At 39.5% G+C, this 120,712-nt stretch overlaps 6 protein-coding genes across 13 annotated transcripts; 1 reads left to right on the forward strand and 5 right to left on the reverse strand.

Moving 5' to 3' along the window:
* Positions 1-335: 335 nt before the first annotated feature.
* Positions 336-53,086, reverse strand: cnnm2b (cyclin and CBS domain divalent metal cation transport mediator 2b). Of its 4 annotated transcripts, XM_026170090.2 has the most exons (8): positions 51,186-53,063; positions 22,814-22,957; positions 16,005-16,142; positions 13,251-13,420; positions 10,922-11,015; positions 9,100-9,162; positions 7,165-7,343; positions 336-5,777 (listed from the first exon to the last, which is right to left on the reverse strand). In XM_026170090.2, exons 1-8 carry the CDS (start codon positions 52,669-52,671, stop codon positions 5,496-5,498), a joined length of 2,556 nt encoding a protein of 851 aa, XP_026025875.1. In that variant the 5' UTR covers positions 52,672-53,063; the 3' UTR covers positions 336-5,495. The 4 variants fall into 4 exon arrangements, with proteins under 4 accessions (XP_026025875.1, XP_080158473.1, XP_026025876.1 ...); XM_080302347.1 differs by lacking the exon at positions 16,005-16,142 and having other exon boundaries at positions 51,186-53,085; XM_026170091.2 differs by lacking the exon at positions 9,100-9,162.
* A 463-nt stretch (positions 53,087-53,549) lies between these two features.
* On the reverse strand, positions 53,550-59,503 carry as3mt (arsenite methyltransferase). Its single transcript, XM_026170099.2, has 11 exons — positions 59,357-59,503; positions 58,981-59,029; positions 57,964-58,091; positions 57,734-57,884; positions 57,315-57,451; positions 57,155-57,224; positions 56,956-57,037; positions 56,747-56,878; positions 55,940-56,079; positions 55,731-55,853; positions 53,550-54,887 (listed from the first exon to the last, which is right to left on the reverse strand). The coding sequence occupies exons 1-11, from the start codon at positions 59,371-59,373 to the stop codon at positions 54,780-54,782; spliced, it is 1,137 nt and encodes a 378-aa protein (XP_026025884.2). The 5' UTR covers positions 59,374-59,503; the 3' UTR covers positions 53,550-54,779.
* A 2,060-nt stretch (positions 59,504-61,563) lies between these two features.
* wbp1lb (WW domain binding protein 1-like b) lies at positions 61,564-79,622 on the reverse strand. Of its 3 annotated transcripts, XM_080302349.1 has the most exons (5): positions 79,494-79,612; positions 79,230-79,339; positions 70,027-70,129; positions 65,574-65,735; positions 61,564-63,861 (listed from the first exon to the last, which is right to left on the reverse strand). In XM_080302349.1, the coding sequence occupies exons 2-5, from the start codon at positions 79,317-79,319 to the stop codon at positions 63,029-63,031; spliced, it is 1,188 nt and encodes a 395-aa protein (XP_080158475.1). In that variant the 5' UTR covers positions 79,320-79,339; positions 79,494-79,612; the 3' UTR covers positions 61,564-63,028. The 3 variants fall into 3 exon arrangements, with proteins under 3 accessions (XP_080158475.1, XP_026025882.2, XP_026025883.2); XM_026170097.2 differs by having other exon boundaries at positions 79,230-79,622; XM_026170098.2 differs by lacking the exons at positions 79,230-79,339; positions 79,494-79,612 and adding an exon at positions 71,392-71,562.
* Positions 79,623-80,008: 386 nt separating this feature from the next.
* On the reverse strand, positions 80,009-86,289 carry poll (polymerase (DNA directed), lambda). 2 transcript variants are annotated; one of them, XM_026170094.2, is made up of 9 exons: positions 86,175-86,289; positions 84,872-85,015; positions 84,383-84,680; positions 84,081-84,189; positions 83,587-83,925; positions 83,263-83,436; positions 81,807-81,935; positions 80,984-81,152; positions 80,009-80,881 (listed from the first exon to the last, which is right to left on the reverse strand). In XM_026170094.2, exons 2-9 carry the CDS (start codon positions 84,984-84,986, stop codon positions 80,520-80,522), a joined length of 1,695 nt encoding a protein of 564 aa, XP_026025879.2. In that variant the 5' UTR covers positions 84,987-85,015; positions 86,175-86,289; the 3' UTR covers positions 80,009-80,519. The 2 variants fall into 2 exon arrangements, with proteins under 2 accessions (XP_026025879.2, XP_026025880.2); XM_026170095.2 differs by lacking the exon at positions 86,175-86,289 and adding an exon at positions 85,400-85,514.
* Positions 86,290-86,373: 84 nt separating this feature from the next.
* Positions 86,374-90,688, forward strand: dpcd (deleted in primary ciliary dyskinesia homolog (mouse)). Of its 2 annotated transcripts, none has more exons than XM_080302350.1 (6): positions 86,374-86,527; positions 88,497-88,577; positions 88,681-88,805; positions 88,858-89,015; positions 89,167-89,269; positions 89,736-90,642. In XM_080302350.1, the coding sequence occupies exons 1-6, from the start codon at positions 86,464-86,466 to the stop codon at positions 89,838-89,840; spliced, it is 636 nt and encodes a 211-aa protein (XP_080158476.1). In that variant the 5' UTR covers positions 86,374-86,463; the 3' UTR covers positions 89,841-90,642. The 2 variants fall into 2 exon arrangements, with proteins under 2 accessions (XP_080158476.1, XP_026025888.2); XM_026170103.2 differs by having other exon boundaries at positions 86,375-86,527; positions 88,882-89,015; positions 89,736-90,688.
* Positions 90,689-91,842: 1,154 nt separating this feature from the next.
* fgf8b (fibroblast growth factor 8b) lies at positions 91,843-96,033 on the reverse strand. Its single transcript, XM_026170102.2, has 5 exons — positions 95,365-96,033; positions 95,233-95,269; positions 94,498-94,678; positions 92,939-93,045; positions 91,843-92,700 (listed from the first exon to the last, which is right to left on the reverse strand). The coding sequence occupies exons 1-5, from the start codon at positions 95,421-95,423 to the stop codon at positions 92,404-92,406; spliced, it is 681 nt and encodes a 226-aa protein (XP_026025887.1). The 5' UTR covers positions 95,424-96,033; the 3' UTR covers positions 91,843-92,403.
* Between the last annotated feature and the right edge of the window lie 24,679 nt (positions 96,034-120,712).

Raw genomic sequence — 120,712 nt, forward strand, 5'->3', positions numbered from 1 at the left:
TGTTCTGAATGAATTACAAACAAATCAGGATCTCTGAGAGTGATTTAAATGCTTAACAGCTGGTAAATGGTAATAAAAGCTACTGCTCATTAAGTAATGGCTTTGTTAATGACCAACAGCTTAAGAACCATTAGCATCTGAGTGTTTTGAATGAAGTGTTTTCTACTGATATTAACCTGACCCATCTTGGTGGTGGTGATGAAGATTGTCCTGTTTTTAATTGCTGCTCTGGTGTGAGTATCAGTAAAACGTGTGTCAAGTAGAGGAAGTCCTGTCTCAAAAGCAAACATTTGATGCAGCTTCATATGTAGCACACAGAGTCACCGGCTGCCTTGTCTGTTAATCATTCACTTTTTTATTAAACCACTGGCTGGAGAAGGCAACGAGAGTGTCACGTTCAGGCAGAAGAAGAATTATGGACAGCACATGGTTTGAACAGCAGCATAGAGGTGGACAGAAGTCCAGTTTAACACAGGCCTGGAAGACATTCACATGATCGAGGAATGATGACCTCTGTTCAGCTGAGGCTGGAGCGTGTAAGAGGAAAAAAATGACTGTATGTTTGTTCTGTGTCACAGAATATTAAAATAACCACCCCCATTACAGCTGATGCCCCACCCCCCGCGTTTCGTGCAGACTTTAAAAAAAAAAAAAGTTCTCATGCTTCTTCTTTCATCGGGCTCTGAGGTGCACAGGCAGAATTTGAACATCACAACCTTTCAGTGTGAATCACTGTTTTATCTCTGGAGTGATCGTCCCTGCAGACTGCAGTGGGCCTGCTGCATAGGAGCACTTTCTAGTAAACGATAAACAACAGCAAGCGCAGCTGCAAACAATGCAGATGTTCTCTGTGACCGGTTTTACAACAGGGACGTCCCTCGCATCTGAGCAGATGGAAGGGCTCTTTGTCCATGTGTGCAGCTTGCAGAGACGGTTAGGGCACTCATACATATACCTTGAAATATAATAGGAAACAGCTACCACCAGTGGCTATAGTCTGCAACTGAATGTTAAAAAGATGACTGAGCTTTAGGAAATTTTCTGTTGCCTGTAAAGCAGCAAATTAACTATAAGCAAACATTAGATATGATGTTAAAGATCAGGCCCAATCTTTTCCACTGCCTCTACTTGTACTAGAAAATACTATCAACAGCCTAAAAAAGTCTCTTTTAAATAATACTTAATAAAAAAGGTCTGAGGTCTTGTAAGCAAACAAATCTGTAAAAACCTTCATAATACAGAGAAGGACATAAATTGTAGTGGTAGATGTTATGTGCTACCAAAGTAGTTTTTCAGAAAAATCTAAGTGCCTTTAAATTTTAAGACAGATATTACCTTAAAAACTTTCCCAGTTGGTTTATCAGTTTGGTCAGTGGTTCTCTATATAACATGCTTGATAGAAATGCATTTTTAAAAAAGAGAATTGGTAATTATTTTATTAAACATACACAAATTTGCAAAAATGTCTTCTAGAAAAATTTGCTTAATTTATGCTTTGGGCAAATTCTTTTCACTTTTCTAATAGAAGATGTGATATGTGTAAAAAAAGAAATGTGCACATTGACCATTGCATTAAAAAACAAAAACAACACAAACTTTATGGTACTGTGTAAGTCTTAAGTCATCCCAAATGGCTTTATATTTTTAAGTAAAGAAGGCTTTCTTGCATTTATCTTTACCACATATTGTACACAAACACGGTGATTCCCAAAGATCTTCTAACTGAAAATGTTTGCATATCTCTGCATGCTGAGGAAACTGGATAAGCAAAAGACAAAACAAATGGCAGCAATGGACAGGGTGTGAAAGTCAAATCTTTAAGAAATAGGAGAAAATCCATTGAAGAGTTTATACAGGAAAGATGCATCTGAGCCTTTACTATTCCCTGAAGACTCATCAGAAATGGTCTCAGTTCAAAGGTGCCTGTCGAGAAACTTAAGGAAGGGGAAACGGGGAGAAGGCTGAGGTCTGCCAATTCACACAAGAACTGGACTGAAACTCAGGTCTGATGGAGTGGTGAATCCAAAATTTGACATTTTTGGTTGAAATTGTGGTAAATATGTAGAGAGGCGTCTAAGAGAGAGGTCCTACAGTGACTGTCTACAGCCATCTGCGAAACGCGTGGAGGTTCTGCCACAGTTTGGGGATGCATTTCAGACAGTGTTACTGAGAATCTTTTCAAAGTTGATGGAATTATAAATGCAGAAAAGGACCATGACACAAGTGTGAGAGGTGAAACGTCTTCAAGGACACTTAAAGAAGTCCAGACGCTTTTCTTTTCAAGCTCCTTAGACTACGATGAGCTGGATGACTGAGAACCTTCACAGACATAGACTGATAAGAAGACAATAAATCATAGATTGGCCTTCCCAGAGTCAGGACCTCAACATTACTGAAGCAGTGTGGGACCAAAAGGCAGCCAACATCCTAAGAAGAGCTTTGAATGTCCTTCAAAAACCTGGAGAACTACTTTTGAGGATCACTTAAAGAAAGGATGAGAAAGCTGCCTAAGACAGTTCTACATTCGTACTACATATTGACTTTCAAGCTTGTTAGAATTGCACAAACTCCATTTTTGCTTCATGTATTTCCATGTATGTTTGCACATTTCAATAAATCACATTTTCCAAGCAAAAAATACAAAGAAATGAGGGGTGGTTCAAGACTTTTGCACAGAAATAGATTTCGTCTTTGTCTTGTTTTTTTTTATGAGCATTTTTACACAATAATGACAAAAGAAAACATGAGAGTGATCTAAGTTAATGTAGTCTGCAAAATATCCAGTTTTCTCTAAACTTGGAAATGGCTATAGTTTAATTAGTTTAGTCTAAATTCTTTTAAAAACTGCATTTTAACTTTTAGCCTCAGACCTGAATTAAGTAAAAAACTATTTTTCTTCATCATAACAGAAGCCCAGTGAAATAAAGGTGCGTTTCTCCCTATTATATTTGCTCTCTTACATTTTGGATAAAGAAACAGACTAAACAGACACGCAATGAGCAGAAAAGAAAACCAAGATAAAAAGTGGGAGAACATAGCTGTGTATCATTCATGGACACGTTTAATGTCGAGGTTGCTTTTTGTGACGTTGATGGTGCTCAACATGTTAGATGAGGTCATTAATACTGTGCAATTATCAAGTCTGATTATGCGTAAAATTGACAACAACAGAAGAAAGACACATAACCCCCACATGCATAGATGCTGGACTTTCACACAACTCCGCTACCTGCGAACCCCTCCCCCCACCCCGGAAGCTACACTGTGGTGACAAATCTTGGCGTCATAACTCCCAAAGGAACTGGCAGACGTGTCTGAGGTCAACGGATGCAAAAACACGAAGGAAACAAAAGGGTAAAGAGAGACTAAGACAAAAACAAATATACATACAGTACATACATACAAATATAATCTGTAAATCTATAGTACAGTGAATTTTTTTATTCATAATCATCTCTTAAATAAACTGCGGTTCATTGCACTTTGTTAAAAATAATTAATTATATGATTTCTCTTAAAGGCAATAGTGTGATTTTTTTAAAAGGTGAAAAATATATTGTACCATAAGCCTGATTTAGGATAATAGTAAAAATAACAAGATCTGTAATATACATATGTTTCTGTAAAATACCCTCACCTCCTCATATACAGTGCATTCGGAAAGTTTTCACACCCTCGCAAGATTTCCATGTTTTGACTCCTTAAAAGGTTTTAGGAGTGTCTTTTTTATCCAGACTAACAAACACTAAAACATGTAGATGAGTCATTATTCTGTTTGAAGCTCACAATTGATCTCTGGTGCTTCCTTCCTTTATCAACAGTCAACAATCAAAGCATGGTGCAACTTTTACACTTAAGGTACACGTGCTCCGTATCTAGCTAGCATTGCGCTTTTCAATTTTAGTACTCCTCAGCGAGAAGTTTGTGAATGCTTGCAAACAAGTTACCATCTTCCATGCAAACTACTTATGAACTCAACCTGCTAGCAGCCAAAGCGTTTGCAAGGTTTTTGAGGAAACACCTCTCTGAGACCAATTTCACGCCGTTTGGGGTGCACATTGCTGTCAGTGTAGCACTTCAACAACCAAACATTCATGGTGGAGTAGCCAAATGGAAGTCAATCCTTAATAAAAAAGGCACATGATTGACTTGTGAAAAACTGAAAGGCAACTGACAAGATCTCAGACCACAAGACACACAATTATTGGGCAACAATCGTTAATGCTATTCCTGCAGTCAAACACGTGCTCTGGGGAAGCTCTTTTCTGTGACACAGATTGGGAGGCTAGTAAAGATATGTGGAAAGATGGATGCAGAATTATATCCAGTGCAGTCCTGAGTGAAAAACTTTTACAGAGAGCTCAGAATCTCAGTAACATATAGTAGTGGATTTGTAGAGTGGCCCAACTAAAGTCAGGACCTGATCCCAATACAGCACCTCTGGACAGACCTGATAGTTGGTGCACACCAAAGCTCTGCAATGTTCTAAGGAAAGTACTAGGTAAGGTATCTGAATACTGATATCCTGGAATATTTGAGTGTTATTTGCAATTAATTTACATAGCACCTCAGTAACCTGTTCTTGATTTTTCTTCACGGTGTATTGTTATGTGTAGACTGTCAGAAAAAAAAATCTACTTTAAAAATCTTCAAAACAACAAAACTTCAAAGACTGTGAAATCTTTCTGAATGCACTATACAAGAATGGATGTTCATCCCCATATATGTAGCATATTCTACTTCTGTAGCACACTAATGCATGCTCATATGCCAGTTTTCTTAATATATATATCATATCTTCACGCAAACATATATACATACAATATTATAAAATAAATAAATACAGGAAAACATTCTTGGTTCGTGGTTTAACGGTTTCTTCCAAAGCGGTTTTTGGTGCAGTCTTTGACTAACCTCTCTGCATGTTTGGGTTTGAGCCCTTGCTGATGGGATCAACAGTTGACTGAGCCTCCCTGAAAGATGCACCGGTGGGGGAGTTGCATTTCCTTCTGTGCATGATTGTGAATGTGTTTGAGAGTGTATGTGTGCATAAACAGTGTACGAAAGGGGGGGACGGACCAAAGTCTTTGGCCTGAGGAGCAAGTACAGCAAGTGCTGTGTTATGTGTGTGTGCGTGCGTGTATGCACTCTGTTCAAGATACCGCTTTGACAGTGTCCGATTGTCCCAAAAAAACGAAGCTCAGTAACACGGTACTGTCCGAGTGCACCCTCCGGAAGAGGGTGTAGTACAGCAGGGATTCTGACAGGGTTCAGGTGGGGGTGTTCAGGGTGACACAGCACCCATCTTCCCCATAGCCCCTTCATGAAAGGGTCTCACTGCCTGACTGACTGGGGGCTACTGATTGGAGCAGAACCCTCACTCCACCTGCCTCCGCTTCCCCACGTTCCCTCATCTTCATCTACATCACTGTGTGTGTGTGTGTGTTTCCACAAGACAGGGTGGAGGGTCTGGGTCTCCACCGGGCTCGGCGGGGCTAGATGGGTCCCTCATTGTGGGAGGAGTGGTTGCTCCTGCTAAGACCCACACAGTTCTGCTGCTGGTTGAGCAGGTGGGACGTTTCGTTGGCCACGGCAAAGGCCACAACAGGGGTGGTGATAGTGGTGGTAGCCGTGGCGGTGACCACAGCTGGGTTCTCCACTCCATCGTGGAGCTCTGTTAGCGTGAGTTCGATCTTAGTGAACTCACTGTCTGTCGACTGCGGAGTCTTGTCCATCCGCGACGCCATCACAGCGTTCTGGTACTGTTGTCGCGTCACCTACAAAACAGTGAAGGTCGGGTCAAGTGTCACAACAAGAGGTTGCTGTGCCGTTATTCGTGGCACAGAGCTGGTAGCTCGGTAAACAAGGATTTGACACTAAATAAGGATGTGGAAAAGGCTACAAGTAATATTGCTTTTAAAATATTCTGTAAAAAATGTAATGATTAATTTACAATGATAGCCTTTCATTATCTGCTTAGTGTCCAGTGAGAGGACAAGAATATTACTACAAGCCAGAAAATGACTCATCTTCATTTGTTTCTATAGCTGGAATCAAACCAGCAACCTTTTGTGTGTAATGTGTAAACCGCTACACTCTGGAGCTATCCATGATTCATCAAATCTAAATGTTTTAAATTGTCATGAAGTAATTATCTTACTGTCAATTTATATCAGTTAGGTAATTGCTTTTTGATCTTTTCTATTGATTTGGTACCCGGGACCCTAAAAGGAAGTAATAAAACATCGTAGAAAGTAGTACTTCAGTTACGTCAGAGCTCTATTTGTGCCTCGCGGCTGATAAGCAGAATAAACAAAAACAGCCTCATGAAGCAGCAGAATTCATCAATGAACATTTCCAAAGCAAGAGATTTGCCACATTTACACATCTGGCACAACAGCAGTGACTTTATTCGTTACTTAGAAGAAACAGAATCAGAGCGACTTTATTAATCCCAGAGGGAAATTGAGCAAATATACAACAAATGTCAAGCACTCGTATAAAATGAAGTGTCTCACTGCCTGACTGAGAGTGTATGCGTGCATAGACAGTGTACAGAGATATTGATAGATAAATGTTAAGATAAATATATAGATATGGGTATAAATAGAAATATTAATATAAAAGGACAAAAATATGTCATGTATGTCAAATATATGTCATCAGCAGCAACATGATATATTTTTTTCACTTTTAGACAGGTAAGACTTTATAAGTTATTTTTCATAAAGCAGCCATCCTCAGATATTTAATGTATTTCTAGGTGTTTTTATTTCAGAGCAGAGAATTTGGGGAGGAGAATATTGAAATGACTTGTGCAAATGTGATTTCTGAGATCCAAATTACAGCAGTACATTTGACACTGACAAAAAGCAAGTTTTATTTGTGGCTGATATGGTTGTGATAGTTGCTGCTAGCAGTGTTCATTTATTTAGACTGAGAGGGGAAGATGCTATCAGAGCATTGGCACAGATGGATGGCTCAAAGCTGCGAGCGCACTGCCAAAGCTTTGGTTTCATTCTCTAACTGCTCATGTTGAATGTTGAGAACTCAGTGGGAAAAAGAAAATGGAAATCCGCAGCTGCATGTGACATCACCACATCACCTACAATGTGCATATAATCCTCATTGCAGGCTAATTTCTGATCCCCTGTGTTTACTCACCTTTATATACTGCAGGTCTGAGCGTGCTCTGACAGAATAATCAGGCACATATATATGCAGGAAGGAGTTGAGCTGGTTGTTGCTGTTGCCCAGAGTCGGGGTGATGGCATCTATACGGTCACTCCTGTTCAGAGAATCGGAGTGATTCAGTCCAAATGGCCGTGGAGGAGATTTATTCTCTGTAGGAGAAAGAAATTTAAAGCATACTGGAATGCAAAAGTAATGCATGGCACTGCAAAAGTACTTTAAAGGGCCCTAATCCCTAAAGGTTGATTCAGTTCATCTGAAAAAGTAATCCACGACTTGTTCGGACAATAAAACAAGATTACTTTTCAACTGTGTTGTCATATTAGCTTTTTAAGTACTCATAAATTCACATAACAAATTTAAAGAAAATCTGTTTATTTTTCGAGTGTCTGACAGAAAAGAACACCGGAATTGGTTTTCAGTCAGTTTTCAAACTCCTGTATCAGTTGGGCTCTATTTTACATTTCTGCTAGTCTGATCTAATATTACTGTTCCTTAAAGTTCATATGACACTAAATATTGATTTTTCATTGTCTGTTAGATGATCTCTTTGGGCCTGTGTAATAATGACAACATAAAAAATTTAAGTTAGAAACTTTACATAATTAGAAATTTTGTCTCAATTGTTTTGAGGACATTAAGATGCTTAAAATTTCCTCTGAAACTAGCCAAGTTGTACAGCACTACTTAAGATCCTTTGTATCTGTGACTTTTTTCCAGCTTGAGTCTTAGGTACAAAGCTGTGATGTATGGAAATCTAATTTATGTGTAAGTCTTCTAGTTTCATATAGCAGTCTCCAGTGATGCTGCGTTCTTCTATGTGCTACCACATAGAAGACTTGTTCTTTTCTTTTCTTGGTTATTTTTAATTAAAGCCAGATTATGTTTTCCACTTCTTAAAGAAGCCTTGTGAAAATCACACACAACAAAGTGGAAACAGCTTGGCCAACACTAATGCTACTACGCTGACTGGAATGTATGTAATCCCATGTTGGAATATGTGTGTATGAATGTGTATGAGTGAGGAAGTGAGAGGCAAAAACAGTGTGTGTGTGGGGGTGTGTAGAGGGAGCACAGTAGGCCAAAGACCTGGCATGTGGACTCTTGTGGATTAGTACTCTACTTTTTAGGGGCCAGGTCGACACAAAAAAACGTCAGTGTGCTGTGTCAAGAAAACACACATACTAGATTTATAAACACACACACACTCAAATGCCACTGCACCAACGTGAGCACTGTAGGCCTCTACTACAGACACAATGAAAGTGTATTTATTCCACAGCATTTCCTATGGGTGCGTTCACTTTTAATTCACTTTCAAAGCAGCCCTTCTATGTGTGTAGTATTGTGGGTTTTGTTCATGGGCCTGTAAATGTGAACATATGCATATGTGCATGTCTTTGTATGTGTGCTCAGTGGTGTCCAGCAGGGGGCTGTAGCTGTAGGTCTTGTTTATGTAGTCAGGGGGTTAAAGGTTAGGGGCGAGCGGGGCGGAGCCGGGTTCCACTCTGGGGCCTCTAGTCTCCAACACCATTCAGCGACTTGACTAATGGCTCAGGAGACGAGGATGTTAAGCCTCAGTCTGGATCCGTTTTCCACTCTGCCTCTTTCTCTTTTAGTGTCACACACACAAGTTTACAGTGTATGTTGCATTCAGGGACAAACAGACAGTGAACACTTTCTTTGAAAGTCACACAAAACAAGTCAGTTCTCAAGCAGACTATGAAAACCAAAAGGCTAAACACACTCAGGTATATTTAGGTAAAGCATGCAGGTAGGTGAAACTGTGACTCTACAACTTCATGCGTCTATTTAATATCAACAAAACATTCTCTTTCAAATAATGAAATTTCATCACTATTCACTAAAGGTTATAGAGTGAGAGGTGATACTGAAAATCCACTGTACCTGGAGATCCTGCTAATGACTCAGCCCTACTGACTGCAAATGTACGAGACAGTGACAGAGGCACTTGGGGGAGAGAGGGATGAAACAAGAGAGAGACAAAAGAAGCGAGAAGACAGAAAGACGAGATTGTTAAAGTCGAGAAAATGGGTAATTTAATCAATTATATATGATAACATCTGATTAAAGAAAAGAAGTGTTAACTTGTTGTTCCTCTACTGATCAGCTTAAGATGAAAACTGGCACAAACCATGAAGCATTTGATTTAATTTCTTAGAGTGCACACATCCACCACAGGAGAGTTATTCTACTGTTTCACCAGTAGGTGTCTCTCAAATCACACCACCCAAATGAATCAGTCTAATAGCCGAGGACAGTGCTGTAGTTTATGAATGAACAGAGAAGAATGAGTGGATCACTAGATGATGCATTTTCATGACCTCTCTTGATTTATTATGTTATCATATTAGGACTTATGAGTTATTATTATATTATTTTTTACTCACAAAAGTGGCATTTTTCACATTTTTCTCATGTAACATGATGAGTACTTTATCCATACGTAATTTTTAAAATTATGTTGCATGAGAACAAGGTGAAAAATGACAATTTTATGAGTAAATCATAGTGCGCTGCAAGTCTTATAAGACCTCCAGTACCTATAAAGCATAAAGAAGTAGTAAAACCTCTAATTCTTCATATGAGCAGTCTATAACATATTTTACTGGAAACAAGCTACAGTGGATCACACTGTAAATGGTCTATATCACAAACCCAGAGAGAAGAGCTACTCGTCCAGCTGCATTTTAACATTTTACTTACTAATAATATCATTTTTCTGTCACAGGGTTTTCTTTCCATCCATCCATCTTCTGCCAGTTTTCTGGCTATGGGGTGGATGGCTCGCTTGAGCAGGTCATCTACCAGTCAGAAGTTCAGTGGTTCGATCCCTAGCTACATGCGGAAGTCTTTGGATACTGAACAATGCAACTATTGGAGTGTGTGTGCACTTTCAATGTTAGATAAAGTGCTTAGGTCTAAAAACAAAGTGTGTTATTGAGACTAATAGCAAAAAGCACTTCAAGCGCTCAGCTAGAGTAGAAAGCAATCCCTTTATTTGCAGCAGTCTAGGCACAGATGCCCAGACCTCCCCATCCCAAGATATTTCCAAGTCTGAGAGATATAACCTCTCAAGTGTGTCCTGAGTCTATCTTGGACGGGCCTCCTGGTAGGATATGCTCAAAACACCTAACCTAGGAGGTACCAAGGAGGCATCCTGTCAGAGCCTGAATCACCTCACATCTACTCTAAGCCCCTCCCAAATCAGACAACCTTTGCAGGAAGCTCATTTCTGCCATTTGTAGCTGTAACCTCACTGTTTCAGTCAGGCTAGGAACCTAAATCAACTGGTGACTCAACATCTTCAATTTTAAGCTCAGCTCTCTCTTCCCCGCAGCAGATCAGTACAACATCCTCATCTCCTGCTTTACTCTGCCCATACCTGTGAACCAGAATCAGTGACAAACAACACTTTAGTCAAACACCCACCTAAAGTGAGCTTGACATCAGCGCCATTGATGCAAACCAAACTTCCACTAGTTCACAGAACACATGTAGACCGGTTTGGCAAAGTCCCACCCACCTCCAAGTATTCCACAATGAGTGAAACGAAAACTGCAGTTTTGCTCCTGATTGTGAGGTAAAACTAACAGGCGGATTCTTCTGTCCAGACCCTCTCAAAGGAGGCTGACGAGTGAGATTCCCTAGAAGTTAGGATTCACTTTCATGGGTATAAAAATTTAAGACCTAGATCAAGAAATCTTACCTGGTGAGGCTGTCAGAGCCATTATCCCATAGAAGGAGAATGGTCCCGCTTCAAACTTCATCCCCTCTTTTCCTGCTTCCACCTCCACCTTCCCCTGTGACAGCCAAGGAAAAGAATCATGAATTATCTTAAAAGTATGTAAGTGCTCAACACATTATATATCAACTTATCAGCTTAGTTAAACAAAAGATTACTTATTTGTGCTGGTTTTACGATATTTCCTTTAACTTTATGCTTTATTTTTTACTTTATTTATCCTGTCTGTGAGATTATAATAAATCCACCCTGCTTCCCTTGTTTCCTTTCCTTTTTACTACTTGTAGAAAATCCTCACTCTGTTTAATAGCTCCCAATCTGCTTCTAAGCTGGGTCTCAAGGGCAATGACCCCACACTTGCTCAAGCAGAACCTTATTTAATCCAAGGCTAATATACATGTCGACTTAGTGACCTGATAGGGGAAATATACAAAGTCTGCAAACCTTTGCAATAAAGACTTTGAACTCACTTTAGGAACAGTTATTTGGGACTTCCCTTTAAGGCGTACAGAGAAGTCCCAATACCCTCCCTGAATAAGACAATAGTGCTGGCTCCAGCGGCATATCAGAAACAGTGCAGAAATTCAGGGCTGCTTTCAGACCTGAGACTAAAGCTACATGAAGTGCAGAAGTCCGTGATCTATACACTATTGAATACACTAACTATTATATATTATCATATATAATTATTACGCAAATGTGTTTCCAAGATTTGCAGGGTGAAAGATTTTCATTAAGGCTGGTGTCATAGCTTGGATTTTAAAAGGTTTTAAGTTCAGTTTGGTTCCTATTTAAAGTTTTTTTTCTGAATGATGCTTAACTTTGACTTTCTAAGACATTTCCTGTCACACTCTATGATAGTTCAAATTATAACATTTAAATGTGAACACTGTGTAACAATCAGAAAACGTCATTTTGAGGATAATGCAGGAATCCCACAGGGTTCCGTTTTTGGCCTGCTTGTTTTCAGCTTTGATGTGTTTATGCACATAAGATGCTTAGATGACGTATGCATTGTCCAAAACTATGTGCGATTGGTTCCACAGTAATAGTAAAGCAGGCACAAGAAGAACAAGAAGAGTTCTCTAACTCCTTGTCCAGATGAACATGGGTACTGATGAACTTGACAAATTCAGCCTGACTGTGACACGTTATCCAAAACACCTGTAAAGTGTGTTTACCCCAAACCTTTATTTCTTTATTGCTTATTGCATTATTTAGGCGCATAGATGATACTGAACGCTCTTGTTTCTATTTCTTGTAGATAAACAAAACAATTTATCAGGACAACTGTGTCTAATTTTTTTAAATGTTGGAAGTTATTTGTCAAATAAATTATTCTCCAAGATTAATGAACCATATACTGAATACATTTGAGAAGTAATTAACTAAATAAGTAAATAATTAAGTATTTTATTGGTTATAAGCAGGACTCGTATTGGTCATACTGTATGACTGTGCAATTAATGTCTGGCTAAGAAACCACACGACTGAAATTTTCTCAAGAAGGTAAATATTTCATGGTTTGATTTCACTGAATTTCATCAGGGTTAGACTCATCTGGGACATACTGATGTCACACATTCTCACGCTTACCACAAAGAACTCAAACAGGATAACAACTTTAAACTCAAACTGAAACAATTTTTGGATTAGTCATGGATCATCTGGTTTATCTTTCATTTTATGGTACTACTTTAAAGACCCGTCTAGGGACTGGCACAATAAATTTGCTCATGCTATAAATGCTATGGTATGTGGCACTGGTCTTTTAAAATGCTGTATCTCTTAGGTCAGACATTATTATAACTAATTAGCTTCTTATCTATAGTATTATTGCTTGTTTTAGTTTAAACTGCCCTACAGTACAGTCATACCGCGCATACCTTAGGGATGCATGGCTTCTGTGGGAACAAACTCGGGCAGTACAACTCTGTTAGATCGATGACTACACCGTGAAAAACTGTAGGCCAGAGGAAAACGAATGCTTGCAGTGCTACAAGCAGCATTTTTAAACTGATCACATAGTATATACTGTTTATTCATCTGTAGTGACGGCAGAAGGAAATAATGGAACTAAATGATGCAGGTAAAACGAACTTATCCTGCATGAGCAGAGTTAGAATACTTGCGTTATTTTTTTTAATGTTAAACCTAAAATACATATCAATATTTACATTTTCCCAAACTGGTTATGTAGTGGGGTTTTTTGTTGTTGTTTTAAAAAATAAAAATAAAAAATCAAAGACTACTGATGTATCCTTCCACCTTGAAACTCGTTGTGTCCACACACCTGCAGGATGAGGATGAAATAATCCACAGGTTTGTTCCTGTGGAAGAGGTAGTGCTCTGGTGCCCGCTTGTTCTTATCATCGTATTTTAGCTCCTGGATCACATTTGGATGCTTCAACAAGCGCAGCAGAATCTTTTCTGACATCTGCATCGGTGCAAATGGCTCAACCTCTGAAGAGACAAGGAGAGAAAAAGACTGTGGTAAGACAAAACATTTCATTTCTTATGAAAATTTAAATAATTATATCAATGTAATAAAATTATTCTTATATCTCCCTTATTGCCATGAAAATCCCAAAACATAAAAGAAATTAGTCCTAAAAAAGTATTACTGTTCATGGACTATTTACAAGAAAAACGCCACCGTGATGTCACCTGATGGTTTGAAAATTTTGTTTGCCACTGAGCACATACTAGTTTGGGGATGGGCAATTAGTTTTCCAAGGGGGCCACATGGTGCTGTTACCTGTGCAGACAAAGGTTTGATGTGTTTAAATGTGGCAGTTTTACTTACATTTATCCAAAGAAAGGCATGTATATAAGCTGGCCTATTTTTTTTAAACCAAAGACCCGGCAAACTTATATTTGTATTCTTAATATTTTATTTCTAACATATTGTTTTAAACTGATTTTAGACAAAGATTATATTGAAAATGACATCAGCAAAAGCGGCAGAAACCGACTTAGTAGAAATTCTCGGTTTAAAAAAGAGGAAAAGTGAAAGATGAAACTGTAAAACTGGATTTTAATAATGACAGAGGTATAGTTTTTGAGTTAACCACATAAACCTAACGTAAATATATCAAATGCAAAGTTATGTAGGTTCTGGGATATTTCTGGAAAGATTCCTTTACAAGGCTTTGTTCCTTTACTTGTCGCAGTAAGGAATTTCAGAGATTAAAATCTCATATTAGAGGAAATTTTAAGATTAAAAAAATAAAATCATGTGTATTTTCAAGTCTTTGTAGGATTTTAAATGAATCAATTGTATAATTGTTGTTTGCATTATTTATTACTGACCTAGTGGATTATTTAATAGAAAATGGCTCACAGATTATTAATTTTGATGGCATGGCAATAAATATATTTAGTTTAGGGTAATGATATATGTAGACAATAAACTTATTTTTCCAACATCAAAACAGGGGATATAGAAATAGATCACTTGTGTAATCTATTAGGGATAATCACTTAAATTCTGGAGCTTACATTCCATATGTTCTTAAAGTCAAAATTAAAGCATATATTGTCCATGGATAGCAGGGAAGATCGGACCCACTCTGTATCATAGTCATAAAGAGAAGGATTACATAAGGGAAACTAAACTCAGTGAACTAGCATACAACTATCTGCTCAGCCAGGATAAAATGGGAAATATTTGTCACCATGGGTCTCGCATGTTAAACAGATATTGGATAATTGTAGCTTATCTTATCTCTGGTTTACACAAAAGTTTAAAAAACATTAACTAGGTGAAACATGTTCTTAAACACTGGATGAAAGATTGGTTCTTGCGAAAGTGGCAAAGTGATCATATGATAATTAAATAAAGTATAAATAAGAGCTATAGCTGGAAAAATCATCTGCTGCAGTAAAACAAATAGTACAAATAGCAGTGGCTGACAAATTACTCGCTAAGGCGAAAGATGAATCACGGGCATGCGATCAGTGCCGCTTATCTGTCGGTTACCAAGCTCCAGATGAATGACCATGCCAAATTTCATTAAAGTTAATAGGAAGACAGAATATTGCTGAAGTAAGCATTTCCCCCTCAAATCAATTCATTAAATTACTGTAAGAACCACACCCTAACAAAAAAGTTAACATTTTGATGGTTTGGTTTTTACATGATAACAAAAATACAAAATATTAGCAACATTGTGCTGCTGCAGAAACTGTATAAACCGTTACTGCATTTTTGTGAGGTGAGAGCCATACATAAGGGGCCAAAAATTTCAATAAATGTTAATAGAGACACCCCCTTCCCCCTCATTGTGTCTGGTCCTCTTCAACCACCTATTGGGCCAATCAGCTCCTTCAACTCATCAGCGGTGATATGTGTCAGCTGGCTGCTGGCTCCACCACCAGGAACTAAACTCCCTAATAGCCTTTAGAGGAACTTAATCAACGCTTAGCTGCCAGGTCAAAGTTCTAAAGCAAATCCAACTGCAATGAGGCATAGTGAACCGCTGCTGCTGGTGTAGTAGTACTTGCTGCCTGCTCTGAAATCCATTTCCCGAGGGAAAGCGGGTGAAATATTTCACATTTTACGCTAGTAAGTAACCAAGTATGTCGACTTGTGTGAGAACTGCGATTATAGGCCAAAAATCCTGGACGTGATGTCACTGAGGAACGAGTGTAAGCAAACAGGGTGGTGTTTTTAAAGCTGTGAGCAAAGATCTCAACATGTAACCTTCTGTGCATGACACGCAAGCAAATAAACGCCTGAATTTTTTTGGACCCGTGTCCATTCTGCAGACATCCTGTGTTGGGCTTATAGAGAGGCCTTCCACCTCTTTACACATACATACCAGCACACTTGTTGTGAGTCCCCACGCAATTCATTCCCTCACACATAGACGCACACAACGGCTACTCATGCTACACAAATACTCACACCTCCTCCTCTCTACACCCACTTGCCCAAAACTCAAAGCCCGTATGGGCACACAAACACACTCACACACACACTTTCCCCACAGTGAGGGGCTGAGGGCACACTGGGGGAAGTCAAGCAGCAACGCAGCCCACTTGCCTGTTGCTAGGAAACGCAGGGTAGCCAGCAGAAGCTGAGGTGATATTTTAACCTTCATTTCATTGTCGGTAGGCTTGAAGGCCGAGAAATCCTGCTTTCTTTCCCGATGTGTGATTTTCTTCTTTGTCTTGTTGTCAGCTGAGGAGGGAAAAATGAAAAGTCAGGTGTAAGAGTCAACCTGCAACAGGTTGGCTGAAACAGGAAAAGATCAGTCCACGACACTCCTCTGACGCTGAGCTAGTCATTTCGGGTCAAAAGGTGACTAAACTTGAGTTACCCTGCACTGATTACTGTTTTCCATAAAAGTAGCAGTGCTGACTTTCTGAGAACTACAGCAGAGCTATAGGAGGGCTACATTGTTACCACATTCCCGGCATTACAGAAGTACTGGCACGTACTCCATGTACACAGATACCATCATTTTTTACAAAGTCGAAGGTAAAATATTAATTATGGTTGTCCATGATTATGAATGTATTTTGACTCCTATAATTATTTGATACCCTGATGAATTTGTAGGCTTGCTCACTTTCAAAGAAATGAACAATCTCTACTTTTTATTGCAGTCTCATTTTAATAGAGAAAAACAGAATATCAACCAAAAATCCAGAACAAAGCACATTTCAAAAAAATTATAAATCGATTTAGAAATTGATTTGCATGGCATTGATTAAGTATTTGATCTGTGTGCCATATAGCCACACAGATCATGAGTTGCCATGTGGGCAACTTGTTATGCATATACATCAAACCTGTCCACAGAATCATTTTCCATTCCAACCTCTCCACCAATATGAGCAAAACCAAAGAATTGTCAAAGGACATCGGGGACAAGACCACAGACCTGCACAAAGCTGGAACGGGCTGCAAGACCAGCAAGTAGCTTGGTGAGAAAATGACAACTACTGCTGTAATTATTCAGAAATGGAAGAATGAGAAATGAGAAAGGTGGTGGATCAACCTAAAAGGGCAGTTGGGAAGTCACCAAGGACAGTCACCAAGAACAGCACCTCCCACCCACCCAAATCCTCAAGATGGCACATGTAGACATCTGTCTTTAGTTTTACAGGGAATATCTGAATGATTCGGAGAAGGTTTGGAAGAAATTGGTGTGGTCAAATGAAACAAAGTTCAAGCTCTTTGGTATCAACTCAACCCACCATATTTGGAGGAAGAGTAATGCTGAGAATGAACCAAAGAACACCATCCCCCAAGTCAAGCAAGGACATGGAAAGATTATGCTTTGGAGCTGTTTTTCTAAGGGTACAGGATGACTTGGACTAATTGAGGGGCCAATGGAATGGGCCATGTATCATAAAATATTGGAGGAGAACCACTTTCCCTTAGCCAGAACACTGAGGTCATTGATAGCATGACAACCCACAACATACCACCAGGACAACAAAGGAGTGGTTCAAGAAGCACATTAAAGTCATGGAATGGACTTGCCAGCTTCTAGACCTCAGTCTATAGAAAATCCGTGAAAGGGAGCTGAAGCTTCAAATTGCCAAAGGGCAGCCAATAGGATTTAGAGTTTCTATAAAGCGGTGTGGCCCAAAAATCCTTCATGAGATGTGTGTAAACCTGGTGACTAACTACAAGAAACAGAGTCATAGTTTGCCTGGTAATCTTATTTCACTCCAATAATATTTAAACTGCAATAGAAATTAGACTTTTCATTTCTTTTTAAATTAAATAAACTTACAAATTCAGCAGGAGATCAGATAGATAGATGGTGTTGGGAAGGTTACTTTTAAAATGTATTTTGTAACGTATTCCGTTACATTACACAATGACAGTAACGTATTCTGAATACTTTGGATTACTTAATACAGTGGCTTACAAAAGTATTCAGCCCCCTTGAACTTTTCCACATTTTGTCACATTACAGCCACAAACATGAATCAATTTTATTGGAATTCCACGTGAAAGACCAACACAAAGTGGTGTACACGTGAGAAGTGGAACGAAAATCATACATGATTCCAAACATTTTTTACAAATAAATAACTGAAAAGTGGGGTGTGTGTAATTATTCAGCCCCCTGAGTCAATACTTTGTAGAACCACCTTTTGCTGCAATTACAGCTGCCAGTCTTTTAGGGTTTGTCTCTACCAGCTTTGCACATCTAGAGACTGAAATCTTTGCCCCTTCTTCTTGCCACAGATTCTCGATTGTATTTAGATCTGGACTTTGACTGGGCCATTCTAACACATGGATATGTTTGTTTTAAACCATTCCATTGTTGCCCTGGCTTTATGTTTAGGGTCGTTGTCCTGCTGGAAGGTGAACCTCCGCCCCAGTCTCAAGTCTTTTGCAGACTCCAAGAGGTTTTCTTCCGAGATTGCCCTGTATTTGGCTCCATCCATCTTCCCATCAACTCTGACCAGCTTCCCTGTCCCTGCTGAAGAGAAGCACCCCCAGAGCATGATGCTGCCACCACCATATTTGACAGTGGGGATGGTGTGATCAGAGTGATGTGCAGTGTTAGTTTTCGGCCACACATAGCGTTTTGCATTTTGGCCAAAAAGTTCCATTTTGGTCTCATCTGACCAGAGCACCTTCTTCACATGTTTGCTGTGTCCCCCACATGGCTTGTAGCAAACTGCAAACGGGACTTTTTATGGTTTTCTGTTAACAATAGCTTTCTTCTTGCCACTCTTCCATAAAGGCCAACTTTGTGCAGTGCACGACTAATAGTTGTGCTATGGACAGATTCCCCCACCTGAGCTGTAGATCTCTGCAGCTCGTTCAGAGTCACCATGGGCCTCTTGGCTGCATTTCTGATCAGCGCTCTCCTTGTTCGCCATGTGAGTTTAGGTGGACGGCCTTGTCTTGGTAGGTTTACAGTTGTGCCATACTCCTTCCATTTCTGAATGATCACTTGAACAGTGCTCCGTGGGATGTTCAAGGCTTGGGAAATCTTTTTGTAGCCTAAGCCTGCTTTAAATTTCTCAATAACTTTATTCCTGACCTGTCTGCTGTGTTCTTTGGACTTCATGGTGTTGTTGCTCCCAAGATTCTCCTAGACAACCTCTGAGGCCGTCACAGAGCAGCTGTTTTTGTGCTGACGTTAGATTACACACTAGTGATGTGCGATACCACTGATTTTCTTTCCGATCCGATACCAAGTAATATTCAGGGTGGTATCGGCGATACTGATCCGATACCGATACTTTGTACAAAAACTTATTTTATTTATTGTATCTCAAATTATAGCGTCATAATGATTACAGGACATCAGATTTTTTGTTCTTATCACTTAATAATGCAGGGTTCTTCATATAGAAATAAAAAAAATGAAGTTGTGCTATTTGAACACCTTGCCTGCCTGCAGCACTAAAGGACTCTGTGAGAGACGTCTGTCTCGCCCTAGCAGCACCTGACTCTCTCCTCCTCTTCAGTTCACCTCAACATACGCTCGTCATATTCTGTGATATGATTTACTCTGAGGTGTTTGACAAGGTTAGTGATGTTGCCACAACCATACATGCCAGCCCTCCCGATTTTTCCGAGAGAATACCGAATTTCAGTGCCCTCCCGAAAATCTCCCGGAGCCACCATTCTCCCAAATTTCGACCGATTTTCTAGGACAACAAAATTGAAAAATCATATTGCAGAATTCATAGCGGGCCCAGCCAATTCCAGTTTCCAACACTGGCAGCAGCAACTTAGTTTTAATATTACTCTTATTTCTCTTTTTGGGTCGCAAAAAAACTTTTAACATATTTTCAGGTGAGAATGTAGCTGTGTGAACTTCAAATATCTGAGCCGACTGATCGTCTTCAACCCACCCCCCTCTTTCCCTATTCGGGTTAAACATGATATATAAGTCACTTTGATAACTTAAAAATGTTATTGTTTGGCTTTTTCAGTGTTTTATTTGTTCGTGAGTAAATCGGTTTGGCTGAGATTAAAGTTATTAGATTTGATTAAATTAAATTTGACTTTATTAATCCTTCGGAAGGGTTCCTCCGTGGTTTTCACACAGCTGAATAAACGTCAAACAGAAAATGGTTAAACATAAGTGTGAGACGGTCGAGAGTTTACGTCAGTTCCCGGTTATATTTTAGATAGCAAGGAGCAGACGGCTGAGTTTCACTCCACCGAGGGAGCTCGTGACGTACTACCCGGCTTTCTTTAGACCGCGAAGGCCGGGTCCTCCTCTGAATTTGGACACTCCCGCTGTTTCCGGGCCGGCCAATAATAACGGTGACATTTAACGTATTTTATCCGATAAATAAACCCTGTAAAATGTATTCCCCCCCCCCAACAGCCCTTTTGAATGTCTCCCTAGTATGGCCACAACACCTCACTCTTGGAGCACTTTTTTTGCCACATGTATTGCAAACCACGTCTCAGCTGTGTGTGGAGGTAAAATACGTCCGCACATGACTTCAATTACGCTCAGCCATTGTTGCGAGTGCGCACGCCAAGGGGCTGCGAGACATTTATACAGCCGTATTTCGCACATGACTATGAAAGGCGGAAGAGAAAGTAGTTCCTTTGAATGTAGACAATCCGAATGTTATAGTTTCTTTCCACTGTGTTGCTGTTAATGATAAACTACAAATTAACCCTAAATTACTAAAATATCGATATTTTAATGTGAGAATCGATTCTAGAACATAAATGATTGGTATCGGAGGAATCGATATTTCAGGATCGATCCGCACATCACTATTACACACAGGTGCACTTTATTTAGTCATTAGCACTCATCAGGCAATGTCTATGGGCAACTGACTGCACTCAGACCAAAGGGGGCTGAATAATTACGCACACCCCACTTTTCAGTTATTTATTTGTAAAAAATGTTTGGAATCATGTATGATTTTCGTTCCACTTCTCACGTGTACACCACTTTGTGTTGGTCTTTCACGTGGAATTCCAATAAAATTGATTCATGTTTGTGGCTGTAATGTGACAAAATGTGGGAAAGTTCAAGGGGGCCGAATACTTTTGCAAGCCACTGTATATTATCATGCTTTTTATAACTACATGAATGTACTATTGCTGTGTGATTTATTACTATTACTGAAGGTTACTCGCCATACCAATACCAACTAGATTTTTAAATCTTAATATAAAATGAGAAACTGTAGGGTGACATTAGGTAAGGCTGCACTTTTTACAGCGATCTCGTATAGAAAACTATTCGCGCGTATATAAAACAGGTTTGCGGCTCCGAGCCGTCGTAAAGAGACTTCTGGCGGGCTCGTAGCCGAAAACTAGCCACCATTAACTTGTCTGGGTCAACTTTGCTAGCGAGACAGAGAGAGGCGTTGAAAGGTTGTTTCGGAGGAAAACAGAACACAGTGTACAGTCGAGTCTTAACAGCTTACTTACAACTGGGCTCGTCAGGCACTCTTTTTGGCTGCAGTGGTTATTATTATATTTACATGCTTCCATCTCCCGATTCTGCTCGGTGTCAACTCGGACTTTCCACTCTCCTTTTTCTCCCTTCCTCGCGCTCACACACACACACACAGGTATGGCAGTCCATTCTCCCTGCAGCACGCACTACACTGCCCATCAGGCTACATTCTGCCTATTGCCTTCATATTAAATCATTTTTGTGAATAATTTAAAAAATATTTCTTCACGTCATTATGCGGCCGCAACTAGGTTTGACATGGGCCACGAGATTGAGATGCAGGCATTAGAGCCCCTAATGCGTGTTTTGTTTGGGTTTCCACCGGCGTGGAATTACCAAAAATAGATGGCATAGCCTAACATGTGAAACAGGAAAAGACCACCGTGTAATCCATTTATTTCAACAAAGTCAATGTATTCTGAATACCACGCTTTTAAACAGTAACTGTAACAGAATACAGCTACTCATATTTTGTATTTTAAATACATAACGCCTGTACATGTATTCCGTTACTCCCCAACACTTTAGATAGATAGATAGATAGATAGATAGATAGATCGATAGATCGATCCATACACCTGATGTTTAAACCTTCTGTTTGTAAGAGGCAGCCAATCAGAGGAGCTAAAATGGATTGTTTCAGATGCTGAATAAACTTAGCAGATGCTTTAGAGTGTCAAATATAAATAATAAATAAGAGTCATGTTAAGAAACTCTTTATATATATCTTTTGAAAATAATCTCTGCTTGTGGAAAAAAAAAAATCAGATGTTGGGTGCACAACACAAACAAGACAATCTTCTCAGTAAAAAATATGTAAATTTAGAGTAAATAAAATGCTCACCAAGAGTAGCATTCTCAAAACAACTCAATTTCCAACAAACTCCAATTAACACATCATCTCAAAAATGTATTGTGGAACAGAGGTTTGAAGCTACCATTATCTGCATATAATGAGAAAGTTGTCATTTATAGGCATGAACCCATAGAGCATTATCACTGCAGCTCTGCAGAGATGTTTTTAGCACAATATTTTGCATTTCTGGCAGCCAGCTTTACTGCTTTGATTCAGTCCCGCTGCACTCATTAGTGTGAACCAAAAACTGCACAAACTGGCTCTACCCCACAGTACCCACAAGGCACCAAACAGCAGATATACATAGTTAGAAACTTGAACATTTAGCTTGTAAACTGCACATTTTCTCCAGAGTTTGTGGACACCAAGTCAGAGTGACAAAGAGCAATGACAACAGGCAGCTGTTGCATCTTGAAATAGTGCTTTTGATTTGAGATTAAAATGATTGGCTGAAAGATGCAAAAATGCTGTTAAGAGACATGGAGCGTGGTAATTCTCAGGGATTTTATCATCCGTTTTGTTTTTCATGAACTTATTGTATCTGTTGTTATGTTGAGTTTAAAGAGGGGAACCTACTGTATAGGTCAGTCTCGTCGAGGATCTCTGACTTGATGATTTCTTCAATAACGTCCTCCAGGGTGACAATACCCAGAACTTCGTAGAAAGGGTCTCCCTCACCTTCATTGTTCACCCTCTGAACTATGGCCAGGTGGGATTTTCCTAGCAAATCATACACACACATACACAGGTCATAAAGTTGGAGTCATATGTTATAGACGGTTAAACGTGGTTCACACAGTGAGCTTGGTTATAAAAGAGAAGAAACAGGCGGGAGTAAACATGTCTAATGTACCAATCTGAGGTGTATCATGGATAAATGTTTTATATAGTCTAAGTTTTTCTGTATAGCAAAGAGGAATTATAAATTAGGTAGCAGGGTAGCAGGGATTATGGGGATTCAAAATCACACAAAGAGCAGGTGATGCAAAGTGATTTGAAGGCATGACTGTTGTACCCAGGGATACAGTGCTTGCTAATGTGAGGGTTAAACTGTTATCAGTGCCAGGAAAAAGTAATTCAGACCAAGACAGACAATCAAACAATCCTAAATTTCATCGTATGAACCCCTTTTGCCCTCCTTCCTTCCACATCTGTGTTCCCAGGACCCTCCTGTGTGCTGTAACATCTGAAAAAAAAGAAACAAACTGCCGTGTATGCAGAGACGACTGTCAGGCAAAACACTAAACAAATTCTTTGACTTTTCTCAGCTTGTGATCATTTAAAAGGAATTTTCCAGAGGCCTAGGCTAATATTAGCCCCTGCAAAATGAAGTTTCCATTCCGCCCTGGCGATATTCTCACCAAGCAAAGGAACAGACCGGGCGAACCTCCGCTGTGTGATCAGATTGTCTCGGAATGGGCCGTTTGCATGCAGATACACCTGGGTATAAAAACATGGAGGACGTCAGAGTGCTTCTGCGTACGTGTGCATGCACGTGTGTCAGGAGCGTCTGTGTGCACAAAGGAGTATGTTTATTTTACAGGTACATCACAGGGTCTGGTCTCAGTTGCTGTTTCAGCTCATTTTTACTGCTTCGATGCAGGCAAGCACAGACTGAAAAGATGTCTGAGCTAAAGACCAACAGAGTTATACTGCACAGCATCTCACTGCTTCCTCGCAACACTATGACAGCACAACAATGTTCAGTAGCTAGAACCTGAAAGTGAGAATGTTGTGAGTGCTAGATGGAGAATTGATGCTTTCAAGAAAGATACTCAGGTTACACCTAACATGCTGGCAGCGTAAGATCCCTTAAGAGAGGTATTAATAATGTAAGGACATAAATCCACTAACACAAAGAGCCTGAAAGTAGAAGGCCTTAGAAAATCTTAGCACCCAAGTGTCAAAAAACATACAAATGATATCTTCAGCATAGTGCTTTTTTTACTGAGACAAACACAAATGGCACCTCATGGGTTAAAGCAATCATACCTCTGTAGTCCTTGAGCATGCACTTACTCTAAACTGCCCAGGGAGGGAAAGAGAAATGGAGTGGCTAGCACAGCACAGCACTGCAGAGTGAAATTGATCAATGCTCGCTTTTTTCTCGCTAATGACATCCACTTCACTCATGTTAATGAACACAAGTTATGAAGTTTAGGTTTGTACTGTAATAAAACATGTTCTGTCTTTACACCATAGAGTTTAAAATGAAATTAACTAACCATTGTCAGTAAAAAAAACAGTTTGCTTCTGCATTTAAAACTGAAAATTAAAAAAAAAGTACATATCTGAAAAGTCAAAAAGATTTCTGTTTTTCCAAGAGAAGAAACATCCAGCTTGTTATCAGAGCAAAGTTTGAAACCACCTTCTGCTTATAGGTTTTACATTTGCAATTACCCATGCCATTACTGCATATGGCATGGGTAACTGCAAATAGACCATTCATGTTTATAAAACAAATACTGGATTTGGAGAAAGAAATGCTGCTATTCAGGCTTTTCCGACTTGCTTCTTTTTTTTTTAAACTCGCATGTATTTCAGCTGCACGAGTAACGTAGTAACTGGGTGAATACTGTGAAATGTTATTTATTAACCTTAATCATTATCATTACTTATGTTGTATGGGGATGCAGATTGCGATTTAATATACTGTTTATGTTACCTTGTTAACCTTTTATCGTGTTTATGGGAAGAACTGGCTTAACCTGAGGATGAACATGACATGCACAGGACATGCTCTAACATTTGTCAAAGTGAGTAGGAGGACTTTTTATGTCAAAATATTTCCTAAATTGCAAAATAAAATTATGTTCATCCACACATACATAACCAAAGAGGGGCAAATTACAAATTACTACTACCAGACCTCATAAAGAGTCACATCGTCGACTCTTTCTACAGAGGTTACCTTAACATCTTTGCACATCTGTAATTTCAGCCATTGGTATCCCAAAAGCACCAAAGGACTTGATGACTCTGTTGTAAGGGTTTCAGCAGAGGCAGTAAGCGTCATTACTTAAAAACGACATAAGGATGAAACTCAGTGGGAAGCCGAGATGACAGCGAGAAGCATGTTTATGCAAAGTTTCTAGTCTGTCCCATGGACTGATATATAAGGAGACTCAACATTTTGTTCTATATAACAGAGGGCACAGACTGGCGACCTGTCCAGGGTGTACCCCGCCTCTCGCCCTATGACAGCTGGGATAGGCTCCAGCGCCCCCCATGACCCTGAAAAGGATAAGCGGAAGCGATTGGATGGATGGATAACAGAGGGCATAAGAAAATGATACACCCAATAATTTTCTCTTGTTACTATACTGGATGTTTTATGTGTCATTAGGCCAATTATAAATAAAGGATATGCATTGACAGAATATGTTGCAGCTCTAAAACCATGGGTCCACTTTATTTCACCTTTTTCTGAATATCTTCAGCTCATGAAACGGCTGTTATGAGTTTCCATCACTAGTGGATGATCTTCCAGTACTTGATGGATTGGTTTAAAAGTTCAGTTTGAATTTATGATCACTTTGATGATCTACTGACTTCCCCCCCCATAGTCTGAGTAAATTTTCAACAACTACCAGAGAGTTTGCCATGGATAAGTGACAAGAGTGCCTATCAAAATCTGTGACCGATTAGCCTCAGCATTACTCTTTGCTTGTGATAAATGTGCTGGTGGCACATAGAAAAAATGACAACCGTGGTATTAGTTATAACTACATGACTTAGCATCATCATTGATGTTAACGTTTAGCTTGTGTAGCTGGTCTAAAGTTCCTGACAGAGCTACACTTTTTTATTTAAATATTCTTGGCTGAGCACAATTAGGAAATACGGAATGAATGAATGCTCTTCTAAACTCTGGAAAACTCTTTTTTTTCTTTTTTTAAACAAACTGTATTTAAGAGCTGAGTCAATTAAACACTGGAAAATTTCCATGGGATTTGAGGGTGGGTGCGTGACCTCAGTACGGCCCTGTGGAGCAGACCTTTTGATGTACATCCTTCTCCTTATGCTGCCAGTGTATTAAACAACAGCTAAACTGTCTACTCAAGAGGATTAAGCACTTCCTGGTAGTGCACCTCTACTGCTTTGTTGTTAAGGAAAACAAAATAATCCGCTGTGTACTTTTTATTTCAGTTCACCCAATTACAAATAAACCGAAACTGTAATTTACAGGGCTACTGACATTTCTCAGAAATGTTCAAACATAGCACTGAATAACTGTAATAATTGTGTTGTAGTTCTCAACAGGCTTCCTTAATAGATGAAACTGAAAGTGAATTGACCCTTGACCCTGCTGTTTGCAGTGTGCCTGTGCGCTGGACTACCCAGCATGCATTCAGCCTCATCCCAGCTAGATAGCCCCAGATGTCAGGCAGCAGTGGTGGGTTATAGGACCCTAGACGACTGGTTTTAACAAGGACACGCTCTCCCTGAGGCCCGCTGCCAAGTTCCAGGCTCCAGAAGGTCCAGAGTGTTAGCTTCTACTCTCTACCTCTACTCCCTCTTTTTTTAAAAAAAACAAAAATACACTGCTTCTACGGCAGCGAAGCAGCTATAAATAAACAGGCTGTCATTGTCTCATAATATATTTATGGAACACAGAAGCTGCATTTTTTTTCCTCTTGTTTGTGTGTTATTTTGTCTTTGTGGGAAACTGGAAAGTATGCACTCATCTGTGGGACAGTGAGACAAAATAACTGGGATGGCACTACTGTGCAAACACATATGTGTGTGTGTGTATTTGTGTGTGTACTGAGAGAAGCAGAAAGTGACTCTAGTTAGTTAAAGGTAGGGTATATGGTTCCTTTCATGGTAACACTGCAACTTTTTATTCACGTGTAAACAGAATTTATAACCTTCAACTGATTATAACCTGTCATAAAAAAGTTGTAGTGCTTGTATTTGTCAACTAACCAAACTGATTTTTGAACAAGAGTATTTTGTGCATTAGGTTTTTTAATCTAAGTATTCTAAGTGATATCAGACCAAAGCTTCAGCCAGAACAATGTGATGTGATGTAATTAAAGACGGAAAAAATGGAGGCACTAAAGGGAAAGTCATTGGGTCCCCAAAGTCAGTCAACCAGTCACCAAAATGCCAGTCACCATAATAAAAGAACCTTTGAAAAATCTAAATTGGGGTTGCAATAATTCAGGAAGTAATATTCTTAATGGGCCCATTTTCATATGTAGTTTGTCAAAGATCCAAATTAAAAGCGCTCCAACTCTTGATAACTGTACCAAGCCAAACCAATAAACCATCCATCTATCCATCCATACCCCAAAGCCAAGCCTGAGAACCTCCATTTAGGCCTTCAGAGACTAAGCCATGTGCTCTTTTCCACCATTCCCATCTTATTTATGGAATGTAGCTTTGTCATATTTTTCCATAGCGCAATATGCCCCTATAAATAGGCACGTAAGGCTCAGAGACTTGGGGTGGGAGTATGAGGGGTCAGTATCTGTTGTGGACACTCATCACTGCCCCCCTCCCTGTCTCGCTCTCCCCCTGTTTTTCCAAATATTTGAGCCCTGACAAATATAGTGCAACGTTAGGGTGATGGGAACTCGTTGGATGGTCTTTCTTCTAAATCTACCTCCTGTGAAAAAAAGGAGCAGAGTTTCAGGCTATTCTCACCCATTTTTCCATTGACATGGATAAAAACTTTACCCTGGTAACATGTCAGCTATTTACAGCTTCTTTATTTACACAAACATTCAGACTGAATACACACTGAATAAAATAGTGTCACCTTGTGGCCTGTATTATCTGGAGACAGAAATGGAATTTATAGATAAAACAGATACATGAAATGCCTGCTGAGGCATTTATAAGATTAATATAAATAAGGAAACAAATGCTCCTTAATTGGTTACTTAAAGGGGCAGAGCAGCTGCTGCTCTAGGCTCCGTCAACTTCACTTTAATAAATCACACAAGGGGCATTTGCACCTTTATTGATCCTGAACAAACTTTATAATGTGCATGCAGTTTGCTGAAGGGTATTTACAAAAATGATACAGAGATTAGGTCAACCAAGAGTGCTTAATTCATTTCGACTGTTCCTTTAATTAACTAAATATCTTTGAGTAGATGGTATCAACTGACATAACAATATCATGATCTGGCTGTGTCTCAGGCTACGTTCATTAGACAGGGTAGTAATGCTGTTACGTGTTATGTGCTTGTACTAAATGTAGTTACGTAGTGCTCTGATAAATGCTATATGATAGAAACATATAGATAATATGTTTTTGTTTACAAGTTGAACAGCCACAAGGTGTAATACCCTCCATGGAGAAGGAGACTAGAGGCCAAGCTCAAGGTAGCACAGAGGGAGGTTAGCCAACTATCGGAGCTGCAGAAAGGCGCGATGAAGAAGGTGCCTAAGAAGTATAGCAAGCTGTACTGTTCCCACTGCTCTTCTGCATAGTCCTGAACCCCCTCAGTGAGATCACTAACAAGACTGGCTACTGATACCGACTACGGAATGGAGCAATCATCAGCCACCTCGTCTACATGGATGACATCAAGCTGTATGCCAAGAGTGAACGAGACATCGATTCACTGATCCACACCACCACGATATACAGCAATGACATGGGAACATCATTCGGACTGGAGAAGTGTAGTCAGATGATAATGAAAAGAGGGTAGTCAGAATTGAGGGGATTGAAAATCTAAATGGGAGACACCCCCCAGGGTGGTGGAGATTGCAGAGCTAAGATCCTGTGGGACTTCCAGATACAGATGGACAAAATGGTGGTGGCTAACCAACTGGACATAGTGTTGGCTGACAAACAGAAGAAGACAGCTGTAGTGATTGATGTAGCAGTTCCGAATGACAGCAACATCAGGAGGAAGGAACATGAGAAGCTTGAGAAGTACCAAGGGCTCAGAGAAAAGCTGGAGAAGATGTGGAGGGTGAAGGTGACGGTGGGTCCAGTGGTAATCGGAGCACTAAGTGCAGTGACTCCCAAGCTAGGTGATCTCAGGAGCAACATCATATGTTTCGAACAATACAAAAATTTTAATTTATTTTATCAACTTTCCTTCTGACGATGCTGTCTGTGTTGAGCGCTCAGTGGATCTGCACTCGACAGTGCAGCCTAGGCGGAGTAGTCGAACGCAGATTCAGTGAGCGCAGGACAAGCTAGCGAGACAGAAGTTAAGCTCTCCTTGCAACATGGCAAATTGAACCTCCCCCACCCTCATTCAGATCTGCCGTTTGGAACTATTTTGGTTTTCATGTGACGTATGACCCTGAAGGTAAGCGCGTCATGGACTAAAGTAAAACAGTATGTTGGATGTGCCACGCAATGCTCAATTAAATGGGTGGGAGCTAGTGTGTTAGCGCAGTTAGCTCGTTAACGTGCTGGCCGTCCAGCCCCATGCACGGGGCGAGCCGCGGTAGCTCGTTAACGGAGATTTGCTGTGTTGTGGCGTTAACGTCATTTCAACGAGATTAACGCTGACAGCACTAGTGGGAACACAACGAATATGACTGCACATTTACACCGACATCATCCTAGTGCAAAGACAAGTGGAGCCAGACAAAAACAACAAGCATGCATGCTACAAACTTTACCCGAGTCATTTAGACAGCCGTTAGCACATGATTCTCCTTATGGGGACCTGATATGTTTAATATGCTGCTGAGAATATAGCCCAGAAGAAGCGTATAGTATAGCTTTTATTTTGGAAAGAGCCATTTCTCTGTAATAAACTCTCTTTTCCAAAGATGAGTGATTCCTCGATCAGATGCAGGGCTCGCAAAATCGCTAGCCCGACGTCCTGGGGCTAGCGATTTTTCCAGTCGGGCTACCAAAATCTATCTCTGCCCTGCCCGTCGGCCTATCGTACGAAGGAAAAATATATGTCAATGCTTTTGCATTCTTTCAGAAATGTAGCTGGGTAATTATGTCATTGGCATCGGTGAGCCACTGTCAATATGTGACATATTGAAATCGCGTTTGAATTTGCGCTTGTTTTTTGCTTTCACTTTGCAATCGCGCGAACTGTGTATAGAGAGCAACAGCACTGATTGGTGAGTGATGATAATTTGCGCACCAATTCCTCTGACATCGTCTTATCAATCGTTAGCTTACTATGCAAACATGACAAGTGAAATCTCCCGCAGCTTAAACATGTGAGAGGTTGATCGCGCAGAGAATCGCTGAGCGTTATGTGAGTGCGTGTGTAAAAGCAGCAGGATATATATTTCAGTTCTGCTGAGCCAAATAAGACAGGTCAGGGTGAAGAAGTGACAGCCAAAGAAAGGCTTACCACAAAACGGAAAAGTTATGACAAATCAGACTATAAGGCAAAAAGAAAGTGCAGCTTTATGGTTTCATGGACAAAATAATTTCTGTGGTTGCAATATGATGAGCTATATAACCGGGGCTGCACATAAGTGGTCTGCAGGTGCGCATTCGCTGTCAAAATAAAAAACGCGCACAAGATAAGAAGTTGCAACGCGTGTTTGCGTACATAAGATTTTCAGGAGGAGAACAGACATTTGTTTAGAACTCTTAAAGATGTCCAAGAAGCTCCTTTAAGCAATTACTTTGGTGTTCCTCCACCTCCAAAGAAATGTCAGGAGTCCGAACCACAAAAGAAGCACGTATTCTCGGAAAAGTAGTTGCAGGAGGTGAGCTGGCTTCAAACAAATGATGAACGCACAGAGATGTGGTGCGGAATGTGCCGTGAAAATTTAATAAATGACATTAAAAAGGCATGAACATTTTTTTTGTATCGAAAAAATATTGAACCGTGACACCAAAGTATCGAACCGAACCGTGAATTTAGTGTATCGTTGCACCCCTATATATATATATATATATATATATATATATATATATATGTATAAGTATCCACATTCTGCTTTCTTCTTCAGGGGTGAGAAGGACAACTCTGCTCCGAAGCTCCATGCTATGCATTTTTGTGATTTCCTCTTTACTAAACAAGACCTTGCTCACTATACCAACCCTTTTAACTTACAACTAACCCCATGTTTCTTTTAATTAATAACAATAACCTTTATAGATACTCATCAGCACATGTGATATTTGGGAAATTTATCACCGGATGAGGCATGCTTTGCTTTCTCACTAACAAAACAAACTGCTTTGACTTTGATCACTGATCAACTTCCAAATGGGTGATGTTGTAAGAAACTGTGGGGGACATGAGGAGAAACAGCTCAGATTTTAAAAACAACAATCATTTCCCAAACAATCATAATCTTCAGTATGCACATTTGGGTCCATAGCTGTCACAAATATAAACAATCAGGGTCACTTGGACAGAGATGAACACTGGCCTGAACAATTGACTCACTGACTGACTCACTTACCCTGCAATTTACCAGTCAATCAACTAAACAGTTGAGAAACAGAGCTAATATTCATTTGCATGGACAAATATACAACTGCATGTGAACACAAACTCAGACACACAAAACTGAAAATGACTACTATAATTACTATTTTTACTGTTTAGCATTATTTTAACAGCAAAACAAAACAGTTATTCTGTTGCGGACACCAAATATATGATCAAACGAGTGCAAAGACTGAAATAGACGCCTTCCTATTTTAAATGTCGGTTATTTAAATTGCCTTTCACAAGATCTGAGATATTTCAGCCTGGAATTTAGAGATATTGTCTTGTTCACAACTAATAATCTTGATACACTCAGTGACATTGTTTACTAAGCTACTGAATTGAGACAGCACATCAACCAAAGTGGAAATGCACATCAGACTTATTTCTAGGTAAAAACAACTATTTCAGCATTTGTGTTCAGTCACTGATGCACTGGTAGGTCTTCTAATGAAGCAATAGCATGGACAAATCAATCAATGGACAAAAGTTAAGTCCACTTCCAGCTCCAAAGCGTCACTAAGTGGCCTTGGTCACAAGATCATTCTGCTGCTACTAGCCAGTGGTGTTTGACTACACACACACATACACAAATACAGGACAGCCACACACACACTGCTGGAATGACATTGTTGTTCATTCAGAGAAGCAGCTTGCTGTCATAGCTGGCTGCGTTTGTTGTTGAAAGGTCCCCTGGGTGGAGATTCCTCTGGGCCTCAGTCATAAGGAGAGGCATCAATGGGAAACCAGTGCGGATAAATGAATGAGTCTGCGGTCAGGTGCTGCTCTGTTATGTGAGTGTTGCAACTGCTGAATGGTTAGCACATCGCACAAGGATGACGAGGACTGAGGGTATCTTAAAAAAGCAAAAATGAAAGAAAAACTGTTTTGTATTATTTTTGTGGTCATTTCTGAACGAAAAATTGTCTTTACATAGAAAGTGCTTAATAGCATGCTAATACCAAGACCTGATCAGTAAGTATCAACATATTAGAGAATTAAATAATCACATGGTGGCTGTGTGATAAAGATCATTTGCTGTAGTATTTTGTTTTTGAACAACATTCAATTTTTAATCTATTTCTTCTACAATTTTTATACTTTGTATATACAGTAATGAAGTGTGACAATGCAATAATGCAATAAATCTCTAGCATGTTTAGAGCAATCACAGTGACTTTATTAGACTACTTATCAAATGTCTGTTAGAAATTGCTAAACTTTAAAAATTAATATCAAAATAATGAATCAATTTATTCCATTGCCACACCAGCAGTCGAATCATTAGATGCACTCTTCATTTTTAACACAGAAAGAGCAAGTTAGTCAAACGCATAAAAACACACATTTCTTGGCATGGAGTACTCAGAGCTTTAAAACTCATAATTAATGCCTCAATAAAAACAATTAGCCACAGGGCAAAATCCTTAAAGCTACAATGAGCTAAGTACTGAATAAAAAAGCTCCTGTTCTTTCTGCAATAAGCTTTAAGAATGTGAAGGAAAACACAGAACCTGCAAAAACGTCCCGGGTCCCTGTGTTTCTTACCTCCACAGAATCATCAGTGATGATTCTCAAACTTTGCTGCATAAATAAATATGTAAACATGAACTCCAGTCAAGTGATTTTAACATCTGAGTTTTTCACTCCTGTTTAAATATTATATAGTTTAAAAATGACTTATTTCATGGTGTATGGTAGGCTACCATACACCATGACACCGAACACATAAATAGCTTTTATCATTTCTCCATAGTTTTTCCACATTTGAAGTGCTTTCATTTAAATGTTTGGGCCAAGAATATCCATTTATCTTCTTAACTGCTTTTCCAAGCTGGGGTCGGAGGAGGGCTGGAGCCTGTCATAACTGTCATGTTGGAGAGGCAGCCTAGACAGATTGCCACAGAGAGGCAAGCATTCACCCTTATATTCTCTCCTACAGACAACTTAGAATCACCAACTAACCTAACAAGCTTGTTTTTGAAATATGGGTGGAAGCTGGAGTACCCGGAGAGAGCATGCAATCTCCATACAGAAAAGCTCCTGACAGCTGGCAGATTCAGACTGAAGACCTCCCTTTCTGTGAGGCTACAGTGCCAACAGTGGTGGTGTACCACTGCACCGTACCTCCCAGTCATATTGTGTTAATGGTACAAAAGAAAAAAAGGCCACAAGCTCAAAACATGGCAGTGCTCATCAGCAAAGCATAACAACAAAGTCCAAGAATGGACTATATGTTCAGGTTTTGCAGCCACATGACCTCTAACTATATGATGCTAGACATTTAATCCTATAGGGTCAACTGAATAAGGCCCCAGCCACACAGGTCTATAGACCATTTACCAACAATCTGACAAACTAAGGATTGTGAGGGAAAAATGTGTACTCTCAGATCGCGGATGGTTTCTGGGTTGTAGTCGTAACCACCACCAGTGAAATCAATTCCTGAAGGCCCGTTCACATAGGTCTAGAACAGGGGTCTCAAACTCCAGTCCTCGAGGGCTGGTGTCCTGCAGATTTTTCCATGTGTCCCTGCTGCAACACACCTGATTAAAATTAGTAGGTCATTAGCAAGACTATAGAACTTGACTGCATGCTGAGATGGCAATTCAACCATTTGATTCATGTTACAGCAGCTTATGAGTAAATGAACATGGTCCAATAAAAGTACTTTTAGAAGTACATTTTTCCAAACACTTACATTTACTTAAATTTACTTGAGTAGGGTTAGGGGTTGCCACTTCAGCATGCAGTCAAATTCTAGAGTCTTGCTAATGACCTCCTAATTTTATTCAGGTGTGTTGCAGCAGGGAGATATGGAAAAGTTGCAGGACACCGACCGTCGAGGACTGGAGTTTGAGACCCCTCGTCTAGAACATGGTTAGACCACTAACCACCAGTTACCAGGGGAAAAATCTTTTACTGGACTGGTTGTTGGAGGCATACACTGCTGCACTAAAATCCTCTGGGCGATTGTTCAGGTTGCTAGCAGAAGACACAAACTTGCTTGCAAACACTAGTCAACTATTTCTTAAGAATGATAGTAAAACTGTGATAAGACCAACACAAACTGGAACCAGAGACTGTCTGCTTTCAAAGTAAAAGCTGCACCTTTCGAAACATCATTCTGCAACACTGAGTTACAACATTTACTCTGGAGGTAAAGATTTTTTTTATTACAGTTTGTGTTTCACCTTTTCAAGTTTTACAACTGCTTGGCTGGCAGCCAATGAAAGTTTGTAGACAAGACTATGTAAACTACAGGCAAAGGTGACAATTCGCTAGTGACCAAAGCAATCACAAAGAGGTTTTCTCAAGCAAATGTTACCTAATGACAACTAGCAACCAACAAGAACCAGTTGCCAAATGGTCAAATAGTAACATTTTCCATCGTAACCACTGGTGCCCCAAAAAAATCATTGACTGTTCTCTCGGCCTATCTGACTGGAATCTGAGTGAGTGATAAAATGCTAAATATTAAATAATGAGAAGCACAAGTGAAAGAAATAAGGATGAAAAACCTCAATAGCTTATATCCGTCAAGCATGACATCAGATGATATCACAGAAGAAAGTTCTGTTTTTTCTGTGAAAGAATACAAAGGGGTTGATTATCAAAACGCAGGCGAAAACAATCAGGAACAAGTGAAGACAATTGCTATAGAGCAGACAATAACAAATAAGAAAATAAAGAAGTAACTAGAAGGACACACAACAGAAAACTAACCTTCACAGTAAAACAACACTAGGACCAAAAAGAAATCAAACAAGAATCCAAGGTACTATTCAAGAAAACCCAGGGCAATGAAAATAATGCATTTCCCAGAAATGATCTAAAATAACTCTTTTTAAATGATTATGGCCTTGACCCTGTAACACTTCAATGGTCATAAATAACTCTTTCACTCATCTTAAGGTCAATTGTCATTAATGATTACAAGTCATAACGTCACACTTTGCACTAAACTTGGTTTTCCGATGACTTTACTAAAGTCAACAAACTCGGCTGTGTCCCTAAAGCAAGAAATTAGAACTTCAAGCTTTGATTAAACAGCCATCTGCAGTGGAAGCACACAGGACAGGAATAATAATTCAAGCTGGACAGTCAGCTGTGGATGGGGTTAAAGCTTAGAGGCTGAATCTGGGCCCGAAGGGTCAGCTGGAGCAGTGGCTGGGGCCTGCAACCCATAGTGGGGCTCTACTAGCAGTTCCCTCTCTTGCTGTTAGTTGGGAGACGCCAGAGAGGGAAAAGGTCCACCGCACGCATACCAAGAGTCCTGAATGACCTAAAAATGCATCTGCGTCTTTACAACAAAGTCAGATAGGCAGATATTTGATTTCTTCCTGCTTGGTTTCTTCATTTGAATGCAGAACTGAAAACAGTCTTGACAACTTAAATGCCTTTGTGTTATTTGTGCCACTTTGAGGAAAAAAGTTTTACTCTGTCTGTTTTCATGCTTGTACAAAATAATTGTGAAAACCTGAGTCAGAGTTCTTCTATGATTTGATACATCCAAATGTATAAGCATGAAAGAGGTGAAGCCACTTGAACTTGAAGACACGTTCTTTAACAAGATAACAAGTGAGCAAAACAACTGAAACGTGGAAAAACTGGTAAAATGTGTAAATTGAAAGCAGAAACCAAACCTATTATTGTGACTGCAGCGGAAAGTAGGTGCAAACCAGGGGCTCAATATTTGGGGCTCATTCCAATTTCAATACTGATCCGAAGGCAGTAAAAAAATTCAGATACTGACAGCAAAACAGATCAAAAAGGTTGTTAACCTTGATAGCTTCAACAGCACAACGGGCACTTAATTTTGCACGTGATTACTGAATCATGGTTAATGCCACAGAGTGCTTGTTGTTGGTATCCCGAAAGACATTTTGGACTTTTCCTGCAGAAAAATTATTTTATGATTTCCATAAAAGCATTTATGTCAAGTAGTTACAGCTTACCATATGCTCGATCAGAGCTTTTGTGACTCAAAATTGACCTTTAAGGTGTGATTACACAAACAGGGAAAATTGGTGCAATCAATTATATAGGTATGTGTATGTGTATATATGTATGTGTATATATATATATATATATATATATATATATATATATATATATATATATATATATATATATATATAGATATATAGATATATAGATATATATAGATATATATATATATAGATATATAGATATAGATATAGCATATGGTAAGCTGTAACTAGTTGACATAAGTAGATAAATGTCAGCTGAACAAGGTAAAATGCTAAGTTATACAATTGTATCATTTGCCTTGTCTCTATCATTGTTTCTGTCAGCAGACAGCGCTATGAGCATTTCAAACAATGAACTCTGAGTCACTCTGCTGGAAAAACTACACCAGAAACTGTTTATAAAATATATATTTTTACATGCTAGGTAACATGCAAATACCAAAAAATCTTTAATAGATTAGTATTGGCTGAAACATTAGTTGGACTCTACTGGAAACCTACATTCAGTTCAGCTAACATGAGCTGCTACGTTTAAGGTTATTGGTAATTATGAGAAGAAGAAAAAAAGGAAAACAATCATATTTGTCATGCGGGGTAAATGTTATTAAAATGTTGTTTTTTGGTTCCATTTCATAGTGGGTTTATTCTTTAATATAACTTTGGTAATGTGAGGGCACGAAATGGTCACATGCACTCATGGCCCATTAGCTTTTGCTAATAAATGCTAATGAGTGGCTGGTGCTGATTTCTGAGAAACTGAAACAGCAGTGTGAGAATTTTCCAAATGTCCCTCAAAATGACTTTGATTACTTTCCTACAGACTTTTACAAATCTATAAAGTTTAATTAATAATTAAATCAGAATTAAACCATAAGAGTAAGTGTGAGGTCCTGATGCTCGGTGCTTTTTTGTCGTTTTAATCATTATCGATGTGTTTCACATTGCCAGCTGAAATAAAAACACTACCACTGCTTAAGTCTCAGGAAAGTAGGCTCCATCAGCTGATTGTAAAAAGCGCTGGTGTCTTTCGGGCCTGTGAAGGGCCCGTCTTGGGCTTTTCCTCTTGCCAGTAAATGGAGAGACGGACAGTGTGCCCGGTGTTATCAATGAAGCCAGCCTCTTGGCTCTCCAAAAAGTGCAGCTTGGAAGGCATCCATAGCAGGGCATTAGGCCTGGAGGTTTGTGTCGTTTGTAATTTATAACACTGAGGGAAATGGGTAAGAGGACAATATGGAGAGAAGAGGGAGAGAGGGAATGTAGGAGGAGGGGGATGGGACTTTGCTACACAAGCAAGTGGCTCTGCTTCCTTTAGTGTGCTGCACAGAGCCTGGTTACTAGGCTGACCAAGCTGCAGAGTCTTCTGTCCCTCTCTGAGGCACAGCCTGAATGGGCCTTATTTTTCTTTTTACTCAAGTCAAAGTTAGACACAAACCAGAAAAAGATACAGTCTTCTGTACAGAAAAAATGCAGTGCTGGAATGTAACTAAGTACTTTTACTCAATGTTTTCTTGGCCAAGTCTCCCTGGAAGAGAAGATTTTAATCTCAAGGAATTTCCTGGTGATTAAAGATTAAATAAAAACACAAAAAAACAAAACTTAAGTACATAACATCTTTTTTTAAAAACTAAATATAGTGAATTGCAATTATCTGACACCTTTAGCAGCCTTCATGATGTTTTGATTCCTTTGTTGATTCATATTTGATCACTACTTCTCTAATAAATGTTTAGACTGGGCAATACATTAATGCCAGAGGAGAGCAAACAAGCAAACAAAAAACCACAACATTTCCATGCTATGGGACTGATTTGTTAGGTAGATGAGAGCACATTTAAACAACAAACCCAGTAAAAACAGCTCTTAAGATTTTTCCTTATAGTCCTTATAGTCCATACAGCCTTATAGTCCAGAAGTCATCTGGACTATAAGGCTTAAAACAAGCAATGTGAAGCAATAATTTGTTCATTCATTTCCATAAGAAGTATATTAAAAAATACATTGAAAATCAAATAACTATGACACTAAAAAGCTGCTTGCACATTAATGCATCACTGGAAAAACCTAATTATATAAAGCATAATTGTATATTAGTCCCAGGCGCTATTCTATAGCCTCAACTTCTTTTGTCTTTAATACATTAAGTGCATCAGCCCATTGTACATTTATACCCAGGATGTAGTAGCAGCTAGTCGCCACTTTTCTCCACATGAGAGAATCAGTAGGATGCCAGTTAATCAGTGCTAATGGCTTTCATTAAGAGGAGTCTCACTATCTCCATGTTTCATTATGGCACGCCATCTCTAGAGCCTGCTAGAGCTTCCAGTGGGACAGACTGACGTAGAGGCGGCGTTACAAATTTGTACATTTCAACCCCTGCTAATAAGACATAATGATTACCGCAATACAGTGATCATCATCACTCTTCTCCTCCTACTAATCATCATACGGCGACACTAATAGCAGCAATTTCCCGTCATTTCATAACAATGACATCATGCACAACACCCAAATTACCCTGATAATATCTTAAAGACATAACCACAGTCAGAGCAAACAGTTCCTCTCAGCAGAGACAAAATGAATGACACTTTGCGTACGACTACATAAAGGATTTTTCTTTATATTAAATATGTAATGGTGGCATTTCAAGTATCAGCTTAAGGACAATTTTTGCTCTTTTTGCCATCAAATGCAAAAAAAGAGCATCTTTTAAGTGTCTTTCCAACAAGATAAGGGTCTTGGTTAAGTGGTTTCTTGCTTTAGAATAGAATTTCTTCTAAAAATCTTGGAATTTAATAACAGCAAAACTTTAGTCTTATAACAATAAATTGGTTAAATTTGGTGCCTTTTTGTGTCTGTGTGTCTGCATGCATGTGTTTTATATTCTGCCATTTGGACGACAGAAACACAAAGTCTTTCTGGTGTATCATCATCATCATCATCAGTCTTTGAACATTTAGTAGCAAAAAAAATATTGGCAAATGCCAATATTCAGATAAAATATTGATTAACGCCAACAGTTCATTTCTCTACTCCCACTGAAGTCTTAGATTATACAATCCCAAAACAGAGGCTGTAAATCAGAGTATCTGCACTATGGAGATGATCATTTCACATTTGTTTAAAGAGGATTAAAGGGCCTATCAAAATTAATAAATTTAAGTACAAATGGATGTAAGTGCAAATATCTCATCTTCCATTCGGGTAACTTACAGTTAAATCCAGGCCAACAGAATAAATGAAAACATGAGGCTGTTCTGTTACATCATACACCTCTCAGCCTCAGTCTCCTGTTACAGTAATACCTGCATGGCCACGTCAATTACAAAGTCTAAATAATCTGTTAACGAAATAACGGGCAGGTGCAGTATGAGCTCTGTTTTGGGAAGCAGCTTATTAAAAGCAACGTGGGGGTGGCTGCATTCTGGATTGCATAATAACAAATTTTTTCATGGCTACAGATCCTAGGCAACATGCGCTGGAAGCAGATTCGGCTCCTTAACTACACGAACAACACAAAATTACAAAAGCCATTCCTTCAGGAGCAGCCATCGTCAGAGACTACCAGAAGTTATATGAGTCACTAATGAGTCTGCACTCAAGTTACTAGGTAGAAATGATGTGAAGTGAGATGCACTGCAGTGTCGAGAAAAAAGAACTGCGGTTTTTAAAATGTGCTCAAGATAGATGTTTGCACCAACACCAGAGACAATACATGACAGTGTTTGGATTTCTGTGCAATGTGTTCTGACCGAAAGAGACCTTACAGTAGTACAGTAATACCACTATACTTTCTACAATAAGTGCCTCAGGTTTATCCCACTCACTTCCTTGGTACAATATGGGACTTTTTCTCAAGTGACTACAGTGATAAAAACCATATTTGTGGATGTTCATAAAAAGCCCATTGTCACAAACAAATAAATCTGCCATACAGAAGCAAGGACGTGAGATTACAGAGGTTTATATCAAAAGTCTTCCATGTCAGATCTCCACACTTGTTACTCTTCAAAGTAACCCTTGATAAAATGTCAACTATAAAGCAACAGAGACCTTTTTGTGTGTTTTAACCCCTTTTGGATAGTAGTGCAGTCTCATTTCTACTATATCTTTGGATGGCTGTGCACAGGTCAAATTTGGAGGCTAATGCATTTTGGTGCTACTTCCAAATATAGCAAGCTGAAGCTGACATAGTTGTTTGTTTGCAGGAGTTGTAGGCCAGCAGTACTGCTTAATACCACAGCCTACGTGAATAGAGACTGGATCACACCCAAAATCTTAATTTTGACATCAGAATACATTACAGTCAACGAAAAATCTGCAAAACTTCCAGGAAACCTACTTTACATTTATTTTCCAGGAAGAAAATAAATGTAAAGAAAAGTCATAATGCCAGATCAGACAGGCTTTGGTAATGCACTGCGGCTAGATTGACACTCCTTAACTGTTGTACTAATCGGGTCTTAAAAGCCTACTCCACGTTGTACCAGAATCTGAAGAATGTGGGGCAATTCAAAAACTAGTCTTGTAACGCAACAAACTCAAGAGTTTAACCCAGTCAATATCAAAATCAGCAAAGGTCAACAGTGCATCCATTCATTGTTGGGAAAAGTTTGTTTTTTTTGTAATAAGTTACAGATTACTAGTTAACCTGTAATGAATTTATTCTTCATTGATGATGAAGAATAAATGTTTTTATTCTTCATCATCAATGTAGCTTATTGTAGTTACTGTAATTGAAATGCATTTAGTTTTTGATTACTTGTCTAATAAATTAAATTGGGCAATAAAGCAGAAACAGACTTGAGCAACGTCAACAATTTTTTACAGCTTGCAAACAGGGTTTAGACTTGTTTACTAGCAGTAGATTAATGTCAAAGATAAAAAAAAAAAAAAAAGAAAAATCACTGAATTTCTGTACCCTGGCATTGTTGGCGGGTCATAGCATGGCCAGCTCGGATTTTTCACACAAATGTGCACAGAGTTGACTGGTGAATGACAACAAATTCAAACCACAGACACAAAAAACAACGCTAAACACCTTTAGGTGACTGTTGTTGTGATTTGGCGCTGTATATAAAATTGAATTGAACTGAACATTTGAGCACAAATTGCTAATACATCAGCTTTTTGGAACGATCAGTATTAATTACATTTACTGCACAGTCTCACACCAACTTTTATTCTGAATTGACAGAAATTCTACATTTCTGCATTCGTGGATGTCACAAGTAACTAACCAACTTGACTTCACTGCTTGGGAATTACAATAAGTGAGATTTTGGCTACAGCTGGTTTTCATCCATTTAATGAGTTTATGAAAATTAACTTACAAAGTCTTTAAATTTGCATTACAAAATGTACTAACCATTACATCATCTTCATTTCTTTTTCACAATTGTGTTACCCTGGAGCCTAAACAGTTATGAAAAATCAAACTCAAACAACGAGCAAGTATAAGCAATGCTAATAGAAAATGTCAGTTTGTTTGGTTTTTAATCAAATGTTTTTCTTCAGCCAACAAATGTGATGTTTGCTATTAGAGGAGGCCAGGAGGAGCACTGTGTCTTTGTGGATCTAGAGAAAGCATATCACAGCGTAGGGCTGGGCCATATTATACCGTTCACGGTAATACCGGTATAATGTTAGGCAAAGATAGGAAAATGAAATATCGCGATAGAATGGGAGTAAAACGCGCATGCGCAGTGCCTTTGTTTTCATACGCACATGGCCGATTGTTGAGTGAAACAGATGAACCAGAATTGGTTTGTAAAAATGGTGCAACTTCCATGATGTGGAACTGGTTTGGTGTTTGTCCGTCAGATACACAACAAAGCACATTTTTTTGCAGAACATGCAAGCGGCCGTTGTTATTGTCGTATTTGTCGGACTAAGATGCTCTTAAATCTGGGAGTAATCTGGGTCCTAAACTCCGTATACTTCAGGTCAAACAACACTGCAGCATCACTTAGAGTTAAAAACTGTCTAAATTCTTTCATCTTTAATAAAACGATCAGCATTGCTGCTTTACCAGGTGTAACTATAAAGTTTAACTTCCAGGCATCCATGAAAACAAAAGTTATTACATTTAACGGAGTTAGAAGTTAGCAGGAAGCTAGCGGAAGTTAGCTCGCTAGTTTCGCTAGTTACCTAAGCATGATATTGCATGTTCTGACTGAGAGATTTCTGAAAAAAATCAAACGTACAGCTCTGCTATCACTTCCAACATAAATGAAGACAGGAAACTAAACAGCAGTGACGTTTGTAGGGTTACTGAAGTTGGGCTAGCTGGTATATAATGATGTGCTACGTGATCGCTAGCGACACAGCTATGTTAGCATAACATAAACAGTGAAGCTGGAGGACGAACACTAACACTTTTCCACTTATAAAAGTTAACGTGAAGGTTTTTCATGGTTAGAGACAAATGCAATCGCATGGCAGGATGCTGTAAACGGACCAAACTTCAGTCAGGAGAACAACTGAGATAATCCATCCACAATACGAGGTTAGTCATTAATATACTGCAACAACATGGGAATAGAGCAGCTGCCAGAGAATTCAACATTAATGAATCAATGGTACAGAAGTGGAGGAAGCAAGAAGAATGAGTTTAATAAAGTTTGATTTATCTGACTGCTTTGTTTCGCTTAATGTGCCTTATAATCCCGTGCACCTTATGGTCCGAAAAATGCGTACTGCACACTGCAGTTTAATGTTGCAAAGCACCTCTTTTTAACTTCAGTGGATATTATACATGGTTATGCTCAGGATATGTCAGCCCATTTCTACTGGAAATGCCTTTTGGTTAAACTTTCAGCAAGGAATTTGCATTTGCACTGTTACATTTTTATAAAGCTTTAATGTACATAAAAACCAGCTTCTTGTTTAAGTGAAAATAAATGGAAGGTTGTCTTTTTGCGCTAGTAATGTTGTGGAGTTGTATTTTGTCTCGCATCAATTATATCGTCGGTTATATCGTTATCGCAAATTTTCAAATATATATCGTGATAAATATTTTTGGCCATATCGCCCTGCTCTATCACAGCGTGCCAAGAGAGGAACTGTGGTACTGCATAAGGAAGTCAGGAGCGGCTGAGAAGTACGTGAGTGTGGAGCAGGACATGTATGAGGACAGCAAGAGAGTGGTGAGGTGTGCAGTAGGAGTGACAGATGGGTTCGAGTGAAAGGCGGAGTAGCATTACATCAAAGATCGGCTCTGGGCCCCTTCTTGTTTGCAATGGTGATGAAGAGATTTATAGATGACGTCAGGAAAAAAACTTTGTAGATTATGATGTTTGCAGACAACACTGCGATCTATAGTTGGAGTAGGGAGCAGGCGGAAGAGAGTCTGCAAAGGTGGAGAGAAGAGGAATGAAAGTCAGAATACACAAGTTTGAATGAGAGGGAGACCGATATAATAGTGAGGATGCGATTAGGAGAAGTAGTGACGGTGGATGAGTTTAAATAGGCATGGTGGAGCAGATGGAGACGAGTGTTGGGTTGATTTATCAGAGAAGGGTAGGGGAAGATGTAGTCAGACTTGCTTTGATACATTATTTAGAGACAGGGGCACTGACAAAAACACAGGAAGGGGATCTATAATAATGATAATAATATATGGGACATGCCTCTCTGCCAGACAAATATAGTGTATTACAGAGTTTAAGTGGTGCAGAGGGTGGTCAGGATTATCCATGATGGATAACAGTGACCTCCTCGCTACACCAGCTCCACAAGTTCCAATTTGCAGCCAGTAATAGAGCCGGCCTTACTAATCAGTTTGTTCTGTTGGTGTCACCACCTGATGATGATTTCCCAGCAAACCACAGCAAAGTCCACCGTGCTCACCACAATTAACTGATAAAAAAAAAAAAATCACCTTTGTTTTGATTGACAGATTGAAGGCTCTCAGCTTCCTTAGGAACTAAAGTCTGCTCATTCCCTTTTAGTATATAGCCTCCAGTTCAGCCCAGGTACTTATACATCTGTACTACGTCAGTATCCTGTCCCATGATAGACACAGGTCATGAAGCCATTCTCTTCCTTCTGAAGTCAATAACCATCTTTCTGGTCTTATTCACATTAAGAAGCAGACAGTTCCTTCCAGACAGTTACACAAAAATCATCAACTAGTTCTTTGCCCTCCTCCTTCTGCCACATAAACATCCAACAACTACAGAACTGTTACAGCATCTCTATATCTGCCATGAACTGCAGGTGTACAATGTGAACAGCAATGGAGACAGGACAGAGACCTTTCTGCACAGCTGCTTTAGTACACATCGACAAATCAGACAGAGCACCGCTCAGTCTCACATACTGTGACCTGTCTGCCAGGTGGCCAGTAATCCATGAGATGGTGGATGCATTTACTCACACGTAGCTTCTCTTCTCGTATCATCCAGTTCTGCATCTCTGCACTCCATTGTACATATATACACAAAGTATTTTCTAGTGAATGCTTTCTAGTTCTGTTCTTTCTACAGCATTTCCATCCTCAGCTTTTTTCAGTAAGGAGTCTTAATGCCATTGTTTACCATTTTTAAAAAATGTTTTTCCAGCACCTGAAAGCATATGATCTGCGCAAATTGCTGGTGAACACAATGTGGAATTAAGGGAGAGGATCTGTTCCACAATAGTTCAGAATGTGTTAATGTAACACACTCAAGTCTGTTAGGGTCTGTTGGGATATGACAGACAATAATTTCCTCACTGGACAGTCTGCGCTAGGATCTGTGCAGATGTCCGAATCCCTGTCTGTTTTTTTGTGTGTCTTATCTAAGCCATCAACTGTTATGCATGCACACCTTTAAGTAAGTATAATAGGATAAGTATTATAAGTATAATAGGAATAGCTACTCAGCCATGGTGTCTCCAGCTGTCCATGTCTATGTCCACAACTTGGTATAATCAAGGCTTTAAGCAGTACAGTATACCAGCTCATATGACCACAGATCAGCCACAGATAGACATTTTTCTTTACATCAACTCTTTATTCAAGTCTGTGATCATTTTGAGACCATAAATGATATCCCTGAAAAGATGATGTGAGTACTTTTGCACTTTATTCATTAACCTCAAAGACAGCTTATCATGTAAAACATGTAAGTATATACATGTAAGATTTCAGTGGGCCTGGTCAGTCTCTCTCACATTAGATAATCATGCTGGTTACCTCAACACATGAAGATTACCAATGCTTTTTCAGGTGTTGTCAGCACGTGGCCTTTAAAGGGTAGTTATTAAATAATTCTCCATAATGTAGTACTGTGCTTACTATATATAAACTCTACTTTCTCAAAAACTCAAACAATTTTCTGGTATTCCCAAATGATTAAGTTAATAAATGACTTGTCTGGTTCAATCAGCAACAATAAGTGAACTAACCGCATGAATTAACGGCAACTAGTGAACTAGAAAAATCCTTTGTCAGGTGTTGTCTTAATACAAAGAAAAGCAATGAAAATTTCATCGTGACGGATTACATAATGCGCTTTCAACAGGCTTCTCCAAAACTACGCCCAGAGCCAGAAAATCTGGCGGCAGTGAGTTATTCATCGCTTTTAGTAAACGGGCTAAAACACGCATTAACAACTTGTGTGGGCCTTTAAACTGAGTCACAGACAAGAAGTTACCAAACAACAGGTTACTACAACAGAGGTTTTCTGGCTTCTTTCTCAAAGACCTCCTAAAAGGGCTGCAGAAACAGAGGAATATGTTTACAAGTGAATCATTTTTGTTCTTATAAACCATGCAGACAGGTGCCTGAACAAATAAGCAGAAATCACAAGTGATATGATTATAAAAAGATAAGTGTTTAAATAATAAATAAATGCAGAGTGTTGGGTTTTTTTTAAATGATATTACATTCCACTCGAGAGAAAATCTGCAGCCGATGCCGTCTTCTGTAATACCAAGTATAGTGAAATGCAGACAACCTTTGATTCGAGGTAATTAGTTCTGATAAAGTGAGCGGCTGGCAGAAGAAGTCACGCTGAGTTCAAAGGGGTGTCCCTCATCAGGAAACATTAAGTGTTCTTACCAACATGATGTCATTTAATCCCAACACTTGATGCAGCGTTAAAAACCGAGGGTTACCAGGCAAACAATCCATCACGCTTTTTAGACATTTGCTATGACATGCTCCACACAAACCCCCAGAAAGAATAAAAACATTAAAAAAACGCAACACACACAAACTGCTGTCAGTATTTCAACAAGGCCCAAAAGAGAAAAAATGAGTTTCACTTTAAGACAAAGTCCTAAGCAAAGAGCCTGCAAGGCTGCTGAATCTGAATTAAGCATAGATTGGCCTATATTGCAGCAATTAGGGAACTAGTTCAAGTCGTGCCAGTTCTCATGTAGGTTCTTTTACACTGGGGACTTTTACTCTAAAATAGTGAAGAATACAGTGCAGTCTGGGCTAGGAAACAGTGGTTGAATTGAAAAGACCACGGTGGAATGAACTTTTCATTTAACAGCAGAAAAGGTTTGCAGATGAGTGCTGTGCTTTGAAAGAAGAATGTGGCATAATAGCTTGTAGGCATGACTAAACAGTATGCACGTGAAATAACATATTTATCACCAGCACGCAGGAGAATAACCGCATCAATCACACACGCGATTTGAAAATAGGAGATAAGATAAACTGACTCTAAGTGCCCGTGCATCTGATGCTGCACGAGTGGCCCGGCTTCCCCAGAATCAGAAAGCAGAGTGGTGTAGAGGAACATGTGTGCAACCTGATTTGAGCTCTCATGCCTACGGTAAATCCATTCCTCCTCTCAAAAAGCTTGGAACACTGTATGTGAAGGGGTGACTAACTTGCACTTTCAGGAATATCGCACATAACTGGAAGCCAGAAGGGCAGCTAAATTCCTGTTTTTGCCCCAGCTACTTGGTTTTGTCCCAAAAGGCACTCACTGACCCACTCATTAACGGGTAAAGCTGCAGCTTGACAAGAAACCCCCAGATGACAGTAATTGTTGCAGTCGCAGATGGAGAGCAATTAATGAAGGGTCAGAAGTTTCCAGAAGTGTGTCTGCCTGCATTAAACACCTCCTGTATGAATCTCACTGTAACCCTTGACCTAGGACCTCGATGGAGCTGGGTAAAACATAAGCAGGGGCACGTTGATTATGGTGGCTTCTCTATATTTCAAGTAAAATGAGCACTTCTGAGAATCTTTTTAAACCTTAACAAAGAGTAGAATCAGCATCACGGTGAATTATGTAATGCTGCACAGTCTGAAATCCTCTCTTACAAATCCACAACTGTGAAGAGGAACCAACTTATGAAAAAAGTTCTGATCCGATGCTCTAACACAGTCTCTACCGTGAGCAGCATGTTTTGGGACTGTTTCTTTTTTTTTTTGTAACCGACTCCAAACGACTATGCAGCTCCGCAAGCGGCATCAAATTAATTAACAATGACTTACAATACAAAGCACTTTGAACTGAGTGTGTGCTGTGAACAGAGCCAGATTGACGGGAAACTTTGACCCCGCAGGCCTCCCCACAGCAGTTGCTTATGACTTGCCTCCCTTGAATTCCCCTCTGGTGCACTGCCAGCAGCACAGACGCTATACCCTCCAGAGCTGAGTGTTTATGATTAAGTATGCAGGTGTAATGATGCGAAAACTTAATGTATGCGTCTTTTAGTGGGAGTATGTGAACAGAATTCACAAATTGCAACTAACTACTGCAAACAGATACACCCGGTTACCCATTTACAAACATATCTGAGATGAATGGAGCTGAATTATTTAAAGCATCATTATGCAACAAGACACTCTCTCTGCTAACGGGCAAAATACTTCTACAGAGAAAAACTTCACATTATTTTATTAATTGTCTCTTTTTAAGTATTTCAAACCAAAGTATGTCACGGCTGCTTAGGCAGCAGCTTTTATTTAAACATAAACTCAGTGTTAGGTATGTAGCAAGTGTTTGGATGCTGAGGACGGAACATGAACCGATGCCCCGGGATATTTAATGAGGTGCATGCAGATGTTTTAAACTCCGACCACATCTGCAGCTTGTGCACAAACTGAGGAATGACTCTAAAGCAAACTAAGCACGAGTGGAACAGTGGTGCAGTGGTTATGAATATCGCCTCATAGCAAAAGGGCCCTGGATTTGAGACTGTCAGCTGCCTGGCATCTTTATTTGTTTGGTATGTGGATGCTGTCCCTGCGCCTGTGTGGGATCGCTCCATTCTCATTAGGCTAATTAGTGATTCTAAATTGCCTGGAAGCATAAGCGGCTGTCCTTTTCTCTCTGTGATAGATGGGTGACCAGTCAAGGTTGTACCCCACCTCTTATCCTATGACAGTTGGGATAAGCTCCAGGCTAGCATGGCCCTGAACTGGATAAGGAGTTAAGAAAGTGGATAGATAGAAAAATATGCATCGAATTAAAAAGAGTAGAAAACGGTTTGTCTTAGTTTATTGTTTTTTTGTCGAAACAAATTGTGCAGGAGTGTAATTATTAATTACTAAATCTCCATCAGAGCAAGGCACATTTTCCTTCCTTAAGAAGAAAATGTAAAAGTAAATATGTAAGAAAAATTGTGTATGTTTCTGTTCTGTGTCCTGTGTACTGTTTGTTTGTATATGTGTCTTTTTGGCTGCTGTTACAACCAAATTTCCCCTTGTGGGACAATTAAAGGATTATTCTATTTTATTCTAAAATGTTGCTACCTTACAAAAATAAAAACTTCACACAAGTTTCTGTGTCACTGAAATATGGTGACTAATGAATCAACAACCCAATTATTTTCTTTTCACTAGCAGGGACCACATCCTCGGTAACGATGGGCGATGAGGGATGAGGAAGTGTGACTGGTGCTGCGGTTTGGGGAAGGCCTCGAAGGGGACTGGCGACGGCTCTCGGGCCGGGCAGATCCCCATGTACTAACGAGAAATGAATGAAGGAAAGGAAGAGAGGAGAAGAGGAGAAGAGAGGGAAAAATGAGGGGGAAGGGTGGGGCGTGAAAATGAGAACAGCAGGTATTGGAGGAGGGGGGCTTTTATAGGCTGAGGCCGGAGGGGGCGTGAAGGTAGGAGTGTTCCCACTCCTGAAATTCAGATGATATCTCCACCAAAACAGTTCCCAGTTAATGTTCTGCAATATTACTTATCAATGAAGTGACTTGTGGATTCAGCGCCATTGTGTAGCACACACACACACACACACACACACACACACACACACAGGAACACAAGTAAACACAAACATTCAAATATTCACTAAATGGTTGTAACACACAAAATCTTAGTCATCAGATGTCTACTACAATCACAACAGAGATATGTAATAATAAAAAGAAATTGCAAACATTTGCTGATCTTAGTATTCTGATAAAATAACAGGATGGTGAACTTTCTCTGTTGACTCAGAAAACTGGTGCATGTCTGTGACTAGTCAGCTGTAATGAAAATAAATAAACAAACACCCCCCTCCCCAAATAGTATATTATGTAATGCTAATTTGGCAGAGGAACTACACCTAATTTCTGGTAATGGAGCTCGCTGATTTGTTCTGTTTTTCCTCCCAATTAATCCTCTTAAAGTGAAGCGAATATTCTAATAAGCGCACAACAGTCATGTTTTTTCCCCCTAGTTTTAAGAGTTCATAAATCAGCTGCTGACAGGTGTGTCTGTATATGCATCAGTCCAGTCCAGCACCAAATCTACAAACCCTTTCCAGGAATAACTTAGTCAGAAGCAACAACAGTGAGGGGGTTGGCTATGCAAAACATCAGATAAACCGTGGGTGAGGTAAACATCTTTCTCAAACACCATGCGCATACAAATACACACAGCACACGGGGGGCTTGAGGGTGTTAGAGGTTGTTATTCATTATCCACACGACTGCATTCCAGGATTGGACAAAAAAAGAGTTATCGCCACCATCACTCTGAAGCAAGCGCATGAGAGGCAGACAGGGATTTAAGCAGGTTCTCAAACAAGATGCCCCCACCTGATAACCTCAGTGCTGCTGTTGCACTATTCCCACATGTCCTAATGCATTTACAAATGAGAGAGAGCAAGAGATGAAAGGAATGGGAAAGTGTGAAAAGGGTTGAATAGGAGGAGGGCAAGGCATGAGGAGGAAAAGCAGGAGGGGAGAGAGAGAGTGTGAACATTAACACTTAATGGAAGTGATGGAGAATGATAAGGACACCTGCTTCTCCACTTTACAGGAAGTGACCTGTGAAGATGTGGCATCTACACCTGTGGCAGATTCAGTGTTGTCTGAGGGGGAAAGAACCTTTGCTGCTACCTCCCTCATCTCTTTTTCCTTCAGTACAAGAAATTATTGAGGAATTCCTCTTCCTTCTTTTTATTGCTCAATATCTGATTTTAGACATTTGACCTATAGATACACCACATGCACTCAGTGACTCCTTGCATCATAAACGATTACATAACTCATGTATCTACCTTGCCTTATCCAACAAAGAGAGTGGTCATGTGAAAGACCTGCCTAGAACAGACATCAACCTTTAACACATTCCAGGTGTCAAAGGTTGTTGCAAAACTCTCTTACCTTTTTTAAACTCCTCCAGCATTGCGTCAAGCTTGGTGTCATTGAACACAAAATGCAACGGGTGGCTGTAAAACTTTGTGATGGTTTTGAGCGGAGTGCAATCATCCGGGTCCACGAAGGCCAGGTCCTTGACCAAGAGCAGATCCACTATATTAGACCTCTCGCCCTCGAAAACGGGGATGCGCGTGTAGCCGCTCTTCATTATCTCGGACATGGTATTGAAGTCCAGCGTTGCATCCCCAGGAATCATGAAGCAATCCCTCAGCGGCGTCATCACGTCCTCTACAGTCTTAGTCCTGAGCTCCAGCGCGCCCTGGATGATGTTCAGCTCCTCTTTCACCAGATCGTTGTAGGGGTCCGTGACGCGCAGCATCTCCAGAAGCTTCTCTCTGTTGTACACGGTTCCTATCTCCTGTCCGAGCAGGTAGTCCAGCAGCTTACTGACTGGGTAGGACGCAGGGAAGGTAAGCAGCATGAAGAACTTGGTGAGGAATATGGTGTTGGCTCCCACAGCGAGGCCGTGCCTGGAGCAGATGGCCTGTGGCACAATTTCCCCAAAAATGACTATACCGATGGTGGACATGACAACAGCAATCAAGCCCGAACCGGCGATATCATCCAGCAAGATGGTTAGCGTGGTGTTCACTAACACGTTCCCGAGCAGAAGAGAGCATAGCAAATAATTCCCTTGGCTCCTGACCGGCTCTATTTTTTTGGCGTAATTCTTCTCCCTTTCCGTGCCGCAGTTCTGCACTATCTGGAGTTCCATGGGGTCCAGAGCCATGAGCCCCAGGTTCAGCCCGCTGAACATACCGGACAGGCAAAGCAACATGGAGATGAAGATGACCTGGAGCCAGAAAGGCAGCAGAAACTTTTTCTCCTCCACCACTATCACTTTGGTGTCATCCCCATCGTGGTAGATCCAGGTGTTCTCTGTCCGCGGGTCGTGCATCCCGGCCACGGCTGGTGTCGAGGTGGCGATGCAAAGGTAATACGTTTTACTCCTCTCCGTCTTTCGCAAAGGTTTGACCTCAATTTCAACTATACCGGATGTCTTTCGATTCAGGATGATGTAGGGCAATATCATTATATCCGAAGTCCTAAAACCACAGGGGTGCAAGCCGGACGAGTCCTCCTGGCTCTGGTTATCCCCCGAGGAGCTGTCAATGCTCCCAATCACCCGGCTCCGCTCATGTTCCGTGAAAGCAATTTTGGACCAGGTCTCGTTGTTGATGTTCTGCCCGTACACTCTTAATTTTACCCGAGAGCGCTCACTCACCCGCAGGTAGCCCTTATCCATGAAGGAAATGTCGTCCGTGTCCTCCAGTCGGAGCCCTATGATGACGGTCTCCTCGGACCCTTCCTTGCCACTTGTCGGGGTGACACAGCAGCCAGTGACAGTTAAGAAAATCATCGCCAAAGCTCGGACCCGGTTAAGTGACGCCATTTTTGCAGCGGTGGGTGCTTGGGATAACGGTTCTGCCATATTGATAACAACTGGCAACCAACCTCCTGAATGAAAAGGGCTTTTAAAAATCAGAGCCAGTCGGAGTCCGCCTTCATCTCCGCCCAGGGTTGCCGTGACTTGTGCATCGGGACCTGCTCGTTCCCACTACGTGTCCGACACTGATGACTCGCGAGCGCAGGCTTACGGGCCAACTCGTGCCTCCCCTGGTGTCCCCGATACAGGCGACGGCGACGACCAATCGGGAGGTTCCGCTGGCCGGGAGGCGGGGCGTCCGCAGCCTCCTTGACGAATCAAATTCCAAAACAAGTGCACCTCATGTTAGGAGACAGATAGGACTTTACTCGTGACTTCTTAAAACATATCATGCTAGAAAAGACAACCACAATACCCGGTCTAAATGTTTAAAAAAGGCACGTGCAAAGATTAAAGGTTAACTAAAATAAATACTACAACATGTTTTATCTATATAGACTATCAAAGGTTGGGACATGTTAATTTGTTTTCCTCCTATCGCATTGCATCATACTGCATGCTGAAACTCCGAAGCACTATCTATATCATGTCTCATTTTAATGACAGGTATTACAGTGGACAGTAATATGTTCCTAGACTGACTAACTTGAAGAGGTTAAAGTTGTCAAAACCATTAAACACATATACATATACGTCATTGAGATGTGTAATACAAAAAACAATTTCTTTAATACAATTATCTCTTATTAGACTATTTATCTTTTCCCCCTTTAAACTTAAAATGAAACTAAAGTGAGAGATCCTGACCACCATGTCTTGAACTGGTCCCCTTAACCAAAGCTTTTCCCAAATACAAATGTGCATTTGTACCTTTAGAAATAATGCACTACATCATAGGAGCAAAGATGAAAATAGAAGAGTCATTTCATTAATTAATATTTATTGTGTTTTATCAGAAATAACACATAACCATCACAATAATGAGAAATAATTTGTACACTTTTGTTGAAGCATATCTTAAAGCCAGTCTGCAAAACAATTAAGCACCGATTTACTAAAACACAGGTTTTAAGGGAAGTAAAAAGTATTGTGTGAATAAACAATGTCAGTTTTATGGGTAAAAAAATAATTAGACTAAGCAGGCATATGACAAAATGAGGCACAAATGAAGAAGTTGCTCTTCTTAATACTGCTCATGGTTGTTAAAAGGTTTTAAATTTGTTGCATTTTTATTTTACCTTACTAAAGTTTTCCTTTTATCTATACAATATAATTATGTTAATGAATTGTTACCATATTTAATCCTTTCATAAAATATTAACTGGGAGCACTTGCAGAACCCTTAAATCCCTCAAAGTGATATTGTTATCTTGTTTGCGCAAGATAATTTATAGCCTAGGTACTCAACATGTGGCCTGTGGACCAGTGTCAGACTTCAAAAATGTTATGTGGCTTCTAATCACCCTTGATTCAACAACAGTTCAGTCAAAACCAATGGATAGTACCGCTGAAAACTAGAAGCAGGGAGCAGATCTCTTCAATTTTAACTATTTTCTTTGACATTATAGCAAAATAAACCACCCTAACCTTAATTTAAAAAATAGTTGGTACAATTTAACAACCACCTCACTCTGATAAGACAAACTAAAATTATTTGATGTGAGATTTCTTTTCCTTATGGTCCTAAATCATATGCTGGCTCCTTAAATTGGCTCATATGCACTTGAAGCAACTTCAAATACAAACACTTTGATTACACAATAAAACATTTTAAAGTCATCAGCAGAACTCATTTCTCTGCAGGCCATACACTTGTAGTCCTTCACATAGTCATTCAGTATGTGAAGCAAATGGTGGCTTTGTGTAATTGCAATGCAGGGTGTTCCAAAGTGAAACTAAAACTTGACCAGCTGAGATGTCTCCATTATACACTGGGTGGGTGAAGTTGTTTGAGCAACCAGTATCTATTAAATTATGATCTACCCACAAGGTGTTTATTGTTTATCGATGTAATGAAGTTGTGAGGTCATATATGAGGAACATGATTATGTTTAATTAAAATGAATTAATTAATACTCATGGAAGTTCACCAAACATGTAGACATTATTGGTAGGCAGGAAGCTGAGCCTGTTTCTTTGTGCTCTTCCCACCATCATTTGCAGCAGCCAGCAGACTGTGTGCTGCAGCATCCCCCAGTGGCTGATGCAGGGCCTTGCACACCCAACTTCAGGGCCAGCTCAAAAGGGTCCTCAATGCCAGCCTGTATGAATAATTCAGCCAAGCAGAAGCATTAAAAGAACAAGCACCCAGTTACAAGAATGTATCATGTAACATTTGTGTTTCATCCCAAATCACTGTAAGCAAGGTCACAAAATTGAAGAAGTGAATCCAGGTACTATTACGGTACATTATAACAGAACACCGGCTCCTCTACACAGAGTCTTGTTATGGCCCTGTGCTTCCTTTATCAGTTACTGGTTGTTCATTAAGTCACAATTTCAAAGCAGCTGTTCTTTCCATGAATAAGACCAAAGGCTTTTTTATTACTATTATCAGCACACTGCTGTAGTGATTACAGAAAACTCTTCCAGACGAGACTTCACACTGTCCAAACTGTTAATAATGAGGTGGATTTTGATAAGCCTTTACCATTTTAATTTACTTCTATTTCTCATATCAGAAGAGAAAAAAAAATCTTTAATGAGCGGTTAACAAGTTAGAGAACTCATTTTTAAAAAAATGTAAAGCGGTGCTGTTAGAGGTGTATGTGCATAAAATGATTGCAAGCCCTGATGAAATGGTATTCTATTAGCTGAGTGTAGAACATTCCTTCTTGTTCAAGGTTCCCCAGCATGACTCCACAGTCTGGTTATGAGTCCAAGACAGCTGCTTGACCTTGTGCTTGTGCATGTGTGTATGTATGTTTGAGCGGTACGTGAATGTCCAAGAATGTACAGCATGCAGAAGCACATGCATGTGTGTTTGTGAGCGCAGTTTGACAGAGGCGCTCTGCCCTCTGGGCGTGTCACACAAATTGATACCAGAAACATACTGACCCCTAATGTGTAAAAGAGACATCCAAGAATTTAAACACAACACTGACCTTAGGTTTGACTCCACAGGGCCCAGTGGGGCCCCCCAGTGGCTGGAAAGTAAAGTCCTCTGCAAATCTGGAATGTGTCAGTATGTTGGCCACCTCTCCATCCACCTCCACAACTTCATTGGCCTACAAAATACATCCAAATCTGAAATCATTTGCACAGTTTAAGCGAGTAGAAGGCTGATGTATATTCTAATTCAGAATATACAGACCATGAAGGTGTACTGACAGTCAAACTGGAAACTATCCTCTGCCCCTGTAATGCCACCATTATATATGACTTTGCAGTTCTTGGTGTTCCCCTTGGGGACCTTAAACAAGCGGTATGTGGCAGAAACAAACTTGAAGTCACCTGTATTAAACACACAAGATTGAAATTAAAAAAATTAATAAATTTCAGGTCATGCAAGAAGGTTAGCAGCTCTCAAAATGTGAAATAACTTGGAATCTTGTAATGTTACATTAGTTGTAACTGTAGCTACATAAATATAGGTTAGGAGAAAACCAGCAGTGACATAATAGTGCAAGCTAACTTAGTAATGTTTATTTGTAGGGTTAATCTATAAAATGTTCTTCTTTAAGAACTTGTGCAAAAGGATTCTCTGATAGCATCATTCATGTCGATTGTGCCTGTATGTACAACTGACATGAATGTCACTGGATATTTACTCTTTTCCAGAGCTCTGTAAACTCCAAAGATGGCTGTGTGGGAAAATCCCAGTAGATCATCAATTTCTGAAATAATCATACCAGCTTATCTGGCACTAACAACCACGCCACATTCAAAGTTACCTAAATCACCTCCCCCCCCCCCCTTCTGATGCTCGGTCTGAACTTCAGCAGGTCATCATGACCATGTCGACATGCCTATGCGCACCGAGCTGCAGTCATGTGATTTACTGACTAGATATTTGCATTAAAAAGCAGCTGAACAGATGTACCTAACAAAGTGGCTGTTGAGTGTAATTCTGTATCAAGCAAATAATGCAAAAGTCAAGCAAGTAAAAAAGCTGTCAAACCAAGAATGTCCTGCAGTTCCTTGTTGTCAACAGTGATGACACTGGCCGTAACCAGCCGTGGGGGGCTGAAGCCCACTTTTTCAGCCAATTGTAGGAGATCCTTCCAGCAGAGTGCTCCAGCAAGGCACTCACCTGCAAAGATAAAACAGACTATGATATTCTGGTGGGTGCTTGTCAATTTATGGCAGTAGAATATTAATTAGACGCACCCCATAACACTTTGTGATTTTTAATTTCCTCTGTTAGTCTTCCATTGCTGTAAATGTCACTGAAGTACAGCTCACCACCATCCTAATGAGGAAAAATGAGAAAGTGTATGTAAATGTGTAAATATTTGCTTAGCTTTGCTCTCATAGTTTTATGATTGAAGATTTAATAACAATATTTAAAAAATGAGAAGCAGCGTACCTTAAGTACTTTGTAAGCTTCAGTCAGTACCAGCCTCTTGTCTGGAGAAAGATTCACCACACAGTTGGAGCTAAGCAAAAGCAGAAGATGTTCAAAACTGTTATTCTATGATTATATATTGTTAAACTGCACACAAAAAAGGATTAGTAAGACACCTTACATAATTACATCAAACGAGTCATTTTCCAGACCTGCCTCGGTCAAGGCTTCGATGTAGCCTTGGACAAAATTTATATTTGGCTTCTTGTAGCCAAACTCTTTCATATGATGGTCCACATAGGTCCTGGCCAACTCCAGCTGGAATTTAAAAAAATAAAAAAAATAAAAAGGTATTTATCAGAATTTATCAGTATCACTCAATAAGTCCAAAACTTTTTGGTTGTATTTAAGGCATGCATGCATACAGAACAGAGTTTTGTCTTTACAAATTAAGAAGTTGAAAAATCTTCACTTAGAAGATTTTAACAGCCTTAAATAGAGTTTTGGAGATATTCTGAGTTCAATTCAGTATCATTTAACCATCAGCTAGGATGCACCGATTAATCATAAGGCCAATGCAGCGATACGGATGTTCAATACCTGGCCATCAGTCATGTCAATACCAGTGACATGTCCCTTCTCACCCACAAGCTGACTCAACATATAGCAGTCCCTCCCACTTCCACTGCCCAAATCTAGTATCCTGCAGCCCTCTAAGCATTCTGGCACAACCAAACCACAGCCATAGTACCTGTGGGAGACAAAAACATATCAGGTTCACTGATTTTGAAGTGTGACTAGAAGAACAGAGAGGTCAGCAACCCACTAACCTAGCAGTGATTTCAGGGTGTACTTTCTTCAGTGCCTGGCGAATGAAGTCAGGGGTGGGCTGGACTGGAGCCACACAGGCATTGGTCTTTAGGTCTGAGGTTTTCTTCAGCGTCTTGCCATAATAATCCTGTTTTCACAAAGAAATCTTGGTAACAGTAGCTCCTCATTATAAAGCAGACTATTTATTTATAAATAAACAGTTTGTTTGCTCCCGTTGTCTCAGCAACATAAATAAAATCCTTTGGGACCCATCTCACCATGATGATGCACTGTTTGAACATCTACCTTCAGGCAGACGTTTCAGAGCCATAAAGACATAATAGACTAAGGAGCTTAGTCTGTTAAGCTTTTATCCCTCAGCCATCAACATGCTGAAGACTGCTAAATTACGGACAACCAGATTCAATACAACTTACATATACAATGTTTACATTGTTACAGCATGATCTCATGTTTACATGTTTACAATTGTAGTTATCCTTGGTATTTAAGCTAACACCAGCAAACGGGAAGAAGCACAATATGGAAACGATTGTGTGTGTGTGTGTGTGTGTGTGTGTATATTAAAAAAAAAAAATTGTATATATATATATATATATATATATATATATATATATATATACACACACACACACACACACACACACATAGATATATAGATAGGTATATATACACTAATTTCTATTCTTCTTTTGCACTGAGGTAATTGCACCTCAATTTCCCTGTTTAATGTTTCATTGCTATAATGTCAATACAAATTGTGATTCTGATACTGTCTGACTCTGAGGCTGCATTGGAAACTGACCATACAAGCAATGGAACAAAACTGCTGGACAGACACCTTAATGAGCACAACTACGGCTAACATGTGTTTATTTTTAAATGACAGATGATCTGTACAAACAGATCATTTACTCATCAGGGGCCAGATCTGTTTTAACAGTTACATAAATACTGAAAATAGGCTAACAACACTCTGTCATGAGCAGTCCCACTACCGACTGGTGTTATTTTACCTTCACATCCACGTGAATCGTGCTATCAGAGAATCCCTTTGGACACGTACTTTAAAAAAAGAAAAGAAAAAAGAAAACATGAGTTACAGATTAGCCCTCCAAATACACGTCAGTAAGTTAGCCTACGCCAAGTCACTGCTAGTTCTCTGCTGACTTAAACTGATGTAGCTTTAGTTACAAGTAAGGTCACATTACAAGATCACAAGTTATTTTAGTCTTTAACTTGACACTTTATGACTATTGTTTCTTTAAAATAACCGTGTACGTATCATAACAACATTAAAGGTGAAGGTTCAACCTGACACACGTCACTCGCTGAATTTAGAACAGCTGCAGCTTGAAATTGGACAATGCACAAGGATTAGGCTGTTTTTACCTCTTTCCATGGTCCATGGTTACATTACGTTCGCTTCCCAAGTAAAGGAAAATCTCAGTGTGCTGTCAAGTTTCCTTACTTTGAACGAACATTGTGCGTTTCACTTCCTGTTTTACCAGCGCGCCCTCTACTTGCCTCACTGCCTAACATAACAGCAACAATGTGACAGCATTTCACATTGTTGCTGTATTAATTCAATGCATTTGATTTGATTTAATAGAAACAAGGCTATCGATTTCATGGGGATTTCCAAGAGGAAGCATGGGACACTCCCACCAATCATTCAGCTCAATAATAATAGATAAATAATTAAAACTAGGAGTTACAGAATATAATAATATTATACTATATTATAATGTTGCCTTCTTGTTAAATGGTAAGGTGCCTTCCATATGTGGTCAGTGACGGTTTATCAGTTTACAATAAAAACAGCTGTCCACCTGCAAGTAAACCGTTTTTATTATATGTGGCAAAAGTGCCACAGTTTCAAACTGGAACATACACAGCATTATAGGTGCATAGCAGCATATGGGAGGCTACTAAAAGTCAAAATTCAAATTTTGACAAAGTTAGACAACCTTCTGGGAAAGTACTAAGGAGTGCTTGTGATATTGTACAAAATCCTAATTACATGTGTATGGGACTTTACACATATGCCTGATGGATGGAGATGCCATCAGGCACCCCCAGGATGGACCCTGCCTTTCACCCAATGACAGCTGGGATAAGCTCCAATCAGCTTGTCAGTGGCTGATTAGCGCCATTTGTTAGGAGCCTTGACCTCTACAATAACATCACTCAGTAGAACCACTCTGAAATTAAGTCACGGACACAGTGATTGACTACAATTAAGCATTTTTATTGAACATACATCCATCTTAGTTGTCATAATAAATGGCTTATGTCAAGAAGTGCAAAACCACACACACTTATGAAGAAAGAAAAATGTCTTTGGCGAGATGCCCCTGATCTTGTTAACAAATTACCTACTGTACTGTTAGTTAAACGTACCCTTCACACAACTTCAGTTTAAGTCTCAGAAGAACTTAAGTCTTTCTCAACAAAAAAACAATAATACCCACAAGAAGAAGAAGAAAGAAAAAAAAGAATCTGTCCATAATGATAAAGCTAATGATTTCATAAAAATGATTAAAGCAACTATTTGGTTCATGAACATGTTACAGAATGTTGTACATGATTTGTAATATAAAGTGGTTTTGAGATTTTATACAGTTCCGTTATTTTTTCAAAGAATCAGACAATATGAAAAATAGCTCATCTTTCGACGACATGTACCACAATTACACAATGACATCTTCTAGCTTGCGGAAAGCATTAACGGATAAAGCACTTTCGAGTTTGTTTAGGCTTTGATGGGCAAAAGTCAATCAGCTTAACTGTTTATGCAGAAAGTTACTTTCCTTTTGTGCTGGAAATTCTGGGAAACCATTTTCTCCTCGAGCCGTAAAACTAACGGCTGAAACATTTGTGCTTTGCAGAATTGCAATTTGTGCATCTTTTCAGGTACTCCAAGTAGATTAATTGCATGGCATAATGGTGTAGTCTCATCAGTTGTGGCTACTTAAAGAGATTAGACATAGATTTCTTTGTGGAGGTTTCACAAGGCATCTTTTATTTGTGTTTATCATCTATGGCATACCACTAGAAGCTCAGGAGGCTAGATTGTCAGCATTCAAACTCCTAAAATAACGGGAACTGACAACTATATTCTTTTCCTCTACCACATTGCCTTTGTTTTGTAACAGCAGTGCAGCATTATACATATTGTACCATGCTGTACCATAATAGTCTCATAAAGGTCCTGTTGTGCAACAGCTTATTTTTAAGATACTCTGGTATCCATAACAGCCAATGACTTATTTCATTACCTTATGCTCATGTCTAATAAGAAACTAATCTCTAATCTTCCCACTAATATGTACATGTATATATTTTTTTGACTGCTTATCCAACTACAGTTACAAGGTTACTGGAGCCTGCCATATCAGACATTATGTACATCCTGGACACGTCTCCATTCAAACTCAAACTTAGGGATAGAAATGTAAATTTACCAAAGATGGAAATTGAAGCACCATGACGAAAACCACACAAGCTCAGAAAGAACATGCAAACAGAGAAAGGCAGGTTCAAACTGCTCTGTTGGGTTAAATACTTATGTTAAAAGTAATTTGTGTGCAAACTCCTTGCTTCATAACCATAGCCTTTATTAAATCCTCATTTTAATACAAACTTATACGGGATGAATGTCTAAATGAAGAAAACATATATATATATATATACATTAAAAGTAACATTTCCTTTCTTGATTGAACAGTACAAATGCAGATGACTGGAAATATAAACCCTGGTTTTAAAAAAAAAAAAGAAAAGAAAAAAAAAAGAAGTCACTTTTCCAGTTGACTAAAATTAGCCTTAATGTGCCTTCAATGAGACGTTAAATGTTTCATGTATGAATAGCAAAGCTGAATAATGTCAAAACTGCAGTGATATGAAAATTCTATACAAATAGTGTTAAAAGTTATGATGTTTTTTCACTGTAAAGCTGGTGAAGGTGATAATTCATTAAAGTGACTTTAAAATGTGAGGTGTGATGTTGCCCGTCTCACGTGTAATCTCTATGAAGCTTAACATTCAGTTCATGTTTTTGGTACCTGCTTTCTCTGGGTCTCTCAACATAATGGAAGCCTAGCATTGTCCATCAAATTTCTGCATTTTTAAGGGGGTAGGCACATACTACAAACATTCAACAAATCAATTTTAAAAATGATTGTATACAAAACAAATCTGCTGCATTCCCTACTAACATTTCAGAGGTCCATTTCTCACACATTACAACAAAATGGTAAGAAGGTAATTATCTACTGCTAATTTAAGACTAGATTTAAACAACCGTAGCATCTGCAAGATAAATACCATTTGTGCAAAAGAGGAACTGTTCTCATGAAGATTTGTTAATGCACTAACACTTCCCTATCACTAGTGAGACTTACATAGCAACAAAAACAGACAAAAGGCAGCATGGTTTTGAACTGCTGAAAAAGCACTTTAGAAACAAGAGTCTAACAGGACATCCCCCAAAGTCTTGTTCTGACATCCCTGTACAATATCAGCTTACATAAACACATACTTTGGGTAAATCCACATCATACTTGTCCAAAAATGTTTCTGCTGTGTGTTGTTTTATTACATAGTTCACTACCTGCAGAGAACAAATAGCTTTGCAGAATTGTTGCAAGCACCTGGCAAAGAGAGCTACATTCATCCTAGGCAGTGAACGTCCTGTTCTGACAGCACAACTTCAGCCATCATATGTATCAGTAGCTTTTGTTGTACGAGAAGGGCAAATGAAGGACTCTGTGTGCGTAGTCTGAAGTCCCAATTGCCACAGGATATTAAAGGGCCTTACAGACCAAATATAACCCAAAATACACAGGTTAAGGCCACTGTTCCACACAGGAGCGTGCTTTTTCAACCTCTGGATCTCAGACAATTTTTAGCAGAGATCCTACTTGCTGCTCCCTCACTTCTCACTTGTTTTATCTAAGATGCACACATTCATAAAAAAGACTTAGAAAGCAAACACTTCCTGAAGTACAAAAACAGTGTAGTGCTCTCCTTCCCTCATGACAAAGGTGTGTTAACTTTGCTTCAGCCCTGTGGCTCAGTGCTGGTGCTGTGTGCTGGTCCTTCCTGCTCATTGATGGTGTGGAGGAGGAGGCACAAAGGAGGGTTTAGGGAGCCACTACTTATCTGGTGAGCAGGCTGGGGACTTCCTGTTGGCCCACATCCAGGCCGCCTATCAACTTCCCCAAGAGCCTGCTCCTCCTCCACACAGAAGGAGGCCTGATGGCTGCAGCTGTCACAGAATTCACCTGCTTCCTCCTCTTCCTCGTCAGCTTTCTCATGCCCCAGAAGGCTCTCTAGCTCCCTTAACTCCTTGCTTTCCTGGCCTGTACTTCCAGCTCCACTACAACCACTGCTCCCACGTGTGCCACACACACACACCTCAATCCCAGAATCACCTGTAATTCGCCGCCTCCTTCCACTGGGGAGTCGCTCTTTGTCCTCAACACTACCATCTGACAGGCTGAGATCCTTCAGCAGGGGGTTCTTGCAGGAGTCATCCCCACTTTCGCTTAGTTTTTCCTGGTTGGCGAGTCCCTCTCTGCTAAGCCCTTCTGATAGCAGTATCACGCCTGAATTTTGTGCCGTTTGCACGGACTTGGTGTCAGGCTTTGGCCTCAAGTCTAAGGTGGGAGGTTGTGGTTCCTCTATGGTGGGCCTACAACACAGGCTATCAGAGACTGGGGGAACTGGGGAAGGCTGAATGGCTGTACAGTGTCCTTGCTGCTGCTCAGGAGCCAGTGGACTAGAAGCCACTGAGGATGGGCCAGTCTGTAAGGCACTGTAGGGAGGGGGAGGAGTTGGCGGCCGGTTGACCACCTCTTCATATTCAGGTAGGAGGTAGTTTGGCAGAAACCCTATAGGAAAAGAAAAAAAAATGCTTTAAAAAGGCTATAAAAGCACATGAATAAATACATGCCATGCACACCACTGATTATACACACAGGTTTCTGACCTGCCAAAAGAAAAAAAAGACACTTTGACCTCACTGAACTCCCCAGACCAGAATTCAGACAGTTCCAAAACAAAGCAATAGGGTAAAAATGTGACAACAAAAGCTTATTTGTGGGTCAAGTGTGTGCTGAGGGCCATTGTAATCTCACGTTACAACAGTGGCAAGGTACCAAGACAACAATGTTGGTCATTTCCTGTAAACTGAAGCATGCAAACAGGGAAGGTTCTGGCAACACCACAACATGTGGAACCATAGAAAGAGTTCCCTGTAAACTGCATCTGTGACAGGTTCCACTGTGTAGTAGGTGCAAAGCCATTTTTTTAAACAAGTTTAAGAATAGTATGTGCAATTTTTTTCAGTAAAAGCAGCTGCAGCTATCAGTTATTTTATTAATCGAGTAACCTATTCATTCATTAATCATGTAATCAGATAAGAAATTTGTTTTTCTTATTAATGAGCAATAATAAATACTCAAAAGTTGCAGTTGATCTGCATATTTCCAATAAACTTCTGTTGAGTTACAGCTGATTTTTCTATGTATAAAACAAACTTCGGTGGAGGGAGTTACAAAGTTTGCTTCTTATCACCTTGGGAGTTTGTTGATCAGGTGCTTTGATGAAGAACCCGAGATTTTTACCCAGTAAACAGCGCTGCTGTTATGGATATTAGAAACACATTTTCTTTCACTCAACCTGAGCTCACCGTCTTAATAGCGGCTCCACCTGTTTGCTTTGTACCAACTCCACGTTAAACTGTGCCAGTGTCATCATCTCTGCTGCCGTTGTGTTATCATTGTGTGTGGGCTTAATGTTGTCAAACTTTTCATTGCTCCCAAATATGTTTGTATTGCAGGTCTGTTTTAGTCGCAAATGTGACTCGCGTTTCCATTGCGACAGTGGCATGCTACAGATCTGTGTGTTAAACGAAACACTTAAGCAAAGAATTTGTGTCGAGAAATATTTATCGAATCACTCGGTTAATTGTTGCAGCTCTAGTTTTGGAACAAATGATAAATACTGTACTAACTGTACTGTATTGATGTGTACTCATGTTCCATTTAATAACCATCACTATTAAGAATAAAAATCTCAAATGCATTTCTTACTGTAATTCTGGAGCTGATACCAGTTGACTTAATTCCATGTTCACCGATTTCTCAAAACTTTGGATTGTTGACCAAATAATAGGAAACTGAGCCTGTTTTAAACTCTTGTGAGCAGTCTTAAACCAGTTCACAATTTTTGGATTGATCCTAAAGGATTAATAAAGTAACAGTAATTACTTTATTTTAGGCTTTTTGCTTTAAATACAACAAAGACACATTATCATCTCCTTAAAGAGAGCTCGAAAACACTGCAGAGTTCATTTGTTATGTTCACCACTATAACCAACTCTAGTTCACTTGAAACTGTTCATGCAAACCAATGAAATGATGAAACCTTAAATACATAATTGCTCAGTTACGATTAAAAAAAAAAAAAAAAAAAAAAAGCTTAATAAATAGTAAAAATATCAACATCAGATTTTGTTGTTTTGTTTCTCTTGCTGTTGCTGTTGTTGTTGTTGTTTTTTAAAGATTTATATAATGTGGGTGTATGTGGTGGCAGAGCTTACTGAAGTAAAAGGGCACAGAGGGGTAGTTGTGTGCTTCACGGTAAGCAATGAGGTTGATCTCGTGCTGCCGTTGTTGCTGCTGTAGTCTGTGTTTGGTGCGGCGATGATGACATACACAGCAGCAGCTTAAAATGAAGATGATTGCCCACACCAACCAAAACCCTAAAATTAGAGGAAGAGCAATTTAGTTTAGTTAATACATGTGAATACAATGTGACTTTTTTAATATTAAGCAAAACAACATAGTTCAAAGTGGGCAAAAATGTGCTCTCCATTATCCATGTGGTGATGTAACAAGTGCCTGCTGCTAACACAAACATAACATTGCAGATCAAACAGTTCAACACAGTGAAACATCTACACGCTTATACTATGCTATAAACAACTATGTATGCATTGCATTATAAGCTTTACACCATGAAAATCAATTTAAACATCAGAGTTCCTTCTTATCAGTACAACAGAGTACTGACAGATTTTCATTCTTTTTCACTTTGGCACCAGAGCTGTATGACGTCAGCACCCCAATTTCTACATAGTTTTGAAGGCATACCATATAGATGTCTTTCAGGCTACTTAGCCTGAAATATTCTGTTTTGACCTCATAGTATAATGAGTGCTAATAACTGGATCCATTTCAAAATGTGGAGGTTTGCAGGACATCAACATAAAAAATTATAAAAGAAAGCTGACTTGGATTAGGTGTGGGTGATAGATCACATATACTTCACGTATGAAAAGTTTTTACATGTACGATGGTTAAAATGGCTCTATCATAGCCACTGAGTATAAATTGCCATGGCAATATTAAGCTGTCTGCATGTAACTCACTGTGAACACACACCCCCTACCCAATGCTGCAAATGGATCACTAATCCAATTCCAACTGGAAATTTTTTACCTGGCACCCTGTGCTGAGCATGCGTGTTTAGATTCTACCAGATGGGGGGAAAAAAACAAAGACAAAAAAAAACAAATATGGTGACAGCAGGCGTTTCAGACAAGTGAAGGAATTAGACTGTAACTGCAGAGGAGTCAGATTAACTAGTTCCAAAGAGAAACAGCACTGGATCAATAATCTGGCAGTGGTTTGGACTTCACAAAGAGGACGTCGAAAAAAGGCAGTAATTGCAAAACATGCCATAAAATCCATTGCCACAAAAGGGTGTAGTGCTAGGGCTGGGCGATATGACCCAAAATTCATCTCGATATTTTTTAGCTGGATGGCGATATAAGATATATATCTCGATATTTTTTTTAAAGCCATAAAGTAAGAACAAAAAGAGAGTTCTTAGTCAATAGGGGTGGGGGAAAAAAATCGATACTGTGTAGTATCGTGATTTGTTTGCTAATAATGTATCGATACAGGGACAGCAGAAATCGATATTTTGTTACTAAAAAGGTTTTTGTACTCAGAGCATGTTGATCCTTTTTCTAAGCAAGAATCCTGACATTCCTTCACTGTCCAAATGTGTTTAACTTGTTTTTTGGCAGCAATAAACATGACAGTTTACTTATTTTAATTTAAGACATGTTTTATTTTAATTAAGTTTAAAACTTTTTTATTTAATGTAAATTTATATTTTGTTTTAATTTACTTTCAAATTCTTCAGTTGCTGAATGGGCTGCATAGTTTTCATAAATTGCTTAGTTCAGAATAGCTATAATTGTACCAGATGGTTGCATTCAGTTAAGTTGGACTAGACTGTAATACAAACCGTTTAGTTTGTCAACAATAAAACTGACTGAAATGAGAGAAAGACTGAGTGCGAGACTTTGATATTAGATAAAATGAATATTGATAAAGTTTACCTTTATGGACAGAATCTGAACATAAATTGCTATATATATCTATATATCTATATATTTTTTTTTAAAATCGCAATAATATCGTATCGTGCGTTAAGTATTGTGATAATATTGTATCGTGGGATGTATGGTGATTCCCACCTCTATTAGTCAAAGCTGTGTCCCAGATGTCACACAGGCACTTTTATTAAGCCTATTCATTACAGCATAGATGTACATGATAGAAACTACTCAAAAATAAATTATGAGCATTTATTAAATAATAATGCTCCATAAATAAAAGAAAACTGTGTTGTTTTTGTGCATAACAAAGAGCTCACAATTGTGCAGTCAAAATGTAAACTAAAAGACGCCGAGCATAATAACAGACAGATTTCACAGCTGCTCTGTTCCCAACTTCTACTGCGTGACTGACAGCCTGGAGTTTGAAATCCGCTTCGTAACCATGTCTCTTAACAGGTGCCATTTATGGTCCTTATACACACACAATACGGTAATATTATGTTGAAGCACAGTACGTATCACTCCGCGAGGCTCCTCGGTAGCTGTAATGCTCCGACAATCCATCAAGCGGTGCAGCTCCGTAGCTTACCAAAGTCATACTCAAACATTTTTGACAGATTGCTGAGCGCCGTGTACCACATAAAATCGGTTCGCGGTCATCAAGCACAACCAGAATTCATACATAAGGCGCGCTGTCAACTTTTGAGAGAATGAAAGGATTTTAGGCTGTGCAGCCCCTCTGGGCTGCATGGTGTTGGCGTGGTTAGCTCGTTAACACGTTGACGCCGTCCAGCTCCACGCACGGGGCGATGTGCAGTAACTCGTTAACGGAGATTTGCCGTGTCCATCTTGTCGCTGCCTGCAGGTGAAGTGATGGGGGAGGAGGGGGAGTTGTGTTCAGTGAAGGAGAGGCGAGGTCGAGTAACGTTGCGTAAAGACAAAAGTGAACGAAAGACAGGCAAACTTGTGGCTTCAAAAAAAGATTTCAATTAGTATACCGGTACAATTTTAAGCACTATATAGTTGAAAATAACATTTGTTTTTGGAGGTTACTTAAACATATCGTGATATAGCCAAAAAAATATTGTGATATTAGATTTTCCTCATATCACCCAGCCCTGCTAATACAGTCTTGAATGCAACGTGAGACATTTTCTTTTATTCAGGGCACTGAAGAATCTTAGTTCATTACATCAATATTTTTTGGCAAGCTGCATTTTACTCCCCATCATGTCCTCAGTGAATAATTAATGCTGTAATATAATTCCCTCTATTTTTACAGGGAGCCCACACCAATTGCTATACCTCACTTTTGCCCTTGAGGCAACCTTTTTGTAACTGCGGCTAGGCAAGACTTCAAATTTACCAAACATAAATGCACTAAGGCAGATAATGCAACTCTGCATTAGTAGTCACCATTTCCAGCAGGGCATATACAGACAAGTGACAAATTAAGGGAAAAAACATTGATGCAGTAGCTCTGCAATGGTTTAGAAGATGATTTTGCTTATATGGTTTGGGACCCAGATGAACACCTATGGAAAAATGTTGTCCTTTGAGCTGTTCCTCCAACTTCTTTAAAACACCCAATACATTCAACAGATATGCAGAATCAATGGTAAAGTACCTGACTAAAACACTAGAGTATTAGGTTATTTCAACAGTGCCAGCTGATAAGCAACAAGAACAGTTTCACCATTACATAATTTGTAGATTTATGAGAGCTGATAAGCCATTTTTATTACCCAGCTGAGTGCATGCCATGGTTAAAAAAAGGTTTGAGTACCTATTAAGAATCTTTATGTGAAGAAAACAACAACAATTTAATTTAAACATTAGTATTCCCCAGTGTAACACTGTACAGGAAATTCTCAATAAAGCACAAGCTTCACTATGTTTTTAATGGTGATATTCTTGTATCTGCTACTTATCTTAACAGCAGTCCCTGCCATGATATCACAATGTTGATTACATTGCACTCAGAGAGTTCCTGCAAATCTGTGACCTCTGACTACAGAGAGCTAAGACTAAAACTACACAGGTGCGCCTAAAATATAATAGAATTGAGATGATGAATGCTGAATATGCATTTAGACATAGTAATAATAAACAAGTTAAACTGCTAATGAAACAAGGCAGCCCCTATAGATTTTATAACTGGACTCACTCATTATGCCAGCGTTGCACCCTTTCATCCTTGTCTGTCCTCTTGCCCTTTATTTCTATTAAGCACTTTTTCCAGCATCCCAAATTTTCCCCTTATAAATACTTTAACCTGGTGAACATGATCTGCTCCATCTGACCATGAGCGTTTGCTCACTGTTGCTGGCAGTCTTAGTTTAAGAACAAAATGTAAATTTAATTCTGAGGATGACACTCCACTTCGAGACATCTAATCTTGTTTTGTAAGGTTGCTTAAACTACAATTTTTTTTGTTTTACAAAAAAGCATCACAATTTATGTGTCCCAGTCTTGTTTCGGTACTAAGTGTATTTATCCCATTACTCTTTCAGTCCTTATTACAATGCATCAGCTTAATATTACAATGATTGATTTTGTCATACCTTATCTTTTAGTGCCTGTCACAGAGTGAAAGGTTTAAGAATTAGGATCAAACACACAAGAAGAAAATTAGACTTACACCAAAGCTCATAGTAGTAACTGCAGCACTGAGATTCCCCACAGCAATGTCCAGACTCACAGATGTAGCTCTGGTTGTTAACACCTTCACAGTGCAGCAGGCTCTACAAAACAAGTAAAGAAATGCAGTCACTTGTTAGTAGCTACGTCCAATAACAAAGACAAAATAAAAATTATCTGAGCCTATAACACGACAAAAAAAGTCTACAAAATGAAACTGGTTTGAACAACATGGTCGTCACTGCCACCGACAGGAGTATTATGTTCTTTAAGTTCTCCATACTTATGGATATAAATACAATTTTAGTCAGCTTACTAAAGCATACACCTTATCTGGGGTTTTGTTAATCTTTCTGAACATTTGGTTGACATAGGTTAATTATCCCCATATTTGTGACACAAAGAAAAAAGAAATATCAAAATCAATTACTTATTTTCACTTGCCAACAGAACAATGACATGTACATCTACTTTAAATCTGATATCAGCCAATATTATCTTCTTAGAGTAAAGTGGTGATACAGAATCCTGATACTTTAATATGAGAAAGAATTCAGAAGATTTAAAACAAACAAACAAACAAACAAAATACAAACAACAAACAAATCAAAACACACACACACACACACACACACACACACACACACACACACACACACACACACACACACACACACACACACACACACACACACACACACACACACACACACACACACACACACACACACACACACACACACACACACACACACACACACACACACCTAACCTTGATTTGTCATTGTGAATATTAATAATAACACTGCAGATAATGTAGAAGCCATATATTTATACTTGTTCTGAACTGAACATGTCGTAATCACTTATGCTTGGAAACTACTAGAATTTCACTAATGTTTAAGACACATATCAAGTGTAAATGTATGAATCACAGCCAGCACAAAAACCACCCAGTATGCTTCCCAGAACAGTGAAAAAGAAAAGAAATTTAAATTCAAACTTCAGCTAAGGCCAAATGAGAATGAGGAAAATGTCAAAAATAAATAGGGCACTTGTCTCCACTTCAAGCACGTGGTTGCTTGTTTTAACAGTCAATATAGCAAACTAGCAGCGTGGTCAACAGTTAACGTTACAAAACATGTTAGTGAGCTGACTGCTACCAAACCTGTAAAAACTTCCATTGTGAAATAAACAGAGAAGACAGGTCGCTATAGAAAAAAAAAAAAAAAAGGAGAGAGCATTGTAATCAAAAACCTTGAGACAGCTTTACAAACTTTTCCAAGTAGATCAGTTATTCTAGATTAGCTTAATGATTAGCTAACCAAAGTTCTATAACTGGATTTTCTATCTCTCTGTAGATTACCAGTGCAGGTCCCCGACTGAGAGGCATGATGATCATGGGTCCACAAATCCTAGACAGGTTTCCTCTACCACATGGGTCATTAAAGTCAAACAGCTCTCAAGCATACTCTCACCCTCTCACACAGCCTTCCTCTCCGTCTTTGTAGACCATACACACACACCCCTCCCACACTCCCTCGGCCCACTCCAATCCAGGCCCAAACAGTGGACAAGGATTGCTTTACGGAAATTTCCAAGCAGCAGTGGAGAGCGAGCTGCTAGCTGAGACACTGCATGAAAATAAGTTGTGCAGAGTGGTGAGAAGTGTGTTAAGTATGAGGGAGGGAGAGAACGAAAGAAAATCAAAGAAACTCCAGACACACAAAAATGATTTGTCACACAAGAAACACCAGATCAGCACAAAACAAACTGCTGACATAAAATTATAGCCCCGATTTCAAATCTGATGGACTGTCAGCCGTTTCGGCTTCATCAACATGACATTTTTTAAAATTCAGTTCCACAGCTTTAATTCTCTGTAATAATTACTGGATGTTCTGTTCCTTAAGTTTGTTTTTTGATAACATCAGCTGTTTTCACTGACTCACAAGCCAATCTCAACCATATGCTGTGCTCCTTTGGGGTTGGGCTTTTTATTGCAATTCAGTAGAGATAACCATCTAGTTTGTTTGGGTCTTCAGCACTGAGTGTTCAGTCATCAGTGCTGCATGCAAAGAATGGGGTAATGAATAGGGAGGGGGCTTCAAGATTTTACAAAACAGTTTAACAGGAAAAAGTACTATAGTTAAGTCTTTAACATGAACATGCATGAACTAATCTGTTTTGCCGAAAAAAAGATCAGGTGATTACCACTAACTAGACCTAAAAAAACCCCACACATCTGAGAGCACTCCCAGTTCTTACTTTTTAGTCACCCTAAGAGACTGTGAGCGAGCAAAGAATCTGGACTAGTGAGATTCCCCTGTCTCTAATCCAAGCAATCAACAGAGACAATCCACCTCTCTTATGCCACACTTGCAGATTAAAGGCAGATTTGGTTACTGTTTCTGAGATTACTGTTGCATCAGAAAATAAATTAAGCTTATTAATGAGAACTTGCTGAAATGACCAGTTCAAACATCTGCTGGTGACAATCAGACACTGTTACTGGAGATACAAGGCAGCAGTTCTTTCTTAAGTCTTGACTGCACAATCAGAGTTGACCCACTTAGCTCAGGCCAGTAGAACTTGGCAAGTCAGACGATGCATGCAAGGACCTCGCTGCCCTTTTATTAATCTGTCCTACAACAAAGAAAGGCACCCTTTCATAGTCATGAAGGTTATGCATAACAAAAAACTCCTGCAGCAACCGTAAATGCTATGAATGCACCCGAGAAAGGTGCGGCAGCTTAGGAGGAGAGTATAGTAAACCAGAGTTGCTGAATTTTATCTCCAAGTTAACAAACAGTATGTTCACAGCAGCTAAAGCTTTGCCTCAAGAGAAAACATTTATACAACAGTTTTGGCTGTTTAAGAGGTTGTTAATTTCTAAAATTACAAACTGGATTATCTATGATTGGCTTTACATCTGATGTCTTCCAATATAGCGTAAGCTACACTTTGCAACATTACCATGTCAGAAACTTCTCCTTTTATACAGTGCAGAGGTATTACTGATGCTAATTCTTTCTGAAGAGTCCCATGGCTAGGGAAGACCTTTTAAGCTTTTGAGGCTGATGTTTTTTTTGTTGTTTTTAAAACCTGATGATCGTGTTTCCACTGTTAGGAAATTATTTTACTGAAAAAAGGGAAGGCAAAACAAACATTTCAGGGTGCTTATGTGTGTGAAGAAAGCAAGAGATGGACGGGGACAAGGATCCTAGTCTCAAAGGCTGCCCTTACTTTACCCTATGATTGAGAGGGACTGCAGGATTTAGGGCCAGTTTGAAAAGGCTTTAAGTCAAAATAGCAGTGAAAAGCCAAACCATGTGCCTTTTTAGCCTTTTGTTTCTCCTACTCCTTTAAACGGTTAAGTAAAGAAACAAAGAATCGCAGACTTTTAGCAGTGATGAATACCAACCTACCACCCATTAAAACATCAGAGTGACAGCTCATGCAGGTCAAGCTTAAAGTTTTAGCTTTGTCTTTCACTACCCTGGGAAGTCTTTTTTTCGCTTTTTTTTTTGTAATTTTAATGTGTGAATGGACCTTTTTTCAAACTTACATTGTATAATGAAGAGAATAACTCTTATTATGAACCGCTGCCAAATGGTAATCAACATAATCACTTATTATAATAACATGAAACCGATACAATATACCTGAAATCACTATATTAAGTTTTGGAGGTGTGAAAGCACATGGCACATATAGTCGGGATCTTGTGCTGCATCTATTGCATCTACTAAGTTTATACTTCTGTTGTCAGCAAATTACCTGCAGACACGTGCACTGATAACATAAAGACATAAAGCATGTGACATTACATTGATAATAGTAGTCATCTGTAATTACTTTACTCCCAAAGTGCTGAACTTACTCATAATCTATTACACTACACATGTCAAAACTTGTGAAGAATTTAACCTAAATTAAGTATTAAAGCCAGTAGGATAATAATTTTCCCTTTCTTCTTTTTTCTTGCCAGTACTGAGTACAAAAAACCCTTCCTGGAAGTGTTACTGGACATAAGCAACGAGTTAACGATTCTGGTCACACAGGAATGCCCATTAAATTCAAACTTCACATTTAGTGCTCACATTATGTTGTCACATTGCTCCTGATTAATAAAACTTTGCTAGGCTCTAGCCAGCCTTTCTGTGATTGGTTGTTGAGTTGTTAGTTGGGTGAAGACTGTTTGTAACACTGTTAAATTTCAATGAAAATAAAAAACAAATATTTCCTTCATCAGCTTTTCTTGTAAGTACACAAGTGAACTGTAGCTTTCACTTGGTGAGACTTCTCACTGTGTGAAGCAAATCCAGTTGACTCCTACCTGACAGCAGCTCAAATCACTCACAAGGTAATGGGAAAAAGAATTACAGCAGACCATTGTTCCATCCATCCATCCATTCACTTCCGCTTATCCTTTTCAGGGTCCATTGTTCCTTCAGATATTTTTTTTTGAATAATCAACAACATACAAGTCCAACAGAGCACCAACATTAGCTGGCACTTTCAAACCAGTCAAGCCTGCTGTCAAAAACAGACTTCTGAAACAGAGTATACGTTTCCAAAACAATTTCACTTACTTCCAAGATGCACAAAAACAAAAATCTGAAGAAGTTAGAGCTCCAGCACCACTTGTACTCTACAGAACAATTTCATATCTGACGAACATGTTTTTGGCTGGTGGCCTTAATCCCCACAGGGCTTAACTGCTTTGAAAACTAGTCTGTCAAACAGAGCAAGTTTCATATAAAGCTGAATACTCAATTGGGACAAATACATTCATGTTTACTTTCTGAAAAGACTTATTAATAACTGACATTGTCCTGAAAAACAAAACAAAACATACCAATAAGCTAATTTTTACAGTGACAGTTGCAGTATGTTGCTCTGGTGAAACGGGCTAGAGCAGTACAGGATATATCAAAGATAGGGTAAACCTAGACTACAAAGAGGTCCATAGGATTGTTTGAAAATAAATAACAATACATTTGCATACATTTTGCATGTGTATACCACCATGGTAGGGCTGTTCGATATAACGATATATATTGGATGACGATATAAAAACGTCTATCGTTTCATTTTACGCTATCGTTTGTTTCGTGGTGTCGCAAAATAAACTGTTTACGGCAATATTTTGTCATCGTTTTGATGGTCACTGTTGTGGCTATATTCATTTCTTAAAGTTCTCTCTTTCTTTTATATTTAATATAACCACACTACAGACGGACAAGCGCCTGTTTTTATGCTTTGTGGTTAGCAACAACAACGGTAACACCATCGCGTGTCCGCTTGTTTATGTTCCACATAAACCTTTCACAATAAAGCTCAAGATCCCGTTGAGACTTTTCAAAATAAACTGAATCACGTGAAAGAGCAGATTATTTATGAATGAGAAGTAAAAAAGAGCCGCCAGGTGCTAAAAAATAAACCTTAGACTCAAACGTTAGAACAGGCTTTTCCCCGCAGCATGCCGTGTAATAAATAGAATAGAATAGAATAGAATTCAACTTTATTGTCATTGCACATGCACAGGTACAGGGCAACGAAATGCAGTTTGCATCCATCCAGAAGTGCTTTAGTGATATAGATATATTACAATATATATTAGCAATAATATAGATATGTGAGTATATTACAGAAATGGGTCTATTATGGTATGTTATAATGTACACGGTATGAAGTATGTTGTGAATATTCTATAACTATAAGTATGTACAGGCTGTAGTGAGTACAAGCTATGTACAGGATATGAACAGGATATAAATATGAAAAACTATACAGAATATGAAATGAAATAACTTTACAGAATAAATACTCACAAAGAAAACAGCGGCTGTTACAACTTATGTCTAAAAATGTATCGTTTCATGCATCGTAGGGCTGCTCGATTATGGCAAAAATGATAATCACGATTATTTTCACTGAAATTGAGATCACGATTATTTGACGATATTTATTTAACCCTTTAAGACCTACTATAGAACCAAGTCCACCAGAGCTTATATTATTTTTTTACATGCTGTAGTGCCATTTGTGGGAGCATTTCAAGTTGCTATACATCAATACAACTGTTATAGCCCATATTTTAATAATATGTATGCATTAAGTCCATAGTAATTACATAAATTGCAAAAAAGTGCAATAAACTACAAAAAAAATTGAAAATCGCTTTTGTTTTGTTTACATATATTTCTACTTGGAGAAATTTAAGAGGTTTATCCCTCAAAACTTTAAATACAATAAAGTTGCAAAAAATAGTTTCCCACCACAGGAAATTTATTTTGAGTGTCTTCATAGTTTTATTTTGGAGATACAGCAATTTTTATATACTGCAGGAAAAACAAAAAACAATCCTATGATGCAAATTTGCAAAGAAAACAGCAGGTGCATCATTTCACTGTGGGAAGTGTTACGAACAGCTGATCGGATCGGCAAAGCGTGTTTCTGGAATATTATGTTTTTGTTCCTGCAAGCGCTTTTTATGCAATTTTTGCAAAGCTATATGTGGAACGAAACCGTGACCGAGGACAAGCTGATGGCATAAGATGTAAGTACAACTCCTCCGGTTTCATATGCAAAACAAATTATTGCGCTATAGCTTACACGGTCCAGGTTCTACAGGAATTTAACAATAGTTACGCAAAACGGAGCATGCAGCTCTGACCGGCTTTAAAGGGTTAACAATGACTTTTAAAAAATAATGTAAAATGGTGTGCAACACCACTGAAGTTTTTTTTTTTTTAAACTCTCTTTTCAACCAACGGCAGTCACTCTCCAAATAACTTCTGCTTAGCTTTCCAAGCTTCCCTCGGGTCCTCTTAATCAGCGGTCTCCAACCTTTTTTGCGCCACGGACCGGTTTATGCCCGACAATATTTTCACGGACCGGCCTTTAAGGTGTCGCGGATAAATGAGGGAGGGACTAATAATCGGCTCAGTCATTTTTAATGATCGTTGAAAGCCCAGATCGTAATCGTGATTAAAATTCGATTAATTGAGCAGCCCTAATGCATCGGTTATAACACTCGACTCCAGCTACATGACACGCAGCTGGAAACACTTCCCGCAAGACGAGCTGCCCGAGATTCACAGAATTTACAGAAAATGTTACATTTGTGTGATTTATATCGTTATCAGGACGATAGAATTCTTATAACGGGATATGAGATTTTGGTCATATCGCACAGCCCTACACCATGGTATATTTTAAATAAAACAACTAAAGTGGGGATACTTTAAATATTTAATTAACTGTTTGGAAAATACATTTTTATAAATACTCCCCCCATTTTTAGACTTAAGTAATGAAACAAAGTAACAACTTTAAATACTTGAGTAAAAGTACTTGTTGCTTGTCTGTGTCTCTCTCTGCCTATTTTTTTTTTTTAATTCTGTAACTAAAAGCACATTAAAGAATTTCCCATTTTTCTCTCTTAGGGAACTTCTGGGTTGCTTTTGCATTATGTTTTAGATGACTGACCTTTTGGATCACTTTTAAAGCATTTAACTGAATCTGAGCTGAGAATATAGTGTTGTAAACTTCCGAATTCATCATGATACGTCTATCAGCAGTGATATCATTAATAAAAACTAGTAACCCAGCTCCACTTGCAGCCATACATGCTGACAGTGGCCTCCACACCGTTTGACAGATAATATTGTAAGTTTCAGATAATGAACCTCTTTCACCACGTCTGCCTTCCCATTATTGTGGTAGAAGTTAATCTTGGTTTAATCTTTCCAGTGTTTTTTCTATTCTTTTTTCATTACTGGACAGGTGCTTGTCAAACCAAATCTGGCCATCATGTTCTGGATTGTAGACTTTGACAATAATACACCTTCCTCCATGTCTAGATGTTTTTAACGGCATATCCTGGCCAGCACAAAGAGTACTACAATCACCCGCTTTAGTCATTTTCTGTGGTCTTTCATTTCTTCTGGGGTTGCTGAGCTGGCTGGTGCATTCCTTCTTCTTAAGAATGAACTGTTGATTTGGCCACTCCTTCAGTTTTTACTGTCTCTAGAATAGTTTTATTTTGATTTTACAGCCCAATGATGTCCTCCTACACTTGTATCAAGATCTCTTTGGACTTTGTTTGAAAGTTGCAGCGAACAGCTACCAAATGCAGTTCAGTTCAAGCTCGTGAAGATGCATTTCTGGTGTGTCCATGACACTATGCAATGCATTATAGACCTCAGCTTTGGCGTCCCAACACACCAAGGGTTCTCTTTACGTTTTTATCTTACCACTGAAAAGTCATATGTTCAAGGCCAATTTTGTTTCTAAATATGTTGTGTGTCACAGAAAATACAACAATATGGTTTAATACAGCATGCCTCCAGAAGTGGGGGGAAAGTACCATTAATGTAATCTAGAACAAGGACTAATACATTTAAAACATCACCCCTGACCCCCTTTAGAGTAATAAGCCTTCTTATTGAGGATATACAGTTCATGTATGTTCATGTAATTAAAAAAAAAAAATCACTGCCGATTTTATACTGTATGTGTTAAAACTGTACATCACTGTTTACGTAAAAACGAAGAAACTTAAGAATCCAGTTCTGTTCTGTTCACGAAGCTACTCCCAATGTTTTACATTCATTTTTGTAAAAGGAAAACATCAAGGCCCAAAGACTGAAATAATGGGAGCAGACTACCACGAAGCCAAGACAGTGATAATAATATATAGCTCTTCGACACAAATTAATTACAGAGTGAAGTTCACACGAGCTATTTTTATGTTGCTGGTAACTACACCGCTCTTGATCCAAGTCAGACGATTTTGTTCTGTTTACTGCTATGGCAGCAGTCAGGCATGAAGAACTGCTTTTGCTAATCGTGCTACTCACTTCTGGCTAAAATGTCAACCGCCTATCATAAAGAAAACAGACCAAGGCCCTGACTCACTGATCTTTGTGTTTTTTACTTCAACGGTGCGTTAGCTGCCGAAGCTAGCAGCCGAAGTTAGCTAGCAAACAGGCAGCTAACGTATTTCCTGACAACACGGTAAGAGTTGCAGCAGGCAAATATCAACGACAGCAGATTTATAAAAATGTATCAAAGACTAGGCGAGCTTGTTATAAAGCAGAATAAAATTCCCTATTCGGATAGTCGTCTACCTTAGCCCGGTATCTATCTAGCTAGCTATCTGAGAAAGCCTTGTTTTTGAGTGAGCAACCTTACCGTGTCGGCTGCTGCGGACTCGGTGGGGGTGACAGAGCCAACAGCGTGCAAAAACAATCCCATTTTAAGACCCGAACATTCGCCTCTCATTCCTCCAAAGGGGGCTCTGACTACAACAGAAACATAGGCATGCAAAACACTTGTTTTCATAAACTGTGTTCGACTATCTTTAAGTATTTCTCGGCCCGTATCGCGTTGCGAGGCCGCTGTAAGCACCGCCTCCTTTGCGTACTGGGCATTACAAAAAAACGATGCTAACGCAACTGGTTGCTGTCGGTGCCACTGACTGATACAGCTGTTATACAAGCCGTTCCCTAGCTCAGGCACTCCGCTTCGGTCACCTGGGTGTGGCGTGGTCACCTCTATAAGTTGCATGTGCGCAACGTGATGGGCGTTCGGTGCTGTGGATCATAACTGGTTTTGCGGATTGACCAGCGATTGGACAGTCCCAGCCAGATGGGAAGAGTCTGGCCAATCACTAATCGGTGCGTCTCCCGTGCATGGGGTTGTTATGATCCTGGGTTAACGTCTCAGTTTCGTGGGAACATACCTTCGGAACAGCCAAGTTCTTCTCAACAGCAAAATAAAAACGTCTGTGTTTTTGTTAGTCGTTTCCTTTATTTGGCCTTTTTGAAGTGATAAAAGTGATGGGAGAGAGGTTCTACGTTGTAACAAAGTTCAAAAACTCTACAACACTTAACTAGTGAATACTCTAACCAGGACTTCTTAGTTCTAAAATAAATAAATATATATGTTAAAGAAAGAAAGACAGACAAACAAGTCATGTAATCTTTTATTACATTCTGTTATCATCTGTAATATTTAAAAAAAAAATTACTTAAAACATTCAACATCCTCCTGACATGAACTGAAGGTCACTTCACTCACTTAGTGACACTTATCCCACATTTCTTTTCTGAATTTACAAGCCTCTAAAACCTCTTCTGCCAGTATTAGATCACCGTTGTTGTTTAAATTTCACACTTTTAAGTTACCACTGCTACCTCACACCAAAAACATTCCTGGTTCAAACAAGAATATTCAATTTTGTGCAGTAGCCACAGACATTTTGGAACTAAACACAGGCAACAAACAAGCTTTAGCTTTTTATAAGGTTGGACTACCACCATTCTTTAATTTGCAAAATATGAATTAGCATTCAAGTCAAATAGGGCTCTTGTATAATCTAAGGACCTGTAAAATATACTTAAAATTGTTTGAGTCCAATAATCATTATTCCTTATCATCATAATTATTTTTCTATAAAACCATAAGCTAATCGTCAAATCATCACCAGTCCCTTTCATGGGGATCTCTGTAGGGTATGCCCAAAAGGCTAAAAACATCTTTCTCTGTCAGTGTGGGAAGTGGAGTGCCACCATGCACCTTCACACTTCCTTGACGTACCACATCTTTGTTCAGGGAGTGCTCTGATAGGCTCATTCTTTTTGTCTTTGCCAAGGCTCTCATTGAACGGTTAAAGTGTGCCGAACCAGTGAAATACATCAGAGCACAAGCAAACTCATTGTAGGGCACTATGATGATATCCAGCCTGCGATGGCGTTGGTCATGCCCCAGCAAACGGCACACACCCATGTATTTCTTCTGCTCACCGTTCTCCTCGTGGCTCACCAGGTCATCAGTTAAAAACCCTTAAAGTAAACAGGTCAGAAATAAAGAGATTTTTATTAAAAAAAATAAAATAAAATAAAATACATGCTTAAGTTTTTCCCATCAACAAAAATGATGCTTACCACTGTCACGGAGTGTCTGTAAGACTTTAGTAAAAATGCCCCTGTGGGACTTGCCATCAGGGTGAGATATAAGTACATCAACATCTCCACATGTGGCTTTTCCCCGACGATAGGAGCCACATGCTATTGCCACTAGGCCAGGGTCGATGGCTTGTGCAGCATCCCTCACCTGCACATGCATGGAAAAGACCGTTAATAAAGCACAAACGCTGTTACCTGCAAAAACATTCCACTTCTTATTGGCATGCTGATATTTTTGTGTGTTGTTTTTTTCACATTTGCTTGTTTTTGTATGTTTACTGGCAAAAAAAGAAAGTTTTTACCTGTTCCCAGCCAAATACTGGGAGGTAGCCTTGCTAAGGCATCGCATATAATTTTGACAAGCTCAAGGGAGCACACATGCTTTAGCCATCTATCTAATATGCACGCTCTATCTGGCAGCTTTGTAGGAAAAAGAAAATCTAAGTAATACAATATGAAAACAACTAGCGTTGTACTTAACGCTCTGGAGCGAACAGGTATCTGGCTAACTTAAGATGCAGCAAGTTTAAGGATTTACTTTTCCCCTTTGGGATGCTCTACTTCGTGAAAAGGCAGTCTGGTTTTTCCATCATCAAGCAGTCAAGGAAAGCTGACACAAGCTTTTTCCTTCTTCAGACCCTCTTTCTACATTTCTGATGGTTAAAGAAGCAAATCTTATTCAGATATCTCAACTCTGTTTAAACTTGACTAAACATATTAGAGTGGTGAAAGAAATAAAGATATTTCAGTCATCATCACTAAATTATACATGCTCTTAATGTGACAGATGAAGATGCATTACCACTTTTTCTATGGCTCCTGCTTCTTCTCTGGGCATTCGGTCTAGAAAGTCATTGTAGTGCTTGAGTCCTATTTTCTGAGTGTTTGTCAGGTGGGCTTTTGTATGGATATCCTCCAAAGTACGAAATCCCTGAAAGGCAAAATGACATTTTTAAGAAAAAAAACTGTTATGTTGGCATTTGCTTACTGATTTTTTAAAATTCTAATTATTAATAAAATTAGAATAAACTAGAATAAAATTAAAGACATTCACAGCCAAGAATGAAAGTGGCTTGAGATTCAGTGTTTCCTGGAACCTTGTTCCGGTAAAATTGATTCATGAGTCATTAAATCTGATATTATTTTGAAGCCTGGCACACCTTCCAGCTGAAGTCATGGAAGCAGATAAACAATCACATGGTCTCACCTGGATACAACTGTTTTTTCCCCCTCAGTCAGATCAAAATGCTGTAGTTTAGTAAACGTATTAGCGGTAAGCAAGATAGTGAACAACAGTTGCATTCAGTTGTTTTGATAAACAAGAAACTTCAAACTCACAGGCAATGTCAGAATACATGTTAGATCAGACAGTGGATCTAAATACGATGTGTCCTTGAGGCTATCTGTTATTTCCTATTTAAATATCACTTCATTTATTTAATATTTGTGGATTGCTGGCTGAATCCAGAAAGAACGGTTAACCTCGGTGCCACAGCAGCATGCAGCTTGTCCACAAAGAAAATAAGCTTACAATTGAATCTATGACTTATTTCTTAGTAACTAATTTCAACCCACTGTACTGTTACATCAGAGTTTAGGATGAACCCACTTGAATTCCTAGTCACAGCTGTACCTTTAATAAATATCGTATGGAGGAGTAAAATGATACGGATTTCATTTGACTGAAGCTGCTAATTATACAGAGTCCAGAGTATAGCCAGGGAGAATTTTTAAAAGAGCTTTGGCGTAGTAAAACTGACATCTCATAAGTGAGTAATTTTACAGTTTAGAAAACCCAATAATGGTATAACAATACATATTGTAGCTCACATTTTCACCAGAATTTGTTATTTTATTAACAGATTTATGAGAAAATGCAATGACTGTGTTGTTGAAAAATAAATTCCAAAGCTCTTTGTAGACAAACTGTCTAATGGCAACACTGTTTTTACATTATCTTAAATCTTCTGTAGTTCTGCACTGCAATCAGTCAATATGTGCAGCAATACCAGTGCGGCAGAAATTTTACCACCATATCAGTCAGGTTGTTTCATTTTTCAGGCTATAGCCCAAAATTTCAATCTTAAACGCCTTTCTGTTACCTTATATTTCATGAAATAGAAGTCAATATCATATCACTGTGTTGTAAAACATATTGTAAGACAGAAAAGACACAGACAACATAATTCACTAACAACTTTTTGTGCGGGGTACAATCTTTGTACTTCAATCTCCTATACTAATATGTGAGTTTTCACCTGTTGGTACCACAGTTGTGCAGTTTTAGTTCCAGCACCCCAGATGTTCATGAAAAGCTCCAGCACTGGCACAGCCTCACCGATGTGATCAAGCTTCCGCAAATGACCGCTCTCCATAATCTCTTCAATTTTGTCAGCCATGCGTTTTCCTATTCCTGGGATCTGACAAGCTTCCTGAGACCAATGGGAAAAAATGTAATTAAAAAAAAAAAAAAGCTAGACAGTCCTTGTATTATCACAGAAGATAAAACTTACAGTACACAATGACATATGCAGGTAATCAGCAATCTAAACATTGCATTTAAAGTATCTGGGTAAGGCTACCTGATATGATGTAACGGGTTTATGGTAGCTTTTCAGTGCGTTGACAGCCTTGGAGTAGCCCAGCGCCCTCCACTTGTCCCCCTGATGCGTGTAGGCCTTGGCCAGCAATTCAAGTTTGTCTGTGATGTGCTTGTTGAAGTTATTACTTTTGGACTGAGAGGACTGGGCACAGACCCACTTCCCCGATACTGGCTTCTGAGCAGCAGTATCTGGACCAAGGGAGAGGCTGGGGCCAGGAGTCTCCTCTTTGGGGTGCTGGCCAGTGATGAGAGCTTCCAGATCACTCTGAGAGACGCCGTCTTCTTCTCCCCGCACTTCCTCTTTGCTGTCTGGGACTGTCTGAGGGCAGGATGTAATGTAAAATAACTGTTTCTGTTTCTTGCGTTTGGGGTCTAAACTTTTTCCCCTGACTGCTCCAAATGATTACTAACTGAAAGACTGAAATGCACCAAGAAGCTGCAAAACAATGTTTTCAACATGATCTGGAAGTTTACCATTTCTGTGTTCTCCTCTTGATCAGTCACTGGCTCGATCAGAGTTTCTGCATCAAGTTTGATATTTAGTGACTCTTTTTTAATTTCTTCGTGCTTTGTTTCAGAGTCACTAAGTGGATAGAACATAAAATGTCATTACAATACAAAGCTTAAAACATATATTACTGTCAACGAGGTAAATGTAAAGTACAAATAAGCTGATACACATTTTCTAATGTTTGTGAGAATATCTTGGGATATTCATGCAGCAGGAGTACAATTTTACCTTTAACTTTCAAAGAAAGCATTTTTAGATCACAAACCTCTTGGGTGAAAGAAGGCTGTAGCTGGCTATATCTAGCAGCTGTTTCTCACTAATGCACAAGCTCAGCCAGGTACATTTTACCAGTTGGACTCCAGAGGGCATACAATTTACTTTCAGCAGGCGCAGAGCCCTTTCGCTGTCCACATTGTCGTCCACAACAACATGAGTGACACCGGGACACAGTGAACTCTCTGTTTGTCCCCCATTCTGCTGAATTTGTCTTTGGAAAATCTGGCATCTGGCATTTCCTATTCCAGCAGGCAGAAGGTACACCGTCACTCCATTAAAAGTGTTTCCTGAAGCAGAAAATGTTAAAACAATCCCAGTAAACAAATATTTTGCATTCTGGCACAGTATTCATTTCTCTCTTAATGTAATGCAGCCTTATTTATATTTTTTCTATGTTGTGCTCCATTTAAAAAAAAAATCAAAAAAAAAAATCACTCTTTCTGTAATGTGGACGCATGCGTGCAAACACTGTAACCACCTGTGACATCACAGTCATCTGCTGTCTTCTTCAGTGGGGGTGCATCCTTCCCCTGTAGCACTTTTGCCCTTTTGACTTTAGAAAAAGCTTTCATGATACCATGACGAGGCTCCATCTTTTCTGGTGATAGGAGGAGCAAGTGGCCTGTGACGTAAGAGAGAATTATAACACTGCAGTCTAAAGCTGGGAAACAAACACATATTTGGAAAAAAAGTAAAGTAAAATAATTTTAACAGTGATTCAGTCCAGTTTGCTGACATGAGAAAATGGACTTAATTTAGTGTGTGGAAATGTCAAGTAATTTATTGTTCCCTTAACATGTCCTTTAGTGGAATGTATAACCCATCTAAAAATGTTGCAATTATGAGAGACATTTAAGTAATTTTCTAATATTTTGAATTTAACAGCAATTTTAGAGCAATTAGTTTGATGGTACACATTTCACAAAGCCTGCTGTCTGAGTTATCAGTACTGGCATTTATAAAAGCCAATAAACGATCATTTCAGAAGAAGACACTTTAAAAGCACCCTTCACTCATGAGTGATGATAGTGTGTCGTTTGTTCTCCAGAGGACACTGCAACTTCCTCGTTGACAGCACACTTGTTTGGAATCCCACAAACAACAACCCTTTAGAGTCAGGCAGAGTGTATACTGCACATAAATACACAAAAATGTTAGGGAAATCTATTCAGATTTTCATGTGTCTGAAAGAAAACAAATATTGCTTCATATAACAGGATGCAGAAATTTTAAATCTTATTCTGGTCAGAACTTTTTGTTAAAGAGATCTTAATGATGCATTGGTGTGTGAGACACATTTAAAGGGTTAAGCTCAAGGGTTTGGTAGGATGAACTTTCAGCTATGTAGCAGTTTAATAGCATTATAATCTCACATAGATTTTGTACAGTACAATGCTTCACTCTGAAATGCAAAGTAGCATATAATACTCCAGTGAGAAGACATCTGTCCCCCATTACTTTGTCGCGTTACACTACTGCTATTTGACTGGTGTGTCAATTTTCTTAACCCCTACTACGAAAATAAATTTTTCTTACAGTTACTGCTTTAAAACTACTCTCTGTACAATGGATACTCTTGACAGATAGTCTGCAAATCGTACACTATCTTTAGCTGAAGCTGACGTTAGCAATAGCCAAGAAATCAGTATTTAGATTATTACAATTGTAGTATTATCTCAATATATATAAACTAAATTAAAAAAAAAATCTAAAGTTTCCCTGCATAAGTGCATGTTTAAAGTTGTTTTAAACGCTTGAAACTCCAATGTTTTGGATCTTACCCCTGATCGCATGGAACCATACATACAGGAACGTCAAAAGACGGACAACGTTCAATTTAAACGTTTTACTTCCGGTTCATCGAGTATTTAAATTTTGTTAAAATGTATCATAATCCCCGAAGTGACATATTATGTTTTGATTGAAAAAAATAATTGATTCCAGTAAATTCATTGATAATTTTTTACCTATTATATAAATACTTTTGTAATTTGCTTAATGTACTTATCGCGGTTGCTTTGGTTACGGGTTGAATCCGGAAGTGGCTCTATAGAAACATTTGTTTGAAACATGGCTGTGCAGAGCTGGAGTGATATCCTAAAATCGTCAAAGAAAACGGCTTTAATACATGATGGTAAGTGCAAGAAGTAAAATGTGTTTTTAATACAGAGACCTGTTTTTCTCGTTCCCCCAGAATTACTTTCATTTTAAGCATTTTAACTCAGTCATCTCAACTTCGCACACAGCGGTACCGCTAACATGTAATATAAGTAGGTAACAAGAGGTGGTACAGGTGGTATTGAACTCCATTGAGGTTGTTTTTGCTTTAAAATTACAAGAAATGGGTGTCTTTTTATTAAAACAGCTAGGCTCCAAATTGTAAAAAATTACGATAATATGTCCAAAGTAAATACGTGCTTTTCTCTAGATGTCAACGGCAAGCTAGTCAGGCATTTGCACTGCGCACATTGTTACTTCTCTTTCTTAAGTGAGTTCACCTGCTTGACTATTTAAGCCTGTTGTTCTTATTTGTAAATTACGGTTTGATCCTAAATTTGTAAGGAAAATATACACACACCGGATACTTCCCCTTACCCCCTTACTGGCAGAACTGCCTCAATTCTTCATGCCACAGATTACATAAAGTGCTAAAAGCAGTTCTTAAAGATCTAGGTCCATATTTACATGAGAGCATCGCACAGTTGTGCAGTTTTGCTGACTGCACATCCATGAAGTTCTATCACATCCCTTAGGTGGTCTATTGGACTGAGATCTGGTCACTGTAAAAGCCATTTTAGTACAGTGAACTCATTATCACGTTCAAGAAACCAATATGAGATTACCTGAGGTTTATGACATGATGTGTTATCCTGCTGGAAACAGACATCAGAGGATGCAGCATTGTTACAAAGAGATGGACACGGTCAGCAACAACAGTCTGCTTTTAAATGATGCTCAGTTGGTACCAAAGGGCCCAAAGTATACAAGGAAAATATCCCCTACAACATTACCCCACCACCTGCAGCACAAACCGTTGATACAGGGCATGATGCTTCTATGCTTTCATGCGTTTGAACCCACATTCTGTTTCTGTTATCCGAATTACACTGCCCTAATCTGAACCTCAATGCTCTCTTGTCCAATTTTTCTGAGTCTGTATGGATTATAACCTCAGTGTCTTGTTCTTACAAGAATGACATGCACCATGGTCTTCTGCAAGTTTCAACATGCTGTGTTCAGAGATGTTCTTCTGAATATGTTGGTCGTAACAAGTGGTCATTTGAGTTACTGTGACCTGCTTGGCTATTCTCTTCTAACCTCGAACATCAACAAGCCATTTTAATGCTGAGAACTGCTGCTCACTGGATATTTTCTCTGGATTCTCTCTAAACCCTAGAAATGTATGTGTGAGAAAATCCCAGTAGATCAGCAGTTTGTGAAAATGCTCAGATCAGCCTGTCTGGCACAGATAACCGTGCAACTTTTGAAGTCACTTAAATCACCTTTCTTCCTCATTGCGAAGCTAGGTTTGAACTTCAGCAACTCATCTTGACCATGTCTACATGCTTAAATACACCGAGCTGCTGCCATGTGATTAACTGATTGGATATTGACATTGAAAGGCAGGTGTACCTATGGAGTGGCCAGTGAGAGTATATTTTACATATATCATGACAATGATCAAAATTAGAGCTGGGTAAGGACTTAATTTAGTTGGGTTTGGCATGATTTCTGTTGTTGTAGTGAGTAGAGAGTAATTTGTTTACTAATACTTAGGAATTCGCCTGTATGTTGGCTGAATGTCGGTATCTGTTGATATTGGTTCTTTTGACTAAAAATCAGTATCACAAATCAGTGTGATGAAGAGCTGATTTTTTTTTTAAAAACAGGTCAATTATTTATTTAGATTTAATATATTGGTGTTCCTGGTACAATAGTTGGAGATAAATAATAAAGAATAAACAACAAAATAAACTGACTGAAAAACAAAGATCTGAATCAGCTATTGGGACAACTGTTTTGCAGCATTGGTATTTGCCTAGAGTTTTGCAATTGATGCATATCTGCTTATATGGCTCAAATTTGACTTCTTTTTTGTGCAGGAAAAAGGAAGATCCACTATCTCTTCACAGATGGAAAAGAAATGGCAGAAGAATATGACTTAAAAACAGATGAGCTCCTCGGTAAGCCACATGTTTTGAGTTATACACAGCTGAATGGTGTTAATTTCTACAGTTTCATGCATTGGATCAGTTTGTGTCTCATAAAGCATTTGATACATTTCAGTGAGAAAATGGCGCCATAAAAGCACGCTTGGAGTTCAGGGCTTGTGGCTGGTGGAGGTTGGGGAGCCCCTTGCAGGTCCTGTTGCATCTTTGGAGTCTGATATGATCAAAGAGAACAGCTCAAATGTAGGTGTTAACGTTTTAATTAGATCTCTACTTTTGACTTACATTTGTGAAGTTCGTCTTCATTTTGTTTGCGCAGCCCATATTCATGCGTAAAGACACAAAGACCAGCTTTCAGTGGAGGATCCGCAACCTTTCCTACCCCAAAGATGTCTTCAGTGTTTCAGTGGATCACTCTGAGAGATGCATCATCATCAAAACCTCAAACAAAAAGTAAATATGCATGAGAACACATCTGTGCACCTATTTCTGTTTTGTTCACTGGTTGCATTGAAGTCCCTGCATTCTCCCTATAGATGGCACTGTTTACAATACGTTTGTCCCGACAGTTCAGCTTTGTGACATCCTTCCCATGTCTTCCCAGGTATTACAAGAAGTTCAGTATTCCTGATCTCGACCGCAGTCAGCTACCATTAGACAACTCCGCGCTAAGTTTCACTCATGCCAACAACACTTTAATTGTTAGCGTAAGTTTTGCATACCAGCAATTGATTGATATATATATATGTATGTATGTATGTATATGTGTGTGTGTGTGTGTGTGTGTATTTTATGCAATTTTATCATCAGTTTATGATAAAGTTAAAATTGCTCCAGCCCGAAGAGAATCTATTTAACGAGTATACCTGCACTGTTATTAAAAGAATATATATGTACAAAATATGTTTTTGTCCACACATTCAAAGAAAATGTATCTCTCTCTTTTGCAAAGAGACATAAGAACAGTTTCACTTTATTGTTTAAGCACTATATGCCAATCATGAGAGTGAAGAATTGTTTCTTTTCTTTTTTTTATTTCCCACGTTTATTTTTCGTGCTCACAATAATTGCTTCAATCACTTTGTGTGTTAATTTTTTCAGACTTTTTTATGAAGACACTCAATAATATGCATAAATAAAATCTGTTATTATTATTTTTTCTCTGTTGTCCAGTACGAGAAACCCAAAGAGATCTTAACCCTTGAACAAGAGCTACTGAAGGAGCTGAAAAAGCTGAAGGGGAGTGCTGACGGGGACGTCGACTGCAAAACCCAATGAATTCTGCCTGTGGGAGCCAGGGAATAATTCTGGGTTGCATTTAGAGCAGAACCTCGCAGCATCATTTTCCAGTCACGTATGAGCTCTCATTTATTTCTTCTGTACTTAATCCCTTCATTAAGATTCACTGTGCCTTGTCCCTTAGCTTAATGTCTAATTGTCTTAATTAATTTGGTGGAATTATATGTCTGGAAATGTGTCCAGCCATTTATGTTTGATACAGTGATATTTAGTAAAATATATTATTAGTAGATTTAAAAACTTTGTGGTTTAATTTTTAACCCAAATTCTTTGGCTGACAAAAAATAATGTCAGAATCTGTTTTTGCTTCTTTTTACCAAACCTACTGTGGAGAAGTTTTGTTGGGGGGGTCACATAACCTACCGGCCTCCTTCCATTGATGTCCTTGTAAAACACTCAAAACACACAAGGCTTCATCCCTGTTCGTTCCGAGGTCACAGTTACGAGGACATCCCATTTGTGTTAAATGAATACCCTCATGTTCCTTGTATGTAGTGGGCCACCCTGAAAGCCATTACTGAAACTTGCGTTACCATTTCCCTTTACAAGAGAAGGCGATTCTGACTTAGTGGTCTATGTCCAAAGTGCCGTAGACATAAGTAAGAATTAGATGCAACTGTTTTTGCAGAGCTTTATTTCAAATTTCTATGAAATTTGTGTTTGTTTGTTTGTTTGTTTAACGTGAAGGAATGTGAAGCTGAGATTTTATATCTTTGAGAAACTGAAATGTTTGTGTATACTGTACGCTGAATGAGGTTTATTAAAGTTGGGTATTTCTCTATTTTTTTTTCTTTAATCCGAGTTCAATTAAAGAAAAATTGAAAAATTGTTGGCTGGTGAGGAATACTTAGACAGTGGACAACAAAAGAAGTAGTGTGTTTAAAGGAGACAATGGCATTTAAATATAGATTGTTTGAACCCTGTGATTCCTTGCATTTTTTACCACTTGTCCAAACCCAGAGAGCAAGTGCAGAAAGCAGAGACAAAACCACAGGTCTCTCTCCCTCACTATTGTGCTTTGTCTTCATCCAGATGGAAAGAACAAGAATATAAGAAAACATTTCAAAACCAGCTGGCCCTGTCGCTTTGTAAATTCTTGTGAGGGGCCTGACTGTCAAAATGACAAAAATAAATTCGTACGTAGCGTTTGATAGTTCGGTCTTGGTGCCAAATGTTGATTCTGATTATCTTAAACATAATGAAGGTTTCTGCTGCTGAGTAGCGTTCATTTAGAAGTCTTAATTTTCTTTAATAATTAACTGTTCTCAGAGTTTCATCTACTGTCAAAACAGCTAACAAATTGGACATCCAGCTCCAACATTGTGGGAGCTCTGTTCAGGGTCTTCTTCCTCCCCTGTCATTTGGCCTCTGATGGTCATGCTCAGCTGCTTCTGGGAAGAGGGTTTCTTTCCTGCCTCCCTTTCATTGCCGAATGCCTATTCCCAGCCATTCCCCCTCTTTCAGTTGATGCCACAGTTTGCCACACAAGCCCTGGTGCTTTTTCTGCAACCCCTCAACTCCCTCTTCGCTGCCTCGCCACCTCCCCCCCCTCAAAACCCCTTACCCCTCCCTGTGTGACTGGCTTCCTTTTTGATAACTGACCCCTCCTCGTGTTATTATTCGAACCCACTATTGTATAACATGCCCTTTTATATGAGGTTTCACAAAGGGCCCATTTGATCAGAGGGTTACGGTGTGCGATCGTGAGAAATGCAACTACATGGTGGTAACCTTTGTTTGGGCCAAAATGGTGGGCTGACCTCATCGCTTTTAATGCATAGCTTGGGCCATTCAGGCCCAAGTCTCACTTGCTGAGCACATTGAATTCAGTAGCCTGTCACAGATATTGCCTCTCAGTTATCTGGGTCTCCAGCTTGAAGAAGAAGGTGGAGAGAACTGCAGTTTTGGGGGGATACCAGCATCGCACGCTAGCTTTCCATCCCAATATAAACACACAAGAGAAAACCAGAGCAGCCTGTGATGTCGTTCTTTAGTGGTTTTAATATACACTCTACAATAAATATTTCCATCATTTGATGTAATTTACATTTTTACAGTAAAAATATATTTATATATGTAGAAAAAAAACAGGTTACATAGTCTCCAAAATGGCCTCATAAAGGCAAGATAGCATGTCAGCTGAAAGTCAGATGCTGTAACCACAGATAGCTGCCGTGTCTAGCTTCATTATACTCATTTAAACATTCTTTGTTGCTGAGCTGACTAACTTCTAACAAAGGGTTTTCATTCGTGAAATTATTGTTGAGCTCTCCTGTACTTTAAATGCCTCCTGATTTAATAAGAAAATAAGCATTCTACAGTTTGTCTGAATTGGAAAAAAATCTAACAGATTAGATAGTCAATGTTTACATACAAGCCAGTACAAAAAACAACAAAAAATTATATATCGAATCCAAAAATGAGGCAAAAAGTGTATTGGCACTTGACAGGAAAAGTTAGTTTGCATGAAGCACATGGTTTTCTCTTGTAGTGGTTCTTCTGTGCTGGTTCATCCACGGTTCTCCCTCAGTGGTTTCAGTCCTCAGCGTCCCCCTGAGCGCTGGTGGTGGGAATGTTTAGTCCGCTTGTTGAAAGGGTGCGCGGGGACAGGGAGAGGAAGAACATCAAACGGTCTCTTCTCACTCAGCAAGTGCCCCCTGGGTAGACGCTTCATGAAGTGGGCCTCCCTCTGGTGTTGCTTGGTCTTGGAGGCCTTCCTGGGGCGGCCCTTGCGTGTAAAAGCCATGTACCAGCCCTCGTACTTGGCGTTCTGGAGTGCAGTGTAGTTGTTTTCCAGAACAATCTCGGTGAAGATGCAGTCCTTGCCTCGCCCTTTCCGCTGAGGAAAGAAAAAGACACGAGAAGCTGAGACACATTTGGACAATCTCCAGGAATCAGAAACACCATCTTTATTTCCAGACAATGAAATATCTCTCAAAACCGAATTTGTTCCGGCTTTGAATGAGTCTCAACAATGTATTGCCATAAGCTTGAAATCTGCAAAATACATTTCCAAGGAACACTTCACAATGTCGCTGTCGTCTTATGCAGCCACAGAACTATTATTTCCAGATTACCTTGCCGATCAACTTCCCCTTCTTGTTCATACATATGTAATATCCTGTCTTCACCCCTTTAATACGAATGCGACTTCCAAAAGAATCCGTCTCCACTTCCAGTTTAGCTGCATAGACAAAGAAAGCAAATGCGTATAATGAGATGATACAGTCTGGTCACGGTGCAAGCATGCAGACAAACGACCTCTGCATTTCTTTTTTCTGGGTTTTTTTAATGCATGGCAGAAAGAATATGAAAATTTATCATCAGCATTAAAGAAAATCAAAGTCTTCTAAAAAAAAAAAATCATGACCAGTCTACTAAAGATGACATAAATTCTCTCTAAGCCCTTTTTTGTAATCCAGCAGCCACCTTTAACAAAGCATGCTAACCTTCCAAAATAGCATCAAATGATAGTGATTTTGTACGGCGTGATTGTTTTCGAATGTCTGTAAATGCTGTGCTGTGATGCAGCACAGACTGGGGATAAAGGAGAGAGTGAATACTGCGGTCAGAGACACAACCACCGAGCACAGAGCAACGGTCAGATTTGGGCCAGTTACAACAGTGACACCCACTTAGGATGTGTGGAGAGTGTATGCATGGCTGACTCTTGCTCTCTCTGTGAATGTGAGTCTAGGCAAAAGAAATTTAAAAGACAAAAGTGCACACAGGAGAGGACTGGAGAGGAAAAGGTATAAAGTGAAGATGCTGACTTCACCGCTCCTTGTAAACTGAGTCATACATTGAGTGTAAAGCAATGAAAATTCCTCATAAAACCAGCCTCCAAGTAGCAGGCATCATGCATTGAGAGGTGGATGGATGGTGGCGGTTGTGGTGGAAAGATGCCTAGACGCACCAAAATTTTGGTGACAGAAATTATGTTTCCTTTTAAGTTTAAGATCTTTTTTCCTCCAGTTAAATGTTAAGAAAAATGTCCCTGCTGAAGTCCATCATAACAGGTGTCACAGACTTTCTGCAACACCAACACACTAAGAAAGAATTCATCTGCACAAGACATAAAAGATGGCAACACTGATGCCACTAACAATGTTTGCAACTGTGGCTTCTGTTTCTACTGGCTCAAACGGTTTTCCACAGGCGGCCAAAAATGACATAATTTATGCTGCTTTTCAACACCGTCCTGCGCGCCATTGAACTTAAACAATTCCGGTGTTTGTAAGGTGAACATGTTTCGTATTTTACTGTTTTCCTGAGGTTTAAAGGCACTGAAATGTAAGAAACGATGGCCTTTAACTGTCATGGGGTTTGACTGATCTGGCCATAATACACGGGCTTGAAGAAGTAAAGTCGCTCGATCATTTTAGAGACAATAAAAAGTGATTCCCCTGAACGGATTAACATATGTGCATCGTTTAACTACCTATTTATTGCATAAACTACAGTGAGCCTAAATACATTATCGCATGCGTAAATTTGGAAAGGTTAATGGTTAAGTGAGACTATTCAGCAACTATTTAAAAATAAATCCCCAAAATATATAAATATATTTTTGTTTTTTTAACTATAAGATTTAGTCCTCCCTGCTGGTCTTATTTAGCGATCACTTGTATCTAACCGTGTGCCGCTCCGTCTTCTCCGTTGGCGTTCACCCTCTTGTTGGCCAGGACCTGGACGTGTTTCCCGCTGGTGCGACTGTACAGCTGGTAGGTTCGGGTCAGCCTGCGGCTCATCCGGTCCGATAGCCGGCTCTGCTCGGTAACGTGGTGCTTGAAATTCGGAGGGGACTGCACGGTGTTCTGTCGAGAAAAAAAACACCCCGAACACGTCAAGGCAAAATATTTATTTCACCTGTCTGGAAATAAAAAGCCCGTCAAGTCACTGAGCCAAGGCCCCTGCCAACAGTTCATCATAGCATTAGTCATTTTTAAATAAACCCAAAATAAAATTGGGTTATTATGAGTCTTTTCGGAGATGCTTTCAAGAAACCTCGTGGATGACATTTCACTCTGTAGGTTGTTTTTTTTTTTTACCACCGTTGATCTTTCACCCCTTCATGACTTTCTCTTTTCCCCTCATTTCAGCCGTTCGCCGTCCACATGTGTTTTAACAATTACCTTTTAGGCTGGAGCTTACCGCTTTTCAAGATGTTTGAATTGTTGCCAATTGCCATAGCACTCATAATAAAATGTTTTCATTGTTATTGCAGCCTATTGGAGAGGTGGAGGGAGTGGGCTATAAGCTGCTAAGCACTGCGCCTTTGGTACCTGTTAAGTTTTGTTCAAATTAATTAGCCTATAGAACTTTATGCAGCGTTAGTGTCTTTTTTTATTGAAGTGAAAGTGTGCGTTACCTGTGCGTAAAAGCAAAGCGCCGTGAACTGAAGTAACCTGCGGCAAAGACAAAATCAATTAAAAGCTTTAACTTGTTGCTCAGAATGTATGATTTACACAGAGAGCTACATGAAAAAAGATGTTTTACTTACAGATAACCTAACCTCGAAGTTCTCAGCCTCATCTTGTAATAGTTCAAATATTGCTTCATGAATACTCCACTGATTCGCTGCTGGAAGCTCTCGGAAATAAAGTTGCTCCTGAAGGGGATTTCAGCTCAGTTTTATCCCCCTCTTGTTACGCATAGAAAGTGATACCCGTGGCAATTAAGAGATCCAAAACTGTCAGGGTCCCATACAGGTACGGCATCTACGCTCCATTCTACTTATAGGATAGGGGGAAAAAATGGACGATTTAAAAGCGTTAATCCAAACTTTAAAGTCCCGAGAAAGCGTCGCTTTCACCAAACCACCTCCATTAAATCCTCTTTGTGACACTCAGTTGTTCAACAATGAAGATTTAAAGTAGAATGAATCCCACTTGACTTGCTTTGCCACCGCAGTGAAGAGTTTTAGTTTTACGCACAGATCTTTACGCACCAGCGATAAGATGCGTAGCCTACCGTGGGTTTCCTAAAAAGAAAGGTGATTCGATATGAAGGAAAACTAGTGAATGAATATCACGAATACTAGCGCCGCTCAGTTTGCTTAAAGTTTTCAAGCAATGTCACCACAACTGTCTTTCTATAAGATGCGCAGATAGTAAAGCTCCTGCTTCAACCTTCCTCCCACACGTGTATTTCTTGTGGTTGCCTCCAGTCCGCATACAGCATCTGTCTCCCTCTACATTTAAATACTTTAACTTGCGGGAAAGTCAATATCCTCGGTGAGAGCAGGCGGAGCGTTCAGCCTGGAGCCAAGTTGAAACCGAATACTTGTTAAGTTACTTAGCCTGCAACTATTTGGTTGCAAATCCATAAACACCGCATTCATCAATGAGTTGACTTTATAATTAAACACCTTATGAGATGAAATATAAACTAGATCCTGTCACGAAAAAATCGGCTTATTTGCGGGTAAATTGGTAGACCTGATTTACAGAAATCTAATAAAAACAGGCCCTTCAAAATCTTTTAAACCAAGCGTTTAATCACAGTCTTACACATTAATCTTATTCACGCACATGTTTTGATCTTGCAGTCAGTGCACTTTGTTTTCTAAAAGCAGAAATGTCCCCTTGAAAAAAAAAATCCTTGGCATGTACTTAAGAAAAGCTACAGTTACATTAACCTATTCCCTGACTGCAGGTTAGAGGTTGTTTGGTGGTCCCTCAGGACACACCTCGATGTACTTTTTCATCCTACATATGTAAGTAATATGTATTCCATGTGAACGCATGACACAGAATGGTTTTCACATAACATCTAAAGCCTTTGCCATGGATACAAATGCTCTCTCACTCAAAATCACTCTTCCACAACTTTTCACAATCATGGTTTGATTTTGAGAAGTGTGTCCTGGCCCATGTGTGCTACTTGCAGAGGATAGTTTCATACACTACATCATGCACTTATATTGTAATTATTCTTTGTGACAGCAAAGCAGCAGCGTTTTCTTCAAGGGAAGATCACTGTTGCATAATTGTCTCATGGGTAAAATGGGAAACTTCAAACGCAGCTTTTCAAGTATAAAATCTACAACTGAACGAATGACCCCTTGCAATCTAACATATAAAATAAAATTAGGACTCATTTAATTAAAAAAAAAATCAGATATATTTTTATATGTCATTCTTGCTGTCATGTAACTTTTGCCTGCCTTCAAAATTTCAGGAGGATTTTATATAAAAAATGTTATATCATTTCTTTGTCACTTGGACTGATAAAGCTTCATGTTTGCTTCAGATGAACTTTGGTATATTTTTGAGTTGAATAATTTCTGGAGACTTTGTCGCCAGCTTTTTTACATCACAAGCACATTAGGAAGTTGACCCCCTATTTTTAGCTAACACATTAGAGAATAAAGGAGAAACAAATACAGTGAAAAAAGGTTTCAGTGTACAGTATAATTAATATTTTTAAGCAGACTTAAAAAAGTCAGCCCAATGTCATTTGTAGACGTGAGGAGAAATACAGAGAAATGTGAAACAAATGTTACTTCAAACCCCTCTTCTTGACTTTTTATTGCTCTTGTGTGTGCAGATAAAGCATTAATCATAAATAGAGAAATGACCGACTAAACACACAATCATAAACTGCCTTCTAAATCTCTACTGTATATCTTAGCCCTCACAATGCTGCAAGTGAAAGTAAATTTAGGTAACTCCGGCAAATCAGCCTTGATAACTACACTTTAAATCAGAATAATATTGTTAACAGTATAGTTTTACAGACTTCAGGCCTCAAATCTGATTATCGTCCTAATGAGCCAAAGCAGAGTTCTGGCTTTGACTCTTACCTGTGAGACTTAATACAAGCAGGCCCATGTTCTTTGTGCGAACAGGATGGGAAACTATTGCACCCTTCACACAGAACAGCTGTACAAGAGTAAAATATAATACATACATAATTATGTGAGTTTGGTCAACGTCTTAGTTGTAAATCAGTCATTTTAGCCAATGCAGGGGATTTAGAGGGTGAAAATGGACTGCCTTATTAGTTCCAGCGGGACACTGCAACAAGTGATTTTGCCACCTGGACCAATTCTGCACTTTGTTCTTTCATATTTTGACCCCATATGAAGCAGCGATTGCACATCCTAATATGAAATCCACATGCATGACAATTAAAGCAAGTGTTTTTTTTGTAGACCACACAATGACTTATCAGTATAGTGCACGTGACTGTGTGACCCCAGATTAGTTCACCCACGAGTCATTTAAAGAAAATTTGATTAAGAGGCAAAGGAAACCTTGAGTCCCATATCGAGGGTTTCTTTTTATTTTAAAGCCACTGTACATCACTCACAGTCAAAGTTTCTATTTTAGGTTTAGGGGATGACACAAAAGTATAGTTTATTATTTACTTTTTTGAATGTCTTGGGGTTATAGCTCATGCTGATTGTCTCCCAAAATTTTAGCTTCTGTCTTTGTTAACTTATAGTCAACTTATTTGAGCCGAAACCAACAAGAGAAGGTCAGTGCTTTTTTTGTGAGGAAAGTTGTGCATGTTTAATTAATTTTGACAGCCTCGACACATTATCATTGTAATAACTGTGAATATGAATGATAAATTAAAGAAAAAACATTTAGGATGAGTTTTTAACTTGGCTTTTTTAGTTTGTGATTTTATAAGTGCTTTGTGAGTGAACTGCCCTGAAAAAACTTCTGTAAAAAAGTAGAAATTAGGTTTAAAACTTGTTGGGGGAAAAGTGGCTGATATAATGGCACTGGCTTAATAAATGTTACCTGGGATATGTTACTTGAATATTTAAAATTACATGAGATGACTGACACAACTCCCTGTATGTATGTAAATATAGGTTTCCACTAGTGGTCTGGCAAGTTTGCTGTGTTCTGCTCCCGCCAAGAAAAACGTAACCTCTTGTTAGCTGAGAAAAAGGGTCTTTACACTTCAGTTTTTGCACAGATTAAACAAACAAGACGTGATGTTTCAAAAAGCTTTAGATGTGCCTTTAGGGGGGTTTCTGGGGTGCTTTTAAGATTTCTACCTAGCAGCAACCTCTGAAAAATGAAACCCATGTACCAAAAACTACAGCTCCTCTAATGCAAGAGTGGGTAATTAATTTTCCCAAGGGGCCACATGAGAAACTGTTGTGCAGGGATTCACCAACAAGCTTATAAAGAGATAAAACCCACCACAATGGTCTCAGGTTCTCGTGGGGACTCTTGGGAAAATGATTTGCCTACCCCTGCTTAAAGGCTGTCTCCAAAAGTGTTGACTGTCTGGTATAAAACAAACAAATCAATAGCAATATTTTGTTCTCTGCAGTTAATTTCCTGCTTTTGTGTCAGCTGTATAGGAAGTACTTTTTTATCTCTAAAAATCATTAAAGATAAATTGTTTTAAGACTAAAAGTTATACTGCTCTGATAAGCCAGTGACAAAGCCTAAGCCACGAGCTGTCTGCCAGACTTCAGCCCAGATAATATGAGTCAAAGAACTAGAACTGTTTGTTGGAGTATTTGTTGCAGTTATTTAATAGATATTATACCTTTCTGCATAGTTAACAGTAGCAAAAGGCCATCTGTGAAGTCTAATCTGTAGTTTGGTGGTAAGTAACCTATGAATAGCATAGGTTACTTACCACCAATCAAGAGTTAGCCAGTGCATACAGTCTATGGATGCAACATATTAACCCAACTTGCTACTATTTCCTGGTGTCTCAGGCTGCCATTCAGGGCATCAAAAACCAATGCTTGACTTCTCACACACAAAAAAAGAGAAAATAATGTATATTCCAGGACTTTAATGTCTGAGTTTTGAGCCAGTATTTTAAATCATTAGAATATTTCATTTCAAGTTTGAGTAAATTACACATAAAGCAGTAGAAATATTGTATCAGTGCAGGTAAAGACTGTTGACTTGACAGTTGTCCAGATGATGAAAGCTGAGCCACATAAAGTCATTGCTAAAAAGGCTGGTTGTTTGCAGAGTGCAGTATCGAAGCATTTTAATGGAAAGTTGACTGGAAAGGAAAATTGTGGCATGTAAAGATGTGCAAATAAAAAGGATGAGTGCCTCAAAGTTTTTTTGGGGTTTTTTTGCATTTCATTTGGAAATAAAGATCCTACAGTCTGGATAAAGGCTTGGTGTTTGAACTCCAGTGTGACGTTCCCGGAGTATGTGATGGTTTGGGGTGCCATGTTATTTGCTGGTGTGTTTTATCAAGTCACAGGGCAGTGCAGTCACGTACCAGGAGATTTTATGCTTCCATCTGCTAACTAGCTTCATGGAGGCGCTGATTTCTAGCAGGACTAAGCATCTGCCCATGGTGCCAAAACTACTACCACATGGCTTGCTGACCATGTTATTACAATGTTTGATTGGCTAGCTAACTCTCCTGACCTGAACAACAAAGAGAATCTTTGGGCTATTGTCAAGGGGAAGATCAAAAACACCAAAATCCAGGCTGCTAACACCTCAGCAGTGCCACAAGCCGATCGCCTCCTCGCCACGCCGCACTGATGCAGTAATTCATGGCAAAGGTGTCCCAACCAAGGACTGAGTGCAGAAGTCTGACATTTCTGCATTTTCAAACCTTTTTTTAAAAACTGATCTTAGGTTTTTGATTTTCAACACTTCTAAGTCATAATCAATATATTCCATGATGTAGACACAACCAGGCTGTCAGATTCCCTCAGTTTCAGGTTTTTATGGTAACCCAATGCAACTGCAATCTGAATATAAATCTTCTTATTTAACTCGCACAAAAGTTAATATGTTTTCAAAAACATCAAACTTTTGTGTTAACTACTCCTTTAAACAACCACAACACCTTTGTCCTTAGTGTAGTATCTGCCCCTACAGCAACACAGTGCTCAGTCTGGTGCTGTAAAGTCCATACATCTCTTACATTTCACAGCAGTCTACAACAGCCACTTACAATTTAGAAACAATTCCGTCTCTGCAATTATAAACGACATTTGGTTAAGGTGACCTGTCAGGCAGTTTTGGCTAAAATTCTCCAGACTGAACATGAAAGGTTCCTCATGAAACCTGATCAAAAGCTATATTTTTTATTCTGCTTTGTTACATACCTAACTGTCTGCTGCCTCACTCCTGAAATTCTCTAGTGAGCAGCTTTTCTGGCCTCTTAATAATTTTGAGAAGAGTTGACACAGGTCCAAGTTTTGCCCCAGATCCCTGCTCCTTTGCCTTTTCTCCCAATGCTGCTTTTCTCATTTGGATCACAGTTTGCTAATCCAAAGCCTTGGTATCAGAGAGTGAGGTACAAAGACACCAATCACAGGACGCTGTGAAAAAAAGTCAGGGAGAGGAACCTTTTGGCAAAGCTGCGCATTGGTTATTCTTAGAAGAGAAGTGACTGAATGTCTGAAAAGGCCCCAGAGCAGACTACCATTCAGTGAGAGGCATTATTCCCACTAGCTAATGCAAGACATAAAAATACACACTCTTGCATAAGGCCAGCCAATGGAAAGGTAGACACCATAGATGAAGAGAAAAAGCAGAGCCAATGAGCATGTATGAGTGTGTTTGGGTGGAAAGAAAATGTGAGATGTTGTGATTCACTTAGTGTCATCTGCTCGCAGTGTTGCTCACTCCCCAAACCTCAGCGGTTTTTTAGAAGAAAAACTCTTCAACCACCTGTTGTAATTATGCACTGCTGCTTTGTTGCAACAACCTGGACCACATAATGTGCCTGTGACCACATCACCGCCTCAGCAACTTACCTTGAACTGGCTGGAGAGCATGCTGGCTCGCATCAACCGCATCTCTGAAGGCTACAATTTGTTCCTGGCACTGCAGGACAAGAAGGATTAATGCCATATGATGAATTAAAGCATTTGACTTGTCTACTGATGTTTAACTTTGGATGAACATTTAACTGAATATGACAGCTTAATAAGTTCCTTTTTGTTTTAAGCAAATCCCTGTCATGTCTGTCAATCTTTTAGAAACAAGAATATTTCTGTATTTAATGCTAAAAAATGTGGGGGTTTTTTTTCATATCGAAGCCACAATTTAGACTAACACAATCGAAATAAAGTCGTAACACATAAACAGCAAGTAATCATTCATAGCTCAGGGTGGAAAAAGTAAGTAAGCTTTTGAACTATTGCTGTTGATGTAATAGAATAACGGGGAGACCTACTACTACTGCAACCAAACTTGATGTTTTTTTCTTTAGTGCATTTTAGTGCTGCTAAAATTTGCTCTAAAACACCCACCAGTGGAACCAGTAATTCAGGGCTTAAATACTATTTAATTGGTGTTAGCGTGTGGTACTGGTAAAGCAGCTCACTTGTGTATAAAACAATAAAATATTTCAGAAGGCCCTGCTTTGCATAGTAATCAAGGAGCTACCTTAGTTGATATTCAGTTTTAATTGGGTAAAGTGCACAAAATTGTTGCAGTATTTTAAATACCTATGACTGACCAGAAGAGCGCTATCTTCCCTGAAGACTAGTGCCTTGTGTTTTAAAGAAAAGGATCTGGATATGCACCTCCACCTTCTTCTGTCTCAATGGAGGAATTAACATGGAGAGATGTGAGCCACCGGGGGAGATGCAGACTTTTGTTCATGCTTGTTTGTTTGTGGTTTATTAAACAGACTTAATGTTTTATTATAATTAATAATTACATTTATAACAGCCAACATAATGATTATTACAATTTTTTAAATTCAAATATTTATTTATTTTTTTCACTTTTAATGAGTGCTTACATTATGGTGGATCATCAGTGTTTTCTACACCACTTATTAGTGACCTCTATAAACTCCTTGAAGCATTTATTTATTATTATTTAGCCTCATTAAAGTAATCCACCAAATTAATTTTAATTAAAGAGTTTTTTTTAGTTCTTTTTTCTGGAATCAACTGATTTGATAATTCGGTTTATTTTGCACAAAAACTTCCATATGCAGGCAATCTCGTCTGCAACACATTTCAAGGATGCCCATAAGTTTTGCTTCAGGGTCGAGGTTAAACGCCTTTAGTCACCTTACTGCACTGAAAAATCCTGTACAGTTTCTTCAGGAGCATGTCTTATTTTTTTAATCATCATCTTAGAAATTAATTATTAGTGATGGAAAGACAGCGTGTGAGGGACATTAACTGTCCCTCGTCTGCTGTATTGCACCATTAAAATGAGGTAATGTGGGTGGGGTGAAGGTGGGGTGGGGGTGTCAGTCTACCTTTCAGCCACAAAGAGCAGCTCAGTTACACAGCCATGATTTGGTGAGTGTGTGTGCGACTGTGCATGCGGGGGTGTCAAAACGCCAAAGCCTGAGAAAATTGTTACAGGGAGAAAATTTGGAAAATCAAGCCATCCAATGACGTTCAAAGTACTTACTCGTGTTTTAGTGAAGTGGAGAGCTTGAATGACTTTTTAACTGGATGAAACGACTGTCTGGGAATGACCCCAGTGTGTAGAAGTGATTAAAGGACCCAGTTTTGCCATAACCCAAATGTGTTTGCTTAACGACTTTGAGTGGTGCTCCTAGTACTATTAAATAAAGCTCTCTGCTGAAGATTTTAACAACTGTTGCGTACAGCAGTTCTGTTTTGCTATTTCGCTCTGTAAACGTAGTCAGTGTCTCAACAACAATTTTATCATCCAGTAAGTCTTAAATTACACTTTTTGCTCTTGTCAGTGAAAACAATGGCCCCCACGGTGTCATCCCCATCAGTTCCCTGTGCAGGAAGATGTGTGTGTGTGTGTGTAGTGTGAAGTGCTGGCAGTAAGGCAGAAAGCTGGAAAGTTGTCTCTGGATCAGTCAAAGCGGTCTTCCTTCCCGAGCAAGTTGGATGTTTCTGCCGTATTTCACCCCATAACCCCCCACCCGGAATGGAGCGTGATTTACTGTCTTGTAAACACATAGGAAGTAGCATTGAAAACGGTTTAACAAAGTCAATAAAAGCAGACATGGCTCCTATCGAGGGGGCGGTGGAGGAGTCTGTGGTAGCCGCAGGCAGGTATCCTCCTCTGCCTCTCTGGTTTCCTTCGCATTCATTCATCTCTGTATCTGCATCTTTAGTCCTTATCTGTCATCTGTGTTTCTTTTTTCCTCCTTCGCTTTAACTTTTTAAAAATCCCCCTGTTTTATGCACTTTTTTCACCTCCTCTACACCCTCCTTTAAACTCCCTCCTCTTTCTCTCTTTCGCTCTTTCTGCCTTTTTTTTTTTAAATTTCATGCACTGGGCAGTGGACAGCCAGAGCAATTGCTTTAACAGACCTACCTGCAGGGCTGCTTAGGGCGGCTCTTTTATCTGGGCTCTGGAGAAAGAAGCCCCCAGCCCTGAAACAGCTGTGCAGACCTGGGAGTGAGAGGACCATGAAAAAGGCACAGAAGAAAGAAAAGAAATTCAATGGTCCTCCGGGAGTCATACCTCCCAATGCCTTTCTCTTGCTCTTTTTCTCTATCCCTCTTTCTCTATACCTTTCTCCTCCTTGTTTTTTCTCTGTCTCTGCCTTATTGTACAACATTTTTTTCAGCTATAAATTGTCTTTGCCACAGTTGAACAAATTCTTAATTATATTTATCTTCTGTCATATGTTTGATACCCTCAGCTTTACCACTAAATCGTTGAATTGCATTACAAGAAAGATAGTTACAGGATGAAATCTTGAACATCAATGAAGGGCGGGTAGAGGCTCAAACCGAGCAGTAAGAAATAAATGACTAATTATAAAGATGGGTGTCGACCTGTTTGGGCATTACCTCCAGCTGCTCTGGTACCCATGAGTCCAGTGCAGGTTCAAGAATCCTTTAAACCTTGCATCATCTCTGGGTGCCAAAGAAATGGAGGACAGGTCTCCCTGTCTCTGGATTTCCAGTTACTTCTCACACTTCTTTCCTTTCAAAGGCGAATGCTACTCTCTTCAGACTCTTCAATCAAATCTTTCAAGCCCTTTCATCTGTTTACTTCTGTTGCTCCCATGTCTTTTAGGAGCTGAACAGCTTATGCATAAAACTGCAAAATCTTCCTCTTGAAGAAAATGTCTACTGCCTCTTCAATGGAACATTAAGCTTAAATGATGAAGAGAATGGTTTTAAGACTGCTGGACCAGATCGTATGTTAGGATGGAAGTTTTTCAGGAATCGGAGCTTCCTGCTGAGACTGACTTTCAGTTCTAGTTTGATTCTGTCATCGGTAAAGCTACTGACAGTGTTGCCCTTGTCATGTCTGACACAATGAATATACTGAATTGCTAGTGGAGGATGAACTTCACCATCTTGACCAATTTTAGGCTCTTGTCATGTGACCCGTAGCATCTTAAGGAGTCCAAAGTCTTGTGCCCTGGATTTGGACTATTGCAGATGAGCTGGTATTCCTCCCTTCCAATCCACTGCTACAGGTTCACTTGATTGAAGCGTGTGCTGTATGCTACCTTGATAAAAAGAAAAGAAACTAAGCCTTGCCCATGGGCTCTTCCATGGTCCACCATGCTGATATTTATACTAATGAAGCTCGCCATGTTGCTCTTGTTCTTCTTAATTCACCAATGCTCTTCCTCTTCCTGCTGTCATATACAAACCTAATTACAATAATAATAATAATTATAAAAAAGACAATGCTATGATTTGCAAATCTCATGAACCCTTATTGTATTCACAATAGAACATACAATATATACTCAGTTGTATATAGTATTTGTATTCTATTTTAACTCTAATGTATATAGTACTTTATTTTATTCTATTCTATTGTGTGCAGTATCTTATTCGTTTTACTATTATCTTCTCCTATTCCAGTGTTTTTCTCATTTTTGCTATGTAACTTTGCATTGTCCACTTTCTGCTGTAACATAACAAATTTCCCACGTGTGGGACTAATAAAGGTTATCTTATCTAATCTAATCTTAAAGACATTTGACCATTTTATGAAAAATATTAGTTCATAGTGATATTGATAGCAGTGATATATCTCCAAAAAGATGGGACAGGGTCAACAAAAGACTGGAAAAGTAAGTTTTACTAAAAAGAAACAGATGGAGGAATATTGCACAACTAATATTTTTATTTGGCACCAGGTCAGTAACATGATTGGATATGAAAAGAGCATCTTAGAGAGGCAGAGTTTCTCAGAAAAAAAGTCGGGCAGTGGCTTGCTTCAAAAAAACACAAATTGTGGAACAATTTCAGAATAATGTTCCTCAACATGAAATTGTGAGAACCTTGAACAGTCAGGGAAAAGTCTGAAAATCAACACTGGGTGCCTGTGATCTTCAAACTCCCAGGTGGCACTGTATTAAAAACAGGTTTGATTCTCTCATGGAACTCACTGCATGGGCTCAGGAGCAGTTCAAGAAGACTACTGGATGTTGTTTAACACATATTTTCATGGGATGTTCAGCAGAATTGTATCACCAGCCATAATAAACTGTCACTCTTGTGCTCTTCAGCTTCGCTCTCGCCCAGGACGTCGACACACCCAATCCTTTTCAGCATCCTAGGTGTACACAGGATTATCCATGGAACATAGTATATTTTCAGGGTAAACACATCTGTCTTGCACCACTGGATAACATATCAAAGGCAGAAAACACCAAATCACAACAAGCTGGAATCTTGGAGGGCCAAACCAGTCCTTACATTCTTGAAGTATGTTGGCTTTCAACAGCTGGTTATCTCCTTGTTCGTTATATTAACTACAAGATTTAACAGCTTCTGAAAGAGACTTTCTCCAAACATCCTTTTTCCTGACTGCAGTGATTTCTGCAGCATCTTGCTCAGTCTTCCCTTCCTTGCTCCTTGATTCAGGACAGGTGGGGGTATCACCTCGGTGCTCACATGACAGGACGTTTTCCCCAGGAGGGATTTTCTCTTCAGCTGTTTACCGAACTGTAGCATGTGAATGTGTATTTATTTGAGTTTGAGATATTAAACAATAAATAATATCATGATTCACTATTTATTGCAACCAGCTGCTTAGGTCCTAGTAATACATTTTAGGGTTGGTTAATGGTTTGAACACCTAAAGTGACCTATAAACATGTCTGCCTCAACAAAACATTATCAGAGAATCAAAACAATGAGCTGAAATAGGCTAAATGTTTTGTGTTAACATTGTGCTGATGGTGGTACTGGAATAAGATGCCCTTTCACATTTCATACAACTTAAGTCAAAATATAAATGCATACTTTAATTTTAAAAAATCAGTTTAGGATTGTTGTTTAGTTCAGTGAATTGTTTCTACGTTTAGAGTTTGGATTCAGAGTTGTATTCGGGTCACTGATGTTTATGTAAATCACCAGTGATACTGGTAACAATAACACACATTGAATTGTTTTGATGTTTGAAAGAAAGACAAAAGGATTAATTTTCCATCTCTAGAATTAATGATTTTCTGTCCCAGCTTCTGAAAACCAAAAAACCAAGAGCTGCAGTTTTGGAGCTAAACGTAATGTCCCTGATGCATCATCACCATCAGTCCACTCTGTGGTGAGATCACCATTCTGGTTTTAAAATTCCTTGCACTCCTCCAAGAGGTGGGATATAATAAAAAAAATGAGCAATTGGTGAGAATCCCTACCATTCTCGGGGGTGCTGTTCAAATAGCTTCTCTGTTTTATAACAGTTCTGTTTTAGCCTTTCCAATCCCAATTGATAGTTTTCTCTACATACCAGCCCCCCCGTGCACCACCTGCATTAGTTGATTTGTTTGTGCTGGACGCAGCAATGCTTGCTAGGGTCAGAGCTGTGACTTGGGTTCAATTGCTTTAGATTGCCATAAGTGTGTAGTTATGGTAATCTAAATGTTTTAGGATGTGTGTATGCAGGATGTGTGGGAGAAAAAGAGAGGTGAGGCACAGAGGCAGTGAATTTGTAACTGAGTAGCCATGTGCTGTGTGGGGGTTTTGCAGTCACATCACTAACATTCATTCCAGTCAATACCACATATAACCCATAGATGTACAATATATTTGGCTTATAGCAGGCACAGGCACTATTTCATGCACTGAGGAGTCAACTGGAAGTCTGTGTTTCACTTCTGTTGTTGGTTCAGCATTAAAAAAAAAACAGTGAAGTCTTTTTCACTTTGGTTTTTGTTTAGATTAAACGCATGTGTTGATTAGTGTTGTGGAGGTGCCAGTAAGCAGTTCTGATAAAGAGCCAAGATTGCTGTTTTCTATGACTGTAGCGTCATATTTACCATACAAACACAACTGCAGCATTACTTCTATTATCTAACTCGAGCCAAGAAAACAAAAGCCTGTATTGCTCAAAATGTCAAAGTATTCATTTAAATAAGTGTACACGTACACCTCATTATGTACTCCATTTCAGCGGTTTTGCTGTTTTTTAGAGAAATATTGATAAAATTCTACACACCATTGAATGTGCTACACATGAAGATGTTTGAATGTGTAGCAAGAGTCAGCAACTTGTGCAAAAAAAAATAAAAATAAAATAAAAATTATCAGTTCAAATAAAGTTGTTGCCAGGAAAAGCCACTTTCCATTCATTATTGTCAATTGTTATAAAGGCCACTTAATAGAAGGGACTTAAATGTTATAACATTTATGAATTACTAGTTAAGTATTCCAGCAGCATTGTTTCCTCACAGTGTAAAGCCAACTCTAGGAGATGTAAAAAGCTGACCTGTGAATTACCTGGCCCTACTCTCTCTTTCCTACTTTCCACCCTTCTTCCCCAGGAGAATCTCCACAGAGAGCGGGAGAAAGATAAAGAGAGAGAGACCACAAAATGACAAGGAAGATGAAAGGATTAGAAATATGGGCGGGAAGGGTAACTGGTCATCATGAGGGGCTACGTATGGTGTATGGCAGGTAGCAGAGTGAGAAAGCAGAGAAGAGAAGACCGAGGAGGCAGAAAGGAAAGAGAGTGGACATGGCTGGTGTTGAGTGCTGTTGTGTTTGTTTAGTCCCCTTCAAAGGCAAGCTTAATTATTTTACCATGCTGTGCCTGCAGAGACTGCAGGATTCATGGGCTGCTCTCAGCCCGTATCTCTTGCAACTGAGGTCTTAACCCTTTGGCTCCCACAAAACACTTGAAAGATTCCAGTCAAAGCGATGATCAGGCTCGGCGGCCTGCAACAAAGATCATTTGGAAATGTTTAAATAAATGACGGCCAACATTAAATTCAGCATGTTTTTCATCTTAACGTTAATAAATATCTCATTCCTTCAGCAAATGCTGGTGATGATAATGCACGGAGGTCCTGTTACAGAACATCTTCACAAACTTGAATCCCTGTTAAGGGTTGGACTGTTGCTTGCTGTCTGCAGAATAGTTTGCTTTTCACCAGTGGGTGCAACAAATCTAATCTCAAAACATGTCAATAACAGCTTAGACATTAAACCTAAAAATAAAATAAAATAATACAACGTTTGATAGACCAATTTAAATATGAGAGTAATAATTTGACATTAGTAGGATAAACATTACTTTTGTCATAACTGAATTAAATTAATTAAATGAAAACATACATTTGAAGGCACCACCAAGAGTGAATTAGCTTCAGTTAATGGGGGAAACCACACGTTTGGCCCTGTCCAGATTCCCTCACTGCCACCTCTATGATTCCAATAGAAAGAAATGACTTTGAAAACAACATATTGTGATTAAATCACTAAAAACACTCATTTTGTCAGTGACTGAACCTTCACAGAGAACTAGGTAAGCTGTTCCCTGTTTTTTCTCTAAGCTGGACCCAGCTAACCAAATTTTCCCAACAGATGACTCCAATAACCCATTTAAAGCCTTGCCACATGGTAGAGAACCCAGATTTGACATTATTTCAAGTTCTTTTCAATTTTAAAGATGTGGTAAAGACTCAAGTTTACTAGATATTTGACACATTCATAACACATCTATGAACATGTCATTGGACATCTGTAAATCATACCCTTCGATACATCTGGGCCATAACAGTTTAATCATGACAGCTGTACTGTAACTGGCTCTGTGTGTGTGTGTGTGCGTGTAGCATTTGAGATAACAAACTTTCACACTGAAGCTTGAATTTCTTCTCAGTCGATGGGAAGTGGATCTGATTTTCAGGACCTTCATCGTTGGTTATACCTTACACTCTGTTTTTTTACAGCTGGAGTATCGTGCACAAAAGCTCAGGGATTTACATTAAAACTTAGTGACTCCTTCAAATAAATTGTATAACAGGAATAGTGTCAGTGATCTTGTTCACTCAGTCCTGGCAAGCACACAGCAGATCACTTTACATCAAATGGGAATGCCACTCACTTTAGGAATTTATATGTGTTATTACTATGGTCTAGACAGTCTAGGACAGATGTCATGGAGATGTAAAATTGTACTTGCTCCATAAAAGGAACAAAGTATGAAAGAAGGTAAAGGTGTCAAGGTGCAATGGAGGAAATGTATTTCACTACAAAGACACTTATTTGTCAGTTCAGTTTAAAACAAGGCAGTTTAGTCCAATAGTGTCAAAGAAATAAATTTTTTTAAGGAAACCCTTAAACATAGTCACTGGGAAATCTGCAGGTATTTTCTATTGCGCAAAAAATATGTCGCATTACTTCTCCCCACTGGAAAACATTTTTAAACTTTCTTTTTAAAGAAAAACAATGTTTTAAGAGTCCTAACTAGATTAAATGACTTGTAAGATTTCCTGCAGTGTGACAGCACCCAAGGTGATTTCTCTGGGAATACCATTTTCTGCCCCATAACTACCAATAATACAGACTAAAGCTTGTGGAGGTATAAAAAGAAATAAATACTCAGAGGACTCACAAAGTCACTCCTTCATCTGCTGAACAGTTCCAGATTTTACTTCCCGATGGCAGCGGTTTGGGGCTTTGTATGTGGTTTGTGGCTGTAGAGATGATGTGTTCATTACATTAGACAGACTGCACTATAAATTAACAGATAATATAAAGCTAACAAAGAAACACCAACACAAGAAATGAAAAGCTCATAAATGTGCCTCGCATTAGGGGCTTTCGTATTCTACAAATATATCCTATTATGATGACTTCTGCAGGTTATAATGGGATTTTTTTTTAAACCATTTTGTACCGTTAAAATAATAAGTCACAAACATGCACAGAAAGCCCAACATAGAGATGTTCACCAAGCTAATATACATTTGAAGTACTTTAATCAAAAGATCCAGTTGTCATAAAAACAAGGGAAATAAATCATCCTAATTAGGGTGCAAGGTAGGATAAATCTAATCCCTTCACCAACTGTAACTGGACAGCATGCATCTCTGTCATAACTAATGTCAGTCATACAATTACAGTTAGCCTCCACTAGAGCAAAATGCCAGTTCCACTGAGTTCAGCTTCTCTTTTACACATCTGTCTGATTTAGATCATAGATTATATTAAAAAGAAAGAGTTATTGATGCATTGTTCAGTTACCTATTTGACAGAGGACTGCTGTTTTGAAGCCTTCAGATCAGCATTTTGACATTTTTGGATGAGGGGGTAGTCCTGGGGTGTTAACAGTCAGTGACAACGCAGGCTTAGTGAGATTCATCTGTACTTCACTGTGATACTAAATGGGATCCTAAATTTTGATAGTAATTTAAAAAAAAAAAATCCAGAAATAACGTCACCTGTCATTGAAACTGAATTGTCAACTCCTCAGACTCCTATACATAACCTACATTTTAATAAGTGAACAAGATCACTCAAAGTGGTCATGCCTGTAGTAACGCATGATTTAAACCACTTAGTGTATTTTTGAAAAGAGGTAAAAGTAGTTTGACCAAACCATGTTAGGTATGTTTATTTCTGTTGTAATGTCAACCTTTTTAATACCATGGGGTTTAACACCTTTGGGACTGACTCACCTTTGAGGCCAGTCTCATGTGGTTATGATTGTAGTCTTCAATGCTGGCACCAGTATGCAACACAGTGGTTAGAAGTACTACCTAACAACAAGCACACACTGGGTTAAACCTGGACCAGTATGCGGAGTTTTCATGTTCTTCTGTGCTTGCACGAGTTATTTCTGGGAGCTCTGGTTTTTCCCACAGTCGAAAAACATGAAAAGTTAACCCTGGCTTTCTTGGATGCTTTCATAAAGACATTCTTAACCCCAAGTGTTTTACTTCCTATTTAAATAAAGTTTGATCAAAATAGATGCTACTTGTTGCTGCTATCACAGGGTTGCCATGACATTTTGCCAGCTGATTTTGTGTCTTAATTTTGTACTATGTTGTATCTTTTCTATACTGCGTCTTTAGAAATGACCTGTAATAACAAGTGATTCTGCAGCACAGTTTTACCATCATGTCAAAATCCAGTAATGATGAAAGTCCTGCACGCTCATTTAGGCTGCCCACGTTGATTCTACTGTCACACTCACATGACACAATCACTTGCACTTTTAATAAATGTTAAGCATTAGGATCATGTTTTTGCTTCATGTCTGAAAGTTAGTCTGCTACCTGCTGCCCCCACTGTCTAAGCACTTCATCAGCTCCTTGCCCACTGGGCAGCTACCTGTAGACTCTCAGCATAACATCACCATTCATAAAACTCCCTATTTGCTGTCTGAAGCTTGTTGTTGGAGCCTAGATGCATTACTTTTGGTGCTGAGCTGTATTTAGTGCTAATTATCTAATGTTGGTGCTGTTCATCCATGTTAAAGAGATCAGTCTAAAATACTTTGTGATGTGACCGGTATTTTAGTGACACACCTGGGCTTGGAAGCAGTGATCTGCCATTTCTCGCTGTCTCAGCACAGCAGTAAAAGTCCCTGTAAAACTGCATCATGGAAAGCGACCCCTCTGCTCCTCTTCTTTTGTTCTTATTTCACCTTTTTTTGTTTTGGTTTTTTCCATCCCTTCATCTCATTTTCTATTTCTGTCTGCTACACCCCGCTTTACCATTTGCATCCCCCCCCGTCCCCCTCTTTCCTCTGTAGTCTGCAACCTGTGGAAACAATTAGACCTTGTAAGCAGGGGCCTTTTGCCCCCGTCGTGTGGTCGGTTTAACCTGTTGCTCCAGAAGGATCTCTCCTCATAGTGCGACCACCACCTTGTCAGGCTCAGTGGGTGGGTTAAGGATGATTTGGGGGGTGGGAGGGGGGACTGTTTGTGATGGTAGGAACTAGGAGACCACCAAGCTGCTTTTAAATGTATCTCCTAAGGGTTTAGCTGCTTTGAAATGTCAGTGACACAGCAAGATCACAAAGACGCTCTGAAAGAAAATGGAAAATCTTTACGAAATGTGTCACTTTCTTGTTCTCTGTCATTATCTTTTGTATGTTATTATGTTGCAGGCCTGATAGGATAAGGTTCATCCACTTTAGGAGTAAACAAACTCCTCTTTTAGCACGAGAACATCGCCTTTCACACTCTTTTCACCCTCTCCTTAACTGCCAGGAATGCTTTTAACAATTCACTGTTGGACACAGAGCAACATGGAACGCTGGGAGATTGTTGCATTCCAAAGGGGAGCATTTTTTTTAGTTGCTCTTCACGTGTCAATCAGCGACACTATCTCCTTGTCACCCTAAACCCCCCCAACCCCCACCTCTAAGACACACAAACACACATACACTGTGAACCTACAGCCCGCTTTACTGCATCGCAATTTAAGGACATAGTCGTCAATGTGTTAAGCACCTAAGAATGCAGGCCTTATGGTGGGTGTAGGACACACAAACACAGTTTTCTCAGACTTCACACAAAGGTCTCTTCCACCACTAACATCTGTGATGTGGGTCACTGAGGAGCGCCTCTCCTTTGGTGACACACAGTAAGCACCAGATCTCTTCCAGTCCTTTAAAAAAGGGGGGAGGGAGTATAGTTTTCCAGCCTCATAAGTCATGTTATTATTTTATTCCATTGTGATTTGGTTGACTGTAAAATCAATCAAGGCTTGCAGCTGAATCCGATATCTGAAATGATAAGGAGCAAGCTGGGTCACAGAGGGCAAACACACATCTCACACAATACCAGCAAACTTTCAACAGCTCTCCTTCCGACACACAAACACTTTCAGCCCTGGTGACATTCCCTGGCACATTATCAGTGCGTTGAAAACACCTGACTGGTATGTGACAGTTGCAGTTAGTGACAGTTCTCTTTTAAAGTGAGGACTGGGGAGGTCTTGGTGGTGGGTTGGGGTTTAAGGGTTGATCCATTTGATAGGAGTCCTGCTGGATACTTGACAGGAGCTGTCAGTGAGCCGAGGGGAGGGTGGTGCTTATCGATCAAACACCCCTCCTATCTGCCACGCTGACCTTCATGTCCCGAGGAGGGGCTGCTCTGGTGGGGAGACTGTAACGGGAGATGGGTGGGAGGGGGTAGAGGGATGTCTCGTGATTGTGAAAGTCAATTCAGTACAATAACAAAGCTAATGCACAGAAAACCTGCCACAGATGAACTTACCGCTTATCCTCGCCACATGAGTTTTCTCAGTGAAATTACCTTATCATCCAAACTATACAACTGACACGAGTCCTGTTTCTGACATATAAGATTACAACATCTAGAAAATGTAACTTTATCCAGGGAAAGTGGTGGAACACTAGAAAGAAAACAACTGCTATTTTTAAAAGCTTATTCTGACCGCTAGTTTGACTTCTAAAATAGGACACTATGGGCTTCTTGAGTCTCCTAATTCATTAAGGAAGATATGTTGCTAAGGTAACTAGTCCAAAACATCGTTAAAAGTAAATGCTAAAATTTTAATATACAAAAGAAACAGTAAAACTTCAACTTTATTGATGATGATGATAACCTTTTATTTCAGACATATAAAGCAAACACACCAATAACACACATATATACGGATACCTGCATATACATGTACACGTACATATGAATGTGTGATAGGAAGAAGTATGCATATATTTATTAATCCCTACCCCGTGCTTGAAACTTTATTGATTCAAAATTTTCCTCTTCACCTGCACTTCCCCTCAGTACTTGTATACATTTGCGCCACAAAAAAGAAAAAAGAAAGGCAAAAGCAAAACAAAACAAGGTAAAACTAAATATATCAAGCTTTTTTAATTAATAAAATTATTGTTGCTAAATGTTATGTTTGTCAACTAATCAACTCAATAATTCAGGTACCAACATTTACCTAACCCAAACCCCGTACGGTTACTAGGACCGAAGTTTATCAAACAGAAATTTAGATGGAAATTATTAATTTTGTATCAGGAGACAACTTTAATTGCTTTAATTACTATTTGTCACACCATGGAGGTGAAACCCGAACATCAAAGACATCATATACAGGCTCAGTTCATGGTTTGAAAATGTTGTGTGCTTGCTGTCCACTTGTATGCACAAACGCAGCATCATATTGTTAATGACTGAAAAGCAGCAGATGCCAGCCAAAGGCAAAGTTACTCATGCACGTCTTTGCAAATTTTCCAGCCCGTTTGGAGTTGAACCAATCACATGCGCTTTGCTTTGACCTTCAGACTACGACTGTTCACACGCGCACACACACACAACATTTGAATTTTGTATTATGGGTTTTCAGGGATTCAGTAGTTTCCAGAATTAAAAGTAAACACTTAAATCATCAGGGCAGCGACAGGATTGGTTGATGCTGAAAAACGTTTTTCTTTCTTCAAAATCTGGCATTGTGCCAAGGTTTATTTTTGCTGGAGAGATGGACGCCGTGCATGAAACCCTGCAGCAGCAGAAATGAGTTCGACACTGGGACACCCAGTCATCTTGTGGCTGACCATAACCAGTGTTTAGCCAGGACAATCTTTGGCCACTGGTCATTAGAGCACCATGCTGGACCTGCTGTACCGTTGTCAAAACACTGCACTTGGCGGGGACTCCGCTCAGCAGAGTCTGACTGGGAAATATGTGACTTTAAAATTGTGTATTACAGATAGAGTCATCTATGTGTCAGTGACTTGTATGTAGGCTCTTTACCCCCAAATTTTGGTCTTTTATGGTAGATGGCATAAAAACTTTATGTTTTTATTTAATTAAAGTTGAAGTATGTGCTTTTATAAAGAAAGCTGAAAAGTCGAAACATGGGGTCTGATTTGTGGTTAATGGGCTCCCCCTACAGTCTCCTGCGTTTGTCACAACTCCATGTCGGCTGTGCACACAATGACTACATGGCTCTGTTCTCAAGAGAACAGCAAGAGTTTACTCATATCAGATGTATAATTACTATCACATCTGAATTTGTGTGCACACACTTCCTCACATGCCACTTAGACACACATCCTGCCTCTTCTTTCCTCCCTGCCTTTCTCCTTCCTGATCTATAAATACTCTGTCATCTGCAGAGGTTGGCTCTGAGAGGCGTTGACCCCGGCCTCTCTCCGTCCAGCAGAGCAGTGATTTATGGAGGCTCAGGTTGGTGCTAACCTTGCACTTGAGCACTGGCAGTATAAATGATGGTGGGTCAGTGGCACCGTGGATGGAGGGGAGAAACTCTCTATCTGTGGCTCCACCTCTCTTTCTTTCTCTCTCTCTCTCTCTACTCTCTGTCCTGTTATCATCAGTGTGATAGAGACATCATCAAAATCTCCTGGGAGTATAAATAGTGCTAGATCAGGTGACAATGCCAGCTCTGGCCTTTGATGGGAGCTTTAATTTCATGCCTAATTTCTCTCGGCAAAGCGAGGATCGATGCTGGCCTGCCCGTGCTCCCTATCCAAAGACAGAGAGCGAGGAAGGACAAATGCTCACCGCTGAGTGATGTGCAAGCACCAAGATATCTAGCTTACCTGTAAACACACATGCGTCGGTACTCCTCACAGGAAGAAAATAGGTTGACAAACGTAGACAGATACCAGGTCGAGAAACTCATGTAGAGATGCCTGCACCCACATAAAACTTAAACAATCAATACAGCTGGAACAGATAGCCTTGGAAATAAGAGCAACAAGCAAAATATAACTACACAGCTACCCACCTGTGTGTTGTGTGTGCTACACATTGCCATAGTGATAAATATGTCCCAGCTTGCAGCCCCAGGGAGGCATTGAACTCTAGCCCCTCTATAATGACTTTGTCTACCTATCGATCCGGCCATGATCCATGTACTGTAATTCTTATATCATCAGGCCCGGCCCCAGCAATAACTCCAAGTCATATTTCGGGGCCTCCCATCCACTTGACAACTTAATGATGCAAGGGTCCTTGCCGAGTTTGGACTTTTAGCTCCCCAGCACACCTCTCCCTCTCTCTTCCTCCTGCAGGGCTCTAATTTCCTTCCTTGTTCTTTCAGACTAATATCAGCAAAGGCACCGAGAGGCTGCTCTCTCTGAGGACCTCCCTCTCTGAACCACATATCGTCTCCTTTTCACCTCTGTGCACTTGCAGTATAGCACAGGGTTGGTGTCTGACTGCTGTGCATCTGTCTCTGATTTGGAGCACAGCCCCTTTCAGGCTCCTGGGGAGACTCAGCTGTCCCTCTTTAGACCCTGTTCTTTTTCTCCCTTTGAGCCAAGGCTATATTTCATTGTCATTTCAGCCCTCTCTTTCTAGCCTGGGTGTAATAGCGGGAGATATATGAGGCTTGTTTCTGCAGCCTTCTGAGCTTCCTCAGCCTTTTATAAAACACTGTCAGAGTGACAAAACAGCAGCCCTTGGGTATTCGGGCACAGATGCCCCCTTATCCTGAAGCAATTTCTCAATATCCTGAGCTGATCCTTTTAGTAAAGAGATAACATCTGGGTCCTTGGACAGGATGAGTTGGAACAGTCATCCTGGACAGAGTCGTAGCTCATCTGTATAGCTCTGTCTGCTTATACGCCATGGGCTGTCTGTCAGTTCTGTTTTTATAAGCACTGATTTAGGGTGCAGCCCTTGAATCCTGGGCCAACAGGAAACCACGGGAGCATGCGGTGCCCCTGATAGGAGGTTAAAGCGAGAATTTATCCAGTTATTTTTTATTCTAATGCGTGTCGGGTTATGTTCATTACTGTCGCTGTTAGAAAAACTCTAATGATGTTCCACCTGGCTGCAAAGACACAAAACAACGCTGTACCTGTGAGACACGGCCCTGATTGAGATGTGAATAAAATCGAGGAGAAGAAGATGAGAGGGAGCAGATGGGGTCTGCAGGCAATTAATGCTGCATGTTGTGTTGTTATTCTTCCACTTTGTTCCTGTCCCTCACCCCATCCTTAGTGACAGCTATCCTCTTTATATGTCTGCAGAATTTCTCCTTCCTGTCAGTTCTACCCATCCCCACTGTTTTTTTTTAACTTCTTCTCATCTCCATTGCAGTCTTCCCTCCTCCCATCTTTAGCTTCCCTCCTTCCTCACACTCACGAGGCGCACAGTCTCTGTCTCCTCTCTCCCGCGCTCTACCACCACCACCACCCCCAGCCTTAATTGGGAGTCAGGGAGAGCAGTGGAAATCGCATTAACGCGGGCCCTGCCTGGGTGTGCCATCCATCTTCTTTTTTATTACGCCGCGCCGGGGCTGCTTGGGCGCTGCCGTTCGATTTGTCACCGGCCTCGTTCGCTGATAACAGGCATTTGTCATCGCCTTGCCTCCCTGTTAATGTTATCATCTCCTCCCTGACAGCCGCCCTCCGCCGGGGAGCGCCGGCGACAAAGCACATCCGTCAAGCGAATATTTCCACGGCTAAGGGGACCGCACACTGCAATAAGCCACATTAAAGCACTTATGAAGGGTGCAGGCCGAGTGTGTACGTGTGTGCGCTTGTGTGCGAGTCTACGTACCGGTGCCATAGCGCGCAGTAGATTGTGCGCTGCGTGCGCATACACATCTGCACACACACGTGCGCAGGAGCGTGCGCTCTTGTCAGTGCCGTAAAAAAGCGAGGTGGGGGCCGACAGGGAGAGGAAGAGGTAATTTGTTGCAATTAATTACGCAGTGAGCGTGGCTTTGTTGTGTAGGAGAGCATTTTATCTGTTGGAATGCTTTCTTCGCCAGGCTGTGATGCTATTTGTTTGATTTATAGCTTCTGCCAGCCCGAGGCGGAGCGAGCCTGCGTGTAAGTGTGTGTTTTCACATGTGCACAATGCTTTGGCATTATCCACAGAAATATACTGTAGTCTCGGTGACAAGGAGCCCTTTGTTTGAAAGTGACATTACATATGAACAGCCATGCTGCCCCTACTTGTGCCTCTCTGCAAGACCGAAACGCTTCTGTCCATTCAGCAGCAAATCAACAACGCCAAAGCCTGACCTTCCATCACAGTTTGCCTCACTTTTCCTTCCGCTTTTGTGAGTAAAGAAGACGTGTTTTAAAGTGCTGTGAGTATTCTACCAATCCTACAGTGATATGATGATGTTTCCAACATTGGCACGGTCCACCCCTCTTCTCTCATCTGTGATATCAAAACAGGCATTTGACATTGTGTATCCATTCTGCCTCAGCTGGGGGTTGCAGGGCCTGACAGATGGATCAGCCAGCCTCAAGGCAGAGGGAAGAGATGAGCGAAAGAAAAGCAGTGCTCCCCATCTCTCAACATACTGTATGATTCCCAAATATGCCATAGCATGTCATATGGTATGGCAAATGTTCGACCCTCGCAGAGAAAAATAGTCAGTGATGGCACTAACACACTGAGAAGTACATCTGAGCAACATTTTACCAAAGCTTCTTCACGCTATGATCACACAGTTTGAGATGAACGACTAAAGTAGACGGTCATAACTTAGTAACACTTTAGTAACATTTTAACTGACACACTTTGCGCAGAATGACGGAACCAGAGGTAGATAATAAAACACTTTGTTTGATTTACAATGTCATAACAACATTTTGACTAATACATGCTGCCTCTGTGTCATTAGCCAGAGATCACTTTTTATTTTAATAACTAAATCTGAGGTTGACTCCAAAAGAGAGTCAGTCACCACAGACACCTGTGTTAGCACATGCAGTATTAGAGTAAAACGAACAAAATAAAATATTTGTTCTTGCTTATTAATTTCCCCATTGAGAAAAAACAGCAATAGCTGGTAGCTGTCTGCAGACATATGATCTAATTCGAGTCATCAAACTGGACCTCCTTGTTATGTTTGTGGTTTCAGACCTCTTAGAGCAGCGGTCCCCAACCCCCGGGCCTCGGACCGGTACCGGTCCGTGAGTCGTTTGGTACCGGGCCGTGAGAGTTGAGGCTCAGGTGTGAAATGTATGGTTTTCAGGGTTTTTATCGGTTTTCAGCGTTATTTTGTTATCGTTTTTATCGTTATCTCGGTTTTCCTGGGTCTTTTCACGTGTGTTATGAATAAATCTTCTTTTTTTCGGTACCGGTACTAGTTTTATTTTGTTGTATTTATCCGCGACACCTTAAAGGCCAGTCCATGAAAATATTGTCAGGCATAAACCGGTCCATGGCGCAAAAAAGGTTGGAGACCGCTGTCTTAGAGCTCTTGCTTTGCAGGTAATTTTACTCTAGTCTGTACTCCAAATTTTATTGAGTAAAATTATAGTATTTAACAATTATCCTTAATTAACAACTATCTGTAATTTACCCATAGAGCCTGTGAATGCACGTTGCTAACTAAACTTGCTAGCATTACCAAAACATTCATTTTAATAACTACATACCATCTGCAGGAGAAACACCAGCCAAATTTGACAGCTATTAACATTTTTCTTAATAGCTTATATCTGTGAAACACTTGTAAAGTAAGTAAGGTCTGTTTATTTGCCCTTCAGTTATAAAAATCTTCCTTAGTGCATGCAGTACTGTAGTATGTTTTTTTCTGAGCACTTGTTGCCCATATTGAGCAGTTAGATGCCTGCTGTGTACGACAGTCTCCCTGTTGATAAAAAATGATGTTATTTGATGAAATTAGATCTGCAACTAAATAGACCTTGTGGTGACAATGTTTTCTAAACTGCTATTACAAACCCAAGAATGAACTGTGAACCTTACTGTTGAATGATTTATTTGCTAATAAAGCTCCTTTCAGC

Source organism: Astatotilapia calliptera, chromosome 6, assembly GCF_964374335.1.
Source record: "Astatotilapia calliptera chromosome 6, fAstCal68.1, whole genome shotgun sequence".
In the NCBI taxonomy this organism is placed as follows: Eukaryota; Metazoa; Chordata; class Actinopteri; order Cichliformes; family Cichlidae; genus Astatotilapia; species Astatotilapia calliptera.

What these genes read in the sequence shown, in the direction of transcription:
- cnnm2b (XM_026170090.2), bottom strand. Translation starts at nt 52,671, where the DNA reads ATGGCAGAACCGTTATCCCAAGCACCCACCGCTGCAAAAATGGCGTCA. An exon ending in ATTTCATCCTCATCCTGCAG is followed by an intron (nt 11,016 to 13,250) that starts GTGTGTGGACAC and finishes TGGCTGTCACAG; the next exon opens with GGGAAGGTGGAGGTGGAAGC. An exon ending in CAGACCTGCAGTATATAAAG is followed by an intron (nt 5,778 to 7,164) that starts GTGAGTAAACAC and finishes ACTGTTTTGTAG; the next exon opens with GTGACGCGACAACAGTACCA.
- as3mt (XM_026170099.2), bottom strand. An exon ending in GGAACTGCAGGACATTCTTG is followed by an intron (nt 56,080 to 56,746) that starts GTTTGACAGCTT and finishes TGTTTAATACAG; the next exon opens with GTGACTTCAAGTTTGTTTCT. An exon ending in ACTGTCAGTACACCTTCATG is followed by an intron (nt 55,854 to 55,939) that starts GTCTGTATATTC and finishes TGTATTTTGTAG; the next exon opens with GCCAATGAAGTTGTGGAGGT.
- wbp1lb (XM_026170097.2), bottom strand. Translation starts at nt 79,604, where the DNA reads ATGCAACTTATAGAGGTGACCACGCCACACCCAGGTGACCGAAGCGGA. An exon ending in AGTCCGCAGCAGCCGACACG is followed by an intron (nt 70,130 to 79,229) that starts GTAAGGTTGCTC and finishes CTTGTTTTGTAG; the next exon opens with AGCCTGCTGCACTGTGAAGG. An exon ending in TTACTACTATGAGCTTTGGT is followed by an intron (nt 65,736 to 70,026) that starts GTAAGTCTAATT and finishes CTCTAATTTTAG; the next exon opens with GGTTTTGGTTGGTGTGGGCA.
- poll (XM_026170094.2), bottom strand. Translation starts at nt 84,986, where the DNA reads ATGGAGCCTCGTCATGGTATCATGAAAGCTTTTTCTAAAGTCAAAAGG. An exon ending in AGCCTTCTTTCACCCAAGAG is followed by an intron (nt 84,190 to 84,382) that starts GTTTGTGATCTA and finishes CTATCCACTTAG; the next exon opens with TGACTCTGAAACAAAGCACG. An exon ending in ACAGACACTCCGTGACAGTG is followed by an intron (nt 80,882 to 80,983) that starts GTAAGCATCATT and finishes GTTTACTTTAAG; the next exon opens with GGTTTTTAACTGATGACCTG.
- dpcd (XM_080302350.1), top strand. Translation starts at nt 86,464, where the DNA reads ATGGCTGTGCAGAGCTGGAGTGATATCCTAAAATCGTCAAAGAAAACG. An exon ending in ATCAAAACCTCAAACAAAAA is followed by an intron (nt 89,016 to 89,166) that starts GTAAATATGCAT and finishes ATGTCTTCCCAG; the next exon opens with GTATTACAAGAAGTTCAGTA. An exon ending in ACAACACTTTAATTGTTAGC is followed by an intron (nt 89,270 to 89,735) that starts GTAAGTTTTGCA and finishes TCTGTTGTCCAG; the next exon opens with TACGAGAAACCCAAAGAGAT.
- fgf8b (XM_026170102.2), bottom strand. Translation starts at nt 95,423, where the DNA reads ATGAAGCAATATTTGAACTATTACAAGATGAGGCTGAGAACTTCGAGG. An exon ending in ACTTCGAGGTTAGGTTATCT is followed by an intron (nt 95,270 to 95,364) that starts GTAAGTAAAACA and finishes TCTTTGCCGCAG; the next exon opens with GTTACTTCAGTTCACGGCGC. An exon ending in AGGGGAAGTTGATCGGCAAG is followed by an intron (nt 92,701 to 92,938) that starts GTAATCTGGAAA and finishes TTCTTTCCTCAG; the next exon opens with CGGAAAGGGCGAGGCAAGGA.